General features: G+C 44.0%; 5 protein-coding genes, 1 non-coding gene and 1 pseudogene across 9 annotated transcripts; 3 read left to right on the forward strand and 4 right to left on the reverse strand.

Moving 5' to 3' along the window:
- Nucleotides 1-7,753: 7,753 nt before the first annotated feature.
- On the forward strand, nt 7,754-25,480 carry Pigr (polymeric immunoglobulin receptor). The gene is made up of 11 exons (XM_047521801.1): nt 7,754-7,900; nt 14,596-14,693; nt 15,366-15,710; nt 17,640-18,296; nt 19,468-19,800; nt 20,346-20,669; nt 21,636-21,822; nt 22,223-22,344; nt 22,951-23,082; nt 23,198-23,256; nt 24,293-25,480. The coding sequence occupies exons 2-11, from the start codon at nt 14,651-14,653 to the stop codon at nt 24,386-24,388; spliced, it is 2,298 nt and encodes a 765-aa protein (XP_047377757.1). The 5' UTR covers nt 7,754-7,900; nt 14,596-14,650; the 3' UTR covers nt 24,389-25,480.
- Nucleotides 25,481-30,929: 5,449 nt separating this feature from the next.
- Nucleotides 30,930-47,396, forward strand: Fcmr (Fc mu receptor). 3 transcript variants are annotated; one of them, XM_047520865.1, is made up of 9 exons: nt 30,984-31,050; nt 34,582-34,656; nt 36,776-37,108; nt 37,858-37,989; nt 38,908-39,130; nt 40,612-40,742; nt 41,119-41,253; nt 41,448-41,506; nt 43,850-47,396. In XM_047520865.1, exons 1-9 carry the CDS (start codon nt 31,014-31,016, stop codon nt 44,015-44,017), a joined length of 1,293 nt encoding a protein of 430 aa, XP_047376821.1. In that variant the 5' UTR covers nt 30,984-31,013; the 3' UTR covers nt 44,018-47,396. The 3 variants fall into 3 exon arrangements, with proteins under 3 accessions (XP_047376823.1, XP_047376821.1, XP_047376824.1); XM_047520867.1 differs by lacking the exon at nt 34,582-34,656 and having other exon boundaries at nt 30,930-31,050; XM_047520868.1 differs by lacking the exon at nt 37,858-37,989.
- On the reverse strand, nt 45,785-49,293 carry Il24 (interleukin 24). The gene is made up of 5 exons (XM_047520869.1): nt 49,119-49,293; nt 48,396-48,454; nt 47,425-47,583; nt 46,918-46,992; nt 45,785-45,968 (listed from the first exon to the last, which is right to left on the reverse strand). The coding sequence occupies exons 1-5, from the start codon at nt 49,291-49,293 to the stop codon at nt 45,885-45,887; spliced, it is 552 nt and encodes a 183-aa protein (XP_047376825.1). The 3' UTR covers nt 45,785-45,884.
- A 28,333-nt stretch (nt 49,294-77,626) lies between these two features.
- Nucleotides 77,627-77,700, forward strand: Trnaa-cgc (transfer RNA alanine (anticodon CGC)). The gene has a single exon. It is a non-coding gene; the product is annotated as a tRNA-Ala (tRNA).
- A 26,486-nt stretch (nt 77,701-104,186) lies between these two features.
- Nucleotides 104,187-109,767, reverse strand: Il20 (interleukin 20). The gene is made up of 6 exons (XM_047521435.1): nt 109,681-109,767; nt 107,224-107,412; nt 106,887-106,952; nt 106,621-106,773; nt 105,872-105,946; nt 104,187-104,872 (listed from the first exon to the last, which is right to left on the reverse strand). Exons 2-6 carry the CDS (start codon nt 107,380-107,382, stop codon nt 104,795-104,797), a joined length of 531 nt encoding a protein of 176 aa, XP_047377391.1. The 5' UTR covers nt 107,383-107,412; nt 109,681-109,767; the 3' UTR covers nt 104,187-104,794.
- A 15,849-nt stretch (nt 109,768-125,616) lies between these two features.
- Nucleotides 125,617-126,449, reverse strand: LOC124961411 (AP-3 complex subunit sigma-1-like; annotated as a pseudogene).
- Nucleotides 126,450-131,152: 4,703 nt separating this feature from the next.
- Il19 (interleukin 19) lies at nt 131,153-139,090 on the reverse strand. 2 transcript variants are annotated; one of them, XM_047521668.1, is made up of 6 exons: nt 139,045-139,090; nt 136,553-136,699; nt 136,341-136,406; nt 133,793-133,945; nt 132,763-132,834; nt 131,153-131,523 (listed from the first exon to the last, which is right to left on the reverse strand). In XM_047521668.1, exons 2-6 carry the CDS (start codon nt 136,694-136,696, stop codon nt 131,428-131,430), a joined length of 531 nt encoding a protein of 176 aa, XP_047377624.1. In that variant the 5' UTR covers nt 136,697-136,699; nt 139,045-139,090; the 3' UTR covers nt 131,153-131,427. The 2 variants fall into 2 exon arrangements, with proteins under 2 accessions (XP_047377624.1, XP_047377622.1); XM_047521666.1 differs by having other exon boundaries at nt 132,763-132,837.
- Nucleotides 139,091-142,848: the final 3,758 nt, after the last annotated feature.

Raw genomic sequence — 142,848 nt, forward strand, 5'->3', positions numbered from 1 at the left:
CCCTCTCTGACCTCTCCTTCTTTCCTCTGGACAGCTCTGATATTTTCTCTCTGGATTTGAGTAACTAGAATGTCCTGTCTGACTTCCTATCTTGGGGGGGTGGGGGGACTAGTCCAGCAAAAGGGTTGGCCAAGTGATTGGAGCCAGGAGAGTGTCCAGAAGTAGGGAGTGTTTAGAGAGAGCTGAGATGCACCAGCGGGAGAAGCCAGACAAGTTCAAAGAGAGAGCCAGTGCAGAACCAAGGTTAATCTCAGGGCCAGGCGTTTAGAGGAGACAGAGATAAGATCTGAGTAGAGTGTGCAGGGAAAGAATAGGGTAGCCCCGGGTGTTTACTGCTCTCCTTTATAGACCAACTGATGAGTAGCTGGGTCAGGAGCTTCTCTTAAAGGGTCCGAGGCAAAATGCATAGAGCAAGTCACCTGCACCCCTAGGTATGGTCGGAGACTTTATCTTTTTATTTTATCTTATCTCCCTGGTAGCACATGTCCCCACCACTGAGATGAGGGGCAGGGAAACATCACTAGGCTATCATCAGGGAGACCTCCCGATGGATATCTAATTCAGGATGCAGGGAAGCCATTGATTGCTTAGGATCAAGCAACTTTCTGGGTCAGGGCACAGCTCTCTGGCGTTCCCCTCCTGCTTATTAACTGCTACACGTTCCTGTGACTGTACACAGCACCTTCTGTATCACATTCAGTGTGACATATCAGAAAGGTAGGTGTGATTAGTTCCACTTTACAGATGAGAAAACTGAGGTCCAGAGAAATAAAATAATTACACTACCAGGAAAAGGGCAAGCTGAGACTTGAACACAAGGTCCACCTCCTCAGCTTATATCCTCGATTACGATGCCACCTGCTTCCCTCCTTGCTTGGTTTTATAGACTGGGCATTTGCTCAGGTCCTTTCCTGCTTAGAGTTCCACAGGCTTGCTTCGCTCTTTTAGCTTGCACAATCATTTCCAGTAATTCATTCTCTTGAGTCACTAAGTAGCTTATTCTTGTCCTGGCCTACTGAAGCATAAAAAAATAAGTCTCGCGAGCCAGAACAGAGAGGTAAAACTTCAGGCACCAGCCCTGAGGTGCTTGCGGGCATTTCTACAAGTGGGACTCAGATCTTAATGATCCATAGGGTTATCCATCTAAGGTTACCCAGGGCAAATGCTTGACCCTAAGCCAACTTCTCAGTGTCTTCTGCTAACACTTTAGGGGTTGCTTCTTCTCCTCCAATGGCCAGTATTGTCTGAGAAAAACAGAATCTGCTCACCAGCAGCCTCAGTCAGACACAGAGGAAGGAGCCTTCACGGAAAGATCTATAATGCTCTTCAGCTAAGTAGACATGGCCTATTTGGTTGTGCCCCATTGGTGCAGAGACCCCAGAGCTGAGAGCTTGACAGACACTGAATAGAGAATGGAGACTCTGCTGAAGGAAATGGACCTTCTGTGGTCACCATGCTGTCCACTCTTCATTAAGTGACACAACTCAACTTTTAGGCACTGGCCCTCCCAGGCCAGCCTGTTCCCTTCACTGTCCACAGGAAGATGAACCGTCACCCACTGCTCACTCTTCACAGGGCCAGCTGAAACCCAGGTGAACAGCAGAGAAGTGCCAGCCCAGAGGACCCTGCTCATACCTCTGGAGGCATGTGGAACTCCCAGCCCTGAGTCACCGGGTCACCTGGCCAGTGGCCACCCTTTGCCTCCTGGTCCTATTTTATTAAAGATGCACATTCACCGACTAGGATCTGGCCTCTTTATTTTACATTCTGCCTTCTTCAACCTCCGGCCTAGTTTGCCTGCCCTGTCTAGAACTACCAGTTCTGCTCTGAGCATGGAGGTCAAACAAAGGCCACTTCTCTCCCTGAATTTCCAATCCCTGCCTCCCCAACCCTGAGTATTTTAGAGAGGAGAGAGAGAACCAGGGCTACCAAGTGCAAAGTGTTTTCCAAGTTGCCCTAAAGATGTTGCAATTCACTTGTGACAAGAGTTCAGAAATAGGGCATCAAAGAGTTTGCTTCTTTAGGGCCTGGCATGAAAAGGGCTGTCTGCTTAGCAAATGCAACTGGCCTGAACTTTCCACTGGCCAGCTCTCTCCTCCCCCTCCATCACCAGTGTAGTACAGACAACTAAGTTACTTGTGGTATATATCACCAGAAAGAAGGAAACTCCCCATCTACAGATGGGAACACTGAGGCTCAAATGGGCACAGGCCACAGGGGATTACATGGACAACTTTCCAGTGGCTGCCTGCCAAGCAGACCTTGGGCTGAAGGCCAGACTCAGACCAGGAACAAGGAAACAGCCAGTCTTCAGGGGGACTCCAGTGGCTTATGAGAGGGGCAGGGCCCTGTTACCTGACACTCACCTGTTGACTTTGGATGTCTACTCCAAAAATTCTTCCTCCTTCTGCTCCTCCCTAGCCAGGGTGCGGAGGTAAGAAAGGGCAGGAGAGTGGATTGTTAACCTCAGAAAAGGTTTGCTCATTTGTCCCTGCCTCTCAGGACCAGAGAATAAAAGCTCCTTGGAACTGGAAACCAGCCCCAAAGTGGAACCAAGAGATCTTTTGGGCCAGAGCCCATTTTCCATTTCTAGGCTCTTAGGTGCTCAGCTTAGCAGCTCCCTGCACCATGACAGCCTCCTCAGGGCAAGACAGAACCAGTCCCTGGGGCACAGCCTCTGCCTTTACGCCTCTTCCAGTTGAAATGATAAAGGGTACTGACAACCCTTCCACCCCAGAGGCCCCAGAGGGAGCGCTGTTTTCACTCTGGTTGGGAGTCAATTGAGCTTGGAAAACCAGTGAGGAAGTGGACCTCCAGGCAATGACACAGTAAGCAGGTAGTCAAGGAGAAGGAGGCAATGGGGGCATTAATTTGGGAAAAAGAAAAGATAAGAGGCTCACGTGCATATGGTTGACCAGTAAATCCAACACTTCAAAGATTGGAGTCACTAATCTGGCAACAGTCTTCTCCCCTTCTTTCACCCGCCCCCCATCCCCCACCACCACCCAGTCTCCCACCCTTTGATTGTCCTCTCGTTGGCACCCTTCTACCAGATTGTCATGTCCTGAGCTCCTTAGGAAAGACGCTGGAAAGGCCCTATACTATCACCCAGTCGTCAGGCCAACAGGGAGTCTTTTGGTAAATGGTTCTCCTCCATCCTGTACCTGCTCCCTAACAAAAAGACTCACTTTGGGAAAAGGTTGTGGCCTTCACGCATAAGTCTGGGCTCATAAGCTCTCCAAACACTTCCCGAGTCCAACCTGCTAGACTAGTCCAGCTCCAGTTCTCCTCGCCAGCTTCCGAGTGGTGGCCACACTTCTCCTTGCTAGCCAGCAGCCCTCGAGTTGCCAGTTGGGCAGCAAGAACAACAGTCCCCCTCCCATGTTCTTCTCCCCCAACCCAAAAGGCAGAACTGGAACAAGAAGAATAAATGCTGTGTTTCTGCCCATGCACAGTGAGGGTCATCAGGAAATACTCTACAATTATCTATCGATGGATTAGGCAGCCATCATGATATGACTAATTCTAAACAGCCAATATCCTTTAAAATGGTGGAAAGGATGCTATTTGGCTTGGGCAGATTCTCTGTCACATGCTATTTTTCAGTGATTAATACTAATGTGACTCCATATTCTAGGCTTGAGGGAGACGACTGGATTATAGGGCTGACTGGCCTCGGATTAAACATTGACTCCAGACAAGGGTTAAACATTGACCCAGTTAAAGACCCGCAGATAGGAGCAAAGAACTGGTAGCAAACACCATTTCATCTGTTCATTCTTATCTCATTTGCCTGGCAAAAGCAGCACTCGTAAGAACCATCCAAATGGAGGCATTCCAGATGGGCAGTGTAGACTGGGAAAGGGGTGTGGGCTCTGGGCTCCCCTCTTCTGTCGGTGGGAAGGTTCATCCACAGTCTTGGAGCAGCAAGCTAATAATGATAGCCTGAGGGTTGCATCTGTTTGCATCTGAGAACCTGGCCCTCTCCAGTCTGCTCTGGTTCAACCAGTGGTGTAAATGGAAAGCCCCTGCTATCTGTGGAGAAGTCTTTGGGAAGTGGAGGAAAACGACCAATGCTGGAAGATCTTGCTTATAGACCCATCTATAGCATTCCCTCACTGTGTATGCTGGACAGGTCATTGTACTTCTCTGCCCTCTGATCTTCATCATTCACTGGGGAATCACTCCCAGTTCTGGAAGCCTGTGCTGTCCTATTTATTGGATGTTGAATCATAAGCACCAGTTAAATTCCCACCCCTGCACATATCGTACTTAATCTTTATAACATCCTTATGGAGTTAGGATAATTAAGCCCAAGGGCCCTGGCTAGCATATGGCAGAGCTTGGATGTGAACCAGACAGCCTAGGGGCAGAGCCCAGGCCCTTTCCACAAGGCTGTGCAGCCTGTCCATGCTGACTGCGGCCTAGCTCCTGGGGCTCCTTCACAGTGTTGGACATGGGTGATGATCCTCAATTAGACTATGTGTTCTTGGGTACAAGGATGCACACTCTTGCATGTCTCTAATCTCCCTGGACTTTTAATTGCTTGTGGTCAAAACAGGTGCTTGTGGTAGGCTGAAGATTACCCTCTCTTCCCCAGATGTAGCATCTACATCCTAATCCTAGGAATCTGAAAATGTGAACTTATTTAGGAAAAACGTCTTTGTAGATGAGATTAAGTTCAGGATCTTGAGATGAGGACATAATCCTGCATTATCAGAGTGGGCCCTAAATGTCATCATGAGTATCTTCATAAGACAGAGGCAGAAATATGTCAAAGACGCACAGAAAGCAACGTGAACGTGAAGGCAGAGATTGGAGTGGTATAGCTATACCTCAAAGAACACCAAGGAATGCCAGTTGCAGCCAGAAGCTAAAGAGACAAAGAAAGAATCCTCCCCTAGAGCCTACATGGTGGCCCTGCTGACACCTTAATTTCATAATTCAAATCTCCAAGAATAAGGAAGAAAATGTGTCTGTGAACTTGTGTCACCAAAGTCCTGATCATTTGTTATAGCAGCCACAAGAAACTAATACAGTGCTCAATGAAAACACAGAATCCTAAAACTGGAAGGGCCTTGGGAATCATTTGGCCCTATTCTCTCATTTTAATACATGAAAAACCTGCAGACCTAAAAGAGGAAGAGATTTGGCCAAGGTCACTTAGCAAGTTAGAGGCAGAACTAGGATCAGGACACATGTATACTGACCCCAGACCAGTCTCTCTGCATCTCCCCTGACACTGACTCAGACCAGCTCTCAGAATCAGGCAAGGCAAGTGAGAAGCTGTTCTTCTTATATATTTTCTTAATTGTTACTTTAAAAAGAGGAGGGGTGGTCAGAATAGACAAAGCGATCTGAGTTTTGGAAAGCATAATCGCCATCATGGTCGTCATTTGCAAATTGGGCAGTTGAACTCTTGTGGCTTGTCCCTCCTCCCCTAGGGCTGGATGCAGGGCCACTATGTTCTAGATGGGAAAACCACAGTGTGGGAGGGGAAACTAGTGACTCCAATCACACTTCCAGTGTATCGCTGAGCCCTAAAGTAGGCCACAAGACGTTGACTTTCTGGCTCTTCCCAGGTTCTAACTGTTCACTTTCCCTTTTTCCTTAACTGGATCCATGGGATAGGTGGGCTCTCGGTACGTGGGGGTATGCGGCATATATTTCTGTGTGTATCTGTGCACATGGCATCTGTATCTGACACAGTCTTCTAAAACAGTTTTGCACATCACTGGAATTGTGCACCAGGACATGATCTGGTAAGCCACCCATCATCTTGGGATAACAGAGTAGGAAAGAAGATCTAGCCCCTCCTCCAGGCAGCATGAGAAACAGTGATGTAAAGGATGCTCTTTCCTTACATCACTCCCACAAGCCTTTGTCCATCAAGTTTCTATGCCAGTTTCTCTTGCCAGCCCAGACAGCTGGACACGAGTTATTCCCTGTGTTGCGGGAAGCAGATTACTGAGAAATAAGGAAGCATACCCTACAAATACCTTGACTATTGAGTTCAAAAGGAGAGAGAAATGAGACAGAAAACTTTTGAAAGAAGCTGTCATCTGTCAGTAGGAGGCTTGTCCTGTCACTGTCCCTGCATATCTCCGTCTCCCTTTACACCCCTGCCCACCTTCAGATATCCACCTCAGAACTAGGAGAGGAGGAAAATAGCTAAGAAGGAGGGAAGAGAACTTAATCATTGATATGCGCCCTCCCTGCACAAACATGGGGCTGAGTCCAGGCTGCTGTGGAAAAGAAGGGATTAACAATGATGGATATCCAGTTGGATTTGGAATTTTTGGAGTCAGGGGGAGCTGCACCTAGTCTGTCCTCTGTAGAACTTTAGTGGCCCACCGTCTTGCTAATATCCATTGCACCCACCATTAAATGGGAACACTGGGACATAGATGGCCATAAGGGTGTTGAGGGACATGTAACATTGCCACATGGGATCTCCCAAGGGCCCCAGAAAGAGGCAGATCTGAGCCCAGCACAGAGGTGCCTGTCACCCCATCTAATTGGGAAGGAGAGAAGGGAGACAGAAAGGAAAGAAAATTCAGAGTGAGACTGAATTTTAAATCTGGAATGAAGTGACTGAGGTACTAGATAGGACCGAGGTTGCCTGAAAGTGACTGTGCAACATTTTTTTTTCTCACATCAGCCAGGTTATTAGTTTAGGGTATGAAATTTAACTCCAGAATAAAAAATATGGTTTCTTTTCTCGCCACCCAAATCTGTGATTGTGGGTTAATACATTAGCAAGAGTTAAGTGGTTAGCTAAAAAAAGACCTGACTCTGACTTCGCTTTTTCTATATGGCTCTATTTCTCCTTTCTCCTTCCCCTTCTGGGGTTTGGTTTGTGTGACTCTATAGAGTACAGAGTCAGTTCAGCCCTGTGCAGGTAGGATGGGGCAGGATTTCTGTGTATAGGATTGTGGTGAGGGATGGAGGGGGGCGTGTGTGAGCATGTGTTGGGGAGTGGGCTTCACTGTGTGACCCAGGATGGATAAGAACACTTGGGGAACACCTGGAACCACATCATGTCCTGGGAACACACCGGGGACTAACTGCAGGTGGGAAGGAGTAGCTACCTCAGCCCGACAGGTAGGTGCCTTCCTTGGTGTGGAGCTGAGCCCAGGACTCTAAGGCCAGCACAGCTTCAGGGGAAGCCAGAAGCAAACAGAATCTTTAGTCCCTCCAGGAGTGAAAAGGAAAAGCCACAGTCGCCCAAATTCCTGGAAGTTCTGCCTGCCAGTTTCTAGAAGCCCCAAGGCTGGTAGAAGGGGTTTTGCTGAGGGTGAATAGGTCCAGGTTGAGTGGGTTCCCTAGTGACTGGGATGTGAGATCAAAGACTAAGAGACCCACTCCTGCTGCCTGCACCCCATTGAATGAATGTCAGCTTCGCACCACGCATCAGGCCAGGCATTGTACATCTAATACCTGGCCATATCCCTACCTATAGACGTGGTACGATTAGCCGTATTTTCCAGATGAAAAGAAATATGAAAGTGACCTGACTAAGATCTTGAAGCTAGAAAGTGACAGAGCAGGATCTTCGTGTTTGACACTCTGCCCCATATCCTGCAACTGTAATGATGAAGGAGTCCCAAGTGACAGACTCTCCCCAAGGTCAAGGGAAAGCCAATGGAGCTAGCCAGGAAAGCTGAAATGAAAGGAAAGAAGGGATCCATGAGTCACGTGCCCCTGGCTGGCCGCCGTGCCTATGGGAGAGTGGCCCTTTAAGAGCCCAGGTGTAGGTCAAGCCCTGAGCACAGTTTCAGTTTTGGTAGCAGTATCCACTGCCCAGCTGGCAGCTTCCACAGAGCCAGGGGATACACGGACTGGCCGGCAGGCTGTGCCCCTGAAGCTGGATCAACAGGAGAGAAGGAAGTAGCTAAATGTAAGTGTGGCTGCTCTGGGATCCCGGGACAGGATGCTATCTGGGATGGTAGCTCAGTCCCACACAGCCTCCCAAGGGTGCAGTGAGGAGAGCCACGGGGCAGACTGGTTGGCTGTATGTGGAGGTGGGGAGTAAGGTGCATTTCCCAGAAGGACAGGTAAGGACAGACTTGTATATAGAAGCCCCTATCCTTTTTTTGCAAAATACCTGCAGACGAGAAGGAACATCTGTGGTCACCATATGTACTTCTTCCCATTAAGCTTAAACCCCAGATTCCCTTACTCCTCTACCATTTATTAACTATGACCTTAGGCAAGACACCTGATCTCTCTGAGACTCAGTTCCTTAATCTGTAAAATGGGGATATAAATAAGACCTATCACTCTGGGTTGACCTGGATTCAAATATGTGTGAAATAGCTTTGTGAGCTCTAGAGCAAAATAGAAATTGTTTGTTCTTTTTTAAATTTACTTTGATTACCCCAGGATTTATTGAACACTACACGAACCTGGATTCAGATAATGCATATAAAATGCAGGAACATAGCAGTGTCACTTCTAGTCTTTGAAATTTTCTGTCGGCAAAGGCTACTTTGTTCAGTCCCTTTTTCTGGGTTTCAGAGAGTCTCTGAATTCCTTTCTAATTGCAGTCCAGCTTTTCCTCAGCAGAGTCCTTCCACCTGAAACATAAGTGTGTATCATAGTATCATCCTGCCCTTGCTCCAAGTGAGAAAATGAGATCCTCACAAGGTGACAGAGTAAGGTTGGCAGGGTCAACTTCCAGGCCCAGGCAGCTTCCCCAAGTCCTGATGCACCTCCAGGCTCTGCAGCCTTCATCTCCCTTGCCCATCCCAACAGCATCCCACAAGCCAGACGTGGGACTGGAAGGCACAAGGGCACAGCTGGTCCCCCTCCATCCCTAGCCTCCAGCTGTCTTTGAACAACTGCCACAGTGCCTGGGGTCACCCACCCTGCTCACATTTTGTGTAATAGTCCTTGCCATCATTTTGTCCCTTCATTAGAGAAATTACAGCTTCTTTAACATCTGGAGAAGGAAAGTGTCAATTTTAGGGTTTGGGGAGGAGGCAGCTGTCCGCTGAAACTAGAGGGTCTTTCAGAGTCATGGCTGGAGTTCTCCCTGGCCTGGGATGTGGTGATGGAGTGGAAAGAACTGAGCCAGAAGTCAGGAGAGCAACTCGCTCTGTGATCATTGCTGGTCTCTTGCCACCCCTGCATCTTTGTGGTTTTGGTTTACAAAACATGATCATGACAGTTTCCATTTAGTAAATCTGCTTACTCTGGACTTTCTGTTTTATTTCATTCCCACCCAAAACAAACCTGGGAGACAGGTAACATAGGTATGGTGGTTCCTTTTTACAGTTGAGGAAATGCATGAGCTTATGTGATTGATGTAAAATCACCCAGCGAGAAGGAACAATGATATGTCAACTCAGCCATTCAGATGCAATTGTGAGATTTTGTAAGATTTTGATATCAACTAAAAACAAATTACCTAACCTAAAAAATTACAGGTTGAGCATCCCTAAACCCAAAATCTGAAATCTGAAATGCTGCAAAACATCAAACTTTTTTGAGAGCTAACCTGATCCAACGGGAAAATTTTACACCTGGTCTCTGTCAAAGCGCAGGTAGACTAAAAATGTCGTAGGAATTACCTTCAGGCTATGTAAATATGGTACCTATGAAGCTTATGTGGATTTCATGTGTAGACTTGGCTCTACAAGAGATCTCATTATGCATGTACAAACATTCCAAAATTTTAAAAAATCCAAAATCTCAAGTATTTTATGTAAAAGATACTCAACCTGTAATACCCAAGCATTGTGTTCAGCAGAGATTCTCTCACCTATGTCTGGTCCTTTCTGTGGGTGGGCTGGGACCGAGGTCTCAGAGTTGCTGGCATTGACACAGTATTATAGAGTAAAATGAGGGTTTGGGGCAGATGCACTCAGGCGTAGGAAACATAGATAATGCCCAACACATGGTTCATGCTAGGGAAATAGCAGCTGATATTTTTCAGGAAGAAATTTCTCCTTTGGCGCCTACCTCTGGGTCCAGGTGTCTCTTCACAGGAACTTCCTTTTCTGTGTAAGGCAGGACTAACCCTCTTCTCTAAGATTGGAGATCCTACTCCTTCCTGTCCCCACTGCTTCCTCTCATCAGCAAGACCTTTGAGGTACAGCAGAGTAGCTAAGCACCTATGCTCTTGGTCCAGAATTCCATCTCGGTCACTGAGAAACTACATAACCTTGGGCAAATTCCTTACCTCTCTGTGCCTCAATCTATCATCTGTAAAGTGGGGTTGCCCATTTTATTCTACCTTCTAGGGTGGCTGCGATGATTAAACCACTTACCACACATAATGCACTCATAAAGAATCCAGTGTGCATGCTTCCTTATATGCTAGTTCACAATGCTTGTCTCCTCTCTCAGCCATTGTGGCCCAACCTGAAAAGCTCACTCCCAGTCTTAAAAAGATGCCCAGGAAGCAGCCTTCATTCTCCTCACTCGATAACCAAGAAAGAGGGAAGGTCGCATTCATTTTAGAAAGGACAGAGTGAAAGAATTTGAAGCCTGTCACCATGCTGAGGAATTCATATATGTTTCTCAATTTTACTCTTATAGCAACTCTCTGCGTGAGGTATAGTTATCTCCAGTTTACAGAAGAGAACATTGAGGCTCAATGGGTTTAAATAGCCTGCTCCAAATCACACAGCCACCAATTGGGAGCTGACACCAAACTGAGTAGTCAGTGCTTGGTGCCACTCTCAGTCAAGTCCACAGCAACCATGCTTGCAACCATGCAAGTCAAGTGTACAGACCCTTCCCCGCCCTCCTATGATTAAGAGTAATTATAACATCTTACAGTTGAAGCGCGCTTAACACCAAAGTGCTTCCATGCACAGTATCCCATTATCCTCTCCATAGTCCCCATCCTGAGCACTAGCCCTTCAAACTAGAAGAGCATGAGGCTATTCATACCCATTTTACAGATGAGGGAGTTGAGTCCCACGTGATAGTACTCTCCTTGTAGCCTATGGTAGAACAGAACTGGACCTCTGGGTTCTCGTCCATCCCTGAAGCTCCCTCTTGAGTCAACTCTTTCCAAGCTCACTCTAGTCTGTGCTCAATCCCTGTCTCCATGGAAGAAGAGCGTCACCATCCCAAATGGATGAGGGTAGTTCCTCTCCTGGAAGCAGAGGAAGGGGCTGTTTGGTCCAGGCCAGGAAAATCCCCTCTCAGCTAGGCCAGACAGCCCCCATGCCTCTGTACCTCAGAGCTTTCTGCTACACCAAGTTCACACTCATGGGCTGTCAGAAACTGCCAACTTGGCTTCTGGTCTTCTTAGTGTGTACTCTCCATCTTCTCCAAAGCTCCTGGGACTGTGAGAAGGCCGCTGACCATCTCCCGGTCCTAAGCAGGTGGAGAGTTCAGATTGCTACAGCGTTATAGGAACGTATAACACCCCAGAAACCCAGCCAGCCCCAGGTCCAGGTGATCCCTCTTCCTTTGAAAAGGGAGGAAACTTGAGTTTAGATGGTTTGAACTCCACGCCAGGAAAGCTGAAGAGCAGTCACTTTCACTGCAGTGGAGTTAGCGGAATGAATTTTATAAAGAGACAAACTCTATTCTTCACCAGAGCTTATCTCCCTACCACAATCCACAATCATGGGAACATACATTGTAAATATATCAGGCATTAACTTAGTAAACTGAGAATGATTTGGACATCTCAACCCCATCAATGAAAAAACTAGATTACTAGTTTAAGGACCAGATAGGGTACCTTCAAGCATGATGTACTGGCATACATATAACCCAGTAGAACAGATCCCTCAGCTCATTCAAAGAGTGTAATGGGGTGGTACCCTAAAATTCCAATTCTTCCATGGGCCTTAGGGTCAAGAATCTCTTTAACCCTTAGATTTCCCATCTGCAAAATGAAGATAATGTTATCTACCTCTTGGGTTTCTGTGCTGATGGATGAAATTATATGAGAAAATACTAGCAAAGCATCTGCACATAGTAGGTACCAAAACTGTTTTGCCCTCTCTTTCCTTCTTTCCTTAGGTAAATCCTTTAAATCCAGTTCCAGACACCCGGCAACTATGTCTTCCTGGAGACTTGAATTTCCTGGCTTGGGGGAAAATTCTGACTGAGATAAAGGGGTCCTCACTGATTCTCAAAGCACAGGTCCTTTTAGCTGCTTCCAAATTTAGCTCTGGGCAAGAAACAGTTCCTATTCTCAAGAGCATCAGTGTCCTCTCTTGCCCACTATTCCCCTGGGGACTGGACTCCGCTTCTGTACCAAGGTTACCCTCTGCCGGGTTTTCCCTAGCTGTGCACGCCTGATACTCTCACCCCTGGTCTGAGAATATGCAAAAGGTAACGAGTGCACGTGCATGTCCCTCTTCCATGCAGACATGCCATCTAAATGAGTCACAAAATGAGCAAGTCTTTTTTTTTTTTTTTTTTTGGTGGGGGTCGAGACCAGGGATTGAACTCAAGGGCACTTGGTCAATGAGCCACATCCCTAGCCCTATTTTGCATTTCACTTAGAGACAGGGTCTCACTGAGTTTCTTAGAGCCTCACTTTTGCTGAGACAGGCTTTGAACTCACAATCCTCCTACCTCCACCTCCCAAGCGACTGCACCCAACGGGACAAGTTGTTTTAACATACTAATCCAGAGGAGGAGATGTAGCCTTCTGCTGGGCCCATGGAAAGACCCACTCTTGTCTCACACAATATTAGGAAGCTTGCTTTTCCACAGGTAAAAAGAGCAATGAGAACAAAGGATAGCTACTCCAGGCTAGGGCTCTTAAAACTTGGTGATATTTGGCCTTCCCACTGGCAACTGTGCTCTGGGCCGGGCACAAATGCGAGCAGTAGGCTCCCTGGGACATTGCAGCCAGCCCATCCTAACTGTGCAGAAAAAATGAAAAACAGGCTTCCCAGCTGCTCTTTCCTGGGAGAGTCTCACCACTCAGGCATCCCCCATCCAGCAGCCCCTACGCCATTCAACCTGGGCTGACTCTGGTATTTGGCTAAGGTTCCACTCCAGGAGTTTATCACTGATTGGGTGAGAAAGGTCTGGGGCAATTAGCTGGACTCAAGAAAGCCTGGAGTTGACACCTGACATCCATATCTGTCCCCAACTCCTCCCCTTACTCTTCCAAAGAACTAGAGAAACAGAATACCTTTATCTACACAAGGAAATAAAAGGACTCCTTGCTGGGAAATTCCCCTACGGAAAAGAAATAACCAAGATAAACAATGCTGTTCCCTTTGGCCCAAGCCATGAAGGAAGTCTCTGGGAACAGGAGCTGGGGCCAAGGCGGTGAGGGGAGATAATGCCCAGCTCCCTCTTGCTACAGCTTCCTTATCTATCTTTATGGGTGCTCATTACTGCCCCAGGCTTATTATTATTGTTTTCTCTTTCAACGCTCTTTGTCATATACATTCCAAAGTTGAAAGTCTGTCAGAGTCTCCTGGGAAGTAGGGACTCTTCTCTTCCTCTCTTCTCTTCTCTTCTCTGCTGCAATTTGGATCCTGAGGGTAGCTGCAGTCAGGAGGGGCCCTGGGCCTCAACCCTCCTAACCTGAGGCTGTATTGGTGGTGGCCAGAAAATCTACAAGGGTTGCCTCAGATTCTCTGTCGTTTTCTGCCAGGTCTCACAGACAAGATTGTGAAGCTCTTAACATCTACATGTTTAACACTGACCCCCTAACCAAGTCACTGGGAAACCTTGGGCATCACTCAGCATCTCAAAACCTTGATTTTCTTGTCCATATCATGGTTGTGATGATGTCTGTTTTATTTCAAGGGAAGTTATAGAACTCAAACAATAACATCAACGACTGTGTTTGATAAACAACTGAGGTCCTACAAAACACCAGATTCAAACATGCTGTCCCATATGGGCTGTGATCCTGCAGTGGAGCAGTCCAGAGTGCAGACTCTGGACTCACACAAAGCTGGCTTCAAATCTTCCTATCAAGTCCCCCTCTGCTCATCCACACATGCTTAACCCCTATGTGACCTTGAGTAAAGCACTTACCCTTTAAGCTCTCATTTCCACTGATGTAAAATGTGGGTAAGAATACCTACTTCATAGGGTTATCAAGTTTTAAATGAGATAACATGTATAAATTATGTAACATAGTACCCAGAGCATGGTAAGAAAAAATTAGTGAAGGCGAAGCCCCCTATCGTTACATTTACAGCCTTCATAATAGTTAGACCTCCTCTGTGGGAGTCAGTTACTCATCTAAACACACCAGAAAATATGCCAGCTCCCTCCACCTCCCAGAGATATCTGGAGAGCTGCTAAAACAAAAATGGGGCCACCTCTTGGTAGTAACCAATCATTCAGTGAGCCAGTCCCAAGGTCTAATGGTGTGCCCAAACCACATCTCCTGGACAGAGATACAGAAGAAAGTCATCAATCGCCCTACCCCAAAGGAACACGCAGCTTAGTTAAGAAGATTAAAGTTACTTGTGACTGCTGAGGATCAATAAGTAGCGTAGGATGATGGAACTTCAGCCATCCATTTATTCATTAGCAGAATTTATGTCAGTTGCTAGAGATAGAAATAGGTGTTATGGAAACTCTAACATCATCTCATCTTAGAAGACTGAGGGGTTTCATCTCCCTGTGGTTATTGTTTTTCAGCATCTCACACAAGAAGTTGTGCTGAGTGGCACAGCCTCCTCGGGAGCCACCAGCCATGAAGCTCTTCTTGCTCACCTGCCTGCTGGCTGTCTTCCCAGGTGTGTCTGCCAGGTCCCATCTCCTCAGCGTTCCACCTCCTTCCTCCTTCCCCCTCCAAGATTCAGTTCCCTGCGGACACTGAAATCACACTCACCAGGGACGTCCCTCTCCAAATTCGTCCTCCCTTGAGAAGGAGGCAATGCAGAAAGGTCATGTCTGAAAATGGCTTAGTGAGCACTGGGAATCAGGAACAGGAATGGAAATTCCTAATTTCAAAGTCAGGGATCTGATGAAGTTTCTTCTCTGGGAATAAAAAGAATTTGAACTCAAACCAAGCATCTATATGAGTTACCATGGGATTTGGTGTGAATCAATTAGAGTTCCCAGCTCTTAATATTTTTATACGGAGAAAAAGAAAATCATCTACAAAATATTTTTAGAAATATTTTTAGAAGAAATGCAGTAATACAGCACTCTCCAAAACTGGCGTTTAGCAAAAAAGAGATATCATAAGTTATTCATGTATTGTGTTTAAAATATTGCGATTGAATTACATTAGAATTTAATAGTAATTAAGCAATCATTTTACCCAATACAGCAATTATCTACCAGTATCCTGTAAATATCCACAGGTAGAAAATTGCATCTTTCAGGGAAGATATCTGGATCCCTCCCACCAGGCTTTTACCTCCCCCAGGGTGTCTTAAAGCCTCTGTCTTCTGTTCCCACAGTGGTCTCCATGAAAAGTCCCATATTTGGTCCCACGGAGGTAAACAGTGTGGAAGGTAGCTCAGTGTCCATCAAGTGCTACTACCCAGCCACCTCTGTCAACCGGCACACCCGCAAGTACTGGTGCCGGCAGGGAGGCAGGGGTAGCTGCACGACCCTCATCTCCTCAGAGGGTTACATCTCCAAGGACTACGTGGGCAGAGCCAACCTCACCAACTTCCCAGCGGATGGCACATTCGAGGTGACCATTGCCCAGCTCACCCGGGATGACTCCGGAAGCTACAAGTGTGGTCTGGGCATTAATAACCGAGGCCTGTCCTTTGATGTAAGCCTGGAGGTCAGCCACGGTAAGGCTCCAGGTGCCCTGGGCTTTGGGGACAAGTTAGAGAGCATCGTGTCAGATGCAATGGGAAGGTTTGAGGAAGGACTCCTGATAGGAAGGGGGTCCTGCCCTGGGGTGGGGAGGCACCTCCCTCTGAAGGCAGACTTTTCGTAATAGAACACAGGAAGAAGACAGGTGATGTCTACTTGGGGGCCTGTCTTCTGGGTCTGTAACATTTTAGGGCTTTACTGAGGCCCTCGCCTAGAGGTATCAGGAGGACAACTTCTCCTTATATTTATTGAAGGTGGGACAAGAAGTCTATAAGCCTAAAGAAAAAGAAAAGGCACAAAAAGATTTACAAGGATCCTTAAATTCTTACTATTAATGTATTCTTTAGACCAAGGCCTTGGGTCACCAGCAGGTTTCTTTTTAAATGAGGATTTATTTTTTAACCTGAGATCCAGTCATCTATCAGAACTATCAGCGTAAATTAGAATCTCAGTTCTTGACCAAAGATCAGAAGTCAAGGGCATCTGAACAAGCCTGTGCCAATTTAAGAGAGAAAAAGCAAGGTGCTATTGACAAGAGTTTAACCATGAGAGCAGTAGGGATAGAAAGGGCAACCGGAAAGACAAAGAGTCTTCAAGAAGGAAGTGTGGAGGGACTCTTAAGGGTGTGTGTTGCTCCTCTGGGATGTGTGTGCCATGGTGTGTGCGCTCCACAGCTCATTCCAGTTGTGATGGGATAAGAGCTGGAGCACACTCAGTTTTCCCTACGCGGATCCCCGAAAGAACACTGTAGAGGAGGGGAGTACAGGCTTTGAGTAAACACTTAGACAACAGAAACACACATACTTCACAAGACAGCCCACTCCACCACTGAACGGCTGCAATATTTAGAAACGTCTCTTGTAATGCACTGAAATTCACCAACTTGTACTTACATTCATTCCGTTCATTGCCTCACACGTTAATTTGGACACAATATGGATGGCATCATGCTGGTTACAACAGGGGCTTCGAAAGTGAGAAAAATGCATTTCCATCCTCCAGTCTGTGGGGAACATAATTAGATCTACACTAGACTGGCTGAAGTCAGCAATTCAGACATAAGAAAGACATGGAGGGGGACATTAGTATCAGCTGGGGAAGGCATCTTGGAGGAGACAGCAGTCCAGCTGGGCCTTGGAAGGTGGAGGGAAGGAAGGGAGTTATCCCTGTCCTCACCCATCACACGGGTCATGGCTGACACCTCTAAGTCAAAGGCAGGTTAACAACAATTCATTGAATCCAAGTTTCACATGCACCAGTACCTTCAGAATGAAGACCCAAAGATGTAGGGAAAGTCATCTGATTTTATGTTTAGGTTCCATGAAGCAGAAAGGCCATGCAGGAGCATGGTAAGACTAAAAGGGCATGAGCTAGACATGGTAGATGAAGTCAGAAACCCAACAGGGCCTGACTCCTCAAATTCTTCTTGGCCCCTCATATTAGCATCTCTTCCTCCCGGGCATGGGGCAGGGACCCTCAGGAGTGAGGGTCTTATGACATACTAGGCTCCATTAGAGAATTTCTTTATGGCCAGTTGTTACACAGAAAGGTGGGGGAAAGGTTAAAATAGTATTTTTAGGTTTTGTGGATGGCTTTGGGGTAAAGGGATCCTAGTTTCTATGGCCTGCTTTGGGGAAAAGGAATTCTAGTTTCTATGACCTCCCTTTGGGAACAGGAGGGTGGGAGACAGGAGGGCAGGAGAAAGTCAGAGAGAAAGTTTGCTTCTGAGGTTTCCCTTTCAAGTATCACTTTCTGAGTCCCAGCAGAAGTATTCTGACTGTGCCCCTCTGGAGAGTAAGGAACCCCATGTCGTCAGCCTACCCAGACCCTCCCTGGGAACAGCAAAGGGCCCTATGTTAAAAGAAAGTGAAATCACAACTTGCCCCCTTGCCTTCATCCTGCAGGTCCTGGACTCCTAAATGACACTCAGGTCTACACAGTAGATCTGGGCAGAACGGTGACCTTCAAATGCCCTTTCAAAAGTGGGAATGCTCAGAGCAGGAAGTCCTTGTGCAAGAACACAGGCCAGACCTGCGAGCTAGTCATCGACTCCAATAAATATGTACACCCCAACTTCACGGGCAGAGCCAGCCTAACTATTCAGGGTACCAGCCAATTAGTATTCAGCATCACCATCAACCAACTGAAGCTTGGAGATGCTGGGTTGTATATCTGCGAGACCGGGGTGGGTTCCAATAGTGACAAGAAGAATGTTGACCTCCAGGTGCTAAAGCCTGAACCTGAGTTGGTTTATGGAGAACTGAGGGGTTCCGTGAACTTTGACTGTGACTTGGACCCTGAGGGGACAAATGTGGCCCAATTTCTGTGCCGGGTAAACAGTAAAGGAAGCTGTGATGTGGTTATCAACACCCTGGGGAAGAGGGATCCAGCCTTTGAGGGCAGAATCCTGCTCAAACCACAAAATGAAAACGGCCGCTTCAGTGTGCTGCTCACAGGCCTGAAGAAGGGAGATGCAGGACACTACCTTTGCGGGGCACACCCAGATGGCCTGCAGAAGGAAGGCTGGCCCATCCAGGCTTGGCAACTCTTCATCAATGAGGGTAAGACCCTAGAGGCGGAGAGAGAAGGGATGGGGAAAGCAGTGAGGAACTAGCTTAGCTCCAGCTCCTGGGTCTATTCAACAATATTCATCTGTCAGTCAACAGTACGCATTCACTCAGGAGCCCTGAGCTGCATGCTATTGGGCAGTAGTACAGGACAGTTAGAAAATGCAGCAGCTTCTGCCTTGTGCTCTCTTTATTCTTCTCCTCTGTTACCAAAGGCCTTTTAATAGCCACCTCTGGTTAATAGGAATAAGGAGAGCAAAGCTCCTGATGAAGGCAAGACTTATAAATTGTCTGGATTTCAGTGCCACAGTTGGCCCTGTTCCCTCCTCTGACACCTGAGCAAGGCAGATGCTTTATCCTGCACATTCAGGTGAGAGAAGATTTGACCTCAAAGCTTCCAGGAAGGCAATGCCCCAGCCTCTAAATTTTCCACTCCCACATCTCTTAGGGTTATTTGTTATTCAACATGATCTGGCCCACGGCCATACATGGAAGGCCATCAACACTGCAAAACAATTAAATCCCTGCTCCTTTTCACCCTGCAGCAGTCTGCATAGAGTTGTCCTCACGAGAAGCAGCAAAGTAGAACTTGCAGTTCAAAGCATCTGTCCTTGTGACTTTTCTTTAAGAAACCTGCATCCCCTGCACGTCCCTTTTAGTTCCAGCTCTGGGTCCTCGCCACATTCCTCCACATCCTCAGTCACTCGAGATCTCTCTGGTCCTCAGCATTAGAACCCTGGAGAATGGCTGTCCATCTCTTTGAGATGCCTCTCAAGGTCCTTGGTTATTAACACTATCTATGCTACTTAATTTACATTTGAAATCACACCCCTTCTAAATAACTCTTCTGAATTTAGATGGCAATTCATTGGTTCATTTTGTAGGATGAGCTAAGAAAAAGATAAAATTTTATACCTAGGGGTAGGAAAAAAGAGCAAGCTATCCAGACTGGTGGTGAAGCTCATTGGGTCTGGTCTTGATGGTTCCAGCTACAGGTTCTGTGATACATGAAAGGTTTTTTTTTTTTCTTTTTCTGAGAAGGACAAGGGGGCTCATCTACACTGCACGCTCCACCCTGACTGAGTCATGGTGAAAGGGCTGCTTAGGCCATGCAAGGCTGCTCCTGGCTGCCACCCTTCCATGCCTTCTCCTTTTGTGCCTCCAGAGACGGTGGTCCCCCCTAATCCCTCTGTGGTGAAGGGTGTGGCAGGAGGTTCTGTGGCCTTGCTCTGCCCTTATGACCGGAAGGAAAGCAACAGCATCAAGTACTGGTGTCTCTGGGAAGGAAAGCAGAACGGCCACTGCCCACTGCTGGTGTCCAGCGAGGGGCAGGTTCAGGAAGAGTATGAGGGCAGGCTGGCACTGTTTGAAGAGCCGGGCAATGGCACCTACACAGTTGTGCTCAACCAGCTCACCGCCCAGGATGCTGGCTTCTACTGGTGCCTCACCAATGGCAGTACTCGCTGGAGGACCTCAGTGGAGCTCCAGATTGTTGAAGGTAAGAGCTAAACTGGGGCAAGAGGAAAGGGAGCAAACCCCAAGACCACTCAAGTCCGCAGCAGTCTCTCCAGTCATTCTTCCTCCTATTTCACCTGCATCCTGGTGTGTGGATGGGGACAATCCTCAGGAGAGAGACTTCCTATCCAGAGGTCACATTTTTATATCTCTGACAAGCGCTCCACGCTCTTCCGATTGCTATATGTGGCACTTTCTGATATTAGGAACACTGACCTCTTTTGCAGGAGGCGGGTGTCACCTGAAGTCGAGTTGTTGAATAAGGCTCTTGTATTAAGTCTAGAAAAAACACTGAGCCAGGAGCAAAGCTCCATGTTCTGTAACATGGAGACTCTGGACTGATCGCAGTGGACATGAACAATAATGATGACATCAGCACTTCATTCCGTTGCTTAAGTGTTTAGACTAATATATTTATAGTGCTATCCAAAGGGGAAATAAGGGCAAAGGTCACCACCATGGTCACTTTCGTACCGCATCCACAAGTGCCAACTTCTATGCCTATTTCTTCTTCCTTCCCTGCTCCAGGAAAACCAAGCCTCAAGGTATCGGAGAATGTGACCGCTGTGCTGGGGAGGAGTCTCGAGCTCCAGTGCCACTTCCCCTGCAAATACTACTCCCACGAGAAGTACTGGTGCAAGTGGAGCAACAGGAGCTGCAGGGACCTGCCCATCCAAGACAAAAGCCCCCGCCAGGCCCTTGTGAACTGTGACCAGAACAACCGGTTCATTTCCTTGACCCTGAACTCAGTCACCAAGGAGGATGAAGGCTGGTACTGGTGCGGTGTGAGACAGGACCATCACTATGGAGAGACTGCCGCTGTCTATGTGGCAGTTGAGGAGGCGGCAGCGGGTGAGTGTGCCCTGTGGAACCCCAAGGCAGGACCACTCAAAAGTACCTGCCTGACAATTTCTCAACCAGGCATGGCCCTAGGTTTGGCATCAGAAACTGGATGGGGGAAGGGGGAGATAAATGGGAGTCCTCCCTAAGGGGCATCCCAAATAGACATAAAAACTGTATAAAATTGTAGGTTTGCCATTTAACCTCAGCTGTAAGACAAGTCCCATAGTTGCCCCGCCAAACCAAATTGAAGTCCATTCTGTAACTAGAAAGACGGAAATCTCACATGCAATATATTCATCCTCCTGCCCTCTGTCAAAGCCTGCTCTCAAAAGAGGGCCAAATACCTTCATTTACAAGGTCTGATCAAGAAAATTAAGACTGGGGCCCAGGTTAGCTCAGTGTTAGAGCCCGTGCTTAGCACAAGCAAGGACCTGGTTGCAATTCCCAGCACCAAAAAGAAAAAGAAAACTGAAATCCAGTGGATTTGTATTTCCAACCTCTTTTTAAAATGTTTTAGCCCTAAGGAGGGTATTTTTGGACCCCCTAAAAATCCCATTGTGTCTGGGTCCTACTGGTCTGACTCACTGAGAAGGCCACCACCACCCAGCTACCACCAGGAGGCAGCACTGCCCAGCAGGCAGGAGGTCTTGGGCAGGGTTTCAATGTTGTGAGAAATCTCCCTGTCCCCAGGTGTTGAGTGGGTCCTTAATCACAGCTGGATCCATGGCACGGCATCTTGAAAATGGAAACAACTTTGAGAGCAATGAGGCAGAGATCATCTGTGACAAGCTAGAGAAGGCATCACTCCTGTGCTTCTAATGTCAATCTTGGTCCCAGCCCAACGGCCTTGAGCTCTAACTCCCACCCCATGATTCCTAATGAAGGCTCCATCCTCAGACTCCCTAACCTATGGGAGTAAGAACACAGAGAAAAAGAAGAAAAAATTAACTCAGTCCTCGCTCTCCTCTGCTCCAGGGTCCCGTGAGGTCAGCCCAGCAAACACAAATGCAAATACGGTTGCTGAGGAGAACGTGGCAGAGCCCACTGTTCAGGTGATTGAGAACAAAGCCATTGTGAATCCCAGGCTTTTTGCAGAAGAAAAAGTGGTGGAGGATACGGGAGACCAAGTTCCTGGGGGCAGAGCATCCACAGATACTGGCAGGTAAGGAAAGACTGGGGCTCCCCACTCTGAAACCAGAGGCTGAGGTCCTGAGCTGCACCACCCGTTCCAAGGAACCGTTCCGCCTCCTGGATAGTGAGGCAGCCTCCCTGCCTCTGCTCGAGCTTGGCGGTGTGGGCCTCTGGTGCCCTCAGTCCTTCTCCCATGGCTGGAGCAGTGTTCATACTTCAGTACAAGCTTCCAAGCCTGGAATGCAGACGACATCCATTCCTTACCTTGTCAAGTCTGGGAAGTTTTCTTAGGAGAACAGAGCTAGGCAGCTGTGTCAGGAGGGTGGAGTGGATCAACCCGGGAGGAACACTGGCTGGGGCCCACCTGCCAGCACATCCCGGGGCTCCTGAGTCTCCCTTCCAGTGATAGACTGACTTAACCCTTCTTCTAGCTCTGCGGGACAAAGCAGGAGCTCCACAGTGTTGCTGTCTACCCTGGTGCCTCTGGGCCTGGTGCTGGCGGTGGGGGTTGTGGCTGTGTGGGTAGCCAGAGCCCGGCACCGGAAGAATGTGGGTGAGTCCTGGAATGCTCTCCATCCCCATCTCCATCCCTGACCCTTCAATCCTGGCTCAGCTGCTCACACAGGAGGCCACCACGGTATCCCCTCTCCATAGACTTGCACAAAGGATTCTAAGAAAGTTGGGAGAGATAAATCCCAAGCCCCTCAAAATTAATTAGGGGTTGCTAGCCAATAGATTGGGGTCTAAGGTCAGAGACAGGGCTGCCAAGAGACCAGGATCCGGGAGACCTGGGCTTCTACCTAGTTCAATGACTAATGGACTGTGTGACTTTGGCACATCCCCCACTTAATGCCTCAGTTTCCTCATGGATCCAGACAGGATGATAATAACCATCTCCCAGGGCTGATGTGAGGACAAAATGGGGTGCTGTGCATTAAGCATGACAGAGTGACAAAGGTCATGGAGTATTGATTATCCATGAAGAGGGTTTCAAATCATCCCATCCTGCTTTGGGTCAGAAGCAGAGGTGAGCAGCCAGAGGTCCCACCCCCTTGACTGTCCCAGGGGCTATGGCAGAGCTACCTTGAGAGGGGTGGTTCACTCTAGTCTCCCCTGGCCCAAGCCTATCCTTACACCAATTCCTCTTTCTCCTGGACAGACCGGGTTTCAATTAGAAGCTACAGGACGGATATTAGTATGTCAGACTTTGACAACTCCAGGGATTTTGGTGCCATTGACAACATGGGAGCCACACCAGTCACTCAGGAGACTATCCTTGAAGAAAAAGCTGGTATGTATTGAGAGAATGCTCAACCCCCTGACAGGCAGCAAGAACTGAACCTGACCCCGAATCTGGGGTGGGAACAGGGACTAGTGAGAGCTAACCACACTCTCTGTATATACAGATGTCATGGCCACCCCCAAGAGCAACACGGAGCCTGAAGAACCCAAGAGGGCAAAAAGGGTAAGAGTGAGGGGGAGAAGGAAGCCCCATTTGAGTGATAGGGAATTGCACGATGAGGAATTATGGTTAGCTATCAGGACAAGGACATGTCCACGTGGAGGCTGACCCCATACCAGGGAAGATGGCGTAAACAGCATTCAGGAGGACTTTCTGCTGGAAAGGTGAAACTTCCTGGTTGTGGGGTATTGTGGATGAAGCTGAGGAAAGAGGGCAGCTGTGTTCGTAGGCTGTAAACCTGCAGGAGTGGAGGAAGCCAGGACGTAAGGAAGGAAATTGCCTGGAAGGTATGGTCACAGGCAGGAAGGTCACATGTCAAGGACTGGGGATTGGGGGTGCTCTTCCTGGGCTGTGGGATTCCTGGACTTTCCACAGGTCACCCACCCACCCTTGAGAGTTGCTCAGCACCAGTTCTTTGTCTGGGCCTGGAAGACATTCACTGGTGGTAGACAACTCGATAGTCACTGGCAGGTCCTGCCCACCCCGAGTACCAGAATGTGAAATCCCACCAGAGGCTACCAGAGGCCTTTGGGTTACATGTCACCCTCATCCTATGGTTCCCTAGAAGGATACCGACTTGCCTCTAATTCTGAGGCATTTATGCTTTTTGTTCTATCTCCTTCCCCTGGCAACAGCGGAGACCTCTGCTTTTAGCAAGTTGGGAGACAGAGCTAGAGACAGTGTCCCCATCAGCTGCTGAAAAGTTACCTTTCTGGGCTGGTGGAGGAAGAAAAACACAAACTACCTTGCCTGATGCCAGCCTGGGCTGTGTGGGCACAGCTTCCGGGGACAGGCCAGGGCAACAGAGGTGGTTCCGCCCCATGTGTTGGAAGGAGGTAGTGAGACAGAGGGAGATATTTTTAGAGGTTGCAACTTTCCATTTCTCAAAATCAGGCCCTCTTGGTGAGCACGGGGCTGGCCTGAGAACAGGGGTCATGGAAGCTTGTGTTGCTTGGGTCGAGATGATAATTCAGGATGTGGACAGCATCCCCTCCCTCCCAACCCTCACCCACTGATGTCTCTTCTGTTGCCCCCTTAGTCATCCAAGGAGGAAGCCGACATGGCCTACTCAGCCTTCCTGCTCCAATCCAACAAGATAGCCGCCCAGGGCCAAGATGGCCCCAACGAAGTCTAGGCAGTACCAGCCACCTGCCCCCTCGCCTGCGACAATCACCTTCAGAATTATGCTGATCTGCTGCCTGCACTCACCCCCCACCTAGGCTTTTTCTACCTGTGCTCAGAGGTGTGCTGGTCCTGTCCTCAGTGGCACCGAAGCCGGGACAAATTGCTCCTGTTGGTTGTGGGGAGCATGGGGAGTGCCCATCTGCAGCTTGCTTTTGTTGAGAGAACCTCAGGTGTGGAGGATTCAGATCTTAGCGTGGTCTCTCTGAAATAAGGGGGACCTGGGTGGGGAGCTCTTTTCAGGAAGGAGATCCACTGGGGCCTCTGTGCACCCTATGGTGGGATGCCAATGGGATTTCCCCCTCCAGCCCATCTCTCCCTCTCTTCCTTCCTCTCTTCTATCTTTCATTAAAAAGATGTGTTTGAATACTTACACCCTGCTAGATCCTGGGACAGATATGCCACAAGCCCAGTTGGTGGCCTCTCCATAATATCACTGAAGGAGGCCTGACGCTCCCAGTGTGTGTCCACTAGTAAGATGTGACACCTTACCAGGTACACTCACCTCGCCCTCAATGGGTGACATCATGCAATGCCTGGAGTCCTAAAGCATACACACAAGTCATCATAAACAGACTCTTGCAGTCCCAGGTAAGAGCATTGAGGTCCTGAGTTTTTCTCAAGGGCACCCAGTGAGATAAATGAGCATCAAACTAATTTTGGCATCTCCTGACCAGGGATCTTTTTATAAGAGTCCTGCCCCCACTTTTGGAGGCAAGCTTTAGAACAAGGAGGAGGAAAAGAAAAATGTGGATGGTGACTGATCTTTCCCAGGTCTCACCTGCAGGAAAGATAACTCCTTCCCTTCCTGTCGCTCCCCTGGATCTAAGATAAGAGAACTGACAAACACATTTGAAGAGTTCCAAGTGGAGGGAAGAAGAGAGAGTGTCTGATGGTGCCAGGGAGGGGCTGATCTCCCAAGAGCTAACATTAAAGCTCTTTCTTCCTCTGAGCTCTATACTTCAACCAGCATCTACTAGCTGGCACTTGCTGACAAATCAGAAATGTGACTTAATTAATAATTAAAGACCATGATTGCCACCAAGAGGGTTGGACTGCATTTCTCGTCCATACCTGGGGTTTCCCAGATAATCTTTCCAGAACATTTCTCTTTGGTCCCTTTAAGACACCCTGGGGCATGTGTCTAAGCCAACAGGCTCCCACACCGCCAAGGCTGGACTGAAGAGGGCGAGGAAAGTTCCCGAGAGTGGGACCAAGATTGTCTTCAATGAAAGAATTTTTTCATGTCTACTTCAATGGTCAAGATCCTGAAGTTTAATAATTAAGACTATAGTGAAATAAACTGAAAGCAAAGCTAATCGGTGCTCCTAATAGGCACTAAAAAACAACAAACAAAACCTTAGTACAGTACATACTTAACCTTAAACCTCATGTTCCTGGAGTACCCTCCAAAATTAATAGGCCACTAATCAAAACCAGGGTAAACACAAGAGTAAATTCTCTCTATAGGCTCATCAACTAAAAGGTAGTAAAGGATAACTTAGGGTTTAGAGTGGTTGATTCAAAGTCTCTTGCGGGGGTTAGTGATTAGATAAGAGCCCCTTGTTTATTAAACTTATCCTAGGTTCTGCCACTAAACCATGTCACATCTTACAAGAACTCTCCAAACTATCAGTTAGCAGCTTGCTTCCCTTCTCCTACCCCTACCTAGACTCTCCCTCGGGGTCTGTGTGTGGAGAGGTCTTCCATTCTGCCTGATGGGAACCATGCCTTCTACCTGGGCTCAGGGTCACTTCCCAAGCCTGCCCTGCAAGGACTCAGACCTCCATTCTCCCCACTCTCCCCTCCAGCCCCACCAACTTCAATGCTCCTTGCCAACTTCCAAATGCTGGCCTGGCTCAGAGCCTTGGGCTCCTCCCCAGGCTAGAGAGTTGGCTATCAGGAGTGTTCACTTCCCTCTTCTTTGTGATGGGAATGCAGACCTAGTTTCTCCTAGGATGACAGCAAATCATTCCAGGAGAACAAAACTTACAATGCATGTCAGAACCTATAACTGTTTTACCCCCCAGGAAGCTACTTTTGACCCCCTGCCTGTGACAAAGAATTAAAATGCAGTTTCTGCATCAAGGCCAATAACTGGCCAATCCCCTAGTCCCTGGAATCAAAGGTCAAGAAATGTCACTAACATCCCAGAAAGTCTCATTATTCCTAAATGGTATTGTCAATAATGATGGCAAGTGTGGCAATATCCACCCAAAGGTGTTCCCCAGGCAGCACAGGAAGAAAAAAGCTGGTTCATGGGTAGACATGAATTTTGGGAAGATACCATTCAGTCCAGCACAGTGGAATAACAATTATCTGCATGACTGATGATGATAAGCCACTGAGGAATGACCATCAACCATTCAGGGAACTACTTACATATTTGATGACAAGGAAATCTTCCCCAAGTTCTTGAACTATCTTGAATTTTTATTTTCTCTTTAAGTCTACTATGTAATGATATGCGTATGCATTACTAAGGTCCAACCCTGGGTAGAAATTTATTATAGTAGTTGACTTTGTTTTGTAAAGCTAAACAAAACAAAACAAAAAACTTGTTCATGACTTTTCCAAGACTCAAGACTGAAAAACTCTCCTAAGTGCAAGAGACAGCAGTGCTATGGTCTATGAAACTGGTCCCCAAAGCAAAGAAACAGTGTTTCCCAACACCCACACTAGCTTCCCTGAAACAGTCACCTCTGCTAGGGAGACTGTGCAATAAAACAATGAGGGATCACCTCAGAAAGACTTCATGTCTCAGTGGGCAGTGGGCATGCACACAAGAGAACAGATGCAGGACCAAAGCCCATGGCCTCCAGTTGGCCATGAAACTAATGCAAGAACAGAAAGCTCATCCCACCAGGTGAGCCAAGAACTCGAGAGTTTCTCTTTCAAGGCTGAAAAATAAAAGGGCAGCCATGGACTGGGGATGCAGCTCAGTAGTCAAGTATTTGACTAGCATATACAAAGCCCTGGGTTCCATCACCAGCACAGGAGAGAAAAGAAAGCAGAGGCCACCAATCTGCTCTTAACTAAAGCCAAAGTCTGTCCTGGCTATGGGGATGTGAAAATTCTAAAATCTAGGACTTGGGTGATGAATCACATTGTAATTCACCCCAAATTCCTGTATATTTGGGCCAGGCAAGCCTCTGACCAAATTCCTGGCAGGAGGGAAGTTAGAGGATACCTGAGCCAGGTGCCTCCACCTGATGGGGAAGGGCTCTTGGGAGAGCCCACCAGGCAAGGAGAGTCTCATGGTCAGACACTGCAGAGAGGAGCACTGAGTCACAGGAAGGGCCACCTGAGGACAGAGAATGGAGGCTTTCTGTGTGGGCAGGCCCAGAAGCTGGCCCTTTGGAACCTGGTCATAGGAAAGGCCAAGGTAGAGAAATGCAATAGCAAAGCAGAAGCCAGAACAACGCAATGACAACGGTGAACCCTTCTCGCTCTTACTGTTTCCCAGGCTGTGTGCCACACCTCTTGTAAGGCTCACCTCTTCCCGCCCTCACAGAAACCTTAGGAAGAATGCTCTTCTTAGCCCAGCCCTAATGTGGGAGGATAGCAAAGCCTTAGTTAAGAAGTGGTCATGGAGCACGAGCAACTTCACCTCTAGGGCTCTGAACACCTCCCACTGCAGCTGGTTTTATTTGTCCCCTCCACCTGCCTAACATCAGGCTCTGAATGTTCTCCATCACATATACTGCTCTGGCCCCCAGAGGATGTTTGGCCATTGAGTCCCCTGCCCCTTTGTGTGCTCCTGGGACTAGGAATACCAGGAACACAGCAGCCTATGAGTCAGAGAGGAGATCAAATTCACATGGGAAAAAGAAGAGCCAAGAGAATAAGAATGGTAAACTGTAGTTTCTCTTGTGCCAGGCTAGCTCAGACGCAGGGTAAGGGCGTGGAGTTAAGACCCAGACTCTGGGAGTTGAGTAGAAGTAGGCTTATGGTGAGCAGCCTGCGGGAACAGCTATACATTTTATAGGTTTCTTGCCCAATCACAATGTGCCAAGGGGAATCAGACCACCAGGTTCCTATACAGGTTCCCTTGGTAACACTGAGTCAATTTGGGGCAGTTGTGTACTTTCCTAGGTGGCCGAAGCGGATGCTCCTCCCTGCGGGTTTACATACTTGAGACATTCATTGCTGCCAGCAAAGAACTAGGATTTCTCCCAACAGTAAACTGCATAATTTATCCAGAGGCCAGGCTTCCCTTGGACCTCCAACCCCAGAGACCCTGGGGCAACATCTCAAGGCAGCCTCTGGATAGGCCCAGGTGTGGGAGTTTGATCCTTCCAGTTACCTTTTGCCTGACAGTGCTCAGATCCTGAATTGTTTTTTGTTGTTGTTGTTGTTCTTTTTAGTTATACATGACAGTAGAATGTATTTTGACATATTATATATATGTGGAGTATAACTTCCCATTCTTCAGGTCATACATGATGTGGAATTACCCTGGTCATGTATTCATATATGAACATAGGAAAGTAATGTCAATTCATCCCACTGTCTTTCCTATTCCCATCTCCACTCCCTTCCCTTCATTCCCCTTTGTCTAATCCAAAGTACTTCTATGCCCCCCCATTGTGAGTTAGCATCCACATATCAGAGAAAACACTTGGCCTTTGGTTTTCTGGGATTGGCTTATTTCACTTAGCATGACAGTTTCTAGTTCCATCCATTTGCTGGCAAATGCCGTAATTTCATTTCAGACCCCTAATTCTTGGTCTTAACCCCATGTGATACTTTTAAAGGTTTCGTTGGGGCCACACATGTGGAAAATTCTCCATCTACACTCAGCTGCACATCTCCAGCTCCACCTGGCAGGCCCAGCCACGGCACAGGCCACCCAGATCCTCACAGACACACTCCACATGTACACACGCACACTGCTCATCACACTCCACACATCACACAATACACATTGCACACTCACATGCTCATAGCCATCATACCCACACACTGCACAATTATGCATCACACAGTACACATCGCACAGCCATAGAGCATGTGCACACTCACACATTCATTCCCACAAGCTCTCACACACACAGTCACACACATCACATTCACTCATTTATATTTGGACTCTCCCTGGGTCCCCAAGTCAGTCCCAGCCCTCCCACCAAGCAAACAGCAGAGCCTGGCTCCATGGCAGCTGCAGGGCAGTGGGAAGAGTCCTCTAAGGAGGGAGGTGGGAGCTAATCCCAGCTGAAACTTCTGGCCTTCAGTCACTCTGGCCAGACCGAGGTCTCAGGCTGCCTCTGATGTCATGACCCATCTGCTGGCTGCTCTGAGTCAGTGGAGACCCAGCCGGAGCAGGGCAGGGCTAGCAGTCCGCCCACACATGCTTCCTCTGCACCTGCTCATATTTAACCTCCAACTGGGGGAAGTTGTTGTTTTGGAGAGCATGTGACAAATTTGGTGTTTGGGGGCAAGTGGGTGGTGATGCACACAGCCACTGAGGAGCCCTGGGCTCCATCAGCCACCTCCTCCCTGAAGCAGTGTAGGAATAGCCTGAATCCTCCATGGGCACAGGAGGCCGCACACCTGGGGGTGGGAACCGACATCCAGCATTGAAGCATCCCCGACCAAGGCCCCGGGAGCCCTCTGATCAGTGACAGCCCAGCACATCTCCACTTGAAATAGGGCTCTTAAAGCTCTTCCGCATCTGTGATTTTTGCTGGGTATCATAAAAGATGTGTGAGTTAGGCAGGGCGAAGACCCTCCCTATTTTCTTAATGAGAAAACTGAGGTCCCAGAAAACTTTCCCATAACTAGAATGTGGCATTGTCCCTGTGGTCTCTGGACAGTGGCCTGGGTCCCTGCTGGAGGGAATTACCTTGAGGAGACAGCTGGGGGAAATGAGGGATGAGGTGTGGCTGAGATGTTGAGTGAACTGTGATTAAGACCCTGGGATGATGTTCTGTAGGAGGGAATGCCAGGGGTCATCTAGTCCCACCTTCATATATGTTCTAGATAAAGAAACCGAGACTCAGCGAAAACTACTGAATCGCCCAAAATCCATGACTCCACGTAGTAGGTGCTCAAAGGTACTTATCAAATGAGCTAAGTGGTGACTGATAAGGACCACAACCAGCATCTTCTACCTTCAGGTCCAGCGCTCTGTTCACACAGCCTTCATCTAATGAGAGGAATTGGAGATGAGGCTCTTTTGTCCTGAAGACAGGGATAAAGCAAAGGACCCTTTCTCTGGAGTTAATTGATACATATAAAGCCCAGGAGGCCCCTCCAAGAAAAAGTGCCAAGACAAAGAAATACCAGGCCTGGTGCTTGCTAATAATCTCGAGAGCTTCCTAGAGGCCTTTTGAACCCTGGTGACCCATTCTCACCCAACACAACATGTTTTCTCAACTCCTGACTTCCGCTGTGGTTTTCTGGTATTTTTCTTTTTTAGGCTAAGACTAGTTAGCAAACATGACAGGTTGTCATTTCCTCATTTTCAAGCCTTTGCCCCTCAAGGAGGCCAGAATCTCTTTCAAGCTCCAGATGGTGAAGTGCTCTTGGGTTGGCAGTGGGTCTCTGCTCTTGCTGCAAAGGCTTTGGAAAGAACCATGGGCCTCTGGCTTTGGTCACTTTACTTCCTGCCAGGTAAGTGATGGGGAAACACTTCAGACTTTATATGAAGTGGCCACAGGCAATCAATTGCCGGGCATCTCCGTCCCTAATGTTCCTGGATGGATTCAATTGAAAATGGGACAAGGACGGAGCCCACCTGAGATACTGGAGCACCCTTGCTCCCTGCTAGTGTCCCTCTCCCCACACGAGGCAGTTTAGGCCAGGTGTAACTCTTAAGGGCTGAAAGTATCCGGTTTCTAGACAGATTTACCTTTTCTGGGGGGCAGGAGTGGGTACCAGGGATTGAATTCAGGGGCACTCAACCACTGAGCCACATCTCCAGCCCTATTTCGTATTTTATTTAGAGACAGGTTTTTACTGAGTTGCTTAGCACCTCATTTTTCCTGAGGCTGGCTCTGAACTTGCTATCCTCCTGCCTCGGCCTCCCAAGCCACTGGGATTATAGGTGTATGCCATCGCGCCCGGTCATATTTACCTTTAATATGGGATCTAATATGGGATCTGAAAGCTGGTGCCTCCAGAGATCTTTCTTCTGACCACCACATTCTCTTTCTCAGAACTTTTTCACTCCCGAATTTCCAACTTTCAACTCTGAAGGAAGACTCCCTAATCCATTCATCAGTCTCATTCTATTTTCTGAATTCCATGTTTCAGTTTACAACTGTCTCCTGGACACCCGCACTTCACTATCCCACTAAGATTTGAAACACAGCTCATGCCTAACACTTTGCCTCCTGCTCCTCATTGGTCCCATCCAAACCAGCTATTTCATCTGTCATAAGTATCTGTAACGTCAGTCACAACAGGCCAGAATGACTTTTTACCACCTTTTCCCATTTAGCCCCAACCAGACATAGGTTCAATCAATGGCCAATTTGCATAGCTTACTAGAATGAGAAGCAATGGCAGTCTCTTCTAGCAAGGTCACAGAGGAAATGGAAAGGGGTCAAATACACAATCATCTCTCAACTGTCTTTTCCCTAATTTCTTCATCTCAGCCTGAATTCAAGTTCGGGTACATGTTCCTACAGCTTGACACTAATCATAGGCTTGTTCTTTCCAAACCTTCGATGGTTCCCACTGCCTGCTGACTTAAGTGCACACACTCCTGAACTTTGCTCTAGCCAAACAGGACTACTCCTTGAACCTGTGCCACATGCCCTCCTCATTCGTGGTATTCCTTCTGCCAGGAACATCCTTCGTTTCACCTTCACCTCCTAGGAGTCCCTCAAAGTCCATCTCAGACTGCACTTCCTTTCCATACACTTTCCTGAGCCCCTCTTTTGAACTCAGAATACTGATTACATTCATATTGTGGCTCCATGTGTGTTCATTTGGTTGATTAAATGATAAGCTCCTTGAGGATCTAAATGGGTTTTTATTCAAAATTTCTTTCTTTGTGATGTCTTCGATATTGGAGAAACTCAAATAACTGTTGCGTTGAAAAAGTCTTAAAAGCCCAAGGGAATGGAGTTTTAATGCAATGTCAGACCCTCTAAGAGGTCGTGGGATATACATGTGCACAATGGATGGCTAATCAAACTTAAGCTGAGAAGGCAGAGGGGTTGGTTAGAGTGGAAGGTCTAAAGGTGTAAATGGTACTTAAATCGTACCACCTCCGTCCACCCTGAGCAGCAGCCCCATTCTAACTGGACCAGAGGGACTTTTCTCCCCCCAGGAGGAGGGAAGGAATGTGCAGGCCCAGGAGGATGTGCCCACCCCAAGCCTGTACCTGCTCCCCGAGTCCAAATGGCTCTTCACTATCCCACTAAGATTTGAAACACAGCTCATGCCTAACACTTTGCCTCCCGCTCCTCATTGGTCCCATCCAAACCAGCTATTTCATCTGTCATAAGTATTTGTAACGTCCTGACGTAAGTCAACTTTCAGTGATGGTACAAGCTTCTGTTCTGAGTTCCTCTTGAGTTTGACCCCTGGCCTATGGAACTGGCTACAGGTGGCCATTTGGGAAGGAGGAGGGAAGTATGGAGACTGTAACTGCAAGCTGAGGTTATCTCCTTATATATGCCAAGATCTTTGTGGTGTAGGCAGGAGTCAGAGATGAAAAAGAAGAAAGATGGGCCAGAGGCTGAGAACCAGGATACGTGGGGCCATTTTTCCCTGTATAACTATGTTTTAAAGTGAACATCCAAGGAATACATAAGTTTATTAAGATAGGAGAATACAAAATATTTTTTCAGCAGTTTATTGGCTTGATTTATAACTTTAAAATATTTGGTATTCAGGCCTTTATTTGTAATCCTGCTCTAGATCCTGCACATGTTGGTGTGGAGGGTCCCCAGAGCCCAGTGCAGGAGGCACAAGCTGTAGACTAGATAGATCCCTATATGAAGTTCTATCTAAAGTGAAGCAATAACATAGGGTGTGGACTCTCAAAACTTTTTCAACTTGATGCCTTATAATAATACCTACTTACACCTGATGTTGTGATCCAGTCCAATCTCTGTAGAGTGGGCATTAACAGTTACTGAAGTAGGTAAGCTAGTGTGGGGAGAGAGGGTGGGAGGACAGAGAAAGAACACACCAAGTACCAGCCCAGCCTTGAGAGGTAGGTGGAGGAGAAGAGAAGGGACTGAGCAGGAGCAGCCCTGAGAGTCTGGTGTCAGTCTGGAGAGTGTTTCAGAGTGGGAGGGCTTGGATCTGTCAAATACTGGTGAGGGGACAATAAAATAAAGACAAAGAAGTGACCATGGAAGTAAGAAGGACAGTTTCAATGACCTCAATACAGGTTAGGCCAAATGTTAGAGGCAAAATCCTGACGTAAGTGGATTATAGAGAAATGGTAGGTGTGGAAATGAATTCCATTCATTGAATTTAATGATGCATTTGAAAAAGAGAATAAGAAGGGAGGTGGCAGGTGGAAGGGATGTAAAGGTCAACTAAGTGATTCCTAAAGGTGGCACTATCACAGCTTGCGTGTAGGCATGGGACAGCCCTGGAACAGGAGAAACCAGTGATGAGGCAGAGAAAAGGGATGATTATAGACAGAAGTTCTAAAACAGGTAGGAAGGGCAGGTGTGGGATGCAGGTAGAGGGATGAACTGTGGACCCTTCTCTCTCTGGAACAGGTCAAAGGGCAGGCAGCTAGCCTGCCCACACCTACCTTGCTATAAGTGGAATGGGAAGCCAAGTGGGATGTTTCTTATCCTCTTTCAAAGATTTCAAATATTCCATGCCCCTTTAATAGACATGAAGTCGGAGGTCAGCTCTCCTCTTCCTGACATTCTGCTCTGATTGCGTTGATCAGGTCCTCCTTCCCACTCCCACCTGGAAAATCACCTGAGTCTATCTTCAGAGTGTCCCCAGACACCACGATGCTATGGATTCTTATCTTACTTTGTACCATGAACATTCTGGGGTATTTTCCATATTCCAAACATGTGTTTACAGACAATTATCTATTTAGAGTAACTTTTTAAACCATTACTCCCTCTCCCTTATCATTACCATGAAAAAGGAAGTCACAATTTAAAGATTAATGCCATTAAGGTAGTAGCCTCTCTTCTTCCCTTTCTTCCCCAGGATCATTTTTAAAGGTAGTTTTATGCAGCCCAGGATTGAAGAAGTTCACGGGCACTTGGGACATCATGACTAAGGGTAGGACCACTGTGCCATTTTAGAATTCTAAACCAGGAGATAATATCTATCTTTACTCTGTTTGGGAAATCATGCTTTTCCAAGTCTTGGGTGCAGGTTAGAAGCTACCATGAATGCCCAAGATAGCTAGTCACTTTTCCTGGAATTTGGTCTTTTTGTATCACCAACTGATACTTAGTGATTGAGCAGAGTTCAAGGCATCTGACTTTCTTTGAGCTTCATTCATCCAATATGTGCAGAAGGAGGATCCAGGTGAGGAAAACAGGCATTTGCAAAGTGCTCAGCCCTGAGCAGAATGAGGCTCCTGGAGGTGACTGCGCTGAGGAGGACCCATCTCTGCTCCACCCGACCCCTGCTGTGCTTTATAACATCTTGCTCTCTGGAAAGCATTGTTCATGTCCCCTTTCTGGCTGGGTTAGTCTCATTCAGAAACATCTGTACACTTCCTCTCTGGGTGCACAGGGTGACTCCCCACCCCTTGATTGGGTCTTTGTCCCTCGGCTGGAACTCTGTGAGTCAGTCACTCTTCCATTGCTGCATTCCACCTTATGACTCGATTTCCACAGTACTTAAAGCAGGATTGGGTTTTGCATGCGAGGTTTTCCTTGCAGGGGGTCCTGCCTCTGCCTTTCCCACCATGCTAACATGGGCTACACTTTCAGATCTCAGTGGGCTCCTGCAGATGCTCCTTTTCCAGCCCCTGTAGCCCACATCTCTGCTCCCATGATTGTTTCCACCTCTTTACCCTTGTCCACATTTACCCTCTACCTGGGATATCCTGATACAGAACCCTCAAGTCCCACCACTCTCCTGATCTTTCCTTGACACCCACTTGACTGAACTCCTTGCAGCTGTCCTGAAGGCATGCTCTGGGGAGATACATCTCCCTAAGTAGGAGGACTTCTCTCCATCATAGCCATGAATGTGCTCTCTTCTCTCTTGCATCCTTGCCCTGGAGGGGACCATTCTTACTATCTGGAAGTATTCTTCACCACAGCCCTCCACTCCACCCCACACAAACACATCTTACCATAAGAACCCTCTTTCTGGAAACATTCTGACACTTACTGGGACACGCTTAGTTGATAATTAATCATCTCTGTCTTACCCTCTTCCGTAGCTGGCTGAGCTGCATTGGACCTGCCTTCTCTCACCCAAAGCACAAGCCTCTGGATGTCAGGCACTTGTGACACACATCTTTTATCCCTCCCTGCTCCACACCCTGTCAACACACAGTGTGCCCATACCCCCACCCACATCCACTCACACACCTCTCCTTTGAGCTCCCCATCTGGATGACAAGTATCAGAATTCTCAGTTGCCCTCTATGCCCATTCCTTCAGGTCACAACTTAGATGTCACATCTTCCAAAAAGCCTTCCTCTAACTACCCTACCCCCAACAGCAGCTTGGATCAGGGGCCCCTGCTGGCTCCTTCCAAGGAAACCCGTGCTCTCTCTGTCGTGAAATTGATTACTCTCTGCTGTACTGGCTGGCTGTTGATATTGCTCACTACATGATTTGTTCTGTGAGGGAGGGATGCTCATGACAGGCATTCAGTAGATACTTACTGAATGATTTAATACAGAGAGCTGGTGGGATGAATGATTTGCTGAAAGAATGTGAGCAAAACAAAACTGGAAAAGAAAATCTGCTGTAGCAAAACAGACCCACATCTCCCAGCCCCACACTGAAGTCCCTTGGGGGCTATATGCCATTTGGGGTCACCCTAGGCATGTTAGTTCTCCTTGAAGTGAGCGTGGTGGTTTTGACTGTATTCTTATAGGGATGATCTGGGTCCTTATGGGTTTGGGCTTAGTGATGAGGCTGGGTCAGGGCTGAGAGCTAAGTTAAAGCATGGACATGGGGGAGGGATGCACATGGACCTGGCCTGAGGTTGAGAATAGGGTTGGGCAAGAGAAAAGCTGAGGATGAGCCAAGGGAAGAAATCATGGCAGGTTGAGACTGAGGACTGACTGAAGCTGATCTGTCAATGGGGATAGGGCCACGGTTAGGGGTGAGTGAGGCTGGGCGAGGGCTTGGACTAGGGTGGAGAGAGAGTTAGAGTTGAGGCTACAGCTGGGATGGGTCTTCCTCTACATTAACGCCTTCTCCTGCAGTATCTGGGGCTCTGAAGATCCTCCCAGAAGTAAAGCTGGATGGAAAACTGGGCGGATCTATTACCTTCGAGTGCCCGCTTCCTGAAATACACGTGAGGATGTATCTGTGCCGGCAGATGGCTAAACCTAGAATCTGTTCCACCGTGGTATCAAATAACTTCATCAAGAAGGAATATGAGAGCCGAGTGACTCTGAAGTTGTGCTCAGACAAGAATCTGTTCCTAGTGGAGATGACAGAGCTGACCAAAAGTGATGGTGGAGTCTATGCCTGTGGCGTGGGCATGCACACAGACCGGGGCAAGACCCAGAAGGTCACCCTGAATGTCCACAGTGGTAGGTGCCCCAGCTGCTTGGAGGTTCAGCCCACTCTGAAAACATCTGCACTCAGGAAGATTGGGACAGCCATCTAAATAACAGTCCTCCAGACTTCTATGCTATTGCATATTAGCCTGTCCAGTAACAATTAGGATCCACATAGTTGAACTTCATAGTCAACTAACCTCCTGGCCCACAGCACTATCTATCCACAGTAGACCGAAAGAATAAGATAGATGCTGACTTTGTGTTGCCTATCCCACCCAGGGCTCAAGGGGAGAGGCGGGGCATGAGGTTGAGGAAAGACCTGAGACTAGTGGAAACGGGAAGCCAAGGACATAATCATCATCTATAACTGTTCCATGAGATATAACAGATAAATATAAAAGAAATACACCCACTTATCAAGGCATATTTACAGGCCAAATTTGTTACTGTCTGGTCTGGACCTTATTTCTCATGAATCCAGTCTTTTTCCTTTCCCCAAGTGACTTCCTACACAAGTACAGCAACTAAATCAACAGTCCACAGTCCCAATAGTGTCTGATGATTTTTTCAGGGGATACTGGCTGTGCTAGGAGGAAAAAGTGCTTCTGTTAGGGAGACCCCAAGACCAGTTTCTTTTCTGCTACTCTCAGGGGACCCTGCCCTCATCCCCTCACTGCTATTCACCTTGACTGAATCAGTTTCTACTTACGCTAACAGTCCCTTCCCCAGGACTGTCTTTCCCCAAGATACCATCAACATAATCCTCTTGCCTCCAATAGAGTACAGTCCATTCTGGGAAGAGGAGCTGATATCTAAGTCTCCAAAATGGTTTCATAAATTTCTGCAGCAACCGATGCCCGATTGGCTCCAGATGGTTGCACATGCCAGTTCTTCTGAATCCATACCCAAAGGTCAGTCCATCACAGGATGAGTGAGAGAGATGAAGAAGATGCTGTAGCACTGTGAAAATGGAGGAGGGGTATGGGTGTGTGTCCAGATCACCAAGGGTGGGAGAGCAGTTGCGTTCTACATCCTCCAAGCCCATCCTCCAGCCGGGACACCTGAGTTAGTTGCAGAACGTATACATCACCACTAGGTGGCACCACAAGTAATGGAGATTGTGCTCCATTCACAAAATCTAGGGTTTTTTTTATGAATGACTGCCAAACCTAAGACTGGACAGACTTTTCCCAGCTGGAGGTCATCATGACTTCTGGCTGCCCACAGGGATGTATTTTACCTGCTGGTGTCTAGTGATTTTAACAACTCTATTTTTCAATTAAAAGATAAATGGTTACCATACTTATAATACTTTCATAGTTCAGTATCAATTTTCTAGTTTTAAATGCATTTTGACATGTAATATTTCCATCATATCCTCACATCTAACCCCATGAGTAGATACATTTTATTACATGAGGATACCCTGCTGAGTGCTGAGAGGGATAGGGTAGCTGGGAAGATCACAGAGCCACAGTTGTGACTGATAGGTGTGCAATGGGGGAGAACAGATAAACACACAAATAAAGCGCAAGGCAGAATGAGAATAGAACTACAAACAAGGTCATCCCCACTCAGAGGAGGATAAGCTCTTCTTCCTTGGAAGTCAGGGAGGGCTTCTTGGAGGAAATGACATTCAAAGTCAATATACAAGGAATTGATTAAATATAGGGGGTATGGTGGGAAGACACTTCAGGCCATGAGGACTGTAGGAACAAAATGGTCTGGGCAAAAGGGAAGAATGCATTGGGGAAAGAGCTGGGGGCCCAATCCCTCTGGAGACTAGAGTACAGTTTATGGAAGGTCCCTTTTTCTGACATCTCCTGCAGTTACCACACCAACCCAAAGGACTGAGGACCCTCCAGGGCTTCGCCCCTCTGTCACCACACCAATAATTCATCATCCTCAAGCTCCCAGAGCATCCTTGGTAGCAGCTGCCAAGCCCTCAACCCTTCTGCCATCCACCACAGCCTCAAAGACTTCAGCTCAGGAAGAGCTGCTTAGGCCCCCGGGGGCCAGCTACAACCAGCACACCAGGCTTCATGGGCAGAGGTAAGAGGTCTCCATCATCCAGGGTTAAACCCTGGCAAAGGAGGCAAGAGTCAAGAGATCCTCTCAAATCTCCCTGCAACATCCACTATTAGAGACCCTTCTTAGCCTTGTCTCCAGAGACCACTGTGAAATATACTACCTACGAATATAGCACATTAACTCATGAGTCTCATCAGCATTTAATGTTCTAGCATTGAGTTTGTAGAAAGAAATAGACTCAAGTCTTTCACATTCAGAATCACTCAAATCTGTCTTGATAGGGAAAAATTAAATGGGAATCAAATGAACTAATAAGTTATTAAGTGTTTAAATCACTTTCATCTGTTTATTTTTTAATGTGGCTACCAGGAAATTTAAAATTACACGTGTAACTTACATTGCTAGTGGACAGCACCAGCCTAAAGACTCCGATGCAGTCCAGGGAAGGCAGCAATGAACCACTAGGTGGCAGCATTATAGCAGGTAGCAGAGAAAAATCTCTAATATTGGAATTATTTGTGCCTAAGCAAACACAAACATGTTAATGAGGAAAGGGATCGCCAACATTATTTGAGGTTCTATAAATAGGGAGCAGGATGTGAGAGCTAAGTGATTTCAAATAGTACCAGGATCCCTGATACTATTTGGTTTGATAAATCACACCAACTTACCAGTAGAGAAGAAAACGGGTAAATTTAACCAACATTTTTCCTAGTCTCAACCATGTGACAGGCACTGTCATGTCCTTAAGATGTAAAAAGATGATAACATGCACTGTATCATGTCCTTAAGATGTAAAAAGATGATAACATGCAATATCCAGTTTTTACTAATACAAGTCTGACTGATAAAATTTGTAATGGGGCAAGAACACAAGAACTGGAAATATATGACCTTCTGGTTTACCACAATTGGGGAAGAAAAGAGGACTTAATCACTGTCCCTTTCAGAAAAGTAAGATTGCAATATAAAACAAAGAAATACAAATGGAAACAAATAGAAACAAACAGAACAAATAGAAAACAAAGGGAGACTTCTAGGAAGAGGGAGCACTCAGTAAAACATTTTTTCCATAGTTATAAGAAACTAGCTCATTTAATATTTTCAATAACTGTGAGTAAACCAAGGTGCAGAATGTTGGCTGGGGACTGGTATTTATTGTCTCCTGCTATAGGTCAGGAACATTAAATTCTTCATATCCACTATTTTGTATCATCTTAATAACTGTTTTGCAAAAATAAAAATGATACAGATTTGTGGGGAAAGGAGGCTCAGAAAAGTTAGATTTATTCAAGGTCACACGTCTAAGAAACGGCACACCTGAATCTGAACCCCAGTTTTTTGACGCCATAGACAAGGGTCTTTGGCGGGGCGGTGGAAAGAATTCTGTTAACAAAGGGACAAGTCTGTGAGTCATCTTTAAAAAGTTTGCCACAGGAAAGTGCTTCTTTAAGTCTATTCCCCTTACTACCTTCTCTTCTTCTCTCCCCTTCCCTCCCCAGAGAATTCAACCGTGGCTCAGAGTCTTCGAGGGAGGACCAAGGATTTCACATCCTGATCCCAACTGTCCTGGGTCTTCTCCTGCTGGCCCTTCTGGGCCTGGTGGTAAAAAGAGCGATTCAAAGGAAGAGAGGTGAGCAGCTGTGCCATGGGCTCCAGGCTCTGGACTAGGATGGGAAAGCTCAGCTACCCCAGCTCCCAGACCGTTCTGATCTCTGCTTGATCTCGCAGGGAAAAGCCGGGAGATGTCCATGAGTAGCCTGGGGTGTAGGGAAGTGGGGTTGGGGTCAGTGACCTGGGAAGGAGTAAGAGGAGGGCGGCCTGAGACCTTTCGTCTTGGGGAAGGGGTAAGACCATCCCTCGAAAGTCCCGCACACTTGCAGCATCTGTAGGTCAGACGTAGCCAAGCATCGAGGAGGGAACAGCCTCGAGTTTGGGGAAGTAGAGGAAGGGTGGCTGCGGGCCTCTAATGCCCTTTTCTTCTTTCTCTCCCTGTGACGACGGAGAAGCCTCCAGGCGCGTCCGCCGACTGGCGATAAGGATGCGAGCTCTGGAAGCCTCCCAGCGGCCCCGACTGCAGAGGCCGCGCTCCCAGAACATCTACAGCGCCTGCCCACGGCGCGCTCCAGAGTCTAACGCGGCCGGTGAGCGGAAGCTGGTGGCTGGCGGGCGACCAGACAAAAGATCCGAAGGAGCGCGGGCGCAGACTGTGGGCGCGGCTCCTGGTTCGGGGAAGCGGGACCCGCTCCGCGCCCGGCTTCTTCCTAGGGCTTCCCGCAGGGTAGGGCGGGCGCGGGGCTCGGCCACGCCCTCACACCGGCACTCCCATCCCCCTTAGGCCCAGAACAGACCCCTCCTGCGGACCTCGAACCCTCGGCGCCTTCAGCCCCTCCGCAGGTAAACCCCACCCCTCTCCTGATTGGCAGCTATGGCTGGAACCCGTAGCCCCAACTCGAGCTAGGTATTAGCTTCTGGGTGCCCCAGATCCTGAGGCCAGATCCAGCGGACAAGTTGTATCCATTCCCTTATTTGGTGGTGTCAGGAGACTAACACCCCAAGGGTTGTGGTAGCCCTTAGTTGACTGGCTGTTAGAGAACGATAGTTGGTAACCTGCAGCTATCTAAAGAACTTTCAAATGAAGAAATTAGTTTGCTGGGAGGTTTAAGCGGGTTTTACCTTACCGTGAGGGAGAACTTTCTAGTAAACTCTAAGGTGAGATGAGGTAGTTTACCCCTGACTGGAGGAGGTCAGGCTTAACCTAGATGTGACTCAGCAGAGATGAAGACAAGATTAAACACCTTGGGTGAGGAGGGTTCTTCTAGGAATGGACATAGGGAACTCAGATTTCCATTAGGAAAGAAGCCTTGAAACCATCTGTACATTTTTGTTTTCCCAAATTAAGAAAACATTTTATTTTCTAAAGTAACCCACAGTGGTTAAAACACTGGTTTCAGTACCCAGAAATAAACTAGGGGTGGCAAATATCCAAGTTTTGGAGTGTAGACTGAGTTCAAGCAATAGACCCCAAAATACATGGCTCTGAAGTTGGAAACCTATTTTCCTCTCAAGCAAAGGATCAGAGGGACAAGAAGGGGTGGCCTGAGCCATAAAGTAATGCAGGGACTTTTTGCTCCCCCAATCCCTGGATGGTCCTGGTCCATGGTCAATACTCAGTGTCTAGTATCAGTACTAGTAGTAGTGTCTAGTACATTCCAGATCACCAAGGAAGGAAGAGCTGCTTCTTTCAGACCCTGACCCTGAAGTTTCACACCTTCCTTCACCTTGCATCCTGTTGGCCTTAGCTTAGTCAAGCAGCAACCTCTACCTTCAAGGGAGGCTGCAAAATGTAGTCTCTGGTTGGCAATCCCGTGCCCTGCTGAAAAGGGGAGAGTGATACCCAGCTCTGCCAGTTACCTCCAGTTTCTTGAACTTACCCCTCTCCACCCTATTAGAGTGAGTCTAATTAGAGCTTAGGAATGGCCCCACCGTGCCTGTCTACTCCACCATCCACCAGCCTCTTTCTCTGGAGCTACTCTGCGCCCACACAGTCCTCTCCTGGGCAGGGCCTTTCTCAAAGCTTACCCTGCCTCCCTACTTGACTCCGATTCCCAACATCGGGGGCAAAAACTTTGATGGAACAAATTCATTTTAAAACCACATAAGTCAATTTCAAATGATGAACTGTAACAGGCAATGGGGGATTTTGTTTGTTTGTTTTGGCAGTACTAGGGATTGAACCCAGAGCCTCATACATGCTAGACAAGCACTCTGCCACTGAACTACATCCCCACACACCACATCTTACACATACACACACACACACACACACACACACACTTTTTTTTTTTTGAGACAAAGTCTCATAAGTTGCTCAGCCTGGTCTCATACCTTTAATCCTCCTGCCTCAACCTCCTAAGTAGCCAGTATTAAAGGTGTACGCCCCTACACCCAGCTAAGAGATGTTTTTGAAGCAAAACTACTTCTACTTTCCCCTTTTGGAAAGTACAAAACATAAAAGCTCCTTTCAATGAGCACTTACTGAGTGCTTACTGTTTTTATGGTACTGGACTTCTAGATCTTAGAACCTGTATTTAACAAGTATGTGATCATAGTCCCTACCATGGCTTTCTGTGGATATTATAGTGATTGTGCCATGTTGGGGTCCTTGGCACAGCCCCATTCTCTAAGAACTAATCATACTCAAAGTAGACGATCTGAAGGGAAGAGATGATCTGTCTGGGGAAGAGAAACACCACAGTACTGTGTGGTCTGCAATTTTCCTCCCCTTCCCTTCCCAGCCCCTTTCTGGAATGCCATGTCACGGCCCCTCCAAGCCCTTACAGAGATACAGGGGTGACTCACAGTACCTCTGAATTACTCCCTAATAAGATGCATATTTATTCCACAAGTCACATTATTTTATCCTCAAGGGGATACTCCTCTGGCAGCTGTGTCTCCTTCAGACCCCTGCTCAACCACATGATTTCAGTCTGAGCCCCATTTAAGGCATTTCTTGCCCACATTAGTTCTAAGCGTTTTCCAGTTATTTAGGATGAAACACCACCCTGAAAAATCCCCAGGGCTGACCCACTTGATGGAGATCAGCTACCTCAGTGTCTTTGCCTTCCAGAACTCAGAGTCCCCTATGTCCATGTCCCCCATTTCCTGATATGGAAACCCAGCTGGAAAGATACAAAAATCACCCACCCAGATTCAGTGATGCTTACTTGGTGTTCCCAGGTGCCTGAAGCTCCCTGGCTCCATTCCCCATCTCTGAAGACCAGCTGTGAATATGTGAGTGTCTGCCACCAGCTTGCTGCCAAGATGGAGGCCACTGATTCAAATGACTACATCAATATTCCCAACCTGATTCACTCTCCAAGCTGTACCCCTGCAGTCAGACCTTGATGCTAATGAGTCTTGTCTATCTGCTGATTACCAGTAACTGATTTCCATCTCCTCACAGAGCCCTGATCACCTCACATGCCCCCATCTATCTGTGCCTTGAGCATGGCTCTGCCCCAGATAATTTTGCACACCTTTGCATCTCACTGTGTGCCTCAGGGGGCTCAGGGAATGCATAGCATTTGTCTCAGTGCCACCTGCTTCCTTTCCAAACCATGTAACAGGCTGTGGCATTTGCAGTGACTTTGGTCACAGGGATTTTGCTGCCCTGGCTCTTAGATCACATGGCTGGAGTGTAGACAGAGCTGCCACTTCAAAACCCCTTCCCTGGGCCTCACACAAACAGAAAGCCCTGGGCTGAGTCCTGAGGATGTGCTTCAACCCTATGGGCTAGAAAGGGGTCTGGAATGAAAGCATTCCTAGGAAGGGCTTTGCCCTGATCCAAAGCCTGGAACTGGCTAGTGTGAAAACTATTTATCTCACGTCCAATTTATTTTGATGTTATCAAGTATCCTACATGCTCAGAACCAACATTGTTAGTGCTAGTGATATAGAGATACAAATCCTCTTTAGTCTAAGTCTCCCTCTTTTGCTACAGAAAAGTACCCTGACCCCAGCAGCTCCTGCTCTTGTAGACCCAGTCTTTGTCATCTTCCTACCCTTCTTCCACATCCTAGCACTGATATTTGTACCCTCCTCTTTGGTCTGTTTTAGCCATCCCAAATCATTACCTCTCTCTGCTTTTAAAATTTCCCTTCACCTCTTTGCCAGTTCCAGACAACATATGGCAAAGTGGGAAGGAAAGTAGCCTGGGTTTCCTAGAGGACCAGGGGCTCTGCTGCAGCACTTCTGTCATGGAAAAGGAGATGCCCTATCTCCTGTGTGCACTCTTTCTCTTAAGTTTTGGGGGCAAGGTCATAGTCGGACACTATCTTTGGATCGATGTCAACTACAAAGTACAGTCAGAACTTGAGAATGATCGTTCTTGCCATTGAGAAGATCTTTCCCTGGCACACAACACAGTCTCCCCAGGCACTTGCCCACAAGTAGGAAGAAAACGCTGCCAGACCTGAAGTGAGTTGCCTTTTATTAGCAAAAAAAATGTCAACATGGATTTGACAGTACCTCCAGGCACAGGGATATCATCAGCAATGTCAGCTTGATGTTGTCACCTTCTCCACTATCAGATTAAGGGAAGAATGACAAAGACAAGAAAAGGGATGGTGGGGTGGGTTGGGATGGGGTCAGGTGGGGAATGCAGCAGGAAATGAAGTGTTTGGTGACAGTCTGCTTTTTGCCAGGCACTTAAACCAATATGTTATCTTTTACCATTTACTTTTCAAACCAATGCTGACATTTGCCCCAGTGCTCTGCCCCTGCAGATATGTGATTTCCATGTGCTAAAGTTCAAAATCATATTCTAACATCCCTCATTGTTGCTCAGAAATCCAAAGACAGGCAAAAAAAAAATCCAGTTTATTAAGTATTAACTGAGCACCTATCCACTGGCCCATGCTGTGGCAAGGATTACAGGAGGTAAAAGGGAAATATGGGGCACACTATATTCTGCTACCTTCTTGGAACTTAGACTCTCACAAATAAATGTACCTTTTCAGTTGAAGCGCTGGCAGTAATTAAATAGAGTTGTAATAAATACAGGGATCCGCTTTGTAGATTATTCATAACATTCAGAGGAGCCTCCTGTGACTGTTGCTAGGGCTGCTGAAAGAATAACATCTTTGAAGATAAGCCTGGGACAACAATGGGACCCAAGGCCAAGAGTGTGAAGTGCCCAGTGAGCAGCACAAGAAGGGACACCTGTTTGAAATTACACGGAGAACAAACGAGGACACTCTCCTGGTCCGGACATTCAGAGCTTGTAGAATTTCTCCATCCATGTCAGGAGAATGTCCACTTCCCCAAAGGCTTTCGTCAGAGCTGCTTCTATGTCCAACTAAGGGGAAAGGAGAGTTGGAGGTTATCCACATTAGCAGTGAGAATAGTGTTCCTTCCCATCTGCCATGTCAGAAACAGATATGATTCCCCAAATCTTGGACTGGATCACCCAGGGAATGTTCTCTGATGAACTCGCCTGCCCATCCCTTGTCTCCATCTTTGAGTGTTTGTCTGCTTCAGAGACAAGGATACAGAGAGTAGTCACGGAGTAGCAGAGTAGTGATGGGTAAAGAACAAGGGAAGAGCATTTGGCACCCCCTAACCACAAGAACCGCAGAGTGCAGCTTGGGGTGCATATAGCCGGCCACCTGCATCCACTGCGCAGATGAGGAAATGAACCAGGGTGGCCTCTTTCCATCAGGTATTTTGCTCTTCACCATTTATTTATAGGCCAATGTATGGATTCTTCCAAAAACAGATCAAAATCACGTTTTGGAAAAAAACAAAAATTTGTGGGGAGAGGTGCCGAGAATGAAATTTGGATTTTTTGTGTGTGTATCTAAATTTAGGAAAAGTGATATAATTTCCCATCATTTTTATTCATAAATGAGACCACTTGGGCATTATGGAAAATACCACAGATGTGTTTGGGGTGAGTCCAGTGATTCCTTTCCTTCTCTCTCACTTCTTTCATTACCCAGTTCAAGTACCCATAAAACTCTCTCACAGGGAAAGTCCCCAATAATGAAATCATCTGGTAGGGAAATATAATAGCATTTTAATTTGATAACAGCAGGAGGGGAAAAAGACCACTTCATTTGTGCCACTTACACAAAGTGTATACTAATTGATGTAAATAACCCACCTGCTAAGTCGGGTGGGTTTGGGGCAAGCCTGGTGGAGTCACCTAGGTTAAATTCTGCTTGAGGTCTCTGAGGCCCCTTAGTGTGACAGTTCAAGCGAGTCTACTTTTGCTGGGTGAGCAAGCTCCCAGCTCCTCGTCTTACCCGTTTGAATGCTCCCTGGAACAGCAGAAACCGCCTGCGCGCACTCTCACTGATGGAAAACTTCTCATTTTCCTGCTGGATAACAAGGGGGAAAACTGTTGAGCCAAGAATTAGATAGGGGCAGAGGAACACTCCCTCCTGTTCTCCTTGGTGATGCCACGGTGGGTCCCAAGACCTGAGAGGACAGAGCTGAGCTCTGTGTCCTCAAAGTAGTCAATACCCGACTCCCACCATGTGGCAGGAACTGTCTCCCTTAATGCTCATATAATTCCTCCAGGGAGAAGTGTCATTTCCATTTTACAGATGACAAAACTGAAGCCAGAGAGGCTGAGCACCTTGTGAAGTGTCACTCAGCTGATTAGAAGCAGACCTAGATGTGAACCCAGCACTTTTTTCCATAACCCCCATGAACCCTGTTGTGGAATGCAAGCCAGGACTGGATAAGGGAGAGAGTGTTCTCAGAACACACTGTTTCCAGACTCCTAGACCCAGCTTTGTTCTACTCACACTGGGTTGAAGTTTTGACATGATGACAATAAAGTTGTTGGCCAGAGTAGAGAATGATTTCTGGGTCTTGAATTCATCTCTTCTGTTGTGGTAGTTTTTGAAAATGGTGTTCAAATAGAACTTCAGCAGGGAGTGGATAAGGTAACAGCTCTCAGCATCCTGGGGGAGGACTGAGTCACTGCAAAGCCGAGACCTCTGCCCACCCTGGAGGGACAACCAGTATGCCACCCAAGGCAAGATAAGCATAGTAGGAGCAGGAGCCTTCTAGGAGATGATGAAGGAATTCAGAGACCCTAGAGAATAGCACCTGTTTCACAGGAGGAACCCAAACCCCAGGGAGGAGGTGACCCACCAGAAGCCACACAGCTGTCAGTGGCAGGCACAGGGCCTAGCTTCCAGGACTCCTGACTCCCCATCTGGCTAATATTCCCTTTCTTTTACACCATACAGCCTCCCTAATATGGGGAGGTCATGAACACTGAAAGCACTTGAACTTGGACTCTGTGATGGAGAGTTAGTGGGAAAATGACTAATAGGAAAAGAAGTGAGAAAACAAACATTTTTCAACACAGCAATTGCATGCTAGCCCCCTCAGCTCCTGAAGCTCAGCACCTCTCGGAGATCAGGGCTCAGTGCCATTTGTACTTACTCACTGAATAGGAGGGTAATGAGAAGACAGAAATAGGTGAAAGGAAAGCATATCAGTGGAAAAGAGGGTTCAGCTCAATGAATGCCTGTTGTTTACATAAGTGGAAGGGAAATAGAGATCTGTGGCAATTCTCTGGTTCAGTGGAGAAAGATGTTCACAAGCCTCAATCCCCACCTCTGCCCATACCCACAGAGTGATTTACCTGCACACTACCCTGTCTCATGACCAGCCCTGCTCTCTATAGAGTCAGCCCAGGGTAGACTGGGAAGGACTCTGTCAACCCCACGGAGGGAGGTATTATCCTTCCCCACCATCTGATTACCGAGACATTCTGTAGAACCTCCTGATGCAACAGCCGGATGCTGGTGTTATTATCCCGAGCTTGCTTTGGGAACAGAAAGAAAAGATGTCTCCAGGTTAGGAGTCAGCCTGGAAACCAACCCCCACAAGTATGAGCTGCTTCCCCAGACCCCTAAATCCAACCAGTCTATGAAACCTCAGAGGTCAGAGGGACCAATGGAGGACCCAGGAAGTGTGGCACTGAGCTCGCCCCTGGAGGCAGTGATTCATAGAAAATCACTAAGCTTGTTCCCTCGCTCCCAAAGGGGCATATGGAATTGCAGGTGTTCTCAGAGTCTGAACACAGGCTTGATGAAAGAACTGTTTGATTCCTTTGGTCATTTGAGACGAGAGGAAATAAGTCTGTTTGGTTCGAGGGGTGAGGAGGAGGAGGAGGGTCTGCACTGGGCTGCCTCTGTCCTTGGAGCTCCGTCTGCAGCCCAGCCACTCATTTCAGATCATGAACGTTGAGCCAGAGCCAAACACCCAGGATGATGCCTGAACAATTCAGGCTGTCTTCTCTTTTTCCCCTTGAGCCCTGTTTATTTTACTAAGGGCTGACCACATCTATCTGAGCCTCAGTTTCCTCGTGGGTACCAAGGGGCTTGTGGTACCTCCTGATCTCCCTGAGTTCTTAAGTAGGAAACTGATGAGCAACCTATGAAGGTCTTCATAACCCATGGCTGGGTCCAAAGCATCTTTGTACTCACCACAGTGTCCTGGATGGCCCTGAAGGCCTCACGCAGTTGCTGGAGATTGACCCCTTCCACTCGGCAGGGCCCAAATTGGAATATTTGGCTCTGGAACCCTGGTATCTGGCTCCAGATAACCAGGATCAGACTCAGGCAAGGGAGGGTGACCACCTGTAACCAAGAGCCCATCTGCAGAAAAAAAAAAAAAAAGTCAGACAGATCCTGCTGAAAGAAAGGGGAGCCTTCTCCTGAGGCAGGACTTCTGACCAGGAGGGATACACCCCAATATAATGCTCTGTGAGTCTGCCGAGGCCAACCTCAGGAACACATAGATGGGACACACAGATGGGACACCTGAGGGTGCCATGGTCTGAATGCCCCCAGAAAAACTCATGCTGAAATTCAGTCCTCATTGTGAGGTATGAAGAGGTGGGATCAGGTTAGACCTTTAAGAGGTGATTAGGTCGTGAGGATTTAGCCCTCAAAGGATTAATCCGTTTATGAATTAATGGGTTAATGGATCATCTAAAAGCCAGTTGCCCACCACTTGGGATGATGCATGGAGTCCCCACCAACAAGAAGACCCTCACCAGATGTGGCTGCCTGATCTTGAACTTCCCAGCCTTCAGAACCATGAGCCAAATAGACTCTTCCTTATAAATTATCCAATCTCAAATATTCTCTGTTAGAGCAATAGATGACCTAAGACAGATGGGTTCCCAAGCTGTGCTACAGATGTGTGGCCTTGTTGGGATACCCTGGGGTGGGGCTAAGACTTTTCTGCTCCTCAATTTCATACCCACTGGTCTTGCCATCTCTTCAGGTGCCCTCCTCCACGCCACGCTTCCATCCCCACACCCCTGTACCCACTTCCTTCTGCATCACAGTTATCCCTGGCCTCTAGCCTGCTAATCGGAATTTGACCACATGCACAAAAAAAAATTTAAGAAAGGAAGAATGTGCCAAAGAATATGTCTAGTGAACACAAACTCAGGAGAGAGTAACCTACACATTTGCTTGTCTGAGATCTGCCCAGGCTCACTAAAGCAGGTCTCTCTCCTTCCAGGAGGTGGCTTCCCCTGATTCCTCATCACAGGGAGCTGAGGTTAATCCTGGCCCTTAGGGAGAGTACAGAAAGTAGGGCAGGTCACACACTCCCTCCTCCATCTCAGCTGATCAACTCACTTTTTTTTTTAGCGGTACTGGGGATTGAACTCAGGAGCACTTAACCACTGAGCCACATCCCCAGCCCTTTTTCTGTATTTTATTTAGAAACAGGGACTCACTGAGCTGCTTAGGCCCTCACTAAGTTGCTGAGGCTGACTCTGAACTCACAATCCTCCTGCCTCAGCCTTCCCAGCCGCTGGAATTATATGCTTGGTGGCGCATCAACCAGCTGACTTTGCATGTAACTGAGAGGAAGAAATCCAAGTTCCAAATGAATGACTGTTAAAACTTTCCTCTGAAGTGCCAACTGGAGAAGCCTGTGAAGGGACCCCAAGCAGAGGAACTCGCACCATTATCTACTTCATCATAACCGTATGCAGAGAATTTCTTTCCAGTGCTTCCTTTGCCCTTTTTTTTCTTCTTTTCTTCTTCCCTCCCTCTCCATCTCACCCCACCCTTTTTCCCTACTTCCTTTCCCTACTTTCCTTACCTGTTCCAGGTACTGTTCTCACACCTAAAGAAAGAGCCTCCCACCCCCAGAATGAGCAGAAAGATCAGAGAAGCCCTGTTTTGGAATGATCACCAACACCTGGGAAAGGAAATAGGTGCTCAGGGCCAGAGTCTGTCACATGGGTCTGTGTTTTCAGCATCTCCTTCAAAGTCTTTCCGTTCTCTTCTTTCAAACTCTACAGGTTTTATGGCCTCTCTTGAAAATTCATCTCTGGGTCTCATAATCCTCCTGGTCTTCCTTCACATCAACTGAATTCTTCTTGATGTTTAATTAGAGAAACATCTCCTCATCCGGTCACAACTTGTCCTTACAAAAACACTTAAAACATTGACTTTTGCCATCCTCCCTTGACCACCAGTCCCAAGTAAAGCAGCAGCCCCATGCTTCAGAACAAAGATGCAGGAATCCCCCATCACTCACCTCAGGCCCTATAAGTGACACTTGAGAGCTGACTGTTTGGAGGGGACTGGTTTGTTTTATGACAGGAAAGCTGGGCCAGACCTCCTCTCCACCCACAGGTTGGAGCTCTACCTGTGACTGGAAGGCTCCTATTTATAAGGGACTGGGGAAGAGGAGGGGCATAGGAAAAAGAGGGAGGGGAGGAAGGAGTATTTGTCATGGATTAGGTCATTTCCTAGTCACCCTTCACTTTGAGACAATGAGGCAAGGCAGAAGGCAGCCCCTGAGGTGAGTTGACCCCTGGGTCTGAGTTCAGGCTCTACCACTATCTCTGTCATCAAAGGCAAGTCTTTTAGCATCCCTGAGCTGCTACATCTATAAAACTTAAAAAATAAAATAAAATTAAAATTAAAATTAAAAAATTGTCTTACCCCTCCCAGAGGGCAGGTGTAAAGAGAAAAGGCAAAAGTGACAGAGAGGTGCTTTGTAAATTCTGTACACGTGTAAACACATTATTACTGTGCAGAGCACACTAGTCTTTTGATGTCAAAAGAATGCAATAATTATGCCTAATTCATGATAGGTCAGTAGCCCAGAGGCCAAGGCTAGCCCCTAAGTGCCTCCTCTTAATCCCTCAGGACCAGGGACTTTAGGGGGGTTTTATGACATGCAACTACTCACAGCCCTAGGGTTAAAATGATTCAATCAAAATATATATCTCCTTAGGATCTATAAACCTGGAAAAATAAGGAAGTGTGTGCATGGACAGGCCTGAAAAGTTGGGGGTCCCAGTGTGCAGTGCCACCTGGGCTCACCCAGGGGATACAGACTGTGTGGCAGTCAACACACCTGACCACAGCTCCTGCTAGCGAGGCATTAGGGCTTCAGTTTCCCTGCATGTGGAATGAGTGCATCGGCTGGAGCAACGGTTTCCATGATGCAGTCCACAGAACCTAGTGTCGATGAATGCTTGCCTTGCATAACACACCCAGAAACAAGATGACTCAGATCAACTGAGAAGCCCGGTATGCACTTGCCCCTCTTGGAAACATGATGTTCCTGACAGTAGTAAAGATTTTGGGGAGGCCAGTGGAGAGTTGGGGATGAGACTTGTCTTGCTTCACCCAACACTTCCCTGAGATAGAAGACCACTTCCCTGAGAAACACAGCATGAGGAGCACTAGACTCTGAATCCGGGACTGGCAACCTTTAGACCCCAGGCCAAATCCAGCCCACCATTTCTAAGCTATAAGTAGCTTAACACTATGACCTCAGAATAGGTTTTATCCTTTTAAATGACTGGGGAAAAAATAAAAAAATAAAAACAATATTTTGTGATACATGAAAAAATATATGAAATTCAGATTTCAGTGCCCACCGATAAAGTTTTATTGGAACAGCCACACCCAGTTATTTACTTACATTGGCTACTCTTGTGCTATAATACCAGAGTGAGTAGCTGTGACTGAGACCCCATGGACCTCAGAGCCTGCAGCGTTCACTATCTGGCCCTTTACAGAAGTTGCTATACCCTGTTCTACGTAACACTCCTGCACAAATGTTCTCAGTTTCCTTAAACTAGCTCCAAGAAGAAATGGAGTGGGAATGTGACAAGAGAAGGATAGCATTCCCCAGCTCAGTGGAAAAGAAAGAACTGTGCGTAGGTCCTCAGCAAAGCCTCGCCGGGCTCTCTGACACTAGCTCCAGTCCCTCATTGGCATGCACACCGTTGTTTGTTTTCTTAGGTAAACAAAACACTTGCTCATAACCCGACTCAGCCACCCACTTGGCTATTACTGTCACCAGCTGTGTCCTTTGCTTCCGGAGGGCCTGAATCTTGCCTCCTTGCCCTAGGAAGGGACTTAGCCCCGTCATCATTTCTAAAAATCCCTGCCTAGTATGGGAAGTGGACGCAGTGATGAGCCAGAACAGAAGACCAGGTAAGAGTGTGAAGCAATGGATGAGGCGGAGGCAAGAAGTGGAAAAGGAAAGGGAGCCCCAGGGTAGCACACGGCTAGCCAACGTGCGTTGACAGCAGGAGGGCAAACAAGCTGAGCAGGTCCCCGGGCAGGCTGGAACAGGGTCACGGGGCAGTGAATGTAACTGGGCAGGCTCCAGAATATCCACCTGGGATGGTAAACAGTGCCCTCTAAGAAAGGGAGAATGTAATATGGATATTCCACGCCAATGCCATCGTGGGACTCAGCCTGGATGAGCCTGTCATAGCTCTACCGCCTGAGACGGGAAGCAATGAGAGAGCTCAGGGACATTGGCCCGACCTCTCTGAGACCGCTAGCTTTGGAGGCAGGCAGACCTGACTTGACTTGGATTCCACATGAGAACCTCTGGTTCCTCACCTGTAAAATAGAGTCCTTCCAGGGCTACAGGGACACAATCATATACAACTTTGCTCTCAGTGTGACTCACCAACTGCAACAACGATATATCAGAGCTTGTTGGAAATGCAGAACTTCAAGTTCTTCCCCAAACTACTGAATCAGAATGTGCATTTTAAGAGACTCCCAGGGTGATTCCTATGTATGTTACATTTCGAGAAGTGTCTGTGTAAAATATATGAAGTTCTTGACCCTGGGTCTTTCCCACAATAAATGCTCAGCTCACGAGGGCTCCAAGTGAAGGGGGAAAGGACTAGAGCAGGGGATCTGAGTGGACAATTTGGCCCCCGGGGAATAGTGGCCAATATCTGGAGACACCCTTAATTGTCCTAACTGGGAGGAGCTACTGAATTGGAATGCCAGCGTTGCTGCTAAACATCTGCAGTGCACAGGCTAGCCCCTCACCAGGAAGAATTACATGGTCCAAGATGTCAGTGGTGCTGGGGTTCAGAAACCCTGGGCTAGAGGGATGAGGTGGCTGTGGGGGAAAGAGCTGGAAGAGAAACAGAGAAAGATAAGAAGGTAACCCTTACTGGATTGGGACGTAGTGCCCAGAGCACCAATGGCAGTGGATGAGTAAGGCCTGGTCCATTGCCTCTGTCCTGTACCAAGCCAAGCCCTGAGGTGCTTCTACTCCCCATGAAAGGATGGAACTTGGGGTATTTCCTTTACAAAAGTACGGGGTGAAAGAAAAGTTCATCTGAGGGTGAGGTGACCTTGACTCTCTCTGGCTCATAGAAATGAACAACAGAAGGGACTAGAGTGTCCGGTTCCTGACTTTCAGTCCTTGTGGTTTTTTCAGTCTTTCCCTGAACCACATTTCACGGCAGTTTCTCATTCTTTCCTACATTCATTTATTTATTAAGTGAACATTTTCTAAGCACCTACTGAGTGTCAGACCATGCTATCCAAAAAAAACAAAAAAAACAAAAAAAAAACCTGAATTACTATGGTAACAGTTATGTAGTGCTCAAAAAAGGCAAATCTATACAGGCAGAAAATGAATGGTTTGACCAGGGCTGGGGTTAGGGGCAGGATGGGTGGGAGGAACAGAAGTGGCCGCTAAGGAGTATGGGGCTTCTTTTGGGGGTGATGAAAATGTTCAAGTATGTAAAATTAGAGTGTGGGGATGGATGCATAACTCTGAATATGCAGTAAACCCTCGAATTGTACACTTTAAAACAGGTGACCTCTGGCATGATGTCACCTCCGAGACTGATTTTTCTAAAGGAGAGTTTAAAAAGGAAGTGAGGAAGGGAGGAGGGGCTTCAGTGGGAAGGAGATGAATCCCATTCTCAGATATTAATTGGGGTCAATGCTCCTGGAAGAGCACTCTCCTTTCCTCCTCCTTTCTTTGCACTTACAAGGAGCTCTGTTTATTCCCAGGCAGCACTTATTTTCCCTTCTGTGCTCCTATGGACTATGGCCACTTCTTTTCTGATGGTATCCACGTCATCCTTCCCTCATCCCTGGTTGATTTCATCACCAGGCTATCAACTCACTGGGCCTCCAGCCTGAGGGTTATCCACCTCAGAATTCCCCTCAGAACCTGGCACATGGCAGGAGCTTAGTCAGCGTTCAGTGAATGAATGATTTCATGTGACAGGTGTTATATGTCACCTTCTCCTGCCCTGACACATAGCCCTTAAAACCCTTGAATCCCTGAAGTGATAAATATCTTCTCTTGTTAATGAGATAATTGATGACTGAGGGTTCCTGCATAGCTTTGGGATGGGGCTGCTTGCCAGAGGAACTAACCATGTGATTAGAGGGTTGGAAGGGTCAGCCCCATACCCATACCCATACCCATCTCCCCAGGAAGGGGAGAGATGCTGAAGGTTGAGTTGCTTGCCAAGGGCCAGTGGTTCAATTATTTATAACTGTGTCATGAAACCTCCATGAAAACCCTAAGGGACAGGGTTCAGAGAGCTTCCCAGTGGTAAACACATGGGGGTTTTGAGGAATATGGGGACTCCGTGTCCCTTTCCACATGCCTTGCCCTATGCCTCTCTTTCTTCTGACTATGAATGAGTTGTATCATTTTATAATAAACTGGTAATCCAGTAAGGAAATGGTTTTCCAGAGTTCTGTCACCCATTTCAGCATATGATGAACCAGGGGAAGACATGGTGGGGACCTCCAATTTTTAGGTATGTGGTCAGAATGAAAACCTAAAGTGCCAATTGCTATCTTAAGTGAGGGCAGTCTTGTAGGACTGAGGCCTTAATCTGTGGGATCTGATGTCACCTCGAGGCAGATAGGATCAGAAGGGAATTGAATTATAGGACAACCAGGTAATATTCAATGAGAATTGAAGAATTGGTTGGGGTGGGAGGAAAAAAACCTACTGGTGTGAGTAGAGCAGCAAAGGAATACTACATAATTTCACTAGTCTCTAAATATTAAGTATTATTATGTACAGGTCACATAACCCAAGCTATTTGTTGAGAAGTTTTTCCCAGGCATTTCTTGCCTGTGCTCAGGCAATAACCATTGACTGTGAGACATGGCCTGCATCCTATGACATTATTAAACACCTGGACCAACCCTGCATGTGCCCCCAGTACAAGAAAAAAATTCAGGAAATGTCTTGACCACATATCTAGACCTAGAATTCCAGGGAAACAGAATCTGTGATCAGGCCAGTATGGGAGAGACCCGGGTCTGTGAATGAGTTCTTTTCATTAGTGCTACCAACCTGAACAAGTCACATCCATTCTCTGTGGCACATGACTTTTTCTGTCTGTGGTGGAAAGGGATTCCTCTAATCATGTATCTTATAGATTATCCTCCAGTCTCACCGCCCTTTAAAGTCCTTCTCCCTCATTTAGGAGATTCTAAATGCACAACCCTGATCTAATTATTCCTCGGCTCCTATAAGGGTTAATTGGAATTGTCAGTTTGACTGGATTAAGACATACCAGATGATTAAGAGGCTTCTGGATGTGTCTATGAGGGTTTGTCTAGGAATGATTGGCCTGTGGGATATTGAACTGAAGTGGAGACCCTCCCTAAGTGTGGGCAGCACTGCCCGTTAGGAAGGAATAAAAGTTGGAAGAACAAGGAAGTAGACGCAGATGCAAGCTCAGCTCTTCTTGAATGGGCCCTTAATCGCTGCTTCCATCATCTGAGGATATCGGACCCTCGCTTCTTCACTCTTCTAAAGCGGACTCCGGCAGTGATTCTCCAGGTCTTGGACTAGGGTAGCACAGTTGATCTTTCTTGTTCTGGGACTTCTGTGTCTTGGACTGTACGGCTGCTGGTTCCTCCAGCTCTCCAGCTGCAGATGACCATTGTGGGCTATCCAGCTTCTGGTCGTGTAAGCCAATCTAATAAATCATACTTTCTGTTGATTCTGTTCCTCTAGAGAACCCTGACTAATACGACCCCAAATCATCTTCAGCTTCTGGTAAGGAAAGTTCTCTCCTCTGACCCACTGCTCCTTTTCCCCTTTTAAAAAGTCTTGCCTAGGGCCTATCACAGAGCCCTCTACACACCAAGTGCCCATCAGTGTGCTTGTTCACAAATCAGTTCTTAATTTCAAAACCAGGTAAATGGAATATACTGAAGGAGGATAATTAAATTGCTTTTTACCGTTCTGTGATCCTCAACAAGTTATTTCTGTGTATAAAAGTTCACATAATAGGATGCTATTCCACCACTACAAATAATTCATATTTACTCTCTCAAAAAAACAAAAACAAAAACAAAAACCAGCAACCACTTTTGCCAATTGTAGTGGTGCATACTTGTAATCCCAGCAACTCAGGAGGCTGAGGGTGGAGGATTGCAAGTTCCAGGCCAGTCTGAGAAACTAAGCAAAAAGCCTGTCTCAAAATTAAAAAAAAAAATAAAATTTTTTTTAAAGACTGGGGATGTAGCTCAAAGTGTCCCAGGGTTCTAGTCTTAGTTTAAAAAAAAAAAAAGAAAAGAAACTTTTTAGAAATCAGGTTACAAATGACATATACAATGTGATTCCATCTTATTAAAAATAAAATGGATTCGTGGATTGAAAATGACCTAGAAATATAAATACTGAGCTGTTAACAGGATTATCTTTGGTGAGATAATGAGTGTCTTCAATCTTTATAGCTATGTTTTATCTGCATTTTCGAAGTTTTATGCCGTGTGGAAGATTTTTTAAATTTTTATTTTAAAATTAAATATATTATTACCTAATTGCCTGCTGAAATGGTTGAAGTTCCCTGACCTGCCATTGCACACTAAGATCTAGCCTGTTCATCTTTCCAGCTTTCTCTCCTTCACACACCTGCTGCCAGCCAAACTGAGCTGCTCATCTCTGCCTGTGACTCTGTACCTTTGTTTAGTGGAATCTGAGATGTGGCTTATGACCTGCCAAACACTAATCACCCTCTATTGCCTTGACATAACCATATGGAACATGTTGTTGACTATCAAAAGAACATCACATACATATGTATGTATGTGTTTACCTATTTGTGTGTAAACACATGTAAAAATGTGTATGTATACATATGCACACACATACACACACACAGGCACACACACACACACACACACACACACATCTTAAGGGCGTTTATTTTGAATGAGTAAGATTATAGGCTGGGCAGATTTTTATCTTCATTTTAAAACCAATTCATATAATTAGCATTAAAAAACTTGTCAAACATCTACAACTTTTGACAGATGAAGATATGCATTAAAATTTTACCCATTCTTCAAGTTCTCTTCCTTGAAGCCATTCCCAAAAGTTGCAAGGTGTATCTGCCACCCCAAAATACTGCAACAATTTGAACTTATTTTGTGGCACTTAACCCACTGCCCCAGACAAAATCTTGGGAAGGCAAAGCAACAGATTCCACGTGCTTCTCTTTTCCTCATGCCCAGCACAACACAGTAGCTTGTTGAATAAATAAACAAATAGTGAATAAGATACTTGATGGGAAAAATGTTCAGAATGATTCAAAATCTGTATTTTATTGGAATAACCTCATCACATGAGTAAAGAATTTTAAATCTGAAAGATTTTAAGGTAGATATCCATTTGAAGTTATGACAGACATTGTGGTGGCTCCCTCTCGTTTATAATTTTCCTCTTTTGGGAACACAGGAGAATTGCACTTCACTGTTCCATTGAGTTAGGCATGGCTATATGACTGAATCAAATGAAATGCAAGTGTTGGAAACATGTGTCATTCCAGGTGGAAGCATCCCCCATGCTCTCTCATTCCCTGCTTTTATTCAGATGGCAGCATTATAAGATAGTAGCATTTATTTCCACCTGTCCCTGAGTATCAGGGTGAATAAGGCCCCATGCTACCATCTAATGGACATATAGAACAAGTGAGAAATAATGTTCACTGTAAGAAGCCATTGAAAGAGACCAAGGTGTAGCTTGCTACTGCAGCATAACTTAGCCTAACCTGACTAATACAGAAGGGACATCAGTGGAGAGAAGGATTGAAAGGCTTTTAAAGGGATTAAATTGATTTAGATTCTGCTATCAGAAAATGAGTTTAGATTGCTGTAAACAATGCTATAGACTATAGGACCATGAATTCAGACTCTTCTATAGGTAAAACAACTCATTATAAGTAATAGAGATTCTCGGATTCCTTTTTTTGATGGGAAACACTAGTTTCTCTTTGAGCACAGCATTACCTACCTATACATTCAGCAGGGTGAGGTCAGATTATAGTATGATGCTCACCACTGAGGGGTCCAGTTATTAGCTGCACAAGTTCAGTCAGGAGTCATACAATGGAGAGAAGAGCTCTGGCATAGATAATGAAGGGAAGACTAAAAGATCATTTGCAAAAGAGATATTTTTTCTCTTGGTGAGAGTATATAGGGGACCTTTGAATTGTAGAATCCTGAGATGCTAATAAAACATTTAGGGCAACCAATACACACACACACACACACACACACACACACACACAGAACACACACAACACACACTCCACTTAGTCACATACTACAAAGATTTTTAAACTGGCACATATAAAAGTATTTTTAGGTATGACTGAAATAACCTCTTCCTCAAATTAAAATTTAGATTCAGTTTCTTCTTCACTTAGCAAGACAAAGGATATCTTAAGATTTACAGAGACTGTCACATACCTAATATGAATAACGAAACAGAACTGTTTTAAACAAACCTGTCAAAGAGGTACTAAGATATTCAATTATATAGTCTTTGTCCATCTTACCAGCTGATGGAATTACCAATGGGGATGGGTTTTGACTAAAACCATGCACTATGTTGGGGGCAGGCAAGGTCCCCAGCCTTCTCATCATGTTCCTTGTCACCAGTATAGCAAAATGTGATTTCTCTCTTTATCAAACACACCACAGATAGCAAACATCAGAGCCATTCCTGGCCCTAATTGTTCTTGGTATATACATTTAGGTTACATTTTTCTAGATACATAAGGAGGAAATGGATTTCAAGGACATCAACAGAGATTTAGTTTAATAATAGAAAGGATTCTTAACCATGCTGTTGTTACTGATAGAAGGGGGAGAAATTAAAAAATGTTCTTCTAAAATCTTTAAGGAGATGAGGGGAAATTCATATATATTTGGAATCACTAGCTCTAACTCTGATAGAGATATAAATAGAGATAATAATCATTGAAGTCTCCTTTCTACCCCCCAAATTAAATATTAGTGGATGATTTCAGACATATGTATACGTGTATACATATACATGTGTGTGAACATATATATGTAATAGTGACATATCATTACTCTTAAGGAGCAGTACACACATATGTATGTATGTGCATGCACAAACACAGACACACACAGTTAAAGAACAGACAATGCTAATCTATGGAGACAGAAATTAGAAGAATGGTTGCCTCTTAGGACAGGGAATTGGCTGAAAAGGGACAAGAGGGAACTTTGTTTTTAAATAGCTTTTTTCTTTTTTATTGGTGCATTGCAGTTGCATATAATGGTGGGATTTGTTGTTACATATTAGTACATGCACACAGTATAACAATGTGATTTGGCCAATATCCCTCCCCAGCGCTTCCTCTCCCTCCACTCTTCCTGCCCCTGGTCCCCTTCCTCTGTTCTACTGATTCCTTTTGCTTTTCATGTGATCGCTCCCCACCTTTCTTTTCCTTTTTTCTGTCTAACTTCGATAGATGCAAGAAAACATACAACACTGGACCTTCTGACTTTGGCTTATTTCACTTTACATAATGGTAAGAGGGAACTTTTTAAAAATTTTTAATTTTAGTTGTAGATGGACACAATACCTTTATTTATTTATGTGTTGCTGAGAATCGAACCCAGTGCCTCATTCATGCTAGGCAAGTGCTTTACTACTGAGCCACAACCCAGTCCAAGAGGGAACTTTTTAAGGTAAGGGAAAAGTTTTTTGTCTTGATTTGGATGGTGGTTATACTGGTATATGCAAGTATCAAAGCTTACCAAGTGACACATTTAAAATGTATGTATTTTATTGATTGTAAATTAAATTCAGTTAAAAAATAAGATGTCGTGAGCTGGGGGTGGGGCTAGCTCAGTGGTAGAGTGCTTGCTTAGCATTTGCAAGGCCCTGGTTCAAACCCCAACACCACAAAAAAGAAAAACATAAAGAGATGTTAGAGTCTTGGGAAGTGATTTTTTTAAATAACTTCTATTTATTTATTTTTTTTAATATGGTGCTGAGACTCGAACCCAGTGCCTCACACATGCTAGGGGAGTGCTCTTCCATTGAGCTACAACCCCAGCCCCAGGGGAAGAGTGAATTTTAAAAATAATGGATACCATCACTCTTAAGGAGAAGGTTACTGAAGAGTAGGGAGCTTGCATGACTTCAATAGCAGATAGTGTTTTACCGAATCAAAACCAAGAAAGAAAAGAACAGCCATGGCTTTTCAGCAATATTCATGGTGATTAGCTAACAGGGCCATTTCAAAAGTTCCCTCTCATTTATTGCTACAGAGCTGAGTCAGAGTTACTGCCTGACAGATGGACATGAAGGTAGAGCAGACAGTGGTCAAAAGACTCATAAGACACTGCTGATTGTCTTGAATTAGAATTGCAGCAACTTACACTGGGCCATATGCTGTTCTGCGGCCCATATGGATATTGGATTCAAACCTGATAGTATTAGAAGCAAGAGCTCAGAAGAGAAAACTAGATAAGCGTTTCATTGAAATAAACTAGAGTTTATAAACTAGACTTTTACAAAAATGGAAGCCTCCCCCTGTGCTGACTCATCAGCAGCCTTTTCTTCTGCAGAACTGTGGGTGGGACTAGGAATGGCACCTGGAATGTGCTTGTACCATCCCCACCTTTCTTCTCTGATTCACACTGAACACTGCTTGACACATGGTAAACACTGGTAGATGCCTCAAGCAATTCCATGAATGGAATATTTTTCAGTCTGACAAATGACTTGTATGGCAAACCTCAACAGTCTCTGCTTTTCCTCACAAACCAAAAAGTCTTTTCTGTAATTTTAAGTGAATGATCCTAAGATGAAATTCCTTGGGAAGCACTGCATTAAAATCATCATAGTTTTCATTCCTTGGTATCCTAGGTTAGGATTTTCCATATCAAGAAGTCTGGAAAAGTAGAGACAAAGATTTTCACTGACAAAAGACATTCTTTGACAACAAAACCTTCCTTGTGGTAATTCCTTAATTTCCCAGAGTAAGGGAAACTGGAGATTGTGTCTTTGAAAAGGCTTACATATGATACTTGAAATGCAAAATGTTCTTAAACTGACATGTTTGCTTTTCCTTCTTTTGGCTCCTGTCTCCAGCCTTTGCCAACAGCTACATGATTGACTCAGGGACTCATTAGAAATCAAAGAAATGTGTACAATGAATCAAAATGCAGTCTTTAAAAAGTAAAAGCTAAATAAAAATAACTAAAAAAAAAGAAAACTACTTTGTGACACTATCATTCTTGACATGGAGTATTTGAATGAAATAGTAAATATGACTTTTGCAAGGGTTTTAAAAATTTGTTATTGTCATTATATTCTGGGACTTAAAATTTGAATAGTTAATAAACAAGAATCTATTTTATCACCTCTCAACAAAAAAAGAAAAAAAAAAAAAAGAAAGAAAGAAAGAAAGAAAGAAATCAAAGAAATGATGCAGAGCAAAAGATGCTTCCAGCAACCAGGGTGGGACTTTCTGTATTCAGACTCTGCCTCCAACTTCCAAAAAATGCCCTTTTGGAAAACCTTATTTCTCATGAAAATGAACAGAGGGTGTTTTCCTCTGTAGAGAAATTCTTGACTTGAAAATCACCATCCCTCTTCCCAGACCTGAGAGGAACCCTCAAGAGAGTGGATTTAGTTGTTTAATCCTGGTTGAGAGGATTTTGTTTTCCACAAGAAAATAATGATAATAATTTAGAAGAGCATAGTTTGAATGTTCATGCTTCCATAGCTTGTGATTCAAAATTAGAAATGAAAAATCTCCAACTTCCATGGACTCATCTGTTCATATAAACATAGCAGGCTCTTAAAGAATCTCTATCCTTAGAGTGTTTTGAGACTTTCCGAGGGGGCATTTCTCCTAATTTGATAAACTAGTCTGTGCCATCAGGGTTGACTGAGCCAGCTATTATAAGCTCCAGCAGCTTCTCATGCCAATTCACTCCTGCCAAAAAAATGTTATGAGGTCACATTCACTCTTAATAGGGTGTTTTGGCCCAGAGTGTTACAGAGTTCAATGAAACAGCTTTCTCAGTTTACATTCAGAGCCCCCTTTGGCTGTGGGATGTCTGTATAACCCCAGAGTGTTGGTTCTGAGAAGTTCTGGTAGTGTGGGACTGGAATTCATCATCAGTAACATTGGTTACTATTACCGAGCACAGTCCTCCATGAAAAACTTCTTTCTTCCTCAAGGTGAATCATCTGTAATGAGTAGGAGTTGCCATTAACCCTCTTGCAATCTGGTTTCTCTATGGTGGTCCCCTCAATCAGCCATGTCTGAATATCTGAACTCCTGGTGTGAATAGAGTTGAAGCCTCTTCCCCCCAAAGCACTTCAGCCCATCATAACTCAATGGAGGCAAATGGACACTTGTAGGGACAAGTGTCTCCTAGCTCTATTGATTAGGTTTCTTAGTGGGAGTGAGGGGATGCTGGAAGAAGAGTCTAAGCTCTAGTCCAGTAAACCAACCAGATGCAGAATGCTTTACAAAGTACATCTACAACTTGACATTCATAAAAGCCCTGGGAGATCAATAGAGCAGATATCATTATCTCTGTTTTATGGATTAGAAAGTCAAAGCAAACTTTAGTGACTTGCCTAAACTCAACACTAGAAAAAAGAACTATCTGGAATTCATAACAGGTCTCCAACTCCGAGTCTAGGCATACGGAAGGTAGTATGGTGTGCCTGAAACAGGCAGACCATGGAGTCACACTCTGTGTTTGGATTCTAGGCTTTGCAACTCCTAGCGGTGTCATGATTTTTCAGTGAACAAATACCTGATAAAGAAAATATTCACTACTGTACTCCAGAATGAGACAATAAAATATACTGCAGTTTATCCCAGTTCTTATCAGCCTGCACAGGGAACCTGCAAAGATGCTCTAAAGTAACAATAGTCTGAGAATATGATATGAAAACTGCAGGACAGAATTCACTGAGCACACTCTGTTTGACTGAATGGTAATGAAAATAGGTGAGAACTGAATTGTCCCCTCGTGAGCCAAATCATTCTGTCCTAAAATCATTGCACCTTAAATAACGGTTTCTTACTTTCCCTTGATGATTACCATTTTCATTCCATCCTTGTTTTTAAATAATGACTTTATAGAAATACAATTTGCATAACCTAAAGTCACCCTTTCAAAGTATATGATCCAGTGGTTTGTATATATCCAGAGTTGTGCAACCAGTACCATATCATTTTAGAACATTTTCATCACTTGGAAAAGAAACCTCATACCATTGGCAGCCACTCCCTGTGACAAGTTGACATATTTGACTCCATGGAAATGTTATAGGCCAAACTATATGGGCAATGACCAAACAGACTCCATTTTACCTAGAGACTCCCTGTTATGTAGGAAATACTTCTCCCATGGGAACACCCTGCCTCTGTACCCATCAGCGGTTGCTTAGCATGACTTGTTTGGCAATACAAAATAACAAAATGACAATTCTTGTGTAATGAAAAATTGTTCTCTTTTTGATTCCTAGTTTCCTAAACAATGTACCATGTTAACGGTGATGTCAATAGTGATTGTTCAGATGTTAGTAACCAGTCTTTAGTTTTTTGGTTTTTTTTTAATTTATTTTTTTTTTATTGTAAACAAATGGGATACATGTTGTTTCTCTGTTTGTACATGGCGTAAAGGCATACCATTTGTGTAATCATAAATTTACATAGGTTAATGTTGTTTGATTCATTCTGTTATTTTTCCCTTCCGCCCACCCCTCCCACCCCTCTTTTCCCTCTATACAGTCCTTCCTTCCTCCATTCTTGCCCCCCGCAACCCTAACTCTAACTCTAACACTAACCCCTCCCACCCCCCATCATGTGTCATCATCCACTTATTAGCGATATCATTCGTCCTTTGGTTTTTTGAGATTGGCTTATCTCACTTAGCATGATATTCTCCAATTTCATCCATTTGCCTGCAAATGCCATAATTTTATCATTCTTTTTTTTTGTTTTGTTTTGTTTTGTTTTGTTTGGGGGGGGGTTTGCTGGGGATCAAACCCAGGGCCTTGTGCTTACAAGGCAAGCACTCTACCATCTGAGCTATCTCCCCAGCCCCAATTTTATCATTCTTTATGGCTGAGTAATATTCCATTGTATATATATACCACAGTTTCTTTATCCATTCATCAATTGAAGGACATCTAGGTTGGTTCCACAATCTGGCTATTGTGAATTGAGCAGCTATGAACATTGATGTGGCTGTATCTCTGTAGTATGCTGATTTTAAGTCCTTTGGGTATAGGCCAAGGAGTAGGATAGCTGGGTCAAATGGTGGTTCCATTCCAAGTTTTCTAAGGAAAACTTGTGGGATTTTCTCCCACTCTGTAGGCTCTTTCTTCGCATTGCTGATAGTTTCCTTTGCTGAGAGAAAGCTTTTTAGTTTGAATCTATCCCAGTTATTGATTCTTGCTTTTATTTCTTGTGCTATGGGAGTCCTATTGAGGAAGTCTGGTCCTAAGCCGACATGTTGAAGATCTGGACCTACTTTTTCTTCTATAATCTGCAGGGTCTCTGGTCTGATTCCGAGGTCCTTAATCCATTTTGAGTTTAGTTTCCTGCATGGTGAGAGATATGGGTTTAGTTTCATTCTGTTGCATATGGATTTCCAATTCTCTCAGCACCATTTGTTGAAGAGGCTATCTTTTCTCCATTGCATATTTTTGGCCCCTTTGTCTAGTATGAGAAAATTGTATTTATTTGGGTTTGTGTCTGTGTCCTCTATTCTGTACCATTGATCTACCTTTCTATTTTGGTACCAATACCATGCCGTTTTTGTTACTATTGCTTTGTAGTAGAGTTGAAGATCTGGTATTGTGATACCCCCTGCTTCACTCTTTCTCCTAAGGATTGCTTTAGCTATTCTGGGTTTCTTATTCTTCCAGATGAATTTCATGATTGCTTGCTCTATTTCTGTAAGGTACGTCATTGGGATTTTAATTGGAATTGCATTGAATCTGTATAGCACTTTTGGTAGTATGGCCATTTTGACAATATTAATTCTACCTATCCAAGAACATGGGAGATCTTTCCATCTTCTAAGGTTTTCTTTAATTTCTTTCTTTAGTGTTCTGTAGTTTTCATTGTAGAGGTCTTTCACCTCTTTTGTGAGATTGATTCCCAAGTATTTTATTTTTTTCGATGCTATTGTGAATGGGGTAGTTTTCCTAATTATTCTTTCCAAAGATTCATCACTTATGTATAAAAATGCATTAAATTTATGTGCATTGATCTTATATCCTGCTACTTTACTGAATTCACTTATGAGTTCTAAAAGTTCTCTGGTGGAATTTCCGGGTTCCTCTAAGTATATAATCATATCATCAGCAAATAGGGATAGTTTGAGTTCTTCTTTTCCTATTCGTATCCCTTTAATTTCTTTGGTCTGTCTGATTGCTCTGGCTAGAGTTTCAAGGATGATATTGAATAGAAGTGGTGAAAGAGGGCATCCCTGCCTTGTTCTAGTTTTTAGGGGGAATGCTTACAGTTTTTCACCATTTAGAATGATATTAGCCATGGGCTTAGCATAGATAGCCTTTACAATGTTAAGGAATGTTCCCACTATCCCTATTTTTTCTAGTGTTTTGAGCATGAAGGGGTGCTGTATTCTATCAAATGCTTTTTCTGCATCTGTTGAAATAATCATGTGATTCTTGATATGGTGAATGACATTTATTGATTTCCTGATGTTGAACCAACCTTGCATCCCTGGGATGAAACCCACTTGATCATGGTGCACTATCTTTTTAATATGCTTTTGTATGCAATTTGCTAAAATTTTGTTGAGAATTTAGGTGTCGATGTTCATTAAGGATATTGGTCTGAAATTTTCTTTCCTCGATGTGTCTCTGTCTGGTTTAGGTATCAGGGTAATATTGGCTTCATAGAATGAGTTTGGGAGGGTTCCCTCCTCTTCTATTTTATGGAATACTTTGAGAAGTATTGGAATGAGTTCTTCTTTAAAGGTTTTGTAGAACTCAGCTGAGAACCCATCTGGTCCTGGACTTTTCTTTGTTGGTAGGCTTTTGATGACTTCTTCTATATCATTACTTGAAATTGGTCTATTTAAATTGTGTATGTCCTCCTCGTTCAGTTTAGGCAATTCATATGTCTCTAGAAACCTGTTGATGTCTTCGAAATTTTCTATTTTGTTGGAGTATAGATTTTCAAAATAGCTTCTATTTATGTTTTGTATTTCAGTCGTGTCTGTTGTGATATTTCCTTGTTCATTCCGAATTTTGGTGATTTGGGTTTTCTCTCGTCTTCTCTTTGTTAAAGGTTTATCAATTTTGTTTATTTTTTCAAAGAACCAACTATTTATTTTGTCATTTTTTTGTATTGTTTCTTTTGTTTCAATTTCGTTGATTTCAGCTCTGAGTTTAACTATTTCCTGTCTTCTACTACTTCTGGTGTTGGTCTGTTCTTCTTTTTCTAGGGCTTTGAGCTGTAGTGTTAGGTCGTTTATTTGTTGAGTTTTACTTCTTTTATTAAATGTGCTCCATGAAATAAATTTTCCTCTAAGTACTGCTTTCATAGTGTCCCAGAGATTTTGATATGATGTTTCTTTGTTCTCATTGACCTCTAAGAATTTTTTAATTTCCTTCCTAATATCTTCTGTTATCCATTCATCATATAATAGCATATTGTTTAATCTCCAGGTGTTGGAGTAGTTTCTGTTTTTTACTCTTTCATTTGTTTCTAACTTCAATCCATTATGATCTGATAGAATACAAGGTAGTGTCTCTATCTTCTTGTATTTGCTAACATTAGCTTTGTGGCATAATATATGGTCTATTTTAGAGAAGGATCCATGTGCTGCTGAGAAGAAAGTGTATTTGCTCTTGGTTGGATGGTATATTCTATAAATGTCTGTTAAGTCTAAATTATTGATTGTGTTATTGAGATCTATGGTTTGTTTGTTCAATTTTTGTTTGGAAGATCTGTCCAGCGGTGAGAGAGGCATGTTAAAATCACCTAGTATTATTGTGTTATGGTCTATTTGGTTTCTGAAATTGAGAAGGATTTGTTTGACATACATGGATGAGCCACTGTTTGGGGCATAGATGTTTATGATTGTTATATCTTGCTGATTTATGGTTCCCTTAAGCAGTATGAAATGTCCTTCTTTTTCCCTTCTGACTAACTTTGGCTTGAAGTCCACATTATCTGAAATGAGGATGGATACTCCAGCTTTTTTGCTGAGTCCATGTGCATGGTATGTTTTTCCCCATCCTTTCACCTTTAGTCTATGGGTATCTCTTTCTATGAGGTGAGTCTCTTGCAGGCAACATATTGTTGGATCTTTCTTTTTAATCCAATCTGCCAGTCTATGTCTTTTGATTGATGAATTCAGGCCATTAACATTCAGGGTTATTATTAAGATATGATTTGTATTCCCGGTCATTTGGTTCATTTATTTTATTTTATTTATTTATTTATTTTTTTTTTTTGACATGACTTGGTTCCTCCTTTATTTGACAATTCCTTTAGGATAATTCCTCCCTTTGATGATTTGCTTCCTTGTTTTTCATCTTTTCCTCATGGAATATTTTGCTGAGAATGTTCTGTAATGCTGGCTTTCTTTCTGTAAATTCTTTTAGATTTTGTTTATCATGGAAGGATTTTATTTCATCGTCAAATCTGAAGGTAAGTTTTGCTGGGTATAAGATTCTTGGTTGGCATCCATTTTCTTTCAGGGCTTGAAAAATGTTGTTCCAGGCCCTTCTAGCTTTTAGGGTCTGGATTGAAAAATCTGCTGATATCCGTATTGGTTTCCCCCTGAATGTAATTTGGTTCTTTTCTCTCACAGCCTTTAAAATTCTGTCTTTATTTTGTATGTAGGTATTTTCATTATAATGTGTCTTGGTGTGTGTCTGTTGTAATTTTGTGTATTTGGAGTCCTATAAGTCTCTTGAACTTGATTTTCCATTTCATTCTTCAGATTTGGGAAATTTTCTGATATTATTTCATTGAATAGATTGTTCATTTCTTTGCTTTGTTTCTCTAAGCCTTCCTCAATCCCAATAATTCTTAAATTTGGCCTTTTCATGATATCCCATAGTTCTTGGAGATTCTGTTCATGATTTCTTACCATCTTCTCTGTTTGCTCAACTTTGTTTTCAAGGTTAAATATTTTGTCTTCAATATCTGAGGTTCTGTCTTCCAGGTGTTCTATCCTATTGGTTATGCTTTCTATGGAGTTCTTAATTTGGTTTATTGTTTCCTTCATTTCAAGGATTTCTGTTTGGTTTTTTTTCAATATCTCTAACTCTTTATTGAAATGAACTTTTGCTTCCTGTATTTGCTCTTTTAACTGTCGATTGGTGTGATCATTCAATGCCTGCATTTGCTCTTTCATCTCATCGTTTGTTTCCCTGATCATTTTAATTATGTACATTCTGAACTCCCTTTCTGTCATTTCTTCTGCTATGCTGTCATTGGATTTTATTGATGTAACATCTAGATTTGTTTGGGGCATTTTCTTCCCTTGTTTTCTCATATTGTTCAGGTATCAGTGGACCGCTAAGATATTGCCGATTTCCTCTATTGACTTATTATGTCCCTGAAGATTGCTAGTATATCCCCTCTTAGCCTTCAGTAGCCTGAAGTATTGGAGGAAGTTGATAATGTGGAGCTCCACAAAGAAGCTGCCTCTCTAGGAGTGGTGGCCTTTAGGTGGGGTATATTCCCTGATAGTGGGCAGAGGTGCCTCCACTTTTTGGCCAATGGTCATCCAAAGGGGACTAGGCAAGGCCTGTTTGGGCCTGTGTTTCTGGTTTTACCATCCTTGTGGGAAAACCTCACCCAGCAGGGAAGACTCACCCAGTGGGGAGGTCTCGCTGGTCAGTTCTCCTCCTAGAGGTTCCCCTCAATCTACAACTACCGCCTGGGCTAGGCTGCCTTTCTCTGCAACGTTCCCAGGGGCCCGGACCTACCTCCTGGGCCTGGGAACCTCACCCTTTGCAGACAAGTCTCCTTAGGCTGCCTCTCCTCAGAGAATCTGCCCGCAGTCCTGGAACCTTCGCTCTGCCCCTAATCGTGTCTCTGTGCGACTCTTCCACCAAGAAGCCGCCTTAGGTCCTGGGACCCTGCTCTGCACCTAATCGCCTGGCTATGCGACCCCTCCTCTGAGCAGCCTCCTGGAGCCCCATACAGTCGCTCTGAGTCCCAGCGACCCACGGCACGCCTCTTCCTCCGAACAGCCACCCGGTGTTCTGGTGCGGTCACTAGGAGTCCAAGCAACTCACAGTGCGCTTCCTCCTCCCGCCAACAGCCTGTAGCCCTGGGCAGTCACTCCAAGTCCAAGTGACCCACCCCGTTCCTCCTCCTCCTCTGGGTAGCCCCCCAGGTGTTCAGAAGCGGTCGCTTTGAGTCCAAACAACTCATCGCTCGCCTCCTCCTCTGAGCAGCCACCCGGAGATCTGATGCAGTCACTCTGAGTCCAAGCGACCTGCCGCGCTCCTCCTCCTCCGGGCAGCCCCCCAGTGTTCAGAAGCAGTCTCTGTGAGTCCAAACAGCTCGCCGTGCAGCTCCTTCTCTGGCAACCGCCTGTAGCTCTGGTGCAGTCACTCCGAGTCCAAGCGACCCGCCGCGCTCCTCCTCCTCCTCCTCTGGGCAGCCCCCCGGTGTTCAGGAGTGGTTGCTCTGAGTCCAAACAGCTTGCCGCGCAGCTGCTCCTCTGGGCAGCCACCCGGAGCCCCAGTGGTTGCTCCGAGTCCAAGCACTGTGCTGAGTGGCCTCCTCTACGATGCTCCCAGTTGTCCGAGTTCACTGCTCCAGTGGGGGAAGGGGTGTCTCGTTGGGCAACTCTACTTCACCAAGTTCCCTGCGTTCTGGGACTACTGCCCCATCCGGGATGCCTCCCCAACGGGAGAGACTCAACCGGCGGCTTTGAGTTGGTCCCAAGTCTCTCACTATCTCCTCTTTTGAATCCTGAGTCTTGGAGCAACATGAAACGCAGCCACCCTCTAGTCTGCCATCTTGAAACCCCCAGTCTTTAGTTTGTACCTAAGTAAGGTCATTTTGACTCACTGCCCCCTCTGCTAATTATTTCAGATCTCATGATGTTAGTTTGTAATTTTGAATCATAGCAACAGACACTTAGGATTGATGTACTGATTTATGGTATAAAAACCCCTGCAACCCTATGGTTGGGTTCGTTCTCCTAATAGCCATTTTTGGGGCATTGTGTGAGACAGCCAGCGGCAAGCTTAATAAGACTCTCGAATTTGGACTTCTCAGTGGTGATCGGTCTGTTCTTAAGTTGTGCTCCATAACACTCCCCACTCCTCCTTTTGCTTTGTCCCTGGAAACCACTGAGTTGCTTTCTGTCCTTATGGATCTGCTATTCTGAATGCTTCAGCACCATGGAGCTTCTTGTGATGGGCTTCATTCTCTCAGCTCAATGTTTTTAAGGTGCATTCATGTTAGAGCATATTATCAGGACTTCATTATCTTTTTATGGCTGAGTAATATTCTGTTGCATGCATATATTATATTTGGCTTATCCATCTGTCAGTTGAAAGATATTTGCACTCTTTCTACTTCTTGACTGTTACAAATAATGCTCCTATGAAGATCTATGTGCAAGTTTTAGTGTGAACCTCTCTTCACTTCTCTTTCAAGATGCCTAGAAGTGTAATTGTGGAGTCATATGGTGACTCTATGTTTAACATTTTTTTAACCACTGGAAGTGCAATTTATTCCTTGGACAATGAGATTGGTTTTTGTTTTTGTTTGGGTACCAGGAAATGAACCCAGGGGCACTTAACCACTGAGCCACGTCCCTAGCCCTTTTTAAAATTTTTTTGAATTTTAAGACAGGTCTCACTAATTTGCTGAGGCTGACTTTTAACTTAGCAATCATCCTGTCTTAGCCTCCTGAGCCACTGAGGTTACAGGTGTGCACCACAATGCCAGGCATGAACAATGAAAAACTATCAAGAAGACCTTGGATGGTAAATATATCTCTATTTATTTTTATGTTTAACACTTTGTGGAACTGCCACGCATATTTTCCTAAGTTCCTGTACCATTTTAAAACCCTACCACAATGTGTGAGAGTTCCAACTTTTCCACATCTTCATTAATACTTACTATTTCCTATCTTTTTATATTTTAGACATTTTAATGGGTCTGTAGTGTTGTTTTAATTTGAATTTCACCCCCCTCCTTTTTTAAATCTTCTTGGTGCTGGGGATTGAAGTTAGGGCCCAGCTCAGGCTAAGCATGCTCTCCACCACTGAGCTACATCCCCAGTTGATTTCAATTTCCTTAATGAATAATGATTTTTCCATCTTTTCATGTGCTTAACATATATATATGTATATAGTTGTTGTTGTTTTGTTTTGTTGAGTCAGGGTCTCACTCTGTTGCCCCAGCTACATTATATCTCCTGGGCACAAGTGATCCACTTGCCTTACCCTCTGAGTAGCTGAGACTACAGGTGTCTATCACTGTGCCTGGCTTTTATCTTGAGTTTTCATAGTTAATTATATATCCTGGATAACAAGTTCCTTGTTTGATAAAGTTTGAAACATTTTATCTAATTCTATGAGTTGTCTGTCTACTCTCTTAATGGTGCCTTTGAATTTTGATGAAGTTCTATTTGCATATTTTTTGCTGTGTTGCTTATGCTTTTGATCCCATATCTAAGAATACCTTGCCTAATTCAAGGTCATGAAGATGCACTCTTTTCTTCTATTAGTTTTGTTGTTATGGGCTGGGGATGTAGTTCAGTTGGTAGAGTGCTTGTGAAATCATAAATGAAGATAGATAGATAGGTGATCCAGTGGAATCGAGGAAATGGAGGCCAATTTGGATCCAGTAAGTTGGAGACCACCCCTGGGAAATTACAATGTCAGTGTCTTCAGAGCCCTTTGATCACCAAGTTTACCTGCCTAGACTCTCTCCCCCAAAAAACTGCAGACAGGGAATTGCTAATGAATGCCCCCGGGGTTGCTACCTGTCTGAATCACTCCATTTGGACCTTCCCCCTGCCCACCTGCTTCCCACGTTTAGTCATCCCACTTGCATCTCCTGGGCCTAGTCACGTAGGCAGGAAGGAGAGATGGGGGAGGGAGATCTGGAGAACAAAGGCAACTTTAGTCTAAAAGATGCAGGGTGCTCTCCCTTCTTGGGATACCAGAAGACCAGCCATGGCCCCCTTCTCCCTCCCGGGAGAAGTCTGTGTTACTACCTTTACAACCCAGATTGTTCGCCCACGAACTTCTTCACCAGCCATTGGTTTGTTGTTATTAGCCCTCGAAATGCCATTACATAAGAATAGCTCCACTGCCATTTTTTCTCTCTCTCCTCCTCACTTTTACTCTCTCTCTCCTCCTCACTCTTGCTCCCTCTCTCATGCTCTCTCTCTCTCTCTCTCTCTCTCTCTCTCTCTCTTTCTCTCATTTTCTCTCTCTCACCCTGCAGGGAGACACTCTGCCTGTCTGCTTAATAAAGTCTCTTGCGTGAGTTCCCGCATCGGGGTGGTTTCTGGGTGCTTCCATTGGTGCCATGACTCAGGTGGGCTCTTCTACCGCTGCTTAGGCGGGTGGACTCCCATCCTTCGCCCCAGAGCCCCTGACGCTGGTCTCACCTTCCATTCGCCCAGACACGATCCTCCGCATCCACCACGGCTTCAGATGGGTGAGTCTTCCCCTAGGTCGGCTTCAACACTCCTCTGCTGACCTGAGTCGCGACTGTTGATCATCCGGCACCCTTGAGGTGGTTGAGGAGTGGGGGTTCCCCCAGCCACGACTTTTACAGTCACAGCTGCCCCCTTGGTTGACCTTATCTGACAGGCGGGTCCCTGATCTTTATGGCGGAGATTCACTTTGCGCTCGCTCTCGAAAATCCTGAGGTCAGGTCCTCAACCCTCTCGGCTTCTGCCTGGCACATACTGATGTTTGAGTGACGACTCCATCACTGTGCTGCCTTATCATCTCCAGCAGACTAGTCTGTGACCTCAGGATGCCCTGGACACTGGTTCGACTGTATCAGTCTCCACCATGGATCTCCAATCTGGCAGATTCACCCCTGGGGTGTCCACTAGACAATCTTAAAACCCTTTACCTGACCCCTGTCTAAAGTCACCCAAACTTATCCTTTAGATAATTGATCCAAAGTGGCCACCTAATGGCACACAAGTTACGTGAGCGAGCGGGCAGTTGGAAGGGATTCCTGATCCTCAAGACTTTTCTTTCTTGCGCTTCTTTGCTCTTCCTGCAAGCCTGAACCCCTCCTTTTGGTTTCTTCTCTCTTAATCCCTCCTCCTCCTCTGACTTCAACTCAGCTAACAAACCACCCCGATACCAGTCCTCAGCAGCAAAGGTCCCTCAGCCCCTGCTTCTCCTTTGCCTTGTTCTGTTTCTGCTTCCGTTTCCCTGCCCAGCCCACCCAGTCCTCCTGCCACGAGGTCCCACACACTTATTTTAGCCTCCCTACAGGAGGTGGCTGGTGTGGAGGGAGCAACCCTAACCAGCCCAACAGCCAGTGGCCTGTCGCAGTAAGGAGTGTGATATAGCAGCCCCATTCCTCAAAAGTAATGGGAGATAATGTTTCATAATTTTCTCCATCCAAACCTGACCTGATTCCCAACCAGGAAAAAGGGTGAAAAAGCCCTAGGCAATTTCCCCTGCCTGGCCTTGCTGAAGCCTCCCTGGAATGTAGACTGCAGCAGGTTCAGCGAAGGACCAACCTGAGACTGAAGGAAAAAAGTGTCCATTTTAAACTTCTCCTGGGCTGCAACACAGAACTCTCTCTCTCCCTCCCTCTCATCCCCTCTCCCTTTCTCTTTTTCGCTCGCTAATGTTATAATCAATGGCCATTATCATTTTTTCTTCTAGGACTCTTGTTTTGTTTTTCTAAAATGCTATATTTTTCGAGCTCACAATTTTGATCCTACATACCTAGGTTAATGATTTTTTGATCAGTTCTATTTTTATTCAACTCTAGAATTATTTTTGAACATCTGTTACATTGCAATGGAGATAAAAGCTACAAGGCCTTTGCTTTTATGTTATGTGTATATCTTGTTGTCTGATATCGTGTTGTCTGTCTATATATGTACATGCAAATATAACACTCATAAAAATTAAATTTTTTAAAATGGATCAAGATACCTTTAATTCACGTGATTTAAAAGGTTCAATTTACAATGGGTAAACAGATGAAAGTAAAATGTCTTTGAAATTACTTACCCCACAAGTCTCTAGGTGGTCAAATTAATATCTATAAAATGTCTAATATCAATTGGTTTTAGGACTTTTCTTCCACAGGAAAGAGACGACAGATACTATTTAATAACTTGTCTGATATCTTGGTTTTTACAGTAAAATCAGTATATTTTATATGTATGGGATTACTCAAGTGTGTGTTAGAGACATCTGATTAATTTATAAAGTTAAAATGCTAACTCCTTAAATTCCATGAGGTAACACACTTAAACATTATTAGTCTTTTTATAAATTGGTAACTAAAAAGGGTTTAAAATTGCTTTGTGTCATCACTAAAAACAAGGTTGCTAAGGCTTAAATCCTAACAGGTACAATTCTAAATACAAAGGGATCCAAAAGTTTCAACTGTGTTTCAATTAGAGTACTGAAAAATAAAAGGTTCTACTTACAAAAATATATTTAGTAGAAGGGAGAAGAAAATGTTTCTGGGTAGGAAAGCCTTTCTGCAATGAAACCTGGGATGGGATCCATGCCTGCTGGCTCTCCCCTCACAGAGATCCGAGTCACCTTGACCATGCCCCCTCCTCACCAATCCACCATGGTGTGTCTCTGCCTCTTGCCATTGCCAACCTCCTTGCCCACCACAGAATTAGACTCTGGACAGTCTTCCCTCTACTGGCAGTGAGTCCTCAGAGCTCTTCTATGGTGGCCCTGAAACACACACTCTCTCTCTCTCTCTGTCTCTCTCTCTGTCTCTCTGTCTCTCTCTGTCTCTCTCTCTCTCTCGGAAAACCCCAGTGCTGAGTCTGGATCTCCCACCACTTTGGTCGCAGACCTGTCAGGGACAGTAACAACCCTCGCTGATGGTCTGCTCCTATGTGGGAAATCAGAGAGGTTGTGGGGACACCCCTTCCTCTCCTGCTTCTCCTCTCCAGGTTCTGGAGAACTCTTAGCCATGGGCTCTGCCCAATCTAAAATTTTCTGCGACCCCCATTCCCTTGGCCGTTTCCTCAGAAACATTTGGTCTCTCCATTTGACTCCAGATCTGAAACCTCACAGGCTCATTTTCTATTGCAACACAGTCTGACCTCAATATAACTTAGATAATGACTCCTTTTGGCCAGAGAATGGGACTTATACAACTTCTGTCACCACAGCAGCAAGTCAGTAGAGATTCCCTATGTCCAAACCTTCTATTCTCTTCACTGTCACCCCTCTTTGTGTCAATAAGAATAGTTTTGGGGATTTTCTTATCATTTAATGTTCTATAACAGAACCTGTGAGAGCCCGATTTGTTTAAAGGTTAATATCCTGAAACATGAAAGTATTTTGCCACTTTGCCACACAAACTACCTAAATTAATTTGAGATAATAAGCCATCACCTATAGGACAGAAATATAGACCCTAATTAAATAAATAAAGGGGTTAAATAACTGTAAAGTATAAACATTAAAGTTAAAACTCAGTATTCTTATTTTATGACTGGTGAGAATGGCTTGCTCGATGTTTAAAATCAAATTTAGATTAAAATATAGGAACCAAGAAAATCATTATTTGGCTCTTGCCCTCTATGTCAGCTGGAACCCAGGGAATAGGAGAGCTTCTCTAAAGAGTTTTGCAACTCTGGGCCACATGACCTCAAGATCAGAGAGATTAATGCAACCACTAGAGGATGGAAAGCAATCCTGCTGCAAAGAGGACGGTCATTGAAAAAGGGAGATATCCCGGATGCTTCCAAAGGAAACCACATTGTCAAGGAGACCCTACCTAGCAAATGGCACTAAAGGAGCTAAGAAGCTGCTCTCAAGGTCTCCATGAGTAACCACTGTGGGAACTCAGTTGACCCTTAACAACAGATAAGAACAAGGTCAATTTGACCAGCTTGATCTTGAACACCTAGCAAAACAGTTAAAACCAAAACATAGCCATTCTTGGGCATTTAAAAGAAGAAACAATAGTTAAACATAATTTAAGATATACACTTATGTCAACCCCAAGAATAAGTAAGACTGGAGGCTACTAAAGAGATTCTTAGGCAGGAGTACCTGATAACCATCAAGAGAAACTACCAGAGTCAGAAATTTTTGGTCATTTTAACATCTACAGATCTTCCTATACTGGACCATGCCTGCTAAATTGCCCTCAGAAGTTCCTACAAGATCAGATACACAGGCTGGGGATATAGCTCAGTTGGTAGAGTGCCTGCCTCGCATGCATGAGGCCCTGGGTTCAATCCCCAGCACCACAAAAAAAAAAAAAAAAAAAAAAAAAAAAAATCAGATACACAAGTTCCAGAGCTGGTGGACACACACAAGTTCACCAACCAATCAGCCAATCGACTGCTTCTCCTTCAACATTACCAGCTCCTGACACCCAAAGCCAAGACCTGCAATTCACTGTTGACATCTCTGGCTCCAAAAACTCTGTTCCCACTAACGTCCTCCCTAACCCTCTTTTTTTACAGGAATGAGACTCTTCACCCCTAACCAGCAGGTAGAAGCTACAGAAGAAAGACCATCATCCCCCCAGTATCTATAAAAACACAAAGAAAGGAATGTCAGCATCAGATCTGCTATTTTGCTGTTGCCATTTTTCTCCCTCCTCCACACCACTTACCCAGATTGTTAGTCCTCAAACTTCCTCACTAGTCATTGGTCCATTGTTATTAGCCCGAAAAATTCTACTACATAAGAATAGCTCCCCTGCCATTTTCTCTCTCTCTCCTCCTCACTTTCATGCTCTCTTCCTGCTTTAACGCTCTCTCTTGCACACATGCTCTCTCTCTCTCTCTCTCTCTCTCTCTCTCTCTCTCTCTCTCTCTCTCTCTCTCATTTTCTCTCTCTCACCCTGCAGGGAGACACTCTGCCTGTCTGCTTAATAAAATCTCTTGTGTGAGTTCCCACATCTGGAGTGGTTTCTGGGTGCTTTCATTACTCTCCACACACCCCACATCTGTTTGAGGTGCATCTTTCTGTCTCTTCCTTTCTGGAGGGTAAAAATGGGTACCCATCAGCTACTTAAGTGCAATTAGTGCAGCTGCCATCCTTCAAGACTTGGGTGAGCAGTTTCCCAACCCAGGGGTGTTCCCAGTTACCTGCTCTTTGCTACCCAGGCATGCTAAACTCTGTCAAAACCATTTCCTAATTTTCTGTCCAGGTCCGGAGAGCAACTGGCATAAGTACACAATGTCCCTAGTCCCAATCTACCATGGATGCATGGAGACAGATGAAGGATTGGAACAACTGCAGGGGTTTTCAGGCTTGGGCTACTCTCGGGCTGGTCCCAAAGGTTCCTTCTCTGAACCCCACTCCTGATCGCCCTAAGGGGCATCTAGGGTGATGGGTGGAGGAATGGCACTGAGGGAAAACACCAATTACATTTGCCTCCCTATGGGCCATGCAACACTCCCCAACATTCATTCCTCCTGGATGTTCCCCTTTCCTCTCTGTTCAGACATTGAAGGGACAATGGGTTAACAAGGATGCAGCCATTTCTCCCCTGCCATTTTGCTACTACCATTATTCTGCTTCCCACCACATGCACACACCATTTTACAACCTAGATTGTTAGCCTGCGAACTTTCTCATCAGTCATTGGTCAGATTGTTATTAGCCTGCAAAATTCCACTATGAAAGAATAGCTTCCCCACCATTCCCCCCCCCCGTCTCTCTCTCTCTCTCTCTCTCTCTCTCTCTCTCTCTCTCCCTCACCCTGTGGGCAGACACTCTGCCTGTCAGCTTAATGAAATCTCTTGTGTGAGTTTCCACTTCTGGAGTGGTTTTCTGGGTGCTTTCAGACATTAACAATTCAGATTGTAGGATTAAGAGAAAAACATGAGATAATAAGTAAGAAAATGCCCAGGTTACCTCTGTTTGCATAGTTAGTCTTCACTAATCTGTTTAAAATTTTTCTGTGCTTAAATGTGCTCACTGTGTTCTCTCTAAGCTGCAAGAGGAAGGCATTTTAAATCAACCCCTCCCAAAAGTCCCTCAGAGAACAGGGTGTTATCTGCCTAACAACCAGTAGGTGTCCCCTCACCCTCCAGAGATTCCTTTAGTCTACAGAAAAATAAGCCAGAAGATGTACAATCTTTCTTTTGTCTTTTTTTTTTTTTTTTTTTTTCAATTAGGGGTTTATAGTGGCAAAGAGGAAAGCAATTCAGACTGTCCTTCAGTCTGAATCCTCCAAGGGTCTCTAGCATAGGGCAAACCGGGACCCTAGCACTTTGCCAAAGGAGGCCAGAAATAACATTGGCAAAACGAGGAGGTGAGAGATGGATTTTCTGGACCATATTGAAGTTCAAACTTTGGAGTGTTCCTAATAAAATGAACAGTTGTCTCCAGCGTGGGAACCTGAGTTTTATATATTTATTTTTTTTCTTCTCAATCAAGATGGGAGCTTCACTCTCAACAGTATTGCCAGATTAACCACTAGCCTGCATACTGGAAAATTACAAATGATCAAGAAAAGTGCCTCATGTTCATATGTTGCCAGGTTTGGCCTCAAAATAATGACATGAAAGAAAGTCTTAAGGAATTACCTACTAAGGGAAAGAAATGAAGGGGACCCCCCAACTTAAAATAGATAAAAATAAATTTAGTGAGATTTTCAGGAATCCAAATAAACATATTGAAATGTTTCACAACTTATGTCAGGTATTTGACTTCACCTGGAAAGATTATGCTATTAATTAGCCATCTAGAGCACAGATAGTTCCCAGAAATTATTCTAACTGGGGTCCAAATGATGAGCAGGATGCATGGAATACTATTATATAAGGCCCTCAGGGAAGTCCTGCTATTTTCATGGAGAGATCCAGGAAGGCAATGAGAAAACACACCACCTGGATCTTGAATCCATAGAAGGCCATCTACTTTTAAAGGATAAATTTATCATTTCTTCAAATGTTTGGGGTTAACAAAAATTACAAAATCTCCTCTGGCTTGTATTTTCCATTTTTTTAATAATAAAGATTAAGAGGAAAAAAAAGAAATGGAGCATAAGGACAAAAAAATGGGTTTATTAAAGATCATTAGAACCTCAAATGGCAAAAACATTTAATGCCCTGCAAAAGCTCATGCAATACACCCATTTTAGAAGTTCACAAGCCAAATTGAAAATGGCACCTAGTCCAGGACCTTAGAATAATTAATGAAGTAGTCCTTCCACTATACCCTATAGTTCCTAATGTAAGCACAAAAGGATGGGAAGCATCCGTTGGTTCAACGGATTCAGAGAACCATTTATTCCTTCATGAATTTGGGCACCTTTCAGGCCCATTTTCTGGATGGGAAAAATAGCCATCAGTTACAGAGGGGATTTTGGTTTCATAGGGTACTTGTACGTACATCTTTGACCATCAGGGGTTAGTTGGATATAATTGTTTAGAGTCGCCACACGCCATATTACATCTTCTAAACCAATTTGTGGGATGAAAAACATTGAAGCTAGGTGATCATACCAACGAAAAACAGATTGTCCCCATCTATATTTGAGATTGGGGAGATTTGCTGGCTGTTCTATATTGGAGTCCATCTCCCTTGCATCCAGGGGTACCCAATAGTACATCTTCCTATCCAGCCTGGGGGAAGACAGGGCCATAAATTAGTTCCACGTATCCATTGTGTCCCATTGGGTGCTGGCCAGCTAATTTCAGGTCTAGAGAGCTAATTAGTTCCAAACCAATCATTGGCTTGTAAAATTACAATTTGTTGGCATAGTGACTCTGGGGTCCATCCTAATTCTCGAGTACTATTAGGCCATTTATCATAGGTATGGTTATGTTGTTCCCAGATTGGGGCCTTTTGGTTTAGATGCCCAATGGTGAGTATAGCCATAAATTTCTGTCCCAAACCTGATAATAACCATCTTTGTATCTGTGACATATTGGTAGCGGTGGAGAGTTAGAAGTGGATGGGCCTGTATGTGACTTAACAGTGGTAGAAATTTGAACGTTGGTCTGCCCTAAAGTGAGAATCTTTTTATGACCTGGTAGTGATAGAGTTTCACTGATAGGCCATAAACTAACATTGGCACAAGTAGCAGTGTGTAAGGAGAGTCTTTCTTTCTTTTGTTCTAATATTAAGGACTGTAAATTTGTCCAGTCATCTCCCTGTAAAGGAGCTACCCACCAAGGTAGTCCAGAGGTGCTGGAAAGGGGTAATAGTCCACATATCCAACAATTATCTTTCTGTAACCTAGTGGCATATTGCTGGACCCAATTTAGAAAAGAATCCGTTTCAGTGGATTTGTCTACAATGAAGAAAGAGAGGAAGAAAATTTACATATCACCATTGTCTCTGCAGAAGAGATATTTTAGGTCTATTGGAGGCAGGAGTATCGTTCCTCAGTTCCTTGGGAGGAAGTTTCTTTGGGAGTCAACTCAGGATGACAGGCTTTAACTTGAGAGTGGTGGATCCAGTTCTCTTGTCCTAGCACTTTTACTGCAGAGGGGGTAGATAAGATTACAGGAAAAGGTCCTTTCCAAATAGGGTCTAAATTTGGAGAATTTGAAGATCTGGTCTTGATCTTGACTAGATCTCCAGGCTCATATAGAGGTGGAGAAGTGATTGGCTCAGATATGGGATATTTACAGATTTCAGTTCAAAATTTGGCCAACTTTGTGATCTGAGCCACTAAATCTGCAGTTTCTTGATCTTTAAGGATATCATTCCTTAGGAATGGCCTCCTGTATAAGAGTTCAAATGGGCTGAGCCCTAATGTTTTGGGGGTATTCCTGATTTTGAGTAGAGTTAGAGGAAGCATTTTAGGCCATGGGTAGTGAGTTTCTTGATGAGTTTTCTTAGATGTCTCTTTAGGATGTCATTAGTCTTTTCTACCTTTCCTGAGGATTGGGGCCTCCATGCACAGTGGAGATGGCATTTTATGCCTAGGGCTTTGGATATTCCCTGAGTGACAGCAGCCTTGAAAGCAGTTCCATTGTCAATTTGGAGGCTGCGGGGCAGCCCAAATCAAGGAATTATTTCCTATAATAAGGCTTTGACTACTTCTCCTGCCTGTTCAGTTCTTGAGGGATAGGCCTCAGTTCACCCGGTAAAGGTATCTACCATAACCAATAAATATTGAAATCCATTGCTCTTTGGCATGTGAGTAAAACCAAATTGCCAGTCTTCTCCAGGGAACTGTCCTGTCCTCTGTAGCCTCAGGGGCTTTTTGGCAGAGTTAAGTGGGTTATTTCTTTGGCACGTCTCACAGGCTTTGACTATTTGTTGAATCGTTTTTGAAATATGTTTCCCTTCAAATATCTCTTGAGTTAATTTGAGAGTGTTTTCTTCTCCCGGATGGAAAGATTGATGTTGGGTGTGTAAAATCTTCCATTGGGAATTAGTGGGTAAGTAAAGTTTGTTATCTTCCATCTGAATCCATCCAGAAGGTAAGAGATGACCTCCTCTAGGTAAAACCTGCTGTGTTTCTTCCTGGGTGTATTGAGGTCTTATCTTTGAGGGAGGGCCTGTCCATATTAGAGGGGCTAAGGTGGTCATTTGTTGTAAAGTCCCCTTAGCAGCTTCTTTGGCTTGCTGATCTCCTCGTCTATTGCCTTCTGTTATTTCATCTATTCCTTTCTGATGTCCTGGGCAGTGGATTACTGCTACCTCTTTGGGTAAATGGACAGCTTCTAATAGTTTTAAGATCTGGTCATAGTGTTTTTAATAGCTGCTCCCCCAGTCATTTGAAATCCTCTTTCTTTCCAAATTGCTGCATGTGCATAATTAGAGTCAGTATAAATATTAATTCTCTGTTGTCTCCCTAGTTCCAGGGCTCTTGTTAGGGCTATCAATTCTGCAAGTTGCGCACTTGTGCCTGGGGGCAAGGATTGAGCCTCTAAGGTGTCATGTAGAGTCACCACAGCATATTCAGCTTTGCATTCTCCTTGTTCCATAAAGTAAGTTCCATCAATGAACATGGCGAGGTCTGGATTAGACAGGGGAAGGTTTTGAAGGTCTTCTCGGGCTGAGTAATTCATAGCTAGGACCTGTTGGCAGTCATGTTAAGGACTTTCCTCTAATGGTTTCTGGGAGGAAAGTAGCTGGATTTAAAGTAGAACAAGTCCTTATCTGAGTTATGGGTCCTTCCAAAAGTAAAGCCTGGTATTTTAAAAGGCGATTGTCTGAAAGCCATAGTCCTCCTTTCGTGTTTAAAATTCCTAAGAGGTTATGAGAAGTGTAGACAATAAGGTCTCTTCCCAGGGTGATTTTGGTTGCCTCAGGGACTAGTAGGGCTACAGCTGCAATTACTCGAAAATAGTGGGGCCATCCCCAAGACACCATGTCAAGTTCCTTGCTGAGATAGGCTGCTGGCTATTGAACAGGTCCATTCTTTTGTGTTACCACTCCTAGGGCTATTCCTCCTCTTTCAGTGACAAACAGGTTAAATTTCTCTTCAGTAGGTAAACTAAGGGCAGGGGCTTGGGGTAGGGCTCCTTTTAATGTCTTGAAGGCTTTAATATGTTCTGGTTCCCATATTAGGGTGGTTGCTCCTTGATGTAAAGTTTCTTTCAGAAGGCTGTAAAGAGGCTTAGCTAATTCCCCATACCCAGGAATCCAAAGTCTGCCATATCCAGTTATTCCTAGGAAGTCTCTGAGTTGCCTTATGGTCTGAGGCAGAGGATATTGTCCTATGGGAGTTATTCTTTCCTGTCCTAGTTTGTGGATTCCTTGAGACAGTTGTAATCCTAAATATTGAACCTGTTGTTGACATAATTGAACTTTCTTTTTTGAGACTTTATAACCCCAGTTGGATAAGAAGTTTAAGGGTTCAGTAGTCGCCTTTTGACATTCCTCCTGGGTGGAGGCACATAACAGGATGTCATCCACATATTAGAGAATAATTGCAGATGTCTTATCTCTGAATTTTTTTAAGTCCTTAACCAGAGTTTGTCTGAATAGGTGGGGGCTATCTCTAAATCCTTGGGGCAGTACTGTCCAGGTAAATTGAGATCCACTATCTGGTTCCTCAAAGGCAAACAGATACTGAGACTGAGAGTCCAGAGGTATGCAAAAGAAGGCATCTTTTAAATCTAACACAGTAAACCAAGCAGCAGTTGCCGGAATCTCAGATAACAGAGTATTTGGATTGGGAACTACTGGGTAGGGGGGAACAACTGCTTCATTAATTATTCTGAGGTCTTGGACTAAATGCCATTTCCCATTCGATTTTTGAACTCCCCAAATCGGTGTATTGCATGGGCTGTTACAAGGTACTAAAAGTTTCTGCTGTTTGAGATTCTGAATGATCTTTAATAAGTCCTTGTTTGCTTCTGGGCATAGCAGGTATTGTCTCTGATGTGGAAAGACAGAGGGATCCTTCAAGACTATTTTAATTGGGATTGTACTTTTTGTCCATCCAATCTTGACTTCAGTGACCCATACTTCAGGGTTTATATCACATTCTAATAGAGGTAAACGTGATGACCCTGTGGTCCCAAATTCATTGTAATGGAAGTCTGAAGTTTTGAAAGTAAGCCCCTTCCCAATAAAAGGGGTAGGGCATTCTGGGACTATCAGGAATGCATGAGAAAACATCATCCCATCCCACTCACAACTCAGTGGGGGAATAAACTTTCTGGTAATAGGCCATCCAGACACATCGCATCATTATAGTATTAGAGGAGAGAGGTCCAGGATAAGAGGTGAGCACTGAAAAACTGGCACCAGTATCTAAAAGGAAGTTGACCTCTTGGCTCCCTATGGAGAAGCATACCCGGGGCTCATGCATAGTGATAGGAGTTATGGGAGCCATTAGAATCGACCCCGGGCCTCATCAGACCTGTGTGGAAGAGTCTGGCCTCAAGGATTTATGCCCCTGAGGACAGTCACTTTTCCAATGATTGCCTTGACATTTAGGGCAGGGCTCCGAAGGTGGCCGTTTGGCTTGGGGACATTCCCATTTGAAATGTCCCTTCTCTTCACAATGGAAATAAATCCTTTTTGTGGCCTGAGGTACATTCCATTTTCCTCCTTTTTCACCTGGGAAGCTAACTCCTCTTAGGGATAAGACCAGCGCTTCAGCCTTTTTCTTGTCTCTACGCTCTCTTTCCTTCTTTTCCTCTTCATCTCAATTATAAAAAACGGAAGTTACAAGTCAGAGGATATCATCTAAGGATTGATCAGGGCCATATGCCAATTTCTGTAATTTCCTCTGAATGTCTGGGGCCGACTGAATGATAAATTTGTACTTTAAAAGTAAGTGGCCCTCTGTGGATTCAGGATCCATTGTGGTGTGTTTTCTCATTGCCTCCCTGAGTTTCTCCATGAAAATATCTGGGCTTTCCTGGGGACCTTGTATAATTTCAGAAACCTTGGAATAGTTAATAGGCTTCTGTTTGATTCTCCTAAGGGCCTCAAGGACTAACATTTGGAAGTGGCTGATCTTCCAAGCATCCTGTTCATCATTTGGATCCCAGTCAGGATCATTTCTGGGAATTGCCTGTGCTCCCGATGGATTGTTGGGTTTAGATCTAGTTTGGGCTCCTGGGGCATGAGTAATGTGTAGGTAATCCCCAAACTGTTCAGCTGCTTTTAGGGTGGCTTCCTTCTCATTGGAGGTTAAAGTCTGGTTAAGTAACAGGATAATATCTTTCCAGATGAGGTCAAACACCTGGCATAGGTTTTGAAATACCTCAATATATTTACTGGATCTTCTGAAAATTTCCCTAGGTCTGTTTTTTATCTGTCTTAGGTCTTGGAGGGAGAAAGGGTTGTATACTTTAATTGGTCCAAATTCTCCTCCTGGCATCTCCTGGAGAGGTAGTATTTTTGATCTGTCCATCGGGGCAGATGGAAAAAGGCCAGGGTATGGAAGACAGGAGGCCTACTGATGAACATTAGCAGAAAATGGGGCTTTGGGGGGGTCCCCATGATTCCTTTCCCTCAGTAGGTAGTTCTTTAAGGTTTTCTTCCCTTATGGCAGTGGTTATGGCCGAGTCTACTTTACATTGTTTGCATAATTTGGGGTTTTCCCTTAGGGTAAAGAAGGTTTGAACATAATGTACCTCACACCATTTTCCTTCCCTTTTGCAAAATCTATCAAGTTGTAGAATGGTATTAAAATTTATACTTCCTTCTGGCGGCCAGGATTCTCCATCAGACAGTTTGTACTGAGGCCAGGACTGGTGGCAGAAGAAAATGAGGCACTTTTTCTTGAGTATCTGTTGGTCAAATTTGTCCAGTTTTTCAGTATGCAGGCTAGTGGTGAACCTCACAATACTGTTGAGAGTGAAGCTCCCTTCTGAGTGAACGAAAAGAAAAGCAGACCTCAGGCGCCCGCGCCGGAGACCATTTTTAGGGACATCTCCCTAAGTTTGAGCTTCAATCTGGTTCAGAAAACCTGTCTCTCACTACCTGACTTTACCAAAGTTATTTCTGGCCTTCTTCGGCAAAGTGCTAGGGTCCCAGTTTGCCCTGTGCTAGAGACCCTTGGAGGATTCAGACTTAAGGGCATTACTGCTTTCCTCCCTGCCACTATAAATTCCTAATTAAGAAAGACCCACAACAAAAGAAAAATTGCACATCTTCTTGCCTATTTTCTAGACCAAAGTAATCTCCAGAGGGTGAGGGGACACCTATTGGTTGTTAGGCATACAATACCCTGTTCTCTGATGGATTCAAGGGAGGGGCTGATTTAAAATACATCCTCCTTGCAGCTCAGAACACAGTGAGCACATTTAAGCACAGAAAAACTTTAAACAAACAAGCAAGGGCTAAATATGCAAACAAAGGTAACCTGGGCATTTCTTACTAATTGTCCCATGTCTTTCTCTTGATCCTACCATCTGAATGCTTAATGTCTGATCAGTGAGCAAAGGGGAAACATCCAGGAGGGAGTGGATGTGGGAGAGTGCTGTACGTTCCATACAGAGGTGAAGGTACTTGGCATTTTCCCTCAGTGCCATTCGTTAGACGCTCACCCTGGATACCCCTCAGGGCTGTTGGGAGGGGGAGTCCGGAGAAGGAACCTTTGGGGTCCACCCGAGAGCAGCCCGGACCAGAAAACCCCCCACTTGTTCCAACCCTTCCTCTGCCTCCACGCATCCTGGGTAGGTCAAGTCTAGGGACACTGTGTACTGACGGCAATTGCACTGTGTACTGACGGCAATTGCCTGGACAGAAAAGTAGGAAATGGCTTTGGCAGAGTCCAAGATGCCTGGTCTGTACAGAGCAGGTGATTGGAAATTGCCTGGGCCCGGAAACCTCTCACCTGAGTCTTGAAGGATGGTGGCTGCACTAACTGCATTTAAGTAGCCAACGGGTGCCCATTTTGCCCTCCAGAAAGAAAGAAACAGAAAGATGCATCTCAAACAGATGTGGGGTGCATGGAGAGAGAAACTTATTTACTTCGGCATAGATCTTGGTGGGACCTCCAAATCTGATACCACCTTTTACCGGTGATGAGTCCTGCTTTCTCAGGTGTCGAAGTATAACACCAGAGAAGCACTTGAAGCAAGCGTAGAGTAGAAAGTAAGAAGCTTTATTAAAGAAAAGTAAAAGCAGATTTCTCCTAGGTGGAAGAAGGGGACCCAAAGACAATCCATAGGATGAGCAAATCTTGTCCTTTTTATAGGTTTTAGTCTCCCATTCTTTCCCCCTTATCTCTTTCCTTCCTGCCTACTTGATTAGGCCCAGTTTTGCATAAAGTGAGAAGCAATGGGCAGGGGGAGGGCCAAGGTGATACAGGCAGGTAAGGTCCCAGGGGGCATTAATTAGCATCTCCTTGCCTGTAGTCCCTGACAGGTAAACTTGGTAATCAATAGGCTCTGCAGATCCTTGACATTCCATTCTCCCAGGGCAGTCTCCATCTTCCAGAGGCAGATGACTTTCATGGCCCCCATTTCCTTGATCTGACCCGATCCCCTATTTCTACATTGACTGCCTGTTCCCAATTCTAGCTTCACTTTTATGTGCCACCACACAGAAGGAATGTCAAAAGGTCATTACAGAGCTCCTAAACTTAGCAGCCCATTGTTATTTAGGACTAATTTGCCTTAGCTGATAGGGGTTATAAGCTCTCAAAGAAAAAATACTCAATTATGACATCAATAGGTTCAATATTTGGGATTATAGCTGCTTCAAGGAACCCACAAGCTAGGACAGAAAAATAACCCCCATAGGACAATATCCTGTACCCCAGACAGTAAGGCAACTTACAGGCTCCTAGGGATAGACAGATACTGCAGGTTTTGGATTCCTGGGTATGGAGGAAGCCTCTTTACAGCCTCCTTAAAGAAACTCTACACCAAGGAGCAACTGCCCTAATATGGGAATCAGAATATACTACAGGTTTTTAAGATATCAAAAGGGGTCTTACTTCAAGCCCCTGTCCTCAGCTTACCTATGGAGCAAGATTTAACCTGTTTGTCACTGAGAGGAAGAATAACCCTAAATATAATCACCCAAAATACTGTATAGGTAGTCATAAACCAGCTCAATAGCCAATGGCATATCTCAGTAAGGAGCTTAGCATAGCAACTTCATTCTCAAAAATAATAGAAAATAAGGTCTCACAATTTCCTTTGACATCCAAACCTGTCTGATTACCAACTGGAAAAGATGGTTAAAGTGCCCTTGGCATCACGTTTCTGCTCAAACCACCAATTTCCTCAGCTTCTTCCAGATCTCAGTCAAGGCTTACATTGAAATGTAAATGGAAGATACCTGTAGGTTCAGTAGGAGACCAATCTCAGACCCAAGGGGGGGAGAGGAAAAAGCATCTTTTACCCAAACTCATGCTAATCTAAGTCAAAAAGTAAATTGTATGGTGCTTTACTAAAATAGTTAACAGCTGTGTCATTTTTTTCTAGGACTTTTTTTCCCCTTATTCTATATTTTTGAGCTCATGATTTTAATGTTTCTTCTGATCAGTCCTATTTTTATTCAATAAGTTTTTAATCATTTCTTACATTGCAATGGAGATTGACTTACAAAAAGCTACAAGGTCTTTGCTTTTCTGTTATGTGTATATTGTGTTGTCTATATGTGCATGCATCCATATATCATGTACATGATATCAAAATTGACCTAGATAATGAGCATGCATAAATTAATTTTTAAAAAATGGATCCAGATACCTTAATTCACCTGATTTTAAAAAGTTCAATTTAAATTGGATAAACAAATGAAGGTAAGATGTCTTTAAAATTACTTGACTCACAAGTCTCTCCAGGTGGTCAAACTAATAAAATGGTGTCTATGAAATGTCTAATATCCATTGTTTCTAGGAATTTTCTTCAACAAGAAAGAAATGGCAAATACTGTTCAATACATTCGTCTGATATCTAGGTTTTTGTAGTAAATTAGGTTTGACATGTATGGAATTACTCAAATGTGTTTGTTAGAGACATGTTATTAATTTACATAGTTAAAATGCTAACTGTTAAATATAACATCAAGTACTTTTAATTTTTTGAATTCCATGGGGTGGTATATTTGAACATTGTGTTTCCTTTAAATTGGTAAACAGATGTGATTCTGTGTAAGAGGAGTCCAAAAGTTTCAACTGTGTTTCAATTATTGTAAATAACATAAAATATTTCTTATTATTAAAATGGAGTAATTTATCTAAATTCAGAAATTTCATAAGGGTTGTTTCAGGATGTGAACAAAAAGAGGGGTCAACAGATAGAAAAGAGAAAATAGAAGGTTCTAGGTATGGAAATATATTTAGTAGAAGGGAAAAGAAAATGTTTCTGGGTAGGAATGTGTTTGACTGATGAAATACATAAGGGTCTAAGCAAGTGTTAAGAAATTCTGTGAGTAAGTAAAGGGAAAATTTCAACAAGTTTGTGTGTAACTAAGTTGGATATATGAATGTGAGACAAGCAGTTAAAGCTATTTAAGGTTTTTCTGTAAGGTCAGATACTATGTACTGATATAAACCAAAGTTTAATCCATATGTTAAAATGGCAAGAATTTCTTAAAACATTAATTTACTCTTAACATTCTATCTGTTAAGTTTTATTCTTCAAAGCAGTTAGTCTTAAAGAAATTAGGATTTGTACAAATATAGTTAAACAACAACTGTTAGAGTATTGTACTACATTACAGAGTATAAACTTTTCTTTAAAAGCTAAACTTGGTTAATATAAAAATATAAAGGTAATTGTGAAGTGGTCACTCTTCTTTGTATATTAAATGTGTTCATATATTCCAAGTGTACATTTCTTTAAAGTAGAAAGTTTAAAAGAATATTTTTATCAAGTTGAGGTTCTCCAAACCAAATTGTCTGTAATGGTAATTTTAAACATATAAGAATAGTGCATTTTATTGGGGATTTATTTATATCATTTAATGTTCTGTAACTAAACCTAAACCTTATGTTACCTTCTACACTGGGATAAAAATATAAATGTATTTATTTTTAAAAGATAATGAGATCCTGATATATTTAAAGGTTAATGTTGTGAAACAAAAGCATTTTGCCACTTTTTCCACAAAAAGAAAATTAAAAACTCTCTTAGCCTTTCCTTGATTCATGTTTTAGATTTAATGTCATATTGTGTTAATTAACATATAGACTTAGGAAAGAATATATGTAAACTTTGTAAAATGATATTTTAAAAAGAGGCAAAGATTGGTGTCAGAACTAGAACACTTGTGAAGAGCCCCACCTTACCTGAGATAAGACTCTGCCTCTTACCTTACTGCATGTTAGAGTGGCTCCAAAATAAGCCAGACTTCAGTTCATTTAAGATTATATTCAAAAAATTAATTTTTGTTGTAGAATTACTGTGATCTCAAACAGAGGTTATAATGTAGAGCTCAGCCAAAATTCAAGATAGCTATCACACAAACTAAATATGTTTTTCCTCTTATTTATTAATTTGTATTTTCCTTGTAAACTCTATAGCTATTGCTTGTTAATGTTTTGCAGAGGTACTGCTTCAAGAACAAACAACCTGAATTAATTTAAGATAATAAGCCAATACCTATAGGACAGATAAGATAGGTAATATAGACCACAATTAAATAAAAGGGGGTAAATGACTATAAAGTTATAGACATTAAAGTTAAAGTCCAGTATTCTTACTTTAAGCCTGGTGAGACTGGCTTGCTGGATGTTTAAGATCAAAACTTAAAGATTGAGATTAAGATAAAGGGGCCAAGAAAACCCATATTTGGCTCTTGCCCTCTGAATCAGCCGTACCCAGGGAACAAGAGAACTTCTCTAAGGAGCTTTGCAACTCTGGGCCACATGAACTCCTGATTAGTGGGATAAATGAGGCCACTGGAGAACAAAAAGCCCATCAGTGCACCTGCTTCAAAAAGGAGGGTCATGGAAAAGGGAGACATCCCTAATGCTTCCAAGGGAAGCCTCCTCATCAAGGAGACCCTATATAGCAAATGGCATTAAAGGAGCTAAGAAGCTACTCTCAAGTTCCTCACAAGTGACACTTGTGGCAACTCAGCTGACTCTTAACAACAGACAAGAACAGGTCAATATGACCAGCTTGATCTTGAACACCTAGCAAAACAGTTAAAACCAAAACATAGCCATTCCTGGACATTTAAAAGAAGAAACAATAGTTAAGTGTAGCTTAAGATGTACATTTCTGTTAGCCCCCAAGAATAAGTAAGACTAGAGGCTACAAAAGAGAGATTCTTAGGCACGAGTGCCTAAGAATGATCAAGAGAAACTGCGAGAGTCAGAAATTTTTAGTCAGTTTAAGGCCTACAGATCTTCCTGACCTGCACAGGTAGGCTTAATCCATGTTAGCTGGTAAGATTATCTAACCCTAAGTAACAGAAATATAGAGATCACTACTAAACAAAGAGGTCATACCAATAAAAGGATATTTTACAAAAATCAGATGACATTAAGTAGCTTAACTATTTTATGGGGACATCTATGACATTAAAAATTAAATGTCATATTTACATACCTGATAACTCTGACAATGTTAAAGATTCACATTTCCCAATAAAGGCCTTGTCCTCTCCAGCCTTTGTTAGGCCTTGTTATGGGAAAAACTTCTCAGCTTTTCCATCTCCCAGTGAGAGATTTTTGACTTCTATCATCTTTGTGCTATTCATTGACATATTCCAGATGCTGCAACATTTATTTTGTATTAATCTTATATCAATACTCATGTCTTTTTGTTTCTCTCTCATATAAGCAGCCACCCAAGATGACATTACAACCTATTCTTCCCCAACCAGACTTTTACCCTGGACCCCTGGATCAACCTGATTTCTAATAGGGAACTCCAAACTGCTTGCCTCACACCACCCTCTTCCAGCTCGAAGCAGTCAGAGTAGTCATCAATCCATTTCCTTCCGGCAGTGAGGAGTCCCTAAAATTAGAGTGGGGAATAAAGCCAGAATTGAAGGCAGGCAGTTAGTGTACAATAGGGACTTGGGTCAAAACAAGAAATTGGAGGTTGCCTGAGTCTGGGAAGTTGGAGACCACCCCTGGGAGATTGGAATGTCATTGTCTCCAGAGATCTTTGGTCACTAAGTTTACTTACCTATACTGCAGGCAGGGAATTACTAATTAATGCCCTCTGAACTTCTACCTGCCTGAATCACTCCATTTGACCCTTCCCCTTGTCTATCTGCTTCTCACCTTTTGGCCATCCAAAGATTCCAGATGCCCAGAATCTCCTGGGCATCTCCTAGGCCTAGTTATATAGGCAGGAAGGAGAAAGATAAGGGGGAAGAGAGCAGAAGAACAAAGGAAAATTTAAATCTATAAAAGTGGCAAGACTTCCTCATTCCACTGATTCTGCCTTTGAGTCCCCTTCTTCCACCTGGGAGAAGTCTGTTTTACTATCCTTTAATAAATCTTCTTACTTTCTTCTCTACACTTGCCTCAGTGTGTTTCTCTGGTGTTATACTTCAACACCTGAGGAAGCAGGACTCGTCAAGGTAACTGGTGGTAATGTTGAGAACAGGGTGATATCTGTGCTGCTAACTGTCTCAATCACCCAGATGCAGGCAATACAGGACAAACAGGACTGCTGGGCCCCTGTGCTTACCAAGGTTGTTAATAGATATTTGTCTGAGGAATGTGCAGTTGCCTGGAAACCTTATCTATCAAGGACAGGGGGGCCTAGCCCCGACTCATCTCCTGCGTAGTTCACCCCTTCCCTCCTCCCTTCTTCCACTAGGACCGTTCAGTTCTGGCGGGACCCAATGAGAATCAAATAGATTGGCAGGACCCAACCAGAGGAGGACTAATGTTTAGCTGTTCAAATGTTAACCAATTAAAAGAACACTGTAAAACTGCTTGCCTTTCATTATAAAAACCCTGCTAAACGAGGGCTCAGGGCCTCTTAGCATCACCAGTTTCCGAGTGCGCAGAGGACCAGGCGGGAGCTTGTTAATAAATGACTCTTTGTTGCTTGCATTGATCGTGGTCTCTGGTGGTCTTTGTGGGGTCTCGAGCCTTTGGGCACAACAGTAACACTTGCCTCACGCACATAAGGCCATGGGTTCAGTCCCCAACACCACAAAACAAAAAGTGTAATGACCTCTTACACTTAGGTCATTGATCCACTTTTGAGTTGATTTTTGTATAAGTTATGGATAGGTGTTTGGCCTCCTTCTTTTGCAGATATCTAATTGTTATAGTTTAGATAATGAGGTATCCTCCAAAAGCTCATGTGTAAGATGGTGCAAGAAAGTTTAGAGGCGAAATGATTGGGTTATGAGAGCCTTAACCTAATCAGAGCATTAATCCAATAATATGGATTAACTGGGTGGTAACTATAGGCAGGTAGTGACTAACTGGAGGAGGTAGGTCACGGGGCGGTGACTTTTTGAGATAAATATTTCATCCCTGGTGAGCCAATCTCTCTCTGCTTCCTGACTGCCATGTCCTGAACTGCTTCCTCCTCCACACCCTTCCTTGGTGATGTCCTGCCTCACTTTGGGCCCAGAACAATAGAGCCTGCCTTCTATGGGCTGAGACCTCTGAAATAGTGAGCACCTCATAAGCTTTTTCTCCTCTAAAATTGTTCTTGTCAGATTTTTTGGTCACAGTGACAAAAAAGCTGACTAAAACAGAAATCAACCTGATACCATTTGTCAGAAAGATTGCTATTAACGCCACTGAATTGGCAGATGACTCTTGTTGAAAATCAAATGGTCAAAAGTTGAGGATGTATTTCTGAACTATTTCATTGAACTGTATATCTAGACTTACTCCAGTACTACACTACCTTAATTACTGTAGTACTGGGGTTTCCTTAATGACTAATGATTTGCCTATCAGAGCACCTGGAGTCCCAGATGCTCAGAGGGTAAGGCAGGAGCATCACTTGAGCCCAGGAGATGGAAGCCAGCAGGGGCAACATAGTGAGACCCTGTTTCAACAAAACAAAACAACATCAACAATAATGATAAAAACTCAACTTTGTAGTAAATTTGAAATTGTACAGCATAAACCCTCCAACTTCGTTCATCCTTTATAATGTTATTTTGGCTGTTCTGGTCTCTTGAGTTTAATGAGAATTTAGGATTATGCAATGGTTAATATCATATATCAACTTGACTGGGCCCCAGGGCACACAAATTTGTTTAAAATTGTTCTGGGTGTGTCTGTGAGGGCATTTCTGGGTGAGATTAACATTTGAATTCATAGACTGAGTAAAACAGATTCTCTCTCCAATGTGGGTGTGCCTCATCCAGGTGCTGAAGGCCTGAATAAAATAGAAAGGCTAAGCAAGAACTAGAACTTATAAAATTGACTTTCTTGGTTCTTAAGCTCCATACATAGATTGTAACATACCACTTGCTCTCCTGGGTCTCTATCTTGTCCCTTTTTTGTGGACCTCGAATACATGTGTATTGGACTTGGGCACTGCATTCTCTATATCTTGTACATATGACTTTCCTGTATTTTCTATTGTTTTACCTCTCCATTTTTTATTCTGGATATTTTCTTTGACTTATCTTAAAGTCTACTAACTCTCTCCTTATCTACATCTAATCCTCTGTTAAATTTCATCCATTAAATTCTAAATGTTTTTATTGTCTTTTTGGTTCTAGAATTCTGAATAAGTCGTTTTAGATAATTTTCAGTTCTCTGATGCAATAATCTTGCATTTTATTTCCTTACACACATTTATCATAAAGTCTATATCTGATAATTCCATTCTCTGCATTCTTTGTATGTCTTTTCTACAGTCTGTTTTTTTTTGTTGTTGTTATTTCTATGTGAGATCCAAACACGTATTTGAAAAATTACAAAGATAATTTTAAGCTTAGAAGATAATCTTCCTCTGAGACAAATTTTTATTTGCTACTGAAAGGAAGCAGATTACCTTAATACAATCAAAATTCTTTCCTATTATGGCTAAGCCATTTGTGGATTATCATTACTCCTTGGGTTTAGTATTCAGGGATCTTGTGCTGAAGCCTAATAAGTAGGTTACTAAGGCCTTTCATCAGCAGGCTCTGAGTCCCTCTATTTGTTATCCCAATCCTTTTCTGCAGAAAGTTCTTTACAGCTTCTCACTCTCCCAAATTATATCAACTTTTGTGAATTAGATTATACCCTTATGGAAAAAGCAGCCCCTAATGCTGGACTCACTTCTCTGGGTTTCCATCTCCCACATTTTGGCCCTGTAGTGAGAACACTCATCTAAAGGCCAGCAGTTGTTCCCTCCTTCTTGCAGAACAGACAAAGAGGAAGCTATTCCCACACATTAGCTACTTTCCCAATAGCTTCAGAAAAATCACCCATATCTGAGCCATGCCTACTATGCAGGGTATGTGAGAACTGGATGAGGTAACCCAGGGAAAGTACTTGGTAAGTCTTCTAATGATCATGTTTCCCTCTTTGTTCCAGTCTCTAGAAAGCTCCAAGCCACATTGTGATCCTTCCATCAACTTATAATTCAGAATCTTAGGATGCCTGTTGTGGAACAATCTTGGTTCAACTCTATTATAGGGTCTGTATTCTACCTGTTTCACGTATGTACCTTAAATCTTATTGAATTCCAAGTATCCTTATTAACCTCCCTCAGTTTCATAGAAGGTGGGAAATAAAGAAGCAAGGGAAATAATTTCAGTAAAGTTATTTTGAACTACCATGTGCTATACACATGATAGAGAACTCTGATCTTAGCACAGGATTGAGCCACTTCCTTGGAGCAATAAAACATCAAAGTCCCTGTCTTCTCTTGCCATGCCAATCAGCGTGGCTCATCCTGAGATATTCCTTGCTCATCTTTCAAGGTCCAATCCAAGAATCCCTCTTTCAGAAAGTCTTATTTGGTCCTTCCACATAAATGTCTTTTCTTAATCATATTGAGCAGTATGTTACTGGACAGTGACTTGTTCTACCAACCTCAATCTCTTTCTACACCTTTAACATCAACAATGCCTAGAAAGAAAAATTACCTTGAATTGAGTTATTTTTAACACCTTTGGCATGCAATAAACTGCATATATTTAAAGTATACAGTTTGGTAAGCTTTGACATGCATATGCCACCTTAAAATTTTCAGCACTATCAAAATAATGAACATATATACCAAAATTTATCTGTTCCTTTGTTGATGGACATTTAGTTTGTTTCAAATTTTTGGCTATTTAAAATAAAGCTGACATGAACATTCATGTACAAGTCTTTGACTAGACACATACTTCCTTTTCCCTTGGATGAATACCTAGGAATGGAATAATTGAGTCATATGATAGATATTTCCTTAACTTTTTAAGAAACCACCTGTGTTAACTTTCCATGATGGTAACATAATACCTGAGACAATCAACTTGTAAAGAAGAAAGATTTATTTTGGCTGACAATTTTGGAGATTTAGTCCATGTTGAGGTAGATCCATTGCTTTGGGACCTATGGCAGGACAGCACATCATGGCTGCAGCATGTAGTGGAGCAAAGCCATTCACTTCATGGCCAGCCATGAGAAGGAGAGGATGAGAAGGGTTGAGGTCCCAACAACCCCAGCAAAGGCTTACCTTCCTCTAGGTCCCATATTCTAATAGTACCAGGGACTGTAGATCACACCTGCAACACAGGGACCCGTTGGGACATTTCAGATGGAAACTTACAGTACCACCAAACTGTTATCCACAATGATTGTGCCATTTTACATTCCCAACATCAGTACAAGACAGTTCCAGTCTCTCCACACCCTCCCTGACACTTGGCATGATTAGGGTGAGTCTTTTTAATTTTAACTATTCTCATAGAAATGATGCAGTATCTTTCTACAGTTTTCATTTGTAATGACAAATGATGGTAAGCATCTCTTTTGTACTTTTTTGTCACGTGTTTGTGTTCTTGGGTGTCTAAATATTTTTCTTTTTTTATTGCATTGTTTTCTTTATTGAGTGTTGAGGATTCTTTACAGTTTTTGAACACACGTTTTTTATCATACACATGATTTACAAATATTTTCTCACAAACTCTGGATAGTCTTCTTATTTGCTTAGGTCTTTTGCATATGTTGATTTTTTTTGCGGTACTGGGGATCGAACTCAGGGCCTTGTGCTTGCGAGGCAATCACTCTACCAGCTGAGCTATCTCCCCAGCCCTGCTTAGGTCTTTTGAAGAGCAAAAATTTTAAACTTTAATGAAATCCAAGGTGAGCCAGCACATCCTGGGGAAAGAGGCCAGGGAAAGAAAGTTGCTCAGCCTGGCAGAGTCAGCACGCAGAGTCGGGGCGGGTCAGGGAAGATGCACCAGGGAAGGGCTCACCCCAGTTTATCCATTTCTTGTTTCATAGATTGTACTTTTACTGTCATAAGAAATCTTTGATAAACCTAAAATCACAAAGGTTTTCAGAACTCTCAGTTTTTCTTCAGGTTTATGGTTGCAGGCTGTACATTTACATCTACGGTCAATTTAAAGTTAGGGTTTTTTTTTTTAATTTTTAAATTTTATTTGTTCTAAGTAGTTGTATATGACAGTAGAATGCATTTATACATTTTGATAGATCACACATAGAGTGTAATCTGTCATTTTTCTGATTATACATAGTGCAGGATCACATTGGTCATGCAGTCATACTTGTACGTGAGATAATAATGTCTGTTTCACTCTACTGTCATTCCTTCCCCCATTGATTTTAATTATAGAATAAGGTATTGGTATTCCATAATTCCATAATTTTTTTTCCTCTATGAAAATCCAATTATGATAGCACCACTTCTCAAAAAAAGTTTGATCTCCACTGAATTTCCTTTGTATGCTTATTGAAAATCATTTGTTCACATACACGTGATGTTTTTCTGAACTTTCTGTTCTGTGTCCCATTATTCTATTTGTCCATCTTTACACCATTATTATACTGTCTTAATTGCCATATGTTCTAATTAGCATTTTTGTTACTGTGAAAAAAAACAACAAACAAGAACAACTTAGAAGAGAAAAAGTTCAGTTGGGGCTCATGGTTTCAGAGATCTCAGTCCATAGATGGCCAATTTCAGGGTTGCTGGTATATAGAAATATGGTTGATTTTTTTTTTTTTTTTGGTATGTTGATCTACTATTCTACAATCTCAATAAGTCTTCTTATTAGTTGTGTACATTACCTCAGATATGTTTGCCTTGACATGCATGTCATCTATGAATAAAGACATTCTTCAGGGGCTGGGGAGGTAACTCAGTTGGTAGAGTACTTGCCTTGTAAGCACAAGGCCCTGGGTTCGATCCCCAGCACCAAAAAAAAAAAAAAAAAAAAAAAAGACATTCTTCATTTACACTCTGGATTCTTCTGGAATAGAATCGAGATTTTATTGGTCCTGGAAGGATAGATACCTGAGTTTTAATGCAACTCTGCCATAACTCACTGTGAACCCTTTGGCAAGTTACTGTCCCTTCTCTGAACCCCAATTCCCCTCTGAAGTGATTTGTCCTCTCCTGCATCTAACATCCAATCAGACTAAAAACACATTCTGAAAGGTGTCAGTGCGCTTGCAAGCCATGGACTCCAGGCTCTGAGTCCTACCTTCGTCCTGTTGAGCAGTTGACTCATTGTGCTTATGACAGTTGGGTTAAGTGTCATTTCTACTTTCCCCAACCTTCCAGTAACATAGGAAAGTGACTGTATTCAGTCATTATTTCACCATTTGTTGTAATGCCTCCTGTGAGCAAGTCCCATTCTGCAAAGAGGGGTGAGCTTAGGCCTGATGATTTTGATGTATGAAAACACTAGCTAAGAGCCATTTACAAATAAAGAGCAATTCCACTTTTTTTCTTTGAAATACTTTCCATTCTCTTGCTTTTGAATTCAGTCCTTATCAATAATGCGGTGTTATCCTATGCTGAGATGGGCTGTGGTGGGGCAGATTAAAAAGCTCAGGGAAAAAAATACTATTGTCTAGGAACCGAAGCACCCAGCGGGGAATGGTTTATTTGCTCTCCATCTGTATGAGAGGGACAGGCAAACAAGTGACAACGAAATATGTTAGAAAAGTCCAGAATACTTGAAATTCGGGCAACTCCAAGTGATGGTGGAAATGAGAGGTAGAAAGGACTTCTATTCTTTGGAGTGACCACTACCCGAACCTCATTCCTTCTGAGCAAGATCTCACCTCCCATCCGAAGGAAAGCTCATCCAGCCTCCCTGTCATCCGGAGCACAGAGCATCACCTCAGCCTGTAAATCAGATGCCCTCACCTCAAACCCTGAACCCAAAGTTGGTAGTACAGAAACTGTACAAACTCCTTTTTGTAATCAAAGTAGCAGCAGCTCTATCCGGTGCCCTGAAGGTATGGTAGAATCCACTGTCTAGAATTGATTTCTAAAATCCAGAATCCTCTATTCTAATCCTTTCATTTTACAAATGCAGTGTGGAAATAAATGAAGACCAATCAAATGAACACTGCCAAAGGCTATTCAGAGCTTGCTTTAGAAAGGGAGTCAGCTCCCTCACCTGCATTTTGGCAGAGATGGCAAGGCAGGCAGAGCAGAAGGAAGGTTTGTAGTAGAAAAGGGAAGGTTTTAGGTGTGCCCTGATTGGAGGCTATTGACATGGGAAAGCCATAGGTAGGCTAACTAGAAGTGGGGTATCCAGTGTAAGTGATTAAGGATACATATTTGACTTTCTCTAGTTGATCCTAAGTCAGAGGCAGAGACAAACATTAGGGCAGTTGTCAGTTATTAATCAAGTCCTGACCATTTGAGGCCAGTTGCTACAGGGTTATTGCTTCCTGGGTTCATAGATAGGAGAGAGGTCTAACTTCCTGCAAATGTGACTTCAAAGTTGTAGTAGCCTGGCTTCCAGGGCTCATTATTGTAAACATTGGGCTTATTTCCTGGACCAATGCTGCAGACTGTGGGTCAGAGTTCTATTTTACATATGATCTGGCAGCTGTCTTTGTATATTCCATCTTTCAGCAGAAACTGAGGCCCAGAGAGGAAGAGGCAGCTAATTATAGTGAGTGCTGATAGGCTGGTCTGAGGGTGAGCATGTTTCTCCTGCATTGCCAAAGGAGCTGACATTCTGCTTGTTGGGGAGACAAGATTTAGATTCATAGACAAAGTTCAATATGATGTCATAGAGATAGGTTGCACTGGGAGGTTAATTATTCATTCTGCAGCTTGGCAGGAAGGCTCATCCCTCCCCTATCGCAGCCCAAACCATTGCTGGTCAGGCACTTTCTGTGTACTGGGCCTGCCGTCCTTCCGGCAAAGTGCAGTAGGCAAAAGCATGATTCTCCAGCCTTCCTGCCTACATTCATCTCTAACAGCCATCATCTGTAACTGTGAACTTGGACTAGATTCTCTACCTCCTCCGTCTTCAGTTTCCTCATATGTGAAGTGGGAACAATAATCCCTATCTTGTCATACTCTGGTGCAAGCTAGATAAGCAGACCTGAGCAACACACATAAACACTTCTGCAGGTGAGCTATTACAATCCCATTAGTCCTTGCATCAATCCTGTGTAGATAAAGAAACTGAGGATGGTGATATCACTTGTCCAAAACGGTGAAGGTCAAAGTTAGGATTTTCACACATGTCTCCGGGAAGACAAAAGTCATTATTTTTTCTACCATGTTTCTGAACCCAAAATGCCATTGTGGGAAAAGAGGACATGGGGGTGGAAACTATGTTGGACAGTTGTCTCAGGCTGCCTGCATTCAAGTCTTGGTTCTCTATTAGCTATAAAGTCTTACACAAATGACTTGCCATCTCTGGGTATATTATCACTTTTAAATTGATGATAATACTACCTGCCTTACAAGGCAATTTTATAAATTAAATACCACAGTGCATGTGAAATTCCCTACGGTGCCTGGCACATGGTAAATACTTAAGAAATGACAACTGTTTTGTCTACAGTCCCCACTTATCTTCAGGGCATATATTCCAAGTACCCCAGTGGATGATTGAAGCCATGGATCATACTGAACTCTCTATATAGTCATCCCTCAGTGTCCATAAGGGATTGGTTTCAGGCTCAAAACCCAAGGATGTTCAAATCCCTTATATAAAATGGTGCAGTATTTGCTCATGACCTACACGCATCCTCCCATATACTTTAAATCATCTTTAGATTACTTATAATACCTAACACAATGCAAATGCTATAGGAATATGTGATACTATATTTTTTAGGGAATAATGATAAGCAAACTGTCTGTACATGTGCAGTACAGACACAATCTTTTTTCAAGTGTTTTCAATCCACAATTGGTGGAATCCACAGATACAGAATGTTCAGAATCAGAGGACTGAGTGTGTACCATTTCTCTCCTGTACATACATCCCTACAATAAAGTTTAATGTATAAATTAGACACGACAGTAACTAAAAGAAATAGAATAATTTTAACAATATACTGTAATAAAAGTTAATTAAAACTTATGAATTGTTAATTTCTGGAATCTTCCAGAAATTTTCCAATGATGGTTGACGATGGGTCATTGAAATTGCAGAAAATGAAACTGAGGGTAAGGAGAAACAGTTGTGTTGTGATGGGAAAGGACTATCACAAACCATTCTGTAGAGTATGTCCCTCAACGGCTTTGCTTTCATGACATTTTCCCTTAACCCCCAATTGAGTTTGACCTTTCCATTGTTGAATTTCCCATTAGTAGTGCTGAGTAAGTCAAGCAGAGAAGAGACAAGAAGAAAAGAAAAGATGGATGCTGAAGATGGAGGAATAGACAGGCAAAGAGGTGACTAGTCAATGGCAACATGGTAACATAAAGCCCCCCAAAAGTTAAGACATCCTGTGACCCAAACCTTCAGAAGAATCCAAAACATTTCCTAAAAAACAAATGGAGAAGCTTTGCCCTCCGCTCTGTGGATGAACCTCGGAGAAGCCCATCTGGAAGACCCAGATCCTCAGCAGGTAAAACCAGCTTCCCCCTCACCATCCTTTGGAGGCGATGGTTCTCATTTCAGCACTGAAATCAACACAGGGGCTTCTCAACTCTCTTCCTAAAGATTCAAAGCCAAGTTGTTTAAGACAACTTCAGGAGACATGCAACTGAAAAATCTGGTAGAAGAGGGATAAAAAGGATAAAAATCTCATAGAAAATGGTGATAGTAGAAAAAAGTAAAGGCCCTCTATTCCATCACCTGTTCGCATTTACCTTTCTGTTTTCCAGAGGAAGAAGCTAAATTCCAAGAAAGGTAAGTTCTCTCCCCAAAATCACTCTGGGAATGAGAACTGAGTTATTATTTGAACACAACAAAAAAGATCTGGAAAAAATATTTAAAAGTGATCATGTATGGATTGTGGGATTATGGATGATTTCAATTTTCTTTATGTTTCTCTGTATTTTCCAAATTTTCACTATTGAGCAGTTGTTGTGTACTGAAAAAAAAGTATTTCAGGTTAATATTTGAAGTTACTAAAAGTTTATAATATTTAACATCCTAGTTATTAACTACTAAAGTCATTATTATTTAAATTTAAAATACTTCAGGTTATTATTATTATATTATATAATAATATAATATTTATTTAATAATACTTAAGGTTATATTATTTTTTAACCTTAGTCATACTTAAAGTTAAATGACATGTCAAGACATTTATTAAAAGCATATCAGGTCCCAGGCTAAGGATAGAGAGCAGAAATTAGAGGCAGTTAAAGTGCTAGCTGAAGAAACCAGGGAATCAGCCTGAGTCTGTTGTTCCTGAATTTGGGAAAACCAAGCTAAGAAGCTGGGGTACAGTTCAGGGAATGAGGTGAGAGATCAGGGGAGGAAGCAGGCCAGGTTAGAACTCTGGCTTCTGGAAGGCCAGGGAAGCTCACATTGAAGAGGGCTTGGAAAGAAAACAGTTTGGCTTCACAGATGCAAAGACAAAGACTTGATCCAGGAGCAACTTGAACTCTAACAAGACAGAATCCAAAATGGGAAGATTGCCACAGAGAGCAAGCTTCCAGGGCAAGCTATGGATCTAGGCTCTGAATCTACTTGTTCTTAACCCTTGTCATGGAAGCCCCACGCCCGTTGTGCTGGATGTGCCTGGCACGGGCATACAGGATCCAGGATGAGAAAGGAAACAGGTTACAGACGACGAGGTGTAAGTAGGGAGCTGAAGCCCCCTCACTCAGCCAAGGTCCTTTCTGTGGCATGGGTTGCAGAATCAGAGATGTAGGTGAATCAGGAAGTAGAGCCAGGAATAATTTCACAGGAGAAAGAAGGCCAAGTTCTTGCTTCCATCTTCCTTCCCAAAAGAGCAAGAAGACTGAGAAAATGAAGATTCAAACTCATCCCCAACATTATTTCTCACCATAAGCATTTTTGAACAGCAAGCAAATATTATGCAAGGAAAACTTTATTAGTAGAACTTCATGTTGACCATGCAGGATTCCAACCCTGGAAGACACACTGTAGGGGCCTGGAGTCGGGTTGCAGTGCTCAGTATTGTAGGACAGGTCTGTAATTTCACCAGAACATCTTCCATAACCCACACCAATCACTATTGGTTCAATTTTAAATATCTCACAGGGCATTGGCAGTCAGTAGATAGGTCCTTAATACATAGTGACTAATCCCTCTTGTCACTCCTAGAATTTAGAGGTCTTTGTTTACAGTATGAAAATACATCACCTGCCCTAGTCATGTTATAAATATAACCTGAGAATGTTTTTCAATCTCATGTTCAAGTACAAAAATAAATAAGTTCAATAGCAAAAATAAATAAATACATTAACAAATAAATATATGCAACAGTAGAACAGATATTACTAAAATCTTCTAAAATTCTGGTCCAGATTAAGATTAGGGACCCATAAAGATTACCACATAAGGGAATGAATAATAAATAAATAATCTACGCTGCAACCAGCACTAAATTATATGGCAAAGAGATGGTGGCTTGGGGTCATGTCTCTGTGGTCCAGAGAATCGGGACACTTGGCCAGGAGTATTCCCATCAGCAGCATCATGTCACTCCTATTCTATCTCCTCCATCCATCGCAGAAGAATGTCTAGTTCCCCCAAAGCCTTCACAACTGCTGCCTGAGGCTCGAGCTGAAAAAGAGACACACTTGGTTAGCAGCTCATAGAGAGATTTTCTCAGACTTAGTGTTCTCTCCCAATGGTAGGTCTATTGGGAATTGTAAGCAGAGCATTCTTTTCAAGACAAAGAGCTTGACAGAAGTGACAGAATCTCAAATTTCACATGGTGAAGGGAAATCATTGAGTCTACCACCCTGGCTTAACATCCCTATTTTTTACATCGGGAAACTGAGGCCCAGGGGTGCCAGAATTGGAACTCCAACCTAAGCCCCTGATTCACAGAGATCAAGATAATGAGGTTGTTTTTAGAAGTGTGTGTGTGTGTAGGGGTTGCCTACTATGCACACTTCAATTAAGTGTGCACACTTATTGAATAAATACTGATCATGCCAAGCACTGGACTGGTGGCTTACAATTCAAAGATAAGTGGCACTGTCCTTATCCACAAGGAATTCCCGGTTGAGTGAGACAGACAGAAGCAGGCAACTGAAATGCAACGTGTGAATGGATGATGGGACCCCACAGGATGACAGGGGAGGTGCCTGACCAGGAGAAGTGGACACACCTTCCTGGAGGTGCTGTCCAGGCCAAGTCTTCAAGGAGGAGTAGAATAAGTCCGTGAGGAGTAGACTCAGGCCTCCCTAGCAGATGTGTCAGGGATTGAAGGGAGAAACAGCATGGAATGAGTGTGCAATACTGTGAGCGAGCATTTTTGAAGCTATGTGCAAGTGTGGAAAACTATCACTTCTCACTTGCTCAACTGGAAGATCAGGGTTGCTATGGAGTGACTTGGTAGAATCCCTTTCCATTCCCAGAGCATCAGGCAGTGAGAATGCTTTTCTATAGGCGGAATGGATGAACCCTAGGCTAAGGTGAGGGATGGCCCATGTGACCTCAGCGGGCTATTACCCTGAGGGCTACAGGATTTCTACCAGCATGAACATCCATCCCACCCACCTGTGATCTCAGTTCCAACAGCACACTCATCCCAACCATCGCCAAACTGCATACCTCTTGGAAGTGACTCAGAATCTGGTTATATTTCTCCGTTGCTTCCTCCCCACAATGGCATGTCATATGGGCATGCTGAAAAGGACCCAAAGAATGATTTTACTTAAAATTTGGATTTGCTGTCCTTACCATTTGCTGTTTCACCCACAATGTTCTAAATACTCATTCCTGTAGAAAAAGTCTTTCAGACCTCGTTATTTAGGATCATTAAACTAATCATCAACTAGAAGAGGAAGTCAGCTTTTTAGTTTCAAGTACGAAGCTCGTTGTTTTTTTAAGAATGAGGCAGTGTTGGAGGAGTGTGTGATTTCTGGGCCCCCAGATGCCCCCCCCCCACCAGCTCTTGTTTAGGACCTCCAACCCAGAGCAAATTCAATCCTTCATTGGAAGGGAAAACTGGATTACAAGGTCCTCCTATTCACCAGGTCACAGGATGCACTAAGACACCCTAGACACCTCACCTCTTGAAAACGTGTAATATTGTGGCTAATAGGTAATTATCATGAATATCAAACACCTAGCATTTTTTAGTTCTATAAACTTTGAAAATTACATTTTGCCTAGAGTATATACTCAAAAATCAATAAAACTGAGTTTTTATAACAAGTCACATAGATGAGCAAAGATTATTAGAACTTTTGGACTCGGTTTCTCTATCCACTAAATGGGAGAAGGGAAGAGAACTCGACTGCTAAATCATTGAAACTATGGGCTCAAGATGGATCCTGTCACCCAAAACCCTCACTCACACAGAGCCGGAGGCCCTTCTTGATGGTAAGAAAGGAATTGGCGAGACTGCTGATCTTCCGGAGGGTATGATGGTCAGAAGTCTGGTAGTTTTTGAAAACCCTGTCCAGGTAGAGTCTCAGTAAATGGCGGAGAAGGCAGCACCGAGCTGAAGGCTACAAAGAAGACAAAAGTGTTGGTGGGAGGGCGAGGGGCAGGCAAGACCAGGGCGATGGAAATGCTGTGGCTTCAGTTTTCCTCCCAGAGCCCATCCGGGCTAAGCACATACCTTTGTGTTTTGCAAAGACTCGGTCCTCCTTAAGATTCTGATGTCAATGTTCTCATCTTTGGCTTGCTGAATAGAAAAGCAAGGCAAGAAAGGACAGGTCAGCGGCTGCTGCCATGTTCTTAAACATCACAACCTCCTCTTGCCAGGGCCTGGTGGGAGGAATCCTTCTCCAAAGCATTTTAAAATTCTGAACTATTGACATTTCTTGGGATGCAGCATCCTGGTAAGGTGACCCCAGTCTGCCTCTTTTCTTGGTGATCACACAGCCAGGGCTTCCAGGGAAGACAGACAAGGAACAAAGAGAACAGGCAGAAGGGTGGATGCCACCCTCACATACCACACTGTCCCGAATCTCGGAGAATCCCTTTTGTATTTCCGGGAGGTTTGTGGCGATCACACAGCTTCCGAAGTGGAGAGCCTTGAGCCCAGTCGAAGTCGTCCAGAGGAGACAAAACACAGCGGAGAGAAGACCCAAGCCAAGACCAGAGCCTTTCATCTTATGCCTGGAATTTGGAGACCACGGAAGCTGGGAATTCAAAGGAAAGGAGTGAGACTTACTCATTTCCCATCACATCCTTCAGAAACCAACCCAGTCACCAGGCACTCCCCAAGGTGTCCACTGGGGGGCGGAGAAACCGAACAGCCTCCTCTGGCTCCAACAGTGCCGCTCGTTCACACCACTCACTGAGAAAAGCTGCTGAGCCTCCCGCAGAGAGAAGCCTCAGGCACCTGCTCCAATCTGAGCGTGGTATGGTCCCCCAGGTCCCAGGTCCTTTATCCTGCCCCTATCCCAGCTCCGCCGTCATTGCCGAGCAGGGAAACCTGGAGCAGCAGGTGCTCACAGTGAGTAAGCAGGATGACATTTCAGGGGTAGTGTCAAAACTTGTTTGGGGGAATTGACATAGGTAGATTTCCCTTCCAGGATGCACGTGGAGCTCCCCCATCTGGTCCCCTTGGATCCTGGGGGGGGGGGGGGAACTGGGGGAAAACACAGTCTCACAGAAGTCATGATTATGTCACCAAATCCTTGGGGGGAAATGGTCTGGAGTTTATGGCCACCGACAGGGCGGAAGAGCTTTGCTCTGTCTGGCATTTGTCTGGGATCAAAGTGGTTATGGAAGAATAAGATTCATTTCGCCCCAAAGGCAAATAGAAAGTCAATGATTTCATAATAGTACCACTGCCAGAGAAAGGAAAGATGTGGCGGGTGATTGGCGGAATTCCGCCTCACTCATCTTGCTGGGAGGAACCTGGGGCTCCACAACACCCCCTGCAGGAGGGCTGTAGTCAGACTCTCCTGGGGTGGGCCCACTAGCATCTCAGAAGAGGACAAATGAAGTGATCCCCAAAGAAGGAGAAGAAAGGCAGGGAGGGAACTGGTGTGTCCCTGGGATGAGGCTGCTCAATAGGAGAGAGTTTATGGTGTCTGCTGGCTTGCCATTAGAGTAAGACAAGCCGGGGTGCAGGGGACGAATTTAAGGAGATGCCCAAAAACTTAGCCATCAAGATAAAGAATATAGCTGGGCATGGTGAGAGACCCTATGTCAAAATAAAAAGGGCTGTGGATGTAGCTCAGTATAGAGTGACTGTAGGTTCCATCTTCAGTACCCGCCACACACGCACAAAAGATATTTTCATGCAATATCAAAATGAATTTAAAAGAGCTGCAATGAAAAAAAAAAATACGAAAATCTTAAAAACAGAATCCGACAGTGCCATGCTGAGCCACTGAAACAAAAGGAAAAATATGCCCACTTATACTTATGCTTTCACATATTTCTACAGTTAACTTTTTTTCTCAAAAACATGACCACATGTACAACTAATTAGAGCAAATAAATTTTTTTAAATAAAACATTATGCTTAAAAAAATAACCAAAATATGCTTGATGATTTCTTTGTCCCTTCACACCAGAGAAGGAAAATTATAAGAAATTTTGGGGCATAAATAAAATTTTTAATTTAAAATATTGTGAGTTATAATAAATCTACTAATTAATTTTTTTAATATTTTTCAACTACTTTTAATATTTTGGGAAGATCACATACATAAAATATAAAAACATGCATACACATGCATATACATGTGTTTTTCCTTTCACCTTGATTCCCTGGCTTGGCACAATGCTGATAATCATTAGTACTTACTGAAATTCCCCTGTGCTCCAGGTAATATGCTAGACTTTTGTTTTACATTCACAACCACCTGAGACACTGCCTAATGTAGGAAAGGCAATAAACAAGAGAAACCCAAAAATATCAGAGGGAACAATGGTTTTGTAAACAAGAGAACTGTGTAATAAATCCCTGCTGTACAAGTTCCCAATCCAGGTAGGTGGTCCCAGTTTGCCCAGAGCTGTGGGGGTTTCTGAAGTACAGGAATCTTAGAAATGGAAAATCACAGGTAAACCAGAATGAGTTGACTACCCTGTAACTATGTGACCTCCGACAAGTCAACTCATCTCTTTTGAGTTTCATTTTCTTAACCCAAAAATGATGATAATAAAACTTACCCTAGAAACTTATTTTGACATTTCAATAATCTGTGGTTTACATACCTTGCTCACTATAAGTGATCAATTCATTTTAAGTAGAGATTGATGTTAGTTGCCTTAAACTTAGAATATATGCAAAACTACCACAAATTCAACGACTGAGTCAGCATTTATTGAGCACTCACTATCCTGAATGTCGTGCTAGATACTGAGTACAAAGATAAACATGGCAGTTCCTTGTCCTCCAAAAGATTACATCCTCATGGAAAAGGTTCCTTTGGACATGGTCTTCAACATACCTTGGTGAATGACTGGGAGGACTGTGCTGATCCCCCGACCAAGCAGAGAGGTGTCTTATCCAAGAAGCAGAAGGGCTGCTGTTTCTGGTCTCCTAGGAGTCTGTCCCAAGAGGAGTGGCTCCAATCATTATATACATGTCACATAAAGGAAGTGAGCTCGCCCAGGTGAGGGTTGGAACTCCCTCGGAATTTCTCTTCTGGCTTCCACTTCCTCAAAGGCTAACAGCATATAATGGCACCCTGAATCACCCCAATACCTTCTCTCTCCAGAAAGCACTGCCTGAAGGGCTTACTGGCTACAGATGTGGATAAAGGATATGCCTCATCTGGTCTCGGTTTCCTGCTTTGTAAAACAGTAGTCAGAACAGAGAAGATCTGGATTACAAAACTGGAAGAAAATTTCAGGGAGTGCCTTTGCCCTTTCCTCTAAATCCAGTTCTCCTTAACCAAATTTCTCTCCAACTCCAGATAGTGTGGGCTCACTCCTGTTGCTTCTCTTTGCTTTTGCTCTTTCTACCATTGCTTTCCAAAATGGCCACACTTCCTTTTCTCGATTCGTCATTACAGAGGAGACCCCTTTATTCCTGAACTACTCTGGCCTACACCAACCACTCCCTTCTCTGACCTCCAACAGCAAATTTTCCATTGGCACATGAGAGCATCTGTTTCGTGGGCTTTAGTATTTTCTCCCCAATGGCACTGGAAGATTTTCTTAGGGACCAACCTTGTAGGACCACACTTCCAGGCAAGGTTAAATTCAAAGCACTTGAGACAAATTACAGACAATTCTTTTAAAAAGATAAAAGATGGTAGAGACTATAATATATTACTTTTTAACTTTTTCCCTATTCAGTACCTGAAACTCTGAGGTCTTATATTTGAGCCCAGGAATTCCACAATAGACAGGCTGACTTTGGCACATCCTTTCTGGATTTCAGTCCATGAATCTGTAATATGAGAACAACAGAGTAGATAATGCACAATTTCAATTTTGACATTCAATGATTTATTGCTCTTCCACCTTTGGGATCATAAAGCACTTTTTAACATCTCTCAATATCTTCCAAAAGTTCCCTGACAGTGAAGAATATGCTTCATAAATATGACAAATATGTATGGATAACTAATCTAAATATCTCTTAAACTATTTAAACTCATGTCTGTTTTTCCATAATGATTCTAGGTAAGCAATCCTCATGATAACCAGTAAGTGCTATTAAAGTAAAATTGGGGAATGTGGTCTGATAAGAATACTTGAAATCAAGATTTTCAGTAAGGGGCTGGGGAGATAGCTCAGTTGGTAGAGTGCTTGCCTTGTAAGCACAAGGGCCCTGGGTTTGATCCCCACCACCCAAAAAAAAAAAAAAAAAACATTTTCAGTAAATCCAAGTTTGTATAGGCTGTATACCAGTCAATTCTTTTTCATTAACCAGGAAAAACATAATTGCTTTGGGGTTTATTTTTGCTTTTATTTGGTACTGGGCATTGAACCCAGGGACACTTTACCACTGAGCTATATCCCCAGCCCTCTTTATTTTTAAATTTGAGACAGGATTTCATTAAATTGCTGAGATGACCCTTAAACTGTGATCCTTTTGCCTCAGCCTCTGGGATTACAGACATGTACCACCATGCCCACCCACAGCTGCTTTGTTTTAGGTTACCTCTAAAGGTCAATTAAACTCTGTAAATGATACCCAATCCTAATTTTACTTTAATAATCTAGTATCCTCCTTTCATGTTCTTGAGCTAGGGATGTGGCTTAGCGGTAGAGTGCTTCCCTAGCATTCTTGCAGCCCTGAGTTCCATCCCCAGCACCCCCCCAAACACACACACACAGAATACTATATTCTTTCAAATTCCTCTGTCTAGATCCCACATCCCACTGTATAAATGCTAATCCAACTCATCTCCTCTGCAAAACATTCCCTGCCTCACCCTAAATTCACCCTTCACTCCCTTTTATAAGGCATAATGGATCATTCCCACTTTTTCACCCCAACTTTATCTTACATATAGCTTTTTTAATTTATGAAAGTCAATTACAACTTTTTGGTCACATGTCTGTGCTTCCTGCTGACCTGTGAATTCCTTGCTTATTTTGCTCTATCGACGATGACCATTGAATTGCTTCCTCTTTATGCTATGTCCCAAAGCATGAGCTTCATGATTTAATTTAGGGGACCATAAGCATCTTCTTCAGTAAGATCTAGATCTCTGGATTCTCTGGGTAAGGAATTTAATCATAATGTCAAGAATGCCCCTATCTGATGATAATATCCCCTCTGAATTGTTAGAGCTAAAAGTGACTTTCCGTACTTTTAGTTCAATTCCCTTACTTTGTAAATGGGGAAGCTAAAGTTCAAAGAGGTGAAGTAACTTGCCCTAGGTCACTTGGCTGGTACAAGGCAGACCTGTTAGCTGAACTCCTTAACAGTTCATTCAACCACATGACACTCTTAACCCATTTTGATCTCCTCTCCTATAGGAAATAGCTTCCCTTGAATATGAGACAGGGAGAGAAGTATTTCCTACCTCACAGTTCTGGAAGAAGAGGTGAGTTTTCAATGGAAAGTATGTAGATGGTGTTGATACTGCCAGTGCATGGGACCAAGAGCCAAGAAGCACAACTCCTTCTCTCCTCCTTTTCTTCCTCCTCCTCTTCTCCCTTTTCCTCCTCCTCCTTCTTTTGCTATTTTTCTTCTTAGGAGGAAAATTTTATTTTGTTTCAGGTTCAGAGGTTCAGTCCATGGTTGGCCAACTCCATAGTTCGGGTCCCAATGTGTGGCAGGACACCATGGCAGACATGCGTGGAGGAAGGAAGTGGCTCAGGACATGGCAACCAAGAAGCGGAGAGCCAGGAGACCCAATTCTAATACTCACTTCCCCACCAACTTGACCTTGAATGACACAGACTAGTCCTTAAACTTTTCAGGCATTTAATATTTCATAAAAAAAAATGCCTGTCTGGCTCACCAAATTGGCAGGAGAAATATTTATACAAAATGATTTTCATCACCCCTGTGTCAGATAGAAGGGATTTTTAATGACATATTCAACATTTACCAAGTGCCTAGTATGTGCAAGAAACTGTGCTAAATGTTGTAAAAATTGCCCACGTGTCCAGACAGGTCTCTGGCCCTTAGTTGCTTATGGTCTTTTGGGGGAGATTAGGGGTGTGCCTGCAGAACCACCAAGAAAGTCACTACTATCCATTGTGCAGAAAGAAAGTGCCAAGGAGCACAGAAGAGGGACCTATCAGCTGAGCCTTGCATGATGGGTAGAATTGAAATGGGCAAAGATGCTGGGGGAGGGTGGAGAGGAAAAAAGGTGGAGTGTGTGAGCATTCAGGATGGAAATGACTTAAGACTGCAAAGTTCACTGTGTCCTTAGGACTGACAAATGGATTTGCTTGGCTGGAGTTGGGTGATCAAGTTAGAAATATGACTATCTCACCAATGACCAAGAATATCATTCCAATGAATATAAACTGAGATTAGGAAGTCTACAAATCTAAATTCTGGCTCTAGACTTACTTTCACCCCACCAGGTAGTCTTGAGAAATTTACTTGCCTTCCTCACCTATAAATTATAGGGAAAAAATGATTATTTTTTAAGTCCCTTTTCAATTTGGCCTTAGTGATTCTGTCATTTTTTGTTTCTTCCCTGAGGCAATAGGGAGCCACGGAAGGGTCTTACAGTGAGGGAGACATAATAAAATCTTTGTACTAACCACAGGCTCTTCAAAGACAACAAGAGCCTGGCATACTCTTAGTTCTCAAGTGGAACAGATGGAGGATGTAGGCATGGTAGAGAAGCCGGGGGTACACTTCATGTGCACACCAAGTCAACTTGAGAAAGAGGGGTTTCAAAACTGGGTGTCAGTATCTCATCAGTGGCAGGATCATTGTAAAGATAAGCAGGACAGAAGGAAGAGAAGGAGAGCCTCTTCTTACAAAACATCCTCCTAACCAAGCCTTTTTTGGGCAGGAAATAATTTTCTAGACACAAAGAAGAAAACTCAGCCACTCCTTTTTCCCACAGCACGTCCTGCGTATGAAGTCCAGGGTTTTCCATAGCTGGGACGTCACAGCTGCTAATGTCTGGGCTTCCTGCCCAGTTGCATCACCGGGCCTTGGGATTCTGCTGGAGCAAGAGCTTTGGCTCATGGGCAGGCAGGTAGAAGAAGCCTTAGCCATGCCCAAGTCAGCAGTGCTGGGAATTTTGCCCACAGCCCCTGCAGGAGGCAGACAGTGTGGGGGGAGTGGAGCCACTGACTACCAGGAGTGAACGCTTTCAGTTCCCTGTCCTGGAAGTTGCCAGCATGGGTGACGTCATTTCCCTTTCCTGTGCTTTTCTACCATGCTCTGCTTTAACCGGCTCAACTTGCTGCTGTTCTATCTACTGAGAAGTCCTCTGACACAGTTAAGTCCCCAGAGTTAGCAAACTCCCCTCAACCGGCTCCCTGCACAGTGGGAGCCCTGGGAAGAGACTCAAAGGAGTCAGGAACAAAAAGCTAGGTAAGACCTTGGATTCAGTTTCCTCAACTAGAATAAGATTTACTCAATTCTTTTCCTTCTACTTTTGCAAACAAACATGGAGAATCTCTTATGTGCAGACACCAAGCTGGATCGACCCGAAGTGGTAAAAACATGATCTCTTGGGACTTTGCAATAGGATCTCAGAACATCATGAAGAAGATAGAGTCTCTGATGCCAGAATTCTTAACCTGGGAGGAGGAAGTGGGAAGAAACATTTCTTTTCACAAATATCTAGCAAAAATTCAACATTTTATTGAAATACAAACCACAGTCACATTAACCATATAAATGACTTTGTGACTGATGGAAATCACAAATATTTTTGTATCCCATGGTTGTTTTTCAGACATCTTAAAATATAATTTATACTCTTCACTACTTAGAAATGCTGCTAGATCATGTTAACTAATAAAGAAACATATTTATACATAGTCTACCTGTATTTCCATATTTTCATAGCTATATTTTAATATGTTGGTTTCTTTTTTTTCTTTTTTTTCTTTTTTAATATGTTGGTTTCATAATCCTTTCTCTTTTATGCATTTATAAAAATTAATCTGCCAGGCAAGATGATGCATGCTTGTAATCCTAGAGAGACAGGAGACTGAGGTAGGAGGATTTCAAGTTCAAGGCCAGCCTTAGCAATTTAGTGAGGCCCTGTCTCAAAATAAAAAATAAAAATGGCAGAGGATATATCTTGGTGGTTCAGTGACCCTGGGTTCAATCCCCAGTACCAAAAACGAAAATAAAAATTATTCTAAGCAGAGTTCCTAAATTTCACTGGTGTGCCAAAGAAGTCCATGATACACAAAATTTAAGAACCCTTGCTGTGATGACAGAGGAAAGACCCATGGTCTGCTGACCATACCTCCCCAAGTGTGACACAGAGTTTGAGAAGAAAGAAGGTATTTATGGAGAAGATGGTAGAGATTGTCATCAGGACATTCCTAGAAAAATTCAGAGTCTGTGTTCTGGCTTTTGAGTGGGGAGAGGGAGTTGAAGTTGCACCTGAGGGACAAAGATGACTGCTGAGAAGGTTTCTTGGAGAAAGTCTGGGTTGAGTAAGACCTTGAAGGACTCAGGGCTCTGTGAGCTTCAAGGATGGAGAGACTGTGACAGAGTCAGAAGGACTCTTACTCCTACAGTAAGGAAAGCTGGAGCAAAACTCCTAAAGCAGAGAGTATTTCTGTAGCCGTACATGAGGGACACTGCCCCTGTTGGTACTGGGTGAGGTTCAGGTCAGGGATTGAAGGAGGCTGAGAGGGGCCCAATTGCAATCAACTGTGAACATCAGAATTGCAATGACATTTTCCATTCCTAAGAATTCATGACAGGCAGAGGATATCTGTTTCTTGGTGAGGCAGTTTTTGCTGCTTATCGATCCCCTGCTGTTTACCCCATTTGTCTGCTGTGATCACCTGCAGTCTGCCAGCATATTGACGCCTTTTTTGAGTGCAGATTGCTCACTGTCAGGCATCTATCATCCGCCATTTACTGCCTCTTGCCTGTCCATCACCTGCCTTACACCTATCCATCACCCAACGCACGAAGTTCACCTCCTGATCGTCCGACAACAGTCAGCAAACTGATCGCCAACCGCCAGTGGAGCACCAGCTGCCTGCTGTTGCCTGGAAGTTTACAGTTACAGTACCTGCAGGTTTGATTACACGTGGCTGCTGCCATTTTGAGACAACAGCCAGGCCCCATAGGACCCCTGGCTGGACTGACTGAGCCCTGTCTCCAGGATCCCTCAGCCCGACTGATCACTCCCTGCCTCTGGGACCCTCACATCGACTGACTGCTCCCTGCCGCCAGGACCCCCAGACCAACTGACCGTGCCCTATCACTGGAACCCCAGACCGACTGATTGCACCCGGCCTCCAGGATCCCACAACCACACCAAACACACTGGACCTCCAGGACCCCTGCCCGACCAACCGCATCCCGCCTCCAGGACCTCCAGCTGACCACGTCCACACCCTGAGCTGAGCTCCCCATTTGCCAACACATTTGGAAGCCAGAGCGGCCATCTTGGATAATCCTGTAAACCGTAGCTCCGATCTTTAGGTGGGGCAAAACCCATCTTGAGACGTCTGCTGGAGGCTTGAAGCTCATTGTCAGGTACCTCTCATGCATCAGGCTACTGAACACTGGGACGTTTTATTACTATATGACTGACATACTGTAGATTTTCTTTTTTCTCCTTATTGAAAACTTTTAAGTTTTTATTTCTTTACCTTTCTTGCTCTTTTCCTTTTGTTTACCTGTTCCCTCAGAGTCTCTTTCTCCCTTTTCTGCATGCTAACATCCACTTTCTTTGGATTACACTCCCACCCTTTCTATTATCTAGAACTTCTGTATATTCTTTTCTTATCCCAATAACAGCCACATTCTACATCCCTCTGCATCCTCTTTGTCCTGCATTAGAAACTGCAGACCTTATTGCAAATCCGTTTGTTTGACTGAAGATAATATTGGAACTCATTCTGTTTATAATAACAATTTTGTTATTGTCCTCATAGGGGCTAATTGGTTTAGGATTGCATAGTGTCTGAACTGGGCACTGCTAATATTGGTCTCCCCTTAAAGAAAGGGTTTTGGAAACCTATAGGGCCACTATAAGCCTATAGGGGGAAATCTGCAATACCCCAGATCTGCACTGCTAGAGGGGAAGATACATGAACAACATGAAAAAACAAGGGAAGAAAATGATCCAAACAAATCTAGATTCTGTATTACTAGAATCCAATGACAGTATGTTAGAAGAAATGTCAGAAAAGGACTTCAGATTATACATGATTAAGATGATTTGTGAAGCAAAGGATAAGAGAGCAAATACAGGCAATGAATGATAATACCAATAAGCTGAAAGAACAACTGCAGGAAGCAAAAGATCATTTCAACAAAGAGACAGAGATTCTCAAAAAAAAAAAAAAAAAAAAAACAGAAATCCTTGAAATGAAGGAAATGATAAACCAAATAAAAAACTCAATGAAAAGCATCACCAAAAGACTAGACCACTTGGAAGACAGAACCTCAGACAATGAAGATAAAATATTTAATCTTGAAAATAAAGTTACCCAAACAGAGAAGATGGTAAGAAATCATGCATAGAATCTCCAAGAACTATGGGACATCATGAAAAGAACAAATTTAAGAATTATTGGGATTGAGGAAGGCACAGAGATACAAACCAAAGGAATGAACAATCTATTCAATGAAATAATATCAGAAAATTTCCCAAACCTGAAGAATGAAATGGAAAATCAAATACAAGAGGCTTACAGAACACCAAATGCACGAAATCACAACAGATCCACACCAAGGCACATTATAATGAAAATGCCTAACATTCAAAATAAAGATAGGATTTTGAAGGCCACAAGAGAAAATATCAGATTACATATAGGGGGAAACCAATACGGATAGCAGCCGACTTCTCAACCCAGACTCCAAAAGCTAGAAGGGCCTGGAACAACATATTTCAAGCTCTGAAAGAACATGGTTGCCAACCAAGAATCCTATACCCAGCAAAACTAACCTTCAGATTTGAAGATGAAATAAAATCCTTCCATGATAAACAAAAGTTAAAAGAATTTACAAATAGAAAGCCTGCACTACAGAATGTTCTCAACAAAATATTCCATGAGGAGGAAATGAAAAACAACAATGGAGGTCAGCAAAGGGAGGAACTACCTTAGAGAAAAACCACTCAAAGGAGAAACCAAGCCAACTTCAAAACCAAAAATAAGCCAAATGACTGGGAATACAAATCATATCTCAATAATAACCCTGAACGTTAATGGCCTAAACTCATCAATCAAAAGACATAGACTGGCAGAATGGATTCAAAAGAAAGACCCAACAATATGCTGCCTGCAAGAGACTCATCTCATAGAAAGACATCCACAGACTAAAGGTGAAAGGATGGGAAAAAACCTACCACGCACATGAACTCAGTAAAAAAGCGGGAGTTTCCATCCTTATATCAGATAAAGTGGACTTCAAGCCAAAGGTAGTCAGAAGGGATAAAGAAGGACATTTCATACTGCTTAAGGGAACCATAAATCAGGAAGACATAAGGATACTAAATACCCAAACAATGGTGCATCCCTGTACATCAGACAAATTCTTCTCAATTTCAGGAATCACATAGACTACAACACAATAATTCTGGGTGACTTTAATGCACCACTGTCACCACTAGATAGATCTTCCAAACAAAAACCAACCAAAGAAACCATAGAACTCAATAACACAATCAATAACCTAGACTTAATAGACATATATAGAATATTCCATCCATCAACAAGCAGACTCACTTTCTTCTCAGCAGCACATGGAAACTTCTCCAAAATAGACCATATGTTATGCCACAAAGCAGCCCTTAGGAAATGCAAAAAATAGAGATACTGCCTTGTGTTCTATCAGATCATAATGGTCTGAGAGTAGAAATCAATGACAAAATAAAAAACAGAAATTACTCCAACACCTGGAGACTAAATAATATGCTATTGAATGAAACACGGATAACAGAAAACATCAGGGAGGATATAAAAAATTCTTAGAGGTCAATGAGAACAATGATACAACATATCAAAATCTCTGGGACACTATGAAAGCAGTACTAAGAGGAAAATTCATTGAATGGAGCACATTCCAGAAAAGAATGAAAAGTCAACAACTAAATGACCTAACATTATAGCTCAAAGCCCTAGAAAAAGAAGAACAGAATAACAGCAAATGTAGTAGAAGACAGGAAATAATTAAAATCAGAGCTGAAATCAATGAAATTGAAATAAAAGAAACAATTCAAAAAATTGACAAAACTAAAAGTTGGTTCTTTGAGAAAGTAAACAAAATAGACAAACCCTTAGCCACACTAACAAAGAGAAGGAGAGAGAAAACTCAAATTACTAAAATTCATGATAAAAAAGGAAATATCACGACAGACACCACTGAGATACGTAACATAATGAGAAGCTACTTTGAAAATCTGTATTCCAACAAAATAGAAACTACCGAAGACATTGACAAATTTCTAGAGACATATGCTCCTCCCAAACTGAACCAGGAGGACATACACAATTTAAACAGATCAATATCAAGCAATGAAATAGAAGAAGCCATTAAAAACCTACCATCCAAGAAAAGCCCAGGACCAGATGGATTCTCAGCCGAGTTCTACAAGACCTTCAAAGAAGAACTCATTCCAATACTTCTCAAAGTATTCCAGGAAATAGAAAAGGAGGGTACCCTACCAAACTCATTCTATCAAGCTAATATCACCCTCATACCGTAACCAGGAAAAGACACATCAAGGAAAGAAAATTTTAGACCAATATCCTTGATGAATATAGATGCAAAGATCCTTAACAAAATATTGGCAAACTGTATCCAAAAACATATTAAGAAAATCGTGCACCACGATCAAGTGGGGTTCATCCCTGGAATGCAAGGATGTTTTAACATCCATAAATCAGTAAACGTAATCCATCATGTCAATAGACTTAAGGATAAGAATCATATGGTTATTTCAATTGATGCAGAAAAAGCATTCAACAAAATACAACACCCCTTCATGCTCAAAACACTAGAAAAAATAGGGATAGTAGGAACATACCTGAACATTGTAAAGGCTATTCGTGCTAAGCCCATGACCAACATCATTCTTAATGGAGAAAAACTGAAACCATTCCCTTTAAAAACGGGAACAAGACAGGGATGTCCTCTTTCACCACTTCTATTCAATCTTGTCCTCGAAACTCTAGCCAGAGCAATTAGGCAGACTAAAGAAATTAAAGGGATACGAATAGGAAAAGAGGAACTTAAGCTGTCACTATTTGCTGATGACATGATTCTATATTTAGAGGATCCAAAAAATTCCTCCAGAAAACTTCTAGACCTCATCAATGAATTCAGCAAAATAGCAGGCTGTAAAATCAACATGCATAAATATAAAGCATTTTTATACGCAAGCGACGAAACAGCTGAAAGAGAAATGAGGAAAACCACTCCATTTGCAATAGCCTCAAAAAAAAAAAAATACTTGGGACTCAATCTAACCAAAGAGGTAAAAGATCTCTACAATGAAAACTTCAAAACATTGAAGAAAGAAATTGAGGGATCTTAGAAGATGGAAAGATCTCCTTTGTTCTTGGATAGGCAGAATTAGTATTGTCAAAATGGCCATACTACCAAAAGTGCTATACAGATTCAATGCAATTCCAATTAAAATCCCAATGATGTACCTTACAGAAATAGAGCAAGCAATCATGAAATTCATGTGGAAGAATAAGAAACCCAGAATAGCTAAAGCAATACTTAGCAGGAAGAATGAAACAGGGGCTATCACAATACCATAACTTCAACTATACTACAAAGCAATAGTAACAAAAATGGCATGGTATTGGCACCAAAATAGACAGGTAGATCAATGGTACAGAATAGAGGACATGGACACAAACCCAATAAATACAATTTTCTCATACTAGACAAAGGGGCCAAAAATATGCAATGGAGAAAAGATAGCCTCTTCAACAAATGGTGCTGGGAAAACTGGAAATCCATATGCAACAGAAAGAAACTAAACCCCTATCTCTTACCCTGCACAAAAATCAACTTGCAAAGGATCGAGGACCTTGAAATCAGACCAGAGACCCTGCATCTTATAGAAGAAAAAGTAAGTCCAAATCTTCAACTTGTTGGCTTAGGATCAGACTTCCTTAACAGGACTCCCATAGCACAAGAAATAAAAGCAAGAATCAATAACTGGGATAGATTCAAACTAAATAGCTTTCTCTCAACAAAGGAAACTATCAGCAATGAGAAGAGAGAGCCTATAGAGTGGGAGAAAATCTTTGTCACTCATACTTCAGATAGAGCACTAATTTCCAGAATCTATAAAGAACTCAAAAAACTGTACACCAAGAATACAAATAACACAATCAACGAATGGGCTAAGGAAATGAACAGACGCTTCCCAGAAGAAGATCTACAAGCAATCAACAAACATATGAAAAAATGTTCACCATCTTTAGTAATAAGAGAAATGCAAATCAAAACTATACTAAGATTCCATCTCACCCCAATTAGAATGGCGATTATCAAGAATACAAGCAACAATAGGTGTTGGAGAGGATGTGGGGAAAAAGGTACACTCATACATTGCTGGTGGGGCTGCAGATTAGTACAGCCACTTTGGAAAGCAGTGTGGCGATTCCTTAGAAAACTTGGAATGAAACCCACCATTTGACCCAGCTATCTCACTCCTTGGCCTATACCCAAAGGACGTAAAATCAGCATACTACAGAGCTACAGCCACATCAATGTTCATAGCTGCTCAATTCACAATAGCCAGATTGTGGAACCAACCTAGATGTCCTTCAATTGATGAATGGATAAAGAAACTGTGGTATATATATACAATGGAATATTACTCAGCCATAAAGAATGATAAAATTATGGCATTTGCAGGCAAATGGATGAAATTGGAGAATATCATGCTAAGTGAGATAAGCCAATCTCAAAAAACCAAAGGACGAATGATCTCGCTGATAAGTGGATGATGACACATAATGGGGGGTGGAAGGGGGGCAAGAATGGAGGAAGGAGGGACTGTATAGAGGGAAAAGAGGAGTGGGAGGGGTCGGGAGAAGGAAAAAATAACAGAATGAATCAAACATCATTACCCTATGTAAATGTATGATTACATAAATGGTATGCTGTTACTCCATGTACAAACAGAAACAACATGTATCCCATTTGTTTACAATAAAAATAAATTAAAATTAAAAAAAATATTATGGGAAAAAAGAATTCATGACTGCTTTCCTTTGGGAACCTACTAAATTCAGAATCCAGAACCCAGAGTCCAAATCAATATTACCCACGTCCCAGGAGCTCAACAGACTTGCTGATTGATATGCTTCCCACCATTTCTAGCCACCAGATTGTCTCAATGTGATCACCTCAGTGGTTACCAGAGGGACAATCCCTACACTGAGCCTCAGGGACATCTCATCTAGATTTGCACTTCATGGCCACCTGTGGGGAATGTTTCGGAGGCACTGGGGATATAAGGAAGAGGAGGCGAAGTCAGTACTTCTTGAGTTCTTTCTCCTTACTCAAAGGGCTGCTGGCCTGAAAGAGCCAAGGTCCCTGCCCCGGTGGGAAGGTATTGATGCTGCTACTGGCCTTGTTGAGACCGATGATGTCCCATAACCTGACACCTGGGATCACAGGTCTCCCTAGTGAGTAGAGGCCAAGTTAGCGCCTCTTCCCAGAAACCCGGTCAGCGCAAGGGTTTGAGTGGGAGACACTGAACTTCAGCCTTCAGGGTGCAGAAATAAGGAGCATGAAGACCACAACCTGGGGCAAAATGGAAACCAATGCCGAGCAGACCAGACAGAAGGAAAAAAGGTGTTCTTGCTATGGGCTTGAAATTAGGAAAATGGAATCAGAGAGTGTTGTTTTTTGGATGTGAGGTGTTCCCCAAAGCTCACATGTGAGACAATGCAGGCAGGCTCAGAGGAGAAATGATAGGGTTCTAAGAGTCTTAACCCAATCAGTGAATAGATCCCTGATGTGGTAGGGTGCGGCTGGAGGAGGCTGGAATTGGGGTGTGGTTATGGGGAATATATTTTGTGTCTGGAGAGTGGAGTCTGTCTGTCTCTCTCTCTCTGTTTCCTGATCACCGTGATGTAAGCTATTTCCCTCCACCACCCTCTCCCACCATGATGTCCAGCCTCACCTGGAGCCCCCAGAACTGGCCTTCTATGGACTAAGACCCCTGGAACCGTGAGCCCTCAAACAAACCTTTCCTCCTCTATAATTGCGCTGGTCAGATCATTTAGTCACAGCAGTGAAAGAGCTGACTAAAACAGAGGGAGAAGTTCCAAGTGGAGAGCAAGAGGGTGCTGTCTACACAGCTGGAGTGTCCTTTACTACACACACACACACACACACACACACACACTCCTTCCATGAACACGTGTTTTTCTGAGAGCAGCTGTGCACTCAGGAGCTCTGATTCCGAGCGAGGGGAGGGACGTGGAGATACCCATGTCATGTCATTAACTGAAAAATCACTCTGCATCCCAAGGAGCACATTAGAGATGGAGGTGCAGAGGAAGGAGCAGGAGCCAGGCTGCTTTCTGCCCTGGGGTAGGGCAGAGGTTCTTGGGAAGTTAACAGAGTTAAGATGCACCAGAAGGTGACTGAAGGTTTTTTATTGTTTATCTAGAACACTTCCCTTGTGCCTGGTTTTTAATAAACTATTAATTCTTTTAATCCTCATGCAACTCTATGAGAGAGACATAACCATTCTCCTCATTTTCCCAATGAGGAAACAGAGTCACAGGGTTATCTTAGAGTATCCAGGAAAGTGACCAGGCAGTTCCCCATCCAGATGTGGGAGCTGAATCAAACTTAGCTCCTGTTATGAAGGCTGGGTTCTGAGCTCTCTCCTGGCCCTGGGATGGCCCCTCAGGGGACTTTTGCCTGAACCTAATCTTGTGCCTGCAGAGAGACCTTTGTAGAGCTTTCTCGAGTGGGTTCCAGTAATAGAATGTGAAGTGTAGACAATCTCTAGAATGTTCTAGAGACCATGCTCTTTAAGACTGAATCCTCCCCCAGACTCCTTGACGAGCAGTGCTGTGGGCCCCTGCTGTGAACTGCCTCCAGGACTGATGGTTTGCTCTGCCCCCGACGTTCACACACTGGCCTGCAGCTGCGTGGAGCTTATCTAAGGATGATGGAGCCTGCTGAACCAAGTGAGACTCCGAGTGGAGTCCAGGGAAGATCCCGCGTGGATGAGTCTGGGACAGAGCTGGTCAGCCTGCAGGAGGGTGCCTGAGTGGCAGTGAGAACCAGGAAGGTTGCCCAGACCTGTCAACCATGTAGAAACCGTAGGCCTCACAGCATGGACTCTACAGAGAGCTGCAGACCTCGGCATCTGGTTGGGAGATGCAGACCTGAGCTGGTGCCTCTTGCCTTATCTCACTTGCCAGTTTTAAAAAAAAAATTACACACACACAAACACACACACACACATACACACACACATTTAAGAAGAAGTCTGTCCTCAAACAACTGTGTTTTATGGGAAATGAGATAAGAAAAGCTGAGACTCAATGAATAGTAACAACCATCACTTTTAATGAGCATCTACTACATTCCAGGCACTGTACAAAGAAGATCTTGAATCTTCATAACAAAGTCATGAGGCAACTCTCACCTTCACTGTACAGATAAGGAAACTGAGGCTCAGGTTTAGTAAACTGCCCAAGGTCACCCTGTAAGTGGCAGAGCAAGTGTTCACACCAAGCCTGTTCTCTTTCCCATTTGGCCAAAACTCTAGGCAGTTTTAAAAGACAGCAGTCCAGAGCATGTGTGGCTGTTAGCAGTTTGCTCTAGAAGATGGAAGGAGGCTAGAGTGTTCCCCAGGAGGAGCCCAGACCCTCAGCTGGGCCAGGAACATTGTGTGACACATTCAGAAGTCAGCCTCTGCTCCTTTGCTCTGTGTTGGTTCATAAATCTGTGTGCAACTTCAGAGGCTTGTTCTAGTAAGTCCAGGCCCCTTTTGATGTATCTGGGTTTAATCATCAGCATTACTGGCATTCAACTCAGTAACCTGGGCCCTGGGTTATATAACCTTGACCAGAGCAAGGTGATTTCCCCACAGCAGGGGGAAAGAGCACCAGGGCCTGAACTTACCTTCTGGATCAGCTGTCCCTCAGCCATGGGGCCTTGGGCAAGCACCCCCCCCACCCCCACCTCTCTGGGTCACATACTTCTTTTTTTTTTTTTTAACAGTGATAAAATATACTTTTATTTACTTTGTTGAATCAGAGGGTCATAAAAAAAATTATTGCTAAAGTAGGTATCAGGCAAACAGACAGGTGCTTTAGAAGTCCAGTTACCTTGGAATTTATTTAAACTAAGAGAAAAAGGTCATAATGTTTTCATGCAATACACATTTGGTTCTTTAAATAACAATTGTGACAAATAGCAGAAAGAATTAAGGAATGCTGCACTGATGATCCATACAAAACACCAACATAATTTTAGGTTGTACATAATTAAAGAAATATCTTACTTTTCAAAATACTGTAATAGCCAATACACAGAGGCATGCCTTAGGTGGGCATAGGAATGCAATTTTAAAAAGGAAAAAAAAAAAATCACACTGGAACTACTTAATTTTGTTAAAACCACTGAGCAAGAAAAGCAACATTGAACTTCCATACTGATTTTACACAATTTCTATACAGTACCTTGACTTAAATCCAAGAGCAAAAGTTAAGACCCTCCTCTATTTTTGGTAAACAACTGCATGGTAAACTTAGAAGACTTTTCCCCCTGGATTTTACCTGGGAGTGGCCTTTTTAAAATTTTATTTAAAAGAGGGCAGGTTTGGCACTTTTATACTGATGTTACCAATGTTAATATTCCTTGGGATCTCAGGAAGATTCACATTCTTTACAGCTGATACAGCACCGGTTGGAGCTCCTGCTAAGCCAACCTCAGATTTCTCCAGTTTATTTTGTGCATCAATTTGTGTAATGATCTCATTCATGTTGGTCTCCAATCCCATTCCCCCCATCACCACTTCTGCAAGAATGTTGTGAACCTTGTCTACATGGAAAATTAAATCCAGTTCACAGACATTTTCAAAACATTTGTCTAAGGTTTCCACGAATACTTGAATTAGATCTAAAAAGCCAAGTTCACTTTCTGAAGAATCCACACAGAAGACAAAATATAGGGTTGCATAATGTCTATAAATCAGTTTGTTGTCAGATCCTCCAGTTAATTAGATTTAAGTCCATAGGTCACAGTAAGCTACACATCTTAAGACTGATTATCAAAATCCTCCTTCTAGGAAATTACAAACATTTTCATCTCTTAGATACCAAGTGGAAAGTCTCTCTGATGACTTGCTGTTGTGTATCTTCACTATAAGGGTTGGTAGAACTTGGAGAGCCGGCTTCCCATGGTTGATGAAGATGAGGATCGCCTTGATCACGGCAGGGCCGGGCGACTGGGTGGGCGCTGGGGTCCAGGGCGGGGCGGGCACGCGAGCCTAGTCTCGGGATCTCGCCAGTGATCCTTCCTCACCTGCCCTCTCCCGCACGCGCGCGCCCACATACTTCTTTACTGACCGGTGGGGATAAGATCTTCGACCTCCTTGGAGGCTTGACAAGATCCTGCATGTGCCTGTTGCATCCCTGCACATGAGGTGGGCTCCCTCCCCTCGTGCCTTAGCAGCTCAGGGTGAGCGCTGGATTTTTCAAGATCTCTACCAGGGGCTGACAAAGACCTCCTCAGAAGGTAGGGTTTGGGAGAGAAGTCTATACTTGCTTCCTTAGCAGGTATTTCTTAAGCACCAGGTTTGTGAAGCGGGGAAAAAACCCACTTTTGTGCCAGGTCCTCTGTAGACTTAAAAAAGAGTCAGGACCTGCTCTCAATCTGAAAGGAGAGCAATAACAAGTAAGCAGGGGTGTAATCAGTCAAGAGACTTGGAGAGTTTAGGTAAAATGAGTCAAGTTCAGAGAGGGAGCACTTTCTCCTCCAGTGTCTCCTCCCTTACCAGCACTTCTTCCACCAATTATAACAACAGTGTTCCTTTTTGGCTGACACAGCTCATTATGACAGCTGATCTTCTTTTCCCAGCTTCCCATCACTCACGCAAGATACCTGGCCACATACCATTATGGTGGAGGGCCCAGGCTTTGGAGTAGGACACCTTGATTTGAATTCTAGTTCCACAACTAACTACACAGCCATAGGTATATTATTTTTTATTTTTTTTTATTGTAAACAAATGGGATACATATTGTTTCTCTGTACATGGCGTAAAGGCATACCATTTGTGTAATCATAAATTTACATAGGGTAATGTTGTTTGATTCATTCTGTTATTTTTCCCTTCCCCCACCCCTCCCACCCCTCTTTTCCCTCTATACAGTCCTTTCTTCCTCCATTCTTGCCCCCTCCCTAACCCTAACTCTAACCCTAAAACTAACCCCTCCCACCCCCCATTATGTGTCATCATCCACTTATCAGCGAGATCATTCGTCCTTTGGTTTTTTGAGATTGGCTTATCTCACTTAGCATGATATTCTCCAATTTCATCCATTTGCCTGCAAATGCCATAATTTTATCATTCTTTATGGCTGAGTAATATTCCATTGTATATATATATACCACCGTTTCTTTATCCATTCATCAATTAAAGGACATCTAGGTTGGTTCCACAATCTGGCTATTGTGAATTGAGCAGCTATGAACATTGATGTGGCTGTAGCTCTGTAGTATGCTGATTTTACGTCCTTTGGGTATAGGCCAAGGAGTGGGATAGCTGGGTCAAATGGTGGTTCCATTCCAAGTTTTCCAAGGAATCTCCACACTGCTTTCCAGAGTGGCTGCACTAATTTGCAGCCTCACCAGCAATGTATGAGTGTACCTTTCTCCCCACATCCTCGCCAACACCTGTTGTTGCTTGTATTCTTGATAATCGCCATTCTAATTGGGGTGAGATGGAATCTTAGGGTGGTTTTGATTTGCATTTCCCTTATTACTAGAGATGTTGAACATTTTTCCATATGTTTGTTGATTGCTTATAGATCTTCTTCTGTGAAGTGTCTGTTCATATCCTTAGCCCACTTGTCAATTGGATTATTTGCATTCTTGGTGTAGAGTTTTTTGAGTTCTTTATATATTCTGGAGATTAGTGCTCTATCTGAAGTATGATTGGCAAAGATATTCTCCCACTCTGTAGGCTCTTTCTTCGCATTGCTGATAGTTTCCTTTGCTGAGAGAAAGCTATTTATTTTGAATCTATCCCAGTTATTGATTCTTGCTTTTATTTCTTGTGCTATGGGAGTCCTGTTGAGAAAGTCTGGTCCTAAGCCGACATGTTGAAGCTCTGGACCTACTTTTTCTTCTATAATCTGCAGGGTCTCTGGTCTGATTCCAAGGTTCTTAATCCATTTTGAGTTTAGTTTCGTGCATGGTGAGAGATATAGGTTTAGTTTCATTCTGTTGCATATGGATTTCCAATTCTCCCAGCACCATTTGTTGAAGAGGCTATCTTTTCTCCATTGCATATTTTTGGCCCCTTTGTCTAGTATGAGAAAATTGTATTTATTTGGGTTTGTGTCCGTGTCCTCAATTCTGTATATAGGTATATTATTGAAATTTACTAAGCTTCAGACCCCTTCTCCTGTGCCATTAGGTTGGTTGATCATTTTTACCTTAGAAGATTATCATGCAGAGTGATAGGCGAAATGTAAGTTAAGCAGTCACCTCAGTGCCTGTCACATAATGAGTTTCAACATGTTTACATTGTTGCTAATGTTTTCATTTATTCTGGGACCAGGTAGCCTGCACTGGAAGCCTGGATTTGCTGCTTATGAGCAGTGTGACTTTAGATAAGTTACTTAATCTCTCTGTGCCCAACTTCCTCCTTAGGGTTTAATTATCTGTACTACCAACATTCCATGAGGTGACCTTTTTCATTTTATTTCATTCTGAGAACTTCTATAGAATTGTTGGTAGAACTAAATGAAATATATTAATTCAGACTATAATATATTTTATTATGTATATTTCTTAGACCATTGCTTGGAATATGAAAAGCACTAGATAGATGAATGTTTACTATTATTGTTATTTTAATTAATCCAGTTCAGGTACTCAAGCAATGTGAATTTAACACCTACTAAGTGCCAGGCAGCGAACAAGCCAAAGAGCTTACATTCAAAGTGGAGAAACAGATAATAAACAGTATAGGAAGCTGGGAAAGGGGTGTGGGTTTTTCTGAAGGTGGAAATGGGGGTGATTATGCTCAGAGAGCACACCTCTTGACTCAACACCTGCCGGAGGCAGGGGACGAGCTGTGCAGGGGCTTGGGAAGCACACCTGGGTCGTCTAAATGAGGGTCAACGCTGGAACTGCCGTCTTCCCGCCATCTCCTCCATCCAAGGTCACCTTGGAAAGCGGAGGTCCTCTGCAAACAAACTTGCACCTTAACAGCCTGTAAACCCCATGAATAAATAACATGCGGAGGACTTTTTCAATTTCTACCTCAGTTTGCAAGTGTGCATGTCCTACAGCGAGAACAGGTCCCGGGTCTTGAAGGAGCACAGCACAGGCAAGGATGGTAGTCACAGTGAGCCTGGGTCAGCAGTAGGAGGCACTATTAGAGGGAATGGACTCGAGGTGTCATGCATGTGCCAAAGACTCTTAATGACTTTAATAATATAGGGTAGGTAGTCAGGGGGTCACAATCCACGTTACAGACAAGTAAGGACCCAAGGAATTTATTGACTTGCTCTGGGCATCATGGCGAGACCAGCATGTGACAGCTCCTAGGCTGGCGTCCCTGCATTACGCCACACAGCCTCCCACTCTGCTGAGGTTGTCCTTCGCCTCACTGGATGCTCACAGAGCTTCTTCGAGACTGCTGCTGGTATCTTCATTTTACAGGAGAGGACTCTGAGACTTGGAGACATGAATACTGTGTTCCAAGTCACCCAGGTCTGGACCCAGGTCTGCCTGACTTGGGAGGCTTGGTTCTCCCCACTACAGCTTGCACCGTGAGATCTCATTCTCAGGCAGAAACGACGAAAGGTGGTTTCGGCCAACAGGATGGCCGCTGCCCAGGATGACCCATGTAAAGGACTTGGCACCGGCCCACAGCTTGATGCTCACTAGATGTCAGTTTTATGCTCTCCTCATTATTAAAGATGGGTATTTATGCTCCACATCATCTATGGAGTGTCCACCTAGAAGTTGGTGTCCATTTTGTCCTCTCTCCACTGTGGCCACATGGCGCACTCTGCCCAGGGTGTGCAGTACCTGTGCGCAGTAACTTGTTCAGATCTGTCACCGTGAAAATCATCCCTTGGTCAGAAAGGTGTTCTCCCCAGCCCAACGTGTACACCCCTGGAGAATGGATAAGGATTCAGAAAAGACATAGCTAGGCTGGGAGCAGTGAGAAAGAAGGAACAGAGAAAGACGAATACAGAGAAAATCAGAGCAACAGAGGGAAGACAGAGACAGAGACATCAGGAGAAGGGAGTGGTCACAGGCCTCTGTCCCACCTTCTTGTCTTTGCATGGAAGAAAAGGTGCTGAATGAAGAACTTCAAGGCCAGTGCTCTGGTGGCTATGGTTTGAGGATATCTCCCATGGGTCCATGAGTTTGAGATCCTCAGTGTGAGCGGTGGTGAGGCCTTTAGAGGGGGCCTAGTGGAGGTCTTTAGTCATTGAAGGCTCTACCCTCAGAATGAATGAAGGTGGTTCTCATGGGATCTGAGTTAGTTCTCAAAGAGAGTAAGTTGTTCAGAGCAAGCCCAACCACTGCAGTACTCTCTGGCTTCTTCTCTGAAGATGCAATGACTTCCCCTCACACATACTCCCTCCATCGTGATGCCATCTGCCATGAAGTACTCACCAGAGCAGAGCCAATGCCAGTTCCATGCCCCTGAGTGTACCAAGTCCTCAAACCTACAGAACCAGGAGCTGAATAAACCTTTTCTTTAAAAAGTTACCCAACCTCAGCTATTTTCTCACAGCAACAAAAATTGAAGTCATACACCCAAGTGTAGACACCTTTTCTGCATTAACTTGTTTTGAGCCCTGGGTATATTCTTATCCCCCTCAAGACCTCAGTTTCCCCATCTTTTATGTTCTTTAAGACCTCTTTTATTTTTAATGTCTCATTTATGATTCCTTGACTGACTCTCCCAGAATCAGAAGACATTTCCACTCATAGGTAAAACATGGAGTTTATTTAGAAGTGTCAGTTGGTACAATATGTACTACATAAGACGCTTCAGCTCACATCACAGACATGGGATAAACAACTTCACAATAAATTAGTGGGAAGCCAACCCTTTCCTTCCAGGATGGCTCTCAGGACCTTTCAGCAGACATATTTCATTATAAATACTACAATAGACTATTTGGGTACTTTCAAGTGGGATTAGACAGCCTGAGACCAGTAGGACTTCCAGCTGCAGGGTGAGTTCTGCTCAAACCCAGGTTTCTCCCTGCAATCCCCCAACCCCAGGAGAGAATTCCAGATCAGTAGGGAGGTCCTCTGAAAGGACCCTCATTTGGATAAACATGGGGGCTTTCCCCATCCACTCCCCTTCAAAGTTGGTTGTTTCCCTGGGTAATTAGACAGGCTCCTCATGTCAAGCAGCAGAAGTTTCCTGATGATTCTTGTCAATCCAGGCTAGAAAGACATTGAGTTCTCCCAGGGACTTAATGGCGGCAGACTGGACCTCCAGCTGAAACCAATGAAACCATCATGAAGGTGACATGTATAGACAGTGCCAAAGTGAGCAGATCATTTCCCCCACTTTCTGGTCCTCACGGAGTTTGCTTTTTATTCACCCAATGTATTTGCACAGCATACACATTCAAAATCATGTTCCTAATAGGCAATCAAAATTTTGTTTCCATAATTGACCAATTAATTCCATGTCAACACACCAAGTAAGAAATACTTCACTTTTTTTTCCATTGGTGTTTTCCCCCCCATTTCTAATAGGAAAAACCCCCTTTACTGTTTAGTTCTTCTGCTTATTTTCTTTACGTATCAGCTCTCTGGTATTTCTGTTTTCCAGAAAGTCTTGGTCCCCTCTGTGCTCGCTGGTGGGTAGAGAGGATATGTTGTCCCCATTTCACACTGAAGTCCATAAGGGTGAGTGCCTTGCCCCATGTTACTTGGACAGTTAGTGAGAGTCAAACTAAAATACAGCTTCCATTCCTCCTCTTCACAGACCAGAAAGAGGTGGCAAGATCTAATGGCACATCCATTAGATCCAACCAGTGTGGGGTCAAATCCTACCACTACCACTTAGCTGCAGTGTGACCTTAGTTGAGTTACTTAATAACTTTCCTTTGTGCCTCTATTTTCTAATTTATCCAAGGTACATATCTTCATAGCATTGTGGTGAAGATCAATATGCCATTACTTGTAGTTGGTCTTGGGATGATACCTGGCTTGTAGTAAGAACCACTTGACTCAGCTTTTTCTAGAAATCTGTATATCCCATGGGGCCTGTTCCCAAAGAAGCAGAGCTCTGAATGGACCCCAACCTCCCTGCTCTTCAAAGCATGGACATCATTTGGAAGTGTGGTCAGACGGCAGAAATCCAGGCCTCACTGCAGACCCACACAACCAGAATCTGCCCTTTAATAAGATCGTCCCGTGACTCATTTACAAGCAGCCCCGTTTCTGCGTTGACACCTACATGAGAAGCGCGGTGTGTTTATGGCACACAGAACGCCACGGCAGGAGCGACCACCAGGACACCATGCAGGTATCACATTTCATGAGGAACAGTGCAGGACCCACTGCCCACCTTTGCTCCCTCTGTATCACCCCATCTTACTCAGTGTGTGCTTTCCCCGACTCAGGAGGCAGGTCAGGCTTGCTGTGTTGAGGGTTCCAAGACAATGATAGTGGGACGATGGAAAAGGGAACTAGCCAATGAGTTCCCCATCATCCTCCCAGATCTTACCTGATCATAGTTGTCATGGATGATTTTGGTGGCATTGGTGGCTTCCTGACTACAGCGACATTGTCTCTGCACCTGCTGTGATACAATGGAGGTGACATCTATCAGAGGACCTTCGCATCCTGGCTGGCTCTGACCACCACCTCCCCACATGAGAAGTGACATTCTTCTCCCTCCCACGGAGGAAGTCAATGGGAGGTGTGGGAGGTGAATACATTAAGGCAGGAGCAGACAGGGGACAGTAGGGCTTGTTTGTCGACTCAGCTGCATTTGACCATGGCTTCTGTTATTCTGGATTTACAGCCCCGATGGCACCAGCAAAGCTCCCATATCTAACTTTTCCCCACTCTGTGAGTACAGCGATCCTACACTTGTTGAAGGTTAATTGATTAAGTAACTGTTTAAATGTATCCATTTGATTCCATTCTTGCAGGATGGGCTCATTACCCACTTCTAACTATCTTAGAGCCTAAGGCAAGGAGAGGCAAAGCCACTTGCCATGGTCACCCAAGAAATCATCAGCAGAGAAGGGGGTAGAACCCAGGTTTTCTCCAGGTCTAAGTTTTCATTGGTTAGTTTTGGTTTTGCTTCTGATGTTTGATTTTAGTAGATCTCAGTGAACTTACAGGTGACCCTTAGAGATAGTCTATACCAAGAAACTACTCAGAGGTTACCTGGTATGGAAACCCCAAAGGACCAGAAACAAAAAGTCGAAGGGGTACACTTGTGGCGAGACTAGAATCTTGGCCTGGCTTTCTCACAGGTCACTGCAGCCACGTAAAGAATAATCAGACATAAGTTGGTCATCCCAGGAGGATGGCCCATGAAGATACTGTCAGATGAGGTATCAGGAGGCAGGAAACACGGGAAAGGAGTGACCACCAGAAGAGGTTCCTGATTGTCCCCATTGTCCCCGTGGACCACAGGGCAGGTAATTCCCCTTGATTCCAGAAGCCAACAGGAGCCAGCATGCCCCAGCCCCTCCCTGGGCAGACCAGGAGCAGATGCCTGGAATCCTAAGGAGCTGACTCACACATTGCTGCAGAGTTCTCTGCATGTAGAGGAAGGAGTTGGCAATGCTGCTGATTTTTCTCAAGATTTGGGGGTTCGGCTCCTGATGATCCTTGAACACCCTGTCCACGTAGAATGCCAGGAGGTTCTTGGTCACGCAGCATACGTCTAAAGGCTACAGACACAAATTAGAGACACTCCCAGAGGCCCTTTTGTTATCTTAGGGACCAAAGCAGTCTGTTTGAGTAGGGGCAGCAAGAAGCGAGAGAACTAACAGTGAGTTTTTAAAATCCATCCACTCTACCACAGCAAAGCCACTTAGGAGGAAAATTGTGAGGACAGGAGATTCCAGCTTACTCCCTCTTTCTGTACAGCCAGGAGTGATCATTGAAGAGTTAAGGAATTCCTAAAAGACAGCTCCCCAAGAAAAATGGAGGGATGGTGTGGCTTAGGAGGAGGGAAGGGAAATTGGCCAAATATTAAACCCCTCCCAGTTCACCCTTTCCAGATAACAATGGGCCCTAAAGGAAAGGAGTGGACACGGAATGCTGGGCCCTAGACCTTGACCTTACTGCATAGCAAATTAGTCCTAAATAACAATGGGCAAGATTTGAGTACTCATTCCTTAGGGTCTGGTTTTAACCTGTACAACTAGCCCCTGACGGTCAAAACTGCACATGCACGGTTTCCAATGATGACCTCATCCTCATTGTACCCTATAAAACCAGAACCTCCTCTGTAACTGATGGTCATTTTTCCCATCTGGAAAATGGGCCCAATGGCTCCCAAGTAGGTGAAGGAATAAAGGCTTCTCTGAATCCATTGAGATCTGCTTCCCATCCTTTTGAGCTTACAAAGGTAACAAATGATGGGGCCCAGAATCCAATCTTGGGCTAGGATTCTCTCTATAGCACCCCAACGTGTCCTCACCAAGTTCTGCTTAAATTCTTCCAGAAATCAGGTGCCTCCCTTTTAGAAGAACTAATGGTTGAGCAGCTTTCTTGAAAAGTACTTCCTTACATCCCAGAGGCTCTGCCACATTTCCCATCCTTCAACGTTCATGGCTACACTTGCCAGCCTGCTCGGGACTGCTGGACTCTCTTCCAGTCTGTCCTTTTAAACCACAGAGATCATTGGAATGGGGCTGCGATTTGCAAGAGTGGAGATTGACAGCTGTGGAATTGGGTACCTCTGGGTAGGTCTGTGGCCTGCACAATGTAGCTCTCTCTTAGAGAGGGTTCCTAAACCCCAGGCACAGCCCAGAGAAGCTGGCTGGACAGTCTCCTGGTAGCAATTTGCTCTCTGCCCTGCCAGGGAATTACTCTGTGGATTTACAGCTCAGTCTAAGTAGGGTGTGGTCCCCAGCGGGACAGTACAGCACATCCATCTTCATTAGCATTACAGCAGCAAAAGCCTCCTTGGCCCCAGGGTGGCTTTTCCTAGATTGCGGTAAAGCCTACTGCAACACCAAGCCTCTCCTTCCTCCACTCTTACTGGGTCCCTTAGTCAGACAGGCAAAAATTACCACTGTATTCTCAAAGATTGTGGCACTAGAAAAGATAGCACAGAAAAAAGCGAGGAAAGGAAAAAATAAGGGAATATACGAAAGATTTGACGCCTTTGCTTATTCCACATCAAACATTTCCAAACTTGAGAGGAGAAAGAATCTAGAGACGGAGGCATAAACTTGGGGGTCTGTTGCTGACTCAGCCACTAGTTCATCATTCTCCCTTCCACGGTCTCTATTTCTTCGTGATATATCTTACATTCTGTCATATAAATCCCTGGAAAACCCTGGATCCTTCTAGAATGCATCTGAGACCTGAGTTCATTTCAAAGGCATCTCTCAGGTTCTTTCCATGAAGTGGGTGATCCACTGGCAAGTCAACTGTTTCATAATGTACCCTCAGCACCTCCAGTCAGGACAGCTGGGCAGAGGGCAGGACTAACTTTCCTGTCCCCAGTTGCCACTGTAAAGCACATCACCAGACTGTCTTTGTAACACAATGTGTGATAAGATAACTTTTGCCTCAAAAACCTTCTGAAACTATTGCCGCTCTTAAAAAGCCAGGGACTCCGTGCAATGACTCCAAGGTAGTGGTCCACCTCACCCCACCTGCATGTCCTTGCATCACAAACCTGGTCACCTCACTGTCCCAGGCTCACATGTCCACCTTCATTGATCTTCCACTGGTCCTCCCACATTCCCCAAGTCCTCCAACATTCCCCAAATCCCTCCCTCTCTTTTAGCCACTAATCTATATATTCCTCAGCTTTTAAGCCACTATGTTTGACCCCCACGGAAGCTTCCAAAATCATCCCCAAGTCAAAGAAATCCTATCCCCTCTGAGCACCTGGTACTCCCATCTCTCTCTAGGAAATTGACACTAGGGGTTTCATGGTCTCTGGGACAGCAGTGTACCTAACCCATGACACCTGAGAAATCCGCAGTGTCAAGAGTGCACTGGACATTAGGAACAAGAAGGGGACAGGTGGGGACTTCTGTCTCAGTCCAGAGTCATTTCAATGTAATGATAAAACTACAGTAAAAAGAAGACACAGACCAATACCTTAATGCTCTGCAGCGCCCCCAGTGTGGACAGGATGGTGACGTTGTGGAAGTTGTCCCTAGTTTGCTGTGAAGGGAAACAGGACAGATCTAAGCATTAAGTACTCCCCGTATCCTAAGACACAAAAGGCTGCAGGAAAGAACTTGCCTTTCAAGCTAAGGTGTCAGGTGAGGCACACCCCTTCCCCACACTGTCACCCAACCCATACTTACAATGGCTCTTTTGATTTCTTGGAAACTCTCTTCTACGTGGCGCATGTCCATGGAAATCCAACATCTCCTGAGGGGGTGGGTGCGCACTGAGCACAGAATGAGCATTGCACCCAGGAGCCAGAGGGAAACACGCTGTACCTTCATGTCCTGCAGCAAGGGGTGGAAGTCAGCTGCCCAAAGTCTCCTCCTCTGGTTTCTTGAATCAATTGAATAAGAGCCCTCCTCTCCGCCACCCCAAGTCCCCACCCTTACCCCCCAGAAAGCTTGATATGGTCTTCTTCCATCCTCTCTCAAGTTCTGGGGGCACATTCATGTGTCTATCACTGTACTGTGACTCAACACTGCTTACTTCCTCAACAGGGATGAAAAGAAATTATTTTTTTTTAAATCGAAAAAGAAAAACAGGGTTAGCATTGTGCTGTGCAGTTAGGCAACAGATCTGAAGAACCATAAAAGCACATTTGGTTTATGTTTGCCCCCAAAGACAGCAACACCCTTTTATTTTAATGCTCCAGTGTGTATCTGCTTAAAATCACTTGTGTGAAGCTAACTACGCAGATTTAGCCTTCTAGAGAAGATGGGGAAAGGAGGTACGAGCTTCTCCTAGTCACTGCTTGGCCCTGGTGAAGAGGTAGGGGAAGGCTGCCACTCCCGCCCCTGAGGACAAGCGGGTGGCTTCCCTTCTGTCAATCACTGAGCTGGAGATGCAAAGGACAGGTTTGCAGCTAGTTAGTTCCTAGACAGGACCAGACCCTGCGACACTTGTTGCCTCTTCTAATTCTCTCACCCAGATTCTTTCCTCCATCTTTCTGCTTCTTCCTTTAACTGTTTTAAATTATGTCATATAATGTGCATCGGATATCATTGTACAGCTTATTATCCGTCTCAGACTTGCCTCCATAGTAGCACAAGCTTCACAGACAGAGCTTAACCTTAAAGGTAAATCTTCTGAGGACATGAGTGACTAGTTCCTACCTAGCATCCCCCATGGCACCACAGAGTGCTCTCACTGCCAGATGTGTGTGCTGGGTCACTGTAATTTGTGTGGCCTTGGAGGAGGGGAATGAGAGTCACAAACATAACCAGCCAGCTGAGGACCCCTTCTAACCCCTGACTATCCTTACGGTCACTGAAACAATAAAAACACTGTAGTGAGAGTGAACCATAATGGTCCTCAACCTTGCCACCACTGCCTACATCTTCCTAGGACTCGCAGACTCCTTCTCTTGAGGGTTATTTTTTAAAAATTTATATATATTTTTAATGTTTTTGCAATGCTAGGGATTGAACCCATCAGCACCTCACACATACTAGGCGAGCACTCTACCACTGAGCCACAGCCTCAGCCTTGTCCCCAGACTCGTTCTCTATAAAGTCAAGGAAACAGCATATCCTCGTCTCTCCTTGACGCCTTCCCAGAGCGTGGCAGGTGTAAACTGCGTGCCTCACCATGAGGCACACAGAAAGCTAAAGAGCTTGATTTCTCTTTTTGGAACATCTTTCTTTCTGGCAAAACAAGGAAATAGACCCTCACTGGCAGGAAGTCTGTGAAGAGTCCCCCAGAGCTCTGCCCCTCTCCAGGCAATTCTAGACATCTTGGCCCATTCAGATAATAAGTGACGTATGCTGGGTACTGTGCCAAGCATTTTGCACAATTTTCTTGTTTCATGCTCACAATCGCCCTGTGAGAATTCTGTTTCTAACCCATTTTATCAAGAAGGGAACTGATACTTAGGGAAGCTGAGTAACCTGTGAGGGCCAGGACTTGGGAGGTGGTGGGCCAACCCCGAGCCCCCTTTCCTTATCCCTGTACTTCACCACTTCCAACACTCTTTCCCTCTGGCATCTCAGTTGTGGAGCCCAGTCATTCCCCTTACACCAGACAGGAACCCATTTCTGGTCAGGTCCCACTGAACCAGGAGTGCACCTTCCTTTTTAAAAGATATTTAAGGCCTGGGGGAACACCTGCCCAGCTTGTGTGGATCCCGAGGTTCCATCCCTGGTACTACAAAAAAAAAAAAAAAAAGAGAGAGAGAGAGAGAGAGAGAGAGAGAGAGAGAGAGAGAGAAAGGGAGGAAGGAAGGAAGAAAGGAAGGAAGGAAGGAAGGAAGGAAGGAAGGAAGGAAGGAAGGAAGGAAGGAAGGGAAGTAACCCAACAAGAAGATACTTAATACTGCCAAGAATTTTAAAAAGATACATTATAAATTACCCAGCACAGTTCTTAGAATGAAAAAGCAATAGTAAAGATATGAGATTCCTTCCCCTTCCTTTAATTTCTTCCCTTCCTTCTTCCTTTCCTTTCCTTCTTTCTCCATTTCTTCTCATTAAAAAGAAGATATACCAGAAGGTTCACTCCCTATATGGAATAGCTCTCCCCTTTCTACAAAACACCCAGGCCAAACGCAGTGATAACAGGTCGCCCTGCAGTCCCGAAGGATGGAGTCTGGGATGAGGAGGAACAGAGTCCCTGAAGAAGTTGGCGCCAGCCTCACCTTCACCTTGTGCCTGCCAGCTGCTCCTGAGTCTTCTCTCCCGGGGCTCTTTGCCATTTGGAAAGGGCTGGTCACTTTTATGCAGGTGGATAAGAGGAAGTGCTGTCAAAGTTTACTGGGTGGGTCCACCTTTGGCAGATTTTTTTTTCCCCTTCATTTCTTTAGTATTTCATTTCCTTAATTATTTTCTTTCTTTTTTCCTTTGTGATACAGCTGATTAATCATTACTAAGAAATACCTCTTTTCCTGGGTCTTGACATGTAGCTTCTGGGAAAAATAAACTCCCCATCACCATGCAAATGAGAATTTCTTCGCAATTCTGTATCCATACAGAAAAATCCAAGTTAGGTCCCTTTCCTAAGAGCCGTGGCATGCCACCAACTGTACCCTGCAGGCGAACTTAGGAAAGTACTCTCTGGATGGCCTCATCTTGCCAGCAGCCAGCTTCGTGACACTCTGCAGGTGCCTCTGCCTCCAGCACCCCATCCAGCCACGCACTAGGTATGAGCTCAGGGCTTTACATACATTATTTTGTTGACCTTCATGGAGAACAATTTTTACCTCCGGTATCCAAAGATTTCTTGCACATTATCTCTTTCCCCTTTTCCTAGCCCCTTGGAATGTCCTTTTATTCTTGACCGATGCAGAAAGACAGAATATGAGACTGGGAGTTAGATGGAGTTTAAGAGCAGGTAATGACAGAGCTGGGAATAGAACCTGGAATCCTTGCTTTGGACTAGAAAACCCTTTGTCTAAATTACTCTTTTATGTCAACTCTCCAAGAATAGGAAGCTGTCCAAGGACCAGGGTTTTGAGAGATACAAAGATAGAATATAAACAGTTTCCTCCCCAAACATGAATTCCCAGAATAAATGAAGTATATGTTTACCAAATGCAGTGACTCTGGGATAAGGTACAATTAGAGACCCCACAGGGTATACAGGTCTTGCTCCTGCAACCAGACAAGGGAGACAGCCCTGGCAGAGAAGGAAAAGGGACAGGGAGGATCAGGGACTTTTTATGGGACAGGTACAAGAGAAAGGAAGCCCAGAGCTGCAAGCCCTGTCATCCGGTGCCTTGGACCTAATGCAATAGTTAGTGTTGAGGGAAGCAGTAGGTTACAGTGGTTCATGACAGTAAGTACTCCTTAGCAAATATTAATTACTCCATGTTGTGTAATGAGAGGTAGGTCCCCTTCCTTAGGAGTTGATGGGCATCTCTCTGCTCCTTTTGAAGAGGGGGTGAAGAGCAGTTTTGCACTCCAGAGATCTCCCACACCCCACCCCCATTTCCCTGGGATGGGGCAGGTGGGGAGGTGGATGCCATTTTCCAGCACAGCCTGAGCAGCTTGGCTCTGCGCTGGGCCCCACATGTGAGAGGATTGCAACATTACCCATGCCAAGTCTCACCCCACATGCATTCCCTTGTGCTCAGACTATATGTTCTGACCCAGCTTTCATTTTAAGGCCAAGATGTCACATCGGGAAGCTTGCAGAGGGTGGGAAAATATGCGATGTGTTTATAGCTTCACTTCCAGCATGCCGTGTGTCAGAGTGGCCAGGACCACAGGCTGAGCTGACAGGCTCTGTTCCCTATGGCTCTCAGCCCGCAGGCATGCCACTCAGTCTCTGTGCCTGTTGACTCACCTGTAAAATTATGCAAATTGTGTCTACTGAACACTCAGCACGTAGAGATGGCGTGAAGATTACATATAAGCCCCCAAGATAATGCCCAGAACAAAAAGAAGCAATGCAAAAATGGTAGCCTTTGCTATTAATTTCACAGCCACCTTTGAGCCTCTAAATTGAGAGCAGGGGGAACAATAAGATGATTTATCTCCACTCTAAGTCTTACTGCCTAGCACTTCATATAAAAAAATATATAGATTAAGATGGAATGGTACTCCTGCCAGGATTATGATCAAATTGTAGATACGGTTCATAGACATAGTGCCTGGCTCAGCGTTAGTATTGGGACTTCTGGAACCACCATTAGGATATAAGAGTTCAATTTTCCATTTATTAAGTGTGGAAACAGAAAGAATATGAAGGAAGACTAGAGAGGCAGAATGAAGAATACTCTGACTCAGCCCCCTCATGCCTTCCAACCCCCTAGCCCCCCAGTATTCACTCTAATTTCATGAACCATTCGTGCAGGGACAGGGCAATCTCCTGTCCATGAAGGAGCATCTGCCTGCTCTCAAGTACAAATCCTGGAACTCAGATAAAAAATGCACAGATTCGGGGGCTGGGGTTGTGGCTCAGTGGTAGAGTGCTTGCCCAGCATGTGTGAGGCACTGGGTTCGATCCTCAGCACCACATAAAAATAAATAAATAAAATAAAGATATTGTGTCCATATACAACTAAAAAATTAATTTTTTTAAAAAAGTTACTGGTGCTGTCTTTAAAAAAAATATTGCACAAATTCAGATGTTACCATGCCTCCTCCCTTTTATGGGAAGAGACTGGGATTGAATAATGTGCAGCCCTGCTGCAGGATCCAGATAAAATGGATTTATGGGATTGGCTTTGGTTAGATTTGAGGAAGAAGCCAATATGAGGACTAGAAAACACTAAAAATGTATGATAGAAGAATGATATGAAAGCAAGAGGTAATATTGATGCTGGTGGGTGAAATTTTATGTGGGTAGCAAATAGAGACTTAAAAAGAATATAAATGTTCAAAGGTCTTGGTAAATATATCTTGATCATAATGATATGTTTAAGATTGCTGACAATTTTGACACTAAAACCAAAAAAAAAAAAATAATAGATAAACTTTCTCATTTTGGAAAATTTAAGCCTAAGAAAGTTTTTCTTCTTTGGAGAATTTAGAAAGGAATCCAAAACAAAAAGAAAAAGAGCATACAATTCAACTCTTCTACCAGTGATGGACAAATAAGTGAGCCACCTCTCCCCTGACAAGGTGTTCAACTGTTCTCCAACTCCCATTGCCCCCCTCCACGCCTGTCTTCCTCTTATCCTAGGGTCAGGTGGAGTGGAGGGGGACCTAGAGTTGTGGGGCCCTCAAGTCTTTTCGGCAGGGAAATGATGTCACTCTCCTGACCCAAGCTGTTCTGACTTGTGCTTACCCAGAAAGCTGATGATCTAAGGAAATCCAGTACGACCACTCCCAGGCTAGTGGGTAGAGAAGGACAAACCCACCCAGCGCGCCTGTGCCACATCAACCCGGACTTTCCTTTCCTTCTCCTTTGTGCCCATCAGGCTCAATCAAACCTGCTGATCCAGAGCTTCAGAAGCTGGTTCCTTTTGTCACTGTGTCCTATGGCTCAGATTCTAGAATACAGCTCTCATAGAGATGAAGTGGGGCTGGGGACAAGTAACAGAAGAAGCACAAGCAATGCCCCCTTGTGGGTCACTGACCAGGGATTACTTCCAGTCATTCCGCCCTTGGCAGCCAGACTTCCTAAGATGCAAACCCAAGTTTCAGACTCCCAGGCCGAAACTCCCAGCTTGGCTCCCCAGGGCATCTCAGTGAAAGGAAATCCCTCCCCGTGACTTCCAGACCATCACGCCTCGCTGGACCCTCTCACCTAGACAGTTCTTCCCTGACTTTTCTGCTTTTGCCAACATCCACCCAACTTTCAGAACCCACCTCAGACTCATGGGTCGAGTCTTTATGTTTTCCGTCCCCTTCTCCCTCTGTCCCATGCTGCCACCATTGACCTGGATGCTGCTTCTTCCATATTCCCCCTGGATACAAAATGCCCAGTTAACTTTGAATTTCAGATAAGCACATCTCAGGGTTCATCTACCTCGGGTGCAAAGTTACCTGTGCATCCT

Source organism: Sciurus carolinensis, chromosome 12 (assembly GCF_902686445.1).
Source record: "Sciurus carolinensis chromosome 12, mSciCar1.2, whole genome shotgun sequence".
Classification (NCBI taxonomy): domain Eukaryota; kingdom Metazoa; phylum Chordata; class Mammalia; order Rodentia; family Sciuridae; genus Sciurus; species Sciurus carolinensis.

What these genes read in the sequence shown, in the direction of transcription:
- Fcmr (XM_047520865.1), top strand. Translation starts at nt 31,014, where the DNA reads ATGGGCCTCTGGCTTTGGTCACTTTACTTCCTGCCAG. An exon ending in ACCAGGCTTCATGGGCAGAG is followed by an intron (nt 39,131 to 40,611) that starts GTAAGAGGTCTC and finishes TTCCCTCCCCAG; the next exon opens with AGAATTCAACCGTGGCTCAG. An exon ending in AGCGATTCAAAGGAAGAGAG is followed by an intron (nt 40,743 to 41,118) that starts GTGAGCAGCTGT and finishes ACGACGGAGAAG; the next exon opens with CCTCCAGGCGCGTCCGCCGA.
- Il24 (XM_047520869.1), bottom strand. Translation starts at nt 49,293, where the DNA reads ATGGGCTCTTGGTTACAGGTGGTCACCCTCCCTTGCCTGAGTCTGATC. An exon ending in AGGTTCTACAGAATGTCTCG is followed by an intron (nt 47,584 to 48,395) that starts GTAATCAGATGG and finishes GTCCTCCCCCAG; the next exon opens with GATGCTGAGAGCTGTTACCT. An exon ending in TCCAGGGAGCATTCAAACGG is followed by an intron (nt 45,969 to 46,917) that starts GTAAGACGAGGA and finishes CTTTCCCCTTAG; the next exon opens with TTGGACATAGAAGCAGCTCT.
- Il19 (XM_047521666.1), bottom strand. Translation starts at nt 136,696, where the DNA reads ATGAAGGTACAGCGTGTTTCCCTCTGGCTCCTGGGTGCAATGCTCATT. An exon ending in GGGCGCTGCAGAGCATTAAG is followed by an intron (nt 133,946 to 136,340) that starts GTATTGGTCTGT and finishes TTGTGTCTGTAG; the next exon opens with CCTTTAGACGTATGCTGCGT. An exon ending in TCCATGACAACTATGATCAG is followed by an intron (nt 131,524 to 132,762) that starts GTAAGATCTGGG and finishes CATTGGTTTCAG; the next exon opens with CTGGAGGTCCAGTCTGCCGC.
- Il20 (XM_047521435.1), bottom strand. Translation starts at nt 107,382, where the DNA reads ATGAAAGGCTCTGGTCTTGGCTTGGGTCTTCTCTCCGCTGTGTTTTGT. An exon ending in CCGAGATTCGGGACAGTGTG is followed by an intron (nt 106,953 to 107,223) that starts GTATGTGAGGGT and finishes TTTTCTATTCAG; the next exon opens with CAAGCCAAAGATGAGAACAT. An exon ending in TTCTGAGTCACTTCCAAGAG is followed by an intron (nt 104,873 to 105,871) that starts GTATGCAGTTTG and finishes TCTCTTTTTCAG; the next exon opens with CTCGAGCCTCAGGCAGCAGT.
- Pigr (XM_047521801.1), top strand. Translation starts at nt 14,651, where the DNA reads ATGAAGCTCTTCTTGCTCACCTGCCTGCTGGCTGTCTTCCCAG. An exon ending in GCATCCACAGATACTGGCAG is followed by an intron (nt 21,823 to 22,222) that starts GTAAGGAAAGAC and finishes CCCTTCTTCTAG; the next exon opens with CTCTGCGGGACAAAGCAGGA. An exon ending in TATCCTTGAAGAAAAAGCTG is followed by an intron (nt 23,083 to 23,197) that starts GTATGTATTGAG and finishes CTGTATATACAG; the next exon opens with ATGTCATGGCCACCCCCAAG.